We start from the raw sequence: 121,273 nt of genomic DNA on the forward strand, positions 1-121,273 counted from the left end.
GGGATCTGTGATGAGGTGTTTGTTCTTGACCTCAGCTGACTGCCAACTCTGTTTCCAAGTCTGGAACAGAGAAGTTCAGTGTAGGCGTAGGGGACCAGATTGGGTGACGAGACGTCAAGCGTTGGACAGGGTGGGCGAAGATATCCGCGTATATTGGCAGGTCCGGTCGAGCGTAGACATGGGAAATGAACTTAGATGATGCCGCATCCCAACGAATATCTGGTGGGGCGATGTTGCTAAGAACTGGCAGCCATGGAACCGGGGTGGAACGGATGGTTCCAGAAATGTCCTAATTAAAATAAAATAGAATATTGCTGAAGGGTATCAAACCCTTCAGCTCTTACCCAGGAATGATTCATTCCACCTATGGACTGAGCTAGGTGCAGGATCCTTGGGGGTTAGGATTTTCAGGGGAATTATGTGGTTACTTAGTGAATAGCAAATGCTATTCCAGTACCATGTTGTTTTGATTACTATGGCTTTGTGCTATAAACTGGAGTTAAGGATTGTGACATCTCCATATTTTTTCTTTTTTTTTTCTCAGAAATGCTCTGGCAATTCATGTCCCCCCCCAGGACAAATATGAATTTTATTTTATTTTATTTTTTGTTAGTGATTTAATCATGATCGACATGATTGTGGAATAAGACAATTCCCACCATCAGAGTTCCTATCACACAATTCCCATCACACAATTCCTACCATCAATGTTCTATATCCCATCCCCTCCATTGGAAGCTTCCCTATTCTTTATATTCTCTGTGAGAATGGACCAAAATTCTTTATGGGGTGCGGAAAGCGGGAGCTCTGGCTTTTGTAATTGTTGGACATAGGCATTGACAGGTTGATCCATACTCCCAGCCTATTTCTATCTTTCCCTGCCGGGAATAGGCTCTGGGAAGGTGGGGTTCCAGGACACCTTGGTGATTTTTCTTTTTCTTTTTTTTTTATATTTATTTTTCCTTTTGTTGCCCTTGTTGTTTTTCATTGTTGTTGTTATTGATGTCATCGTTGTTGGACAGGACAGAGAGAAATGGAGAGAGGAGAGGAAGAGAGAGAGGGGGAGAGAAAGATAGACACCTGCAGACCTGCTTCACCACCTGTGAAGCGACTCCCCTGCAGGTGGGGAGCCGGGGGCTCGAACCGGGATCCTTACGCCGGTCCTTGCGCTTTTCGCCACCTGCGCTCCTGGTGATTTTTTTATCGCCCTTATTTGTGGTTACACACAAATTTTTCGCCACCTGCACTCCTGGTGATTTTTTTATCGCCCTTATTTGTGGTTACACACAAATTTTTGGAAAAGTTGCTCAATTTGCTTGAAAAATATGCCATTGGTACCTTGATGAATGTTGCATTGAAATTGTAGACTGCTTTTTGGTAAAATGACCATTTTAATGTTTATTCTTGCATTGATCTCCTGTTTATAGAGGGGCATTCCTCCAGATGATGGATAAAGTCCTACCCTAGAGGCCTCATTTGAATTCACTCAAGTCTTTAAGCTCTATTACCAAATATAGTAATACTCAGAGGTAAAGAGGGGTTCAAATTCAATGTTCAGTGATTGTTGAATACAATTCAATGATCAAACTCAGCATGCAAATTTAATGAGATGTAATTCAGCAGACGCACTGGATTTGCCCTAACTGAAGGAATCGCCTAAAGGTAATCTGAAGAATTAATCATTTTTGCTAGGCATTGTAAAGTTCCACACGAACTCAAATAAGTCCATTCAACTTAAGAAACAGTGATTATGAATGTTATTTCCATTCAGTTTTTGACACAACCAATAATAAGTCGCATATCCTAAATATAAAGCAAAAGAAAAACCTTTACATAAAGAAAGAAAAGCTGGACCTAGGGAATATGCAAATGTTAACAAAGAATGAAACCCATTCACAGCTGTGAAATAAATAAAGAATCTGACCTGGCATTTATTAAAGAAATTGAGGTCATAGTAAGGTTCTAATTAAAATTAAATTAATCTCTGTGTCATATGGTAAACATTGACAGAAGGCACTATGTTCATGGCTATTTCCTTACAGCTTTCATTAGCCCATGATTAGGATCTACATCATTTGCCATGGTTCTGTACTCATGCAACCAATAATGGGAAGAATGGTTTAAAATTCAATCATGTAAATTAAGCAAGAATCAGACAGGTGACTGACCTCTTCTCTTCATACACGTGATTCATTATGGCAGGAAAAGGTCAGTCACTAGAGTCACAAGGAAAAGGGGCCTTATGAATTTTTAGTAAAACTCTAGCCACGTAAAAACATATTCTCATTATGCTAATTTATGAAAGTTATGCAGCAGAATACACTGGGTGTGCTATGAGCTATAATTCTAAAATCCAATAAAAGGCTAGGAAAGTTGTTTCTTAGTGAGTTTCTTCTTGGATCTTTTCCATGAGCAGTTCTCTAGGCTACTGTGAAACCTTCTCTACAGCCTCCACCCCAGTCTCATGAATTTCAGCATATGATCCTCTGACTTATATTAATGTATTATGTGTATGCTGTTTCTTGCATTTGGGGGCGGGGTCAAATGGCTTATTATGTGCTTCTTCTTCTAGCGTTTGCCCTTCTTCCGTAGCCAGTCAACAGCGTCAGGTTGAGCCTGATGTAAAGTTTCGAGACCTCCTTTGAATCTGGAGAGGTGGCAGTCATTGACTATGTGGGTCATTGTCTGTAGCCGCAGGGGCAGTTTGGGTCGTCTCTGGCTCCCCAGCGATGGAACATAGCGGCGCACCGGCCATGGCCTGTTCGATAGCGATTGAGGAGGGCCCAATCATAACGTGCTAGGTCAAAGCCGGGTTGACGCTTGCAGGGGTCTGTGATGAGGTGTTTGTTCTTGACCTCAGCTGACTGCCAACTCTGTTTCCAAGAGTCTGGAACAGAGAAATTCAGTGTAGGCGTAGGGGACCAGATTGAGTGACGAGACGTCAAGCGTTGGACAGGGTGGGCGAAGACATCCGCGTATATTGGCAGGTCCGGTCGAGCCTAGACGTGGGAAATGAACTTAGATGATGCCGCATCCCGACGAATATCTGGCGGGGCGATGTTGCTAAGAACTGGCAGCCATGGAACCGGGGTGGAACGGATGGCTCCAGAAATTATCCTCATGGAGGAATATAATTTGGAATCGACCAAGTGGACATGGGGGCTGCGGAAGCATACTGGGGCACAGTATTCTGCAGTGGAATAGCATAATGCCAGAGATGATGATCGTAGTGTGGAAGCGCTCGCGCCCCATGAGGAGCTGCCCAGTCTTACAATGATGTTATTCTTCATGCCCACCTTTGCTGCAGTTTTTATGAGATGTTCGTGAAATGACAGAGTGCGATCGAGAGTAACGCCAAGATAGACTGGCTGGGCTTCATGCTGGATTCTCGTATCGCCAAGCTGCACATTAAGCTCACGCGAGGCCGAGGCACGGTGTAGATGGAAAACAGATGATACCGTTTTTGCATTGCTGGGGATTAGCCGCCATTTTTTACAGTAATCAGATATCAGAGACATGTCTTTCGTGAGTGTTTCCTCGAGGATGTCGAACTTGGATGCCTGAGTTGCACAGCAGATGTCATCGGCGTAGATGAACTTCCTTGAAGAAGTTTCTGGGAGGTTATTGATGTAAATATTAAATAGTGTAGGAGCCAGAACAGAGCCCTGGGGGAGGCCACTTGAGATAAGTCTCCATCTGCTAGACTTGTCACCCAGATGCACCCGGAATCTTCTGTTTTGGAGAAGAAACGATATAGTGTTGGCCACCCATGGAGGCAGGCATCTTGAGATCTTGACTAGGAGACCACGGTGCCAGACCGTGTCATAGGCTGCTGTGAGATCAACAAAGACAGCACCCGTCTTTAAATTATTCTGGAATCCATTTTCAATGTAAGTTGAGAGGGCCAGGGCTTGTTCGCAGGTAGATCTTCCTGGGCGGAAACCAGCTTGGGCGGGTGATAGGAATTTCTCCGTAAGAGAAGAAATACGTGACAGAAGCAGCCTCTCAAGGAGTTTGTAACACACAGAGAGGAGAGAAATTGGTCTATAGCTGGCGGCCAGTGTTGGGTCTTTCTTTGGTTTCAAAACTGCTATTATCTTCGCACGGCGCCAAATTTTGGGCATAGACTCAGATTCCAAGATGTGGGATAGGAATGAAGTGAGCCACTTCTTTGCCGCGGGGCCCAAGTTAAGAATGAGTTCTGGGGTGATGTTATCATAGCCAGCAGCTGTTCCCGGTTTAACCCTCTTCAAAGCGTCTTCCAGTTCAGACAGTGTAAAGGGAGAGAGTTTTGGAGATGGACAAGATAAATGGAAGTGGGATGACCACTCATGGGAAATTTCTCTTTTCCAGACTGGGTCTATCTTAGTACGTCCAACTTGAGTTAGGTGACTGGCCACTGAGTTTGGAGATATGGCAGGATGGGAGACGGGAGGGTGTTGGCTACCGGCATCCAGACTATGAAGAAGCTTCCAGGCCTTCCTACTTGAGTGGGTGAAGTTCAGACTTTCCGTGAGTTGTTGCCAGCGAGCTTGGCGTGCAGCCGTTTACGTTGGAGACTTTAATAGTCATCACCAAGAATGGGGATATTCCTCCACTCATGCTGATGGCTCTATCTTAGCCGACTGGGCTTCAGCGAATGACCTCTCCCTATTATACGATCCCAAACAGCCAGGCTCTTTTCACAGTGCTAGATGGAATAAAGACTCGTCACCCGACCTGTGCTGGATTAGCACAGTCAACGGCCAAGCCTTTCCCGCTACAAGACACGTTCTCAAGATCTTCCCGCACAGTCATCACCGCCCAGCTATCATCCACATTGGCCTCCAGCTCCCACTGATTCTGTTTTCAGAGAAACTAAGATGGAACTTTCAGAAAGCAAACTGGCGTCTGTTCAGTGATCTTACCAACAAATCTATTCCTGCAATTCCAATTAACTCTATCCCCTCTGAAGATTCCTACAGGTGCTTCCGCCAAGCCATCTTCAAAGCAGCTTCCCAAGCCATTCCTCGTGGGAGACGTGCTAACTATACACCTTGTCTTGATGCTGAATGCGAGCAACTACTAAAGCAGTATGATGAGTCGGGCGACCCAGATGTGGCTGACCATCTCATTGCTTATGTGCTTCACAGCTTTCACAGTGCCTTTCAATCCAAGAGGAATTCTTATTACAGTCATGCGTCATTTAACTGTAAAACCACATCCTGACAGGTGCATTGTTAAAAAAAATCTGTTAGACCATTTGTTGTGCAAACATCCTAGGGTGTCCTTGCATAGACCTAGATAGTAAAACTTACTACACAGCAAGGCTTTGTAGAATAGCCTACTAGGGTGTCTATCATCACTGGCAAAATATTGGTAAGTAGTACATGACTATAACATCAAGAAGTTGCTTACATGTTACAATACATAGAGATTGTTCAGGTCATTCATTTTCAATTTTTCAATGATTCTTTGCAGAAGTACTCCATCTCCTGAGGATGTTTGACAAATATTCTCTCCCTCTTTCTCCCTTTCTCTCCCTTTCTCTCTCTTTCTCTCTCCCTCTCCCTCTCCCTCTCCCTCTCTCCCTCTCCCTCTCCCTCTCCCTCTCTCCCTCTCCCTCTCTCCCTCTCCCTCTCTCCCTCTCCCTCTCCCTCTCCCTTTCCCTCTCTCTCTCTCTCTCTCTCCATTCTCTCTTTCTCCCTGCTCTCTTTCTCCCTCTGTTTCAATCAGAATGTTACACAGGAAGTAGTAAGGGCCAGGAGGAGGTTTACCTGGTTGACCACACACATTATCATGCAAAAGGATTTGGGTTCAAACCACCAGTATCCACCTGCAGGGGGGAAACTTCATGAATGAAGACAGTACTACTGTAGGGTCTATTTTTCTAACTATCATCTATCATTTATCATATATATATATATCTCCCATCCCCTCTAAATGTTTATATCCAAAATCAATAAATAAATAACTTTTAAAAGTAGCCTGGTTCCATTCAAAGAAGAAATAGATGAGGAGGAACAGCAGCAGCAGCACAAAGTACCTGCTGGACTGTGACTGTCTTCCTGGTGTGAGAGAAGACACACACTGTATAGTCGTAGGCCCACTCTGGGAGTATGGACCAGAATTCTTTATGGGGCACAGAAGATGGGAGGTCTGACTTCTGTAACTGCTTCTCCACTGGACATGGACATTGGCAGGTTGATTCATACCCTCAGCCTGTGAAAGCTAATTTTTATATCTGGTAAACTGTTTTCCAACAGAATCTGAAAACAGAATATACAACATAGTTTTTTTTTTATATTTTGTATCCTAAGACGTATTATATATATTTATTTCAAAATGTATATTGAATGTAATTCTATATATTTTACCCAGTGACTCCCTTTATAAAGTTCTAAGGTATCTTCAGATATTTTTATGAATGTACTCCTTTAATAATTTATTCACTTGGGTGAGGGTAGATAGCATAATGGTTATGCAAAAGAAACTCTCATGCCTGAGACTCTGAAATCCCAGGTTCAATCCCCCACCATAAGCCAGAGCTGATAAGTGTTCTGGTAAAAATAACAACAACAACAACAACAATAATAATAGATTCGCTGTTAATAGTGAACACCCTCTTTTTCTTTCACCTTCTTTGCTGCTTGCTACTACGCTTTAGGCTTTAGTTTTCATTCTCTGTTAATTTCTTTGTTTTCTGCTACCAGGGCTATTCTGGGACTCCGTGTCTGCATGAAGAATCCATTCCTCTGGGAAGCCATTCTTTTCCATATATATTTAGAGACGGAGGAAGAGAGAGAAAGTGACACCTGCTGCGCTGTCTCGCCACTCATAAAGGTTCCCACCTGCAGCTAAAGACCAGAGGTTTGAACCTGAGTCCTCAGGCAGAGTAACATGATCAGTCTACTGGGATCACTCTGCTTTGCCCCTCTGTTAATTTCTCCCTTTATCTGATTGTTGTAAGGCAACAATTTTCACAAAGTTGCTGAAAGTAGACTCTCCATAGTTACAAATTATGGAGACCCTATTCAGCAGTCTAGGCTCTAGCCCCTGACCCTGAGGGAAAAACGTATATAATATAGATGCTCTACCCATCAAATTCGTCCCAATCACACTGTTCTCCTATATTTTCCTTAGTACCTAACTTTATAAATCCCCTTTAGCCCCAAAATCTAGACACCAACATGGTGATTTGCTTCTATCTCATGCCTCCACTTTAAGACTGAGATTCAATGTAGGATTTTTCTACTTATAGTTCAAATGTCATGCACTTGTCACCTGTGGTGCTTCCAAATCAAGGTTATGTTCCATGCTCCCATACCCCCTCACACACATACACACACACGCGCGCGCGCGCGCGCGCACACACACACACACACACACACACACACATACACACACACACACACGCGCGCGCGCGCTCTTTGTGATTTACTAGAGTAAAAGAGAAAAGTTCTTGACCTCCAGGAGGTAGTCTGGCACAAAAATATAGTCCCTAATAGCCTTCTGTTGGATAAAAACAACTTTGCAAAAGCCCTAGACAAAGACATTCTGTGAACAAAAGGGGGTGACAAGATCCATAATAATTATGTCCAAACACAAGCAAAAACAAGAGCATTGCTTACTCAGATATAACCAGCATCTCCCTGCCCTGGCTAATGACAGAGACAGCTTTATCCTCTTCTGTTCTTTGACTTCCTAATAGCAATTATTTGATTCAGAACTGGCTCACCTGGTAGATCACATACATTGCAATGTGTGAGGACTGGAGGTTGAGCCCCGAGTTTTCACATGCAGAGCAGAAGCTTCAGTAGTGGTAGAGGGGTGCTACCTACCTACCTACCTCTGTTTCTTACTCTCAACTAAAAATAGCTGCCAGGACTTTCTCAGCCACTCATCTGTTTCTGGATACCTAGGTTGCTTCCAAGTTTGGGCTATTACGATTGTGCTACTATGAACGTAGGTATACACAGATCTTTTTGGATGGGTGTGTTTATTCTTAGGATAGATCTCCAGGAGAGAATAGCTAAGTCATAAGGTAGGTCCATTTCTAGCATTCTGAGATTTCACCAGAACAGGGGTTGGACCAACTTACATTTCCACCATAGGTGTAAGAAGTTTCCTTTACCCCCACAACCTCCACATTTGCTGTTACTATCCTTTATGATGTTTGACAAGAAGTGAAGTGGTATATCATTGTTCTCTTTATTTTAATTCCAAGGATAATCAGTGACTTTGAGCATTTTTTAATATACCTGTTGGCCCTTTGGTGAATATTCTGTCCTTATCTTCTTACTTTTAGATGGGGTTGTTTGATGTTTGTTGTTGTTGCTGAGTTTGGTGAACTCTTTGTATATTTTGGTTATTAATCTTTTGCCTGATGTGTGGCTTTTAAAATATCCTCTCCCATTTTGTAAGGAGTCATTTGGGTTGTGGTTTCTTTTACCATTTAAAAATATGATGAATTCATCTTCTTCACCTCATCTTGGATGGAATTTGAAGGAATCATGGTAAGTGAGATATGCCAGAAATAGAAGGATGAATATGGGATGATCTCACTCATGGGCAGAGCTGAATAAGAAACAAGAATAAGAAATGGGAACACAAAACAAAACTTGGACGAGGTCTGGTGTATTGCACCAAAATGAAGGACACTGAGGAAGGAGGAGAGGGAGAGGGTTTAGGAGAGGGGAGGCTTTCAGGTCCTAACACATGATGATAGAAAAGGACCTAAACTGGGGGTGAGAGTGTTCAAATCCCATAAGTTCTCTCTCAGATCCATTTAGTGAGATACTTCAAGACTCCCCATGATATATGTCTGCTCCAGTTTCCTCCCTGAATACAATAACTAAAAAAAAAAAAAAAAAAAAAATCTGTTCTACAGCAGGTACTTTTTTTTTTTTTGGCAAAAGTATTATTATCAGCTACCTAAGTAGCTGAGTCATGCAAAATATAATATATTTAGAAAGGGAGATGAGGGGAGTCGGGTGGTAGCGCAGCGGGTTAAGTACATGTGGTGCAAAGCGCAAGGACCAGCATAAGGATCCTGGTTTGAGCCCCCGGCTCCCCACCTGCAGGGGAGTCGCTTCACAAAGTGGTGAAGCAGGTCTGCAGGTCTGTCTATCTTTCTCTCCCCCTCTCTGTCTTCCCCTCCTCTCTCCATTTCTCTGTGTCCTATCCAACAACAATGACATCAATAACAACAACAACAATAACTACAACAATAAAACAACAAGGGCAACAAAAGGGAATAAATAAATAAGTATTCAAAAAATAAAAAAAATTTTAAAAGAAAGGGATATGAGTATGTATTAGTATAAATCAATGAAAAATTAATATGTTCCTATAAAATATAATATAAACTAATGTCAAAGGCTGTCAGTGGCATGGTAATGATCTCTGAACACGTATTAACCCACTTCTAGCTTCTAAATTCTTTAATGCTCAATACAAGATGAAAAAAATGGAGGAGTGGCTAGTGAAATGTGGTTACATCTAGGGATCAGAACCCAGTGTGGAATTTGTAGAGCGTGAACCCCACAAATGGAAGGGAAGGGTATTTTTGTTGGTATGCTTCTGGATTCTGCTTGTGAAGCCTTCTGTTTTGATCATCACATTGGGTACGCTTTGTGTTGCTTGTGATGTGTTCTATTTGCATATACACTATTGGTCCTCACTCCCCCTGCCTCGGAGACATTGGTTTAATCCTCACTGGTTCTCACTTTTCCCTTCTCCCCGCCCCCTAGCCTACTTACTTCCTTGTTCCTGACTCTTCCACCTGAGGAGAGATGCAGGAGAGAATTGTGTTGTGATTAGAAGAGATTAGATTGTTGAACTGCATCCCCGCTCATGAATAAAGACTGAACTGCATTCTCAGCTCAGCCATGAACCCCTGGTCGTCTCTGTCTCCTGCCCGCGAAGCCAGCCCGACATATGTTCTCTGTTGTGACTGGCACAAATACAGCAGTGGGTCAGAGGGACAGTGTTTGGTTCCCTGGGTTGAGGAAGAGTGGAGGTATCTCCATTCTCACTAAAGGAGACAGATCACCTGCAAGCCAACAAACAAGAGGCAACGAAAGGGGAGTGAATTAAGATATTCATAAAGGAAGGTTCTCGTTCATGGGGTAGACTCATGAAAAGGTCCTCTCTAACAAGCTGAGTGTTCTCCAAGGGTGAGCTGTTTCTTTTCCCTGGGATGCACAGATTCTGGCCAGATGCTGCCAGAACTCTGGGAATTTCCAAAGAGAATTCTAGATAACATAACCACACACCTGAAAGTCAGAGTCTATCATGTGGCTAGTTGGAGCCTGTGCGATTGATGTTGAGTTCAGTCAATGCTACCCACCAGGGATGCAGCCTGTACTATATTTTGCCCACAGTTTTATTTATCTTTATTATTTTCATATTTATTTATTTATTTATTTATATATTCCCCTTTGTTGCCCTTTTTATTGTTGTAGTTATTATTGTTGTCCTTATTGTTAGATAGGACAGAGAGAAATGGAGAGAGGAGGGGAAGACAGAGAGGGAGAGAGAAAGATAGACACCTGCAGACCTGCTTCGCCACCTGTGAATCGACTCCCCTGCAGGTGGGAAGCTGGGGGCTCAAACCGGGATCCTTATACCAGTCCTTGCGCTTTGCACCACCTGTGCTTAACCTGCTGTGCTATCGCCCGACTCCCTTTATCTTTATTTTTTTATTTGATAGAGATAACCAGAAACCAAGAGGAAGGGGGAAATAGATAGGGAGAGAAAAAGAGAGAGATCTTCAGCACCTCTTCAATACTCGTGAAACTTTCCTCCTGCAGTTGGGGACTGGGGGGCTTGAACCCTGGGTCCTTGCTTCTTTTTTTTAATAATTCTTTTATTATTATTGTTATTTTTACCAGAGCACTGCTCACTTCTGGCTCGAATCTGGAACTCTGGAGCCTCAGGCATGAGAGTGTCCTTGCACAACCATTATGCTATCTATCCTCTGCCTGTCCTTGCACCTTGTAACATGGGTGCTCAACCAGGCACGCCACCACCCAGCCCCTTAATGTCATCTTTATAAATGCCCACAAGTGTTGACCAACACTCCTGGAAATGTGTGTGGGGTGATAACATGCTGAACTGCCTTGAGGCTCACAAATATCCAGCTTCTAGATAGTATCTGTCTGTAGCTGAAGAGCTGCTTACTGTGGCTGTGAGGGGTACAGGAGTGTGGGCAATTCAGGAATACAGATGATTTGGTCACAGTTGTATGAAATTGTAATTTTCCACAAATTTGCTCAAAATCACTATATTGAGTTCAGAATTCCTCAGTGTGGAAGGTCAGAGTACTCAAAGAGGCTACTTTTTACCATCCTCAGAGCAGACTCTATTTGTGTAGGTTCAAGTATCTGAGCGGCCACCGTTTCCTGACACTGAACATGCACATATTCCACAGAAAGAATTCTTCATAGGCAGAGTGAAGCACGGCTGGGACCAGCAGGAGTCAGAGGAGATCATGACAGAAAAGTTGTTGATGGGGTCGGTGAAGTCCACCATTTCCCATCACGTCAGGTAGCTATGTCCTGGATGTTCATAGCTTCTTTCTCAGGTACAGTTCTTTTCCCAGTAGCAGCTAGCCTGAAGCTGGTTAGTGGTGCCTGGACTTACTGATAATATACAGAAACATTCTGATTTCCCATTAACAGGAGGAAATGCCCAGAAACCAGAGCATCACTCGGCTCACACTTCACTCTTCCGTTCATCAGCTGACAAGCCAAGGGCTTCCAGTGACCATCCCACAGACCATAAGCACAGGCATTCAAGGACCTCCATGTCACAGCTTACAAATTCCCTCCAACATAATTTTCTCTCACTCTATATTAGGTCTCTTCCAGTCCAGCTTTCTCTCTCTCTCTTTTTTTTTAGAGATTTATTTGTATGAGAGAGGGAAATGAAAAATAGAAGAGATACCACAGCATTACTCTAACAGCTGCCCATGGTGCAGGTATTGAACCCAGAGACTTGCACATGACAATGTGCACACTCTACTGGGCAAGTCTCAGTTCTTTATTTCTAGCTTAGTTTTTTAAAATTTTATTTATTCCCTTTTTTATTTTTTAAATATTTATTTATTTTCCCTTTTGTTGCCCTTGCTGTTTTATTGTTGTAGTCATTATTGTTGTTACTGATGTCATTGTAGTTGGAGAGGACAGAAAGAAATGGAGAGAGGAGGGGAAGACAGAGGGGGGAGAGAAAGACACCTGCAGACCTGCTTCACCGCATGTGAAGGGACGCCCCTGAACGTGAGGAGCCGGGGGCTCCAACCAGGATCCTTATGCCGGTCCTTGAGCTTTGCGCCACATGCGCTTAAACCGCTATGCTACCGCCCCACTCCCATTTATTCCCTTTTGTTGCCCTTGTTATTTTATTGTTGTAGTTATTGTTGTTGTTGTTATTGATGTCATTGTTGTTGGGTAGGACAGAGAGAAATGGAGAGAGGAGGGGAAGACAGAGAGGGGGAGAGAAAGATAGACACCTGCAGACCTGCTTTACCGCTTGTGAAGTGACTCCCCTGCGGTGGGGAGCCAGGGGCTCGAACCGGGATCCTTTGCCAGTCCTTGCGCTTTGCGCCACGTACGCTTAACCTGTTGAGCTACCACCCGACTCCCTGACCCTCCACTTCTAAGCTTGAGCCTGGGATTTATTCTTCTCTCAGCCCCTTCCCATCCATGAAGGACACTGTTTGCACCCCGTACTACTAGGACAGAAAAAACATAATAGGTGTCATATCCTCCATACAGTGGGCATCTTTTGTCCACTTGCTCCCCTCCCCCCTCCAAAAAATAACTAGAATCAGTGCAAAGTTTCTGGATGGAGAAATGATGAACTATTAGAGAAAATTATCAAAGTGTCACACACTGATTAGAGAAAGCAGTAGAATCTCCTCCAGGATGCTTCTCAAAGTGGCCGAATTTCATCTGCCTGGAATAATGAGAGGTGTTTGCCGAAAGCCAGGGATTCAAATGAGCTTCTCAAAGTCCTCCCACTCTCCCACAGCAGCCACCATTTATTGACAGTTTTCTCTTACGTGTCTGAATATTCTGCCCTTCTTGCCCAAGGAAGTGTCTTCTTCATCACTAATTTGTCAAAACATGTCAAAGCAGTTGGGAAGAGCAGAAGCAACCTTCCAGAAACTGAGAGTGTCACACAGTGCCCTGGATTCTCTCAGCAGAGCAGCCAGTGGGCTGAGTACCAGTTACTGAGGAAGGTGCCCCAGGGAAGGTGCTCCAGGGAAGTTGGGGAACCAGGCAGAGCAGCACAAAAGAGAGTGGCCTCCTCTCTTGAGAACACTAAGATCTCCTAAATCACTTCAGTGGAGACTTTAGGCTCTATTCTTGCCAGGTTGACCCGTTCTTTACTGAGGGAATTTCTAAGTCTTCTAATTTGAGACTTTTTTTTTCCTCAGAGCACTGCAAAACTCTGGCTGATAGTGGTTATAGGAGATTGAGCCTGGGACCTCAGAGCATCAGGCCTGAGAGTCTGTTTGCCTAATCATTATGCTGTCTACCCTGCCCAAGTTCTAACTCTTAAGTTTTAAAACAATTCCAGCTAACAAGATATTGAAAGGCTTGAATGGAAACCCAACTTTGGCTCTGAGCAAACATTTGGATATTGTTCTAGAGAAATTAACTGTCGGAACAACACATTGTAGAAGCAGAGAGGGCTCTTTGAGAGTAATAGCCGAGAGCAAATGGCTTTGGACTCAGATAACCTTGGCTTGAATTCCACTTTCGGCACTGCTAACACCTGCTCCCTATTACTCAACCTCATTTAAGTTCATTATCCCAGTTTTACATAAGTATAAGACAGTATCCCCCTCACAGTTTTGTTATGAGACTTAAATGAGAGGAAGCCATAAAAAAGTGCTTAGCCCACTTGCCTAAACACAGTCATGGAAAATCAATGCTGGCTGTAAAATTACTCCATTACTCCAAGCAGTATTACTCCATTTATTGTTTATTATTTTGAGGCCAGGCAGTAGCACATCTGGTTAAGTTCACACATCACAGTGTGCAAGGACCCAGGTTGAAGTCTCTGGTTACCACCTGCTGGGAGAAAGTTTCATAATTGGTGAAGTAGGGCTGCAGGTGTCTCTTTGTCTTTCTCCCTCTACTCCCCCTCCCCTCTCAATTTCCCTCTGTCTCTATCCAGTAAGAAATTGTTTATTATTTTGTCATTATAAAATGTTCAAATAAATATTCACAATTAGTATTGATGTGATGGTTGTAATAATTGTATTATAGATGTGATGCCCTCTGGGATATTTTGAAGGGTGGGAAAGAAAGGGGAATTTGTCCTAAACTTGGAAGTATCCATGAACGTAGAAAATTCAAAATGGCTGACATACTCAAATTCAGATTACCAGTCTTTATGTTCCAACATTGGACTTCTTGGTATTTCAGTAGATAGGAGTAAAGACAAGTTAGCCACAAGACAGAAGGGGCCATGTGAAAACAGTGGAACTAAGACAGTGGGCACCAGCTGATTTAAAAGAGGGGCCATTTGGTGGTGAATTTGGTAAAGTCCATGCATTACCATGCCTACAGACTAGGGATCAAGCTTGATCTCCCCATCTGCAGGGGGATATTTCATGAGCAGGTCTCTCTCTCTCTCTCTCTCTCTCTCTGTGTGTGTGTGTGTGTGTGTGTGTGTCTCTCTCTCCCTCTCTCCATTTCTCTTAAGAGAGTATCGAGCCCTTGTGATAACCCTGTAAGAAAAATAAAATTCACCTGGCAGACTATGGCTTATTGCAAACAGATAAAGATGCCTACTGAATTATTACTTAAACTGAATCCTTGATTAAAAGCCACCCAGTCTGTGCATATTGAAATCAACAACTCATACACCAAGGGAAGGGAGGGACTAGAAAGAGAAAGCTTCTTATAAACTGCAGGGTCTTCCGAGTCGGGTCTAGAGTCTCTCACTCTCTCCTAGTCTGTGTGCTGCCAGCCCTTTTGGGATGTAGCCTTGCTTGCTTTAACCCTTGGCTGGTCCTTCCCCTTCTATATCTTCTCAACAAATCACCACTATGATGATGTTTGAAAGAGTTCTCTGAGATTTAAACAAGAACCCGGTCAGTTTTTAGAAGTTTGAGTCCCCAACAACACTAGAACTAATGCTGTAACATAGTCAGAGGAAGGCCTGCACAGTCACCACAAATGTTAGAAGGGGTTACTTTCCTTCCTTGCTTTTTTTTTTCTTTACTTTTAATGAGATTGTCACAGAGAAAGACACACCAACACACACACACACACACACACACACACACACAAAAGCACTGTCAGTTCTGGCTTATGGTAGTGCTAGAGATTAAACCTGGGACCTCAGATAGAAGGGTTTTCTAACACTTGTATTTTCAGAATTTAATTGTGAACTTTTTCAAACAATAAGCAATAAATCCTGATGTGTCTTTAAAAATGCAAAGAGCATGATTAGTCAACAATTTGCTCTGCTTTTTAGCTTAACTCTTTTTCAGCCACCAGGTTCCAGATGCTATCATGATGCCAAGCTGACTTCCCTGGGTACCATGTGTCCTGAAGCCCCGCTTCCCCAGAGCTCTGCCCTACTAGGGAAAGAGAAAATGAGGCTGGGAGTATGGATAGACCTGCCAGTGCCCATGTTCAGTGGGGAAGCAATTACAGAAGCCAGAACTTGCACCTTCTGCACCTCATTATGATCCTGGGCCCATACTCCCAGAGGGATAAACAGGAAAGCTTTCAGGGGAGGGGATGGGAAATGGAGTTCTGGTGGTGGGAATTGTGTGGAATTGTAACCCTCTTATCCTATGGTTTTGTCAGTGTTTCCATTTTATAAATTAAAAAAAAAATGTTAATTAAAAAAATAAAATAAAAATGCAAAGAGCAAACTGAAAAGAATAAAAACACAATAGCTGGATGTGCACTGAATCCTGGGGCACCCTCCTTTTCCCTGTTTCTCAAACTCGAGGGGACCCTGGCATGTCCCTTTGGGGCCTTGTCACAATATCTCTATACTCCCCATCAGTTTTGACAAGTTAACCAAGAAATAAGAAAGTGGATTGAAAGGAGACCCCCCCCCCAAAAAAAAAAAAAAGCTGGTTGTTTTCCAAAGCAAATGAGCCTACACTGGAAACCTGAATCTAACCATTCATTCGCTGACCAGCGGGTGTGAATGGATCATTAACTAGGCTCAGAGAAAGAGTGGTGCTGTCTCAGACAGGATGAGAAGACTCTTCCTCATTGCTCTGATGAGTGCTTTGCAGACAGGAGCTAACTCTTCTGCAGGCATGTGGAAGATGGCCCACGAACAGGGCCTAAGGGAATGGAGCTCAAGACGGGTGTCCAAAGACTTGGGGTTGAGTCCCAGCATTGTCACTTCCTGACAGCACATTCCTGAAAAAACTCTTTCAAATTTCACACTTCCACTTCTGTAAATCAGATTTAAGCCAGTACAGTTCTTTTAAAAATCAATTTGAGAATTCGCTAAACTAATGCAGATAAAGGTTTTTCTAATTGCTTGAGTTTAGTGTTTGCATAACTCAGCTCAGCTCGTCCTGATGGCCTTTTTTTTTTTTTAATAGACAGTGAGAAAGAGGAGGGGTGGGCAGTGGCACACCCAGTTGAGTATATACATTACAGTGCACAGGGACCTAGGTTCAAGTCCCTAGTGCCCACCTGCAGAGGATGAAGCAATGCTTTAAATGTCTTTCTGTCTCTTTTCTTCCTCATCTCTCTCTGCCCTCTTAATTCCTATCTATCTTTATCCTATAAATATCATTAATTAAAATAATTTTTTTAAGTGGGGAAAGGAGATAGAAAGAGGAGAGACACCACAACTCAGCTCCACCACTTGTGAAGTTTCTGTTTGTACAGGTACTCATATGCAGTGCCTCCAGCTCTCAAACTTGGGTCCTCAAACATGGTAACGTGTGTTCTGCCCACTGAGCCACCTGGATTGCTCTGGGGTTTTTTAGAGTCTGTTGTTAATGAAGCTAGCATGTAAGAAAAACCACGCTTAATTCCAGACCGCCAAGCACTCACTCACACCCTAGCAGAAGTGTCATCTTGTCAAAAGAGTACATTTATGCCCTACTGAGCTGTTGTTTCAAACCCACAGCACCTGGCTTGTGTCTGGAAAGTAGCTTGATAAAAATGAATCACAACGCAGGGGCTGGCAGGTGGCTCACCAGGTAGGACACACATGTTGCTGTGCACAAGGATGTGGGTTTGAGCCCCGGGCCACCGTAATGGAGTGCCTGCAGGGGTAACTGTGCTGGGTATCTTTCCTATTCTGTCTTCCTCCTCTTTTCTATTTCTCATTTTCTACTTAGAGAAAAGAGGGAAAATGACCACTGAGAGTGGTAGAGTCATGCAGGAACTGAGCCTCAGTGCTGACCTTTGTAGCAAATAATAATAATAATAGCGACTCAAATTTCAAATGAAGAAATAGTTTAGTTATGCCTAAATCATGCTGCATTGGAGTAAAATAATCCCCTCATTTTTTTTCTTTTCTTTTTCTTTTTTCTTTCCTTTCCTCTCTTTCTTTCTTTTTTTGTGCCTGCACAACAAATCCTCTGCTCCTGCCTTCTTTTTTGCTTTATTATTATTATTTTTGAAAGAAACAAAGAGAAACTGAGATGAAAATTTCTCCTGAAGGTGAGGACCAGGGGTTCAAACCCAGATCCTCTGCCACTGTAACATGTGTGCTAAACTGGGTGCAACTCTTCTTGGCCTCAATTTCTTCCTTTCTTTTTTTTTTTATTAGTGATTTAGTGTTGATTTACAAAATTATGAAACCCAGGGGGTATAATCCTACACCTTTCCTACCACTAGAGTTCTGTGGCCACATTTCTTCCTTAGGAAATGGCCGTGGTTTCCCCCAAGGTCACAGATATGGGTTGACTATTATTTCTACAACTATATTTACATACATTTGCCCATTTTTCCCCCTACAGTCCAGCCTTCTCCTCTTTTCTAAGTCACACCTCATTTATTGCTACTTCTAATGTCCTCCTTTTTTTTCTCTTCTCTCTCCGGGTCTTGAGGTTCTTGGTGGAGTTGGAATTCATACCCTTCTGGCATCTTCCCCTAGCATTGCTCCCCCTCAGAAAACGTGGGGCAGAATTCTTCTGAGGATGCAGAAGGTTGGAGGTCGGGCTTCTGTAATTGCTTCTCCACTGGACATGGACATTGGCAGGCTGATCCATACCCATAGCCTGTTTGTATTTTTTTCAGAGTAGTGTAGGGCTCTGGAGAGGTGAGATTCTGAGACACATTGAAAGTAAGGTATATCTCCTAATCTCTTCTGACAGGGTCAGCATTATTGTCATGCCTTAATAATAATCTTTAGAAGAAACACTGTATATAATTGGCCAAGAGACATACTGGCAAATATATATTATAGGACAATTACTGTCCCTATGACAACCTTTATCAGAATCATCAAACAAGCAAATTCAACTAAATTAAAGGTTAATCTCTTCCTTTCCAAATAAAGCTCGGGGTACCATTTATCTCAGATATTCTGACTTTTAAATTTTAAAAAATCATATATCGATATATTTAATTAATATATTTAATTCCCAAAGAGCATATATTCATCTTACACCTTCTACTATATTTTTATTTTTTACTGGAAATTCAAAGTAGTGACCAGCTGCTTAGCAAAAGCAAATAACTAAGCAAACAAAGGACTCACAACTGCTACTGAATATTCATCGTCGCCAAGCCAGTTTTTTAAAAAATCACAATATTTTAGCAGTTCCACTCTTTTCAAAACATAGACTTTAAAAAAAGCAATGGCATACTTCTGATGATGACTTTATAAAGGCAGATCAAAAAAATCACTCAATAGATATCTCCCATCTGAGAGAATGGTCTACAGAAAAAAGAATGGAAAAGCTAGGATGTGGGGAATAAAATTATCTGGCATATTGTTGATAGGAAAGCAAACTGATAAAGCCCCATAAAAAATAGTTTGGAGAGTCTTTAAACAAATTAAAATAGAATTAGCAATCCTACTCCTCCCCATATACCCAGAACTCCTGAAAACAGTAATTCAAAGGCTATATGCTATATGAACATATATGCTATATGTTCATTACTGCACTATTCACAGTAACCAAACTATGGAATCAACCTAAATGCCCAGCGATAGGTAACTGGACAGAAGAGTTCTAGGATATGAGCTCAGTGGAATATCACTCTGCAATTAGAAGAGATAATACAGTATTATTTGGGGAAAAAAATGGAACTGGAGGAGAACATGCTAAATGCAATATACAGAGGTGAATGACAACTTAGGATGGTTTCCTTCATATATGAAATGCAAGTAACTAAGAGGCCAGGCGGCGACGCACCTGGTAACACACACACCTAACAGTACACAAGGACCCAGATTAAAGCCCCCAGTGCCACCTGCAGAAGTTTCATAAGCAGTGAAACAGTGCTGCCTCTCTCTCTGCCTCTCCCTCCACCGCTCTCCTTCTCCCTCTCCCTCTCCCCCTCTCCCCCCCTCTCTCTCCCTTTTCCTCTCCCCCTCCTTATCTCCTCTTCCCTGTCAGTTCTTCTATGTCTTTATCCAAAAAAATAAAATAAGTTAAAAAAATTAAAAATATAAGTAACTAAAGCAAACAAACTTACAAGGAAATATAAGCCAATTGTCTTTTAGTTATACTACCAGAGGAAGAGTGTGACAAGAACCTTGGTGGTAGATGTGGTGAGACAAACACACACACGCACACGCACACACATGCACATACAAACACAAACACGCACACACGCACACACACACAAGATTATAGCCCTGGATACTTACAACTTTATAAACCAGTGTTAAAGCACTAATAACAAAAAAATTACCAAGGGCTGGGCAGTGGTGTTCCCAGTTAAGTGCACATATTGCCTTGTGTAAGGACTGGGTTCAAGCCCCTGGTTCCCACCTGCAGGGGGGACTCTTCATGAGCACTGTAGCAGATATGTAGGTGTCTCTCTTTTCTCCCACTGTCTCCTCTCCCCCTCTCAATTTCTCTCTGTCCCATCAAATAAAAATAGAAAGAAAAATAAATGGAAAAAAATGGTCACCTGGAGTGGTAGATTCTGAGTGTAGGCACTGAGCCCCAGTAATAACCCTTGTGACAAAAAAAAAAAACATTACTTAAAAATATAAAAATATTCTTAGAAGCATAGATTTTTGGGTACAGTAAAACTATAACCTTATACGTTTAGAATTTTGTTAAATCACTATTAAAATTAATATTAGAGCAAATCACTATTAAAAATAATATTATAAAAGCAGGGGCCAAGCGGTGGCACACCTGGTTAAGTGCATACCTCACAGTGCATGAGGACCCAGGTTCAAGCCCCTGGTCTCCCCTTGCAGGCAGAAAGCTTCATGAGTGGTTAAATGGGGCTGTAGGTGTTTCTCTGTCTCTTTCCTTCTCTATCTCCCACTCCCCTCTCAGTTTCTCTCTATCTCTATCCAATACCAAATAAAATAAAATATTGAATTAAAATAAATAAAGTGAGGGGAAGCACAAGCCCAATCTCAGTACATTGCAGAAAGGATTCCAGAGGACTGAGTATATGGGCCGCTGATTATACTCAAGTTCACAGTGGAGGCAAATGGATGAATCACCAACCACAGTCGTATGAAGTGGAAAGTAGAATTGCTCATAGAATCCTGCTTTCAGCCTTCACCAAAGCACCTTTAAGTTTTAGATTTGGGGCTTGGGCAGTGGCACACCCTGTTAAGTGCATACATTACCATGTGCAAGGTTCAAGTCCCCAGATCCCACCTAGAAGTGGTAAATCTTCCTGGGCAGGGAAGCAGTGCTGCAGGGGTGACTCTTTTTTTTTTTTCTCTCTCTCTCTATCTAGTACACTCCTCTCAACTTTTCTCTGTTCTGTCAAATAAAAAAGAATAGGATGGTGGGGGGGGGGGTGTAGAAAGCCACCCTGAGCAGTGGACTCATCATGCAGGCACTGAGCCCCAGAGATAAACTTGGTGGCAATTTTAAAAAGTTCTATAATCTAGTCTTTGACATCCAAAGCTTTGTATTAAATTGTGTTAAAATACACACAATAATGTTTACCATTCTCTTTGTTTTGTTTTTCTTTTTCTACTTGTGATTAATAGTAGATTATAAGACTATAATATTACAGTGTATCCTCCACCATTACATCTCCCAAAGTTAGCCTTCATAGTTCTCACAAGTCTTGTAACAGTTGGGTTGCTTCGGTTTTGTTTTTTCAAGTCCATGTGAATCAGATCTCTAGAGTCCACATGTGAATAAAACCATCTGCTAGTTATCTTTCATCTCTTATTTCACTAAGCATACCCATTTTCATCCACTTTGTCACAAAAAGTTTACCATTTTCTTTTTCTTTAACTTTTTTAAAAAAAATATTTACTAGAGACATAGGAGGAGAGAGAGAAAGAGACCCAGACATCACTCTGGTACATGTGCTGCCAGGGATTGAACTCAGGACCTCATGCTGGAGAATCCAAGGCTTTATCCACTGTGCCCCCTCCTGGACCACTCGTTTTCATTCTTTTAAAAATGCATTTATCTTATGAGAAAGGGGAACCAGAACACTGCTCTGGCATACTGTTGCTAAGAATCCAGCCTAAGGACTTGGAGGCTGGTCAATGGCTTACACAGTAGAGTGTTAACATAGTTAACAAGTTATACACAGATTGCTGCCATGGGCTACTACATGGGTGCACCTGCAGAGGGGAAACTTCACAATAGGTGAAGTGATGCTGTTGTCTCTCCTTCTTTCTCCATATATTCCTCCTTCTCTGTCTCTTACCCTATAACTAGAGGAAAGAAAAAAAAATGGTCTTCAGGAATGGTGGAGTTGTACAGGCACTGAGTCTCAGAGATACCCCTGATTAAAAACCAAAAACTGATGACTCATGCACAGAAGTTCTGTAGTCTACCCACTGAGCCCCCTTCCCACACACTACCATTTAAGTATTACAGTTCAGTGGTATTACATTCATACTGTATTGTACTCATAATCACCATTCATTTATTTGGTAGTAAACATTTTAAAGGTGAGGGGTGTTGCATTGTAATTTTATATGCATTTATCAAGTGGTTAGTAATCCTGAGAGTCTTTTCATGCGATCATTGGACATTTGTGTGTATTCTTTGAAGAAATGGTTATTCAAGCTGATGTTCATTTTTTTAATTAGGTCATGGTTTTCAACGTTAAGTTCTAGATATTCTCTATATGAGTAGCTCCCAAATATGGAAAGGTGTATAAATATTGTTGACTGTAAACCCCATCAATTTGATCTGAACGGGGGCCCTGGATATTAATTCTTTATCAGATAAATAATTTGTAGATTTTAACCCATTCTGTGTGCTGCCTTACTACTCTAAGGATAATGTCTTTAGGTAAGTAAAATTCACAGTTTGTCTTGAAATACAATGCACCTAGTTTTTATTTTATAAATCTACCTTTAGTGTTGTAACCAAAAAAGCATTATAATTGCAATGTTGAGAGGTTTTTATCCCAGGGTCTGGGGCTGTTTTGGGGTCTGACTTTTAGGTCTTTGATCCATTTTGAGTTATTTTTTGTGCTTGGTACTATGTAAGCATCCAATTTTATATGTTTGCATGAGGGTATGCAGTTTCCCCAAATCATTTATCGCAAAGCAAATTACATCTCTTTTTCTGTTTGTTTGTTTGTTTGTTTTTTACCAGAACATTTCTCAGATCTGTTTATGGTGGTGCAGGGGATTGAACCAGGGACCTTGAAGTCTCAGGCATGAGAGTCTTTTTGCATAACCATTATGCTATCTCCCTCATTTACTTCATCTCTTTTTAGAGCAACGTACATTTCAGGTCTGTTACCTGGTTTGGCTTTCTAACAACCATACAAAGAAAACACAATGTGTATTTTTTAAAATGATTGTTAGTGTATCTTTTTATTGCTTTGGCACTGAGACATTCAGTTCCCTACTTGAGTTACAAAGTGCTTAGTGTCAGAGCAGAAAATAAAATCATACATCTTTATTTTCTTGGGCCTTTATGTTAGTATTTCTCTGACTTTTTCTTCTCAGTCAATGTTTGGGCTGGTACTAAGAGTGAGAAGAAATATTCAAGGTTAAATTGAAGAAGGAAAGTATATAGATCCCAAATCACCTTCATAAATCTGAACAGTTCTCTTTGCACTTTCGTCTCCTTGGATGTCCAACTAGATTGCTAAACAAGAGTTCTAAATGCTTCTGCAAAAGTACCACTAGTGGCAGAAGAACTTGAGCGAGTGTTTGTTTTGCTCCTGACGGCCAAGAAACTCAACCCACTGCAGCTCTCTAAAAGTGAGAAATTTCTTTGAAGTTTTTTCTTCACTAAGAAAAAGGGGGTATGTGGTCTGCATTTCACTCCATAAAATACTTGAATTTATTATAATGTAGACATAGATTAGTAAGCTTATTCTATACAAATTATTGACTGAAATGGATTATCTAGGGCAATGCATGAGTTCATCCGATGGCTTCTTGTAATCTGGTCAGGCAGCAGTGAACTGGCAGGTGTGTGCACTCTACTGGCAGGTGCAAAGCATTCTGCAGTTCTTTAGTTACCACTCCCTGCAACTTACAGTCTTCTACCCGGACGTCAGATGAAAAGTCTGAAATGATGGTCCTGTTTGGTAATGAGTACCCAGAAGCTATCTACCTGAAAGTTAAACAAATGAGTTTATCACAGATTAAATATTAAACACCCCCATCATTTATTTTCTAATAACTAAGGCAAACTGTGGTCAGTTTCTTAAGAAATTTATTCAAGATTATTTGAACAGTGTTTGGTAACCACAGACTTTAAAATGCTACTGAAGTCCTTCCTCTTACGGGTCTAGAATTAGACCAGCAGCATCTGCTTAGTTTTGGGAATTTTCATGTCACAGTTGGAGTATTTGTTCATCTCTGTGATCATGTCAGTTACAGTAATAGTCATAGCTACCATATTCCAACCTCCCAACGTTCAAAGCATGTTGTGTTGAGATCAAGATGGAGGAAAGCTTTGGCTACTTATGAAAACCTTCCTTTTCCCAGACGTTCATTACTTCTGAACTGTAAGGCAGTTTATTTCATTGCAAGGGGTTATCTGCATAAGAATTGTGTGTGTTCTCGTGAAATTATGGTAGCTATGGAAAAGAAAGTATATAGGAAATGGTATAAACCCTTAACACACAGGGGCCAGGTGGTAAAGTGAACATATCACAGTGTACAAAGACTGTGGTTCAAATATTTGATTTGAACTCTAAAATAGTGCTACAGGATACTTTCTCTCTCTCCCTCCTTTCTCCCCCTCCCTTCCTATCTCCATAGTTCTCCCTTCCCTCTGAGTTTCTTTGTCCCTATCAAAAATAATTTAAGTAAAAACAATTTTAAAAAATAGTTTAAAAAAACATGTCACATGAACAGATAGTAGAAGGCCATTTAAGAGCCACAGACAGCACACACTGTGCACAAGGATCCAGGTTCAAGCCCCTGGTCCCCACCTGCAGGGGAGAAGCTTCAGGAGTGGGGAAGCAGGGCTGCAGGTGTCTCTCTGTCTCTCTCCCTCTCTATCTCCTCCTCCCCTCCTCTCAATGTCTGTCTCTATCAAAGAAATATAAATAAATTGAAAAAATAATAAAGATAAAAACATTAGAGAGAGTGGGGACAGAAGCCACAGACCGCTTTATAGACTCTAATCTTCATAACTTCCTAATCTCTATGAAATTGTTTGTTTTAAATTTTTTCCATTTTTTATTTGTGATTAATAGTAGGTTACAAGATTGCACTACTACAGTATACAGTCCCATACCACATGCACCAAAGTTCTGTCCCCAATCTCCCTAATCGGTTTCTATCTTTCTTTATTTTTTCAATTTATTTATTTATATTTATTTGATAGTGACATAAATTGAGAGGGGAGGAGGAGGAGACAAAGAGGGAGAGAGACAGACACCTGCAGCCCTACTTCACCACTCGTGAAGCTTCCCCCCTGCAGGTAGGGACCAGTGGCTTGAACCAAGATCCTTGTGCACTGTAATGTGTGTGCTTGACCACCGCATAGTCCCTCTAATTAGTTTCTTAAAGTATCAGTTCTGTGGGAATTTAAAATAGCTTAATTGAATAATATAATTTCAATGAATTGCATTTCAGTGTTTACCCATCCATCTTTGTCCCATTGCCAATATTTATCACTGTTCTAATGCATTTCTTGGAACCTACATCTTTCTTTGGGAACTGAAGTCACTGTGTGTATACTGCCACAGGCTAATTTATTTCCTGGGGTCATCTTCCCTAACTAATATGAAAATCTAAAGTGTTACAAGCAATGCAAATGATGATATTTTCTCCTTCCTCAAATACCAGAATCCTGCAAACACTTTGATTACATAAGAATCCACAGCATAAGGGAAGTTTTTTTTTTGTTTGTTTGTACTGTTTTTGTCATTTATCTTTGTTTTATTAGTTTGACTTTTTAAAACTATAGGTCAACAATCTAGAAGAGGGTAATAAGACTATATACTCAACCTCTCTCCCAGGGTACACACATCCCAGTAGTGAAGACTAAATTAAATAACATTTTCTAACTTGGCTCTCATGACAGATTTCTGCTCCCCTCCTTTCACCATCAGGCCTGCGATTACTATTTTTTCTTCATTCCACAGAAGCCTTTCTTCACTCCATACATTCCTCCCTTTCACTCACTCTTTAACTAAAGTGCCCTCTGCTGTTATGTATGTATACGTGTATTTATATTTCTACCAGGGTTATTTCTGGGGCTCAGTGCAGGCAGGCACTGCAAATCACTTTCTCCCAGTGGCCGTGCATTTTCTTTCTATTTTACTAGATAGGACAGAGAGAAATTGAGAAGGAAGGGGGAGATAGAGAGGGAGAGAGAAAGACTGATACCTGTATCCCTGCTTCACCACTCATGAAGCATCTGTACCCCCCCAAACACACACACACACACACATACACTGGGAGCAGGGGCTCGAACTCAGGTCCTTCATCATGGTAGTCTGTGCATTCATCTGGGTGCACCACTGCCTGGAACCCCCTAGCCCACTGTTTTTAGAATTATTAGCACTTTGGTGCAAACATAAAAAAGATTATTTGGGAGCCGGGTGGTAGCGCAATGGGTTAAGTGCAGGTGGTGCAAAGCACAAAGACCGGTGTAAGGATCCTGGTTTGAGCCTCCAGCTCCCCACCTGCAGGGGAGTTGTTCCACAGCAGTGAAGCAGGTCTGCAGGTGTCTATCTTTCTCCTCGCCTCTGTCTTCCCCTTCTCTCTCCATTTCTCTCTGTCCTATCCAACAATGACGACATCAATAAAAACTACAACAATAAAAAAAAACAAGGGCAACAAAAGGGAATACATTAAATCAATATTAAAAAATAAAAATAAACGAGATTATTTGGGGGTGGGAGGAAGAAAGAGATTAGAAACATAAGAAAGAGATTATTTGGAGAGGGGGGAGAAGACTGGGGTGAGATACTGGGGCAATTACCAGGGTGGCTGATAAAATTGAGTTTCTTTGCCTACATAGTGAATGTGTGTGGTGTTTGCTATATAACAGCTTATTAAAGTCACCAAGTAAAACCAAAAAATAATACATAGCATCATGATTGCATTACTTAGGGAGTACAGAAGGGAACAGGTGCCTAAATAAACTCCAACTTCTTCCTACACTAGAGACTTAAGACACTCAAAACTACATTTCCCACTCAAAACTACATTCAGACTCCTCCACAGAGTCCTGAATGGTTTCTGTCAATCAAAGGTGACAGAATAGGAGCAGAGGCCAGGTTTGTGTGACTCCTGCTGGCAATCCTAGCTGTAGAGACACATGGTGTTTCTGCAGCTTCTTGAGCAGAGACCCGGGGCTCTGACCACTGGGCTCTGGATGTTGAGAGCGATGCAAGCAGCACACGGCATCCGTCTGTGCAGGTTATGATGTGGTTCACGGGTCAGCTCAGCTGCTGTGACTTCTGCTTGTGGTCGCTTCCTGACTGGAGCTGTTTACATTTGTTCTGTGTGATGACTTCCCCCTTTGTGGTTTGGTGGGTTGTTAAGAAGACCACTGACATTGTGATCATAGAAACAGTACCTCTCTTAGAGGCTTACAGCATTGGAAAGCCTCATGGGGCAAAGAATATAAGTATTAAGCCCCAGGATCTGTCAAGGGTCAGAGATTTTTGTGTTTTTGCCACCAAGGTTTGTGTTGGTGCTCCAGGATTATATGGCTACTCAACTGTTCCTGGAGGGCATTTTTCTTTTTCTTTTTCTTTTTCTGATAGAGGTAGAGAGAAAAATAGAAGGGGTAGAGAAAGAGAACTACCTGTTATATTGCTCCACCACTCATGAAGTGTCCCTCCTGTAGGTAGGGATCAGGGGCTTGAACCAGGATCCCTGCACATGGTAATGTGTGCAGTCTATCAAGTACACCACCACCTACCCCTTAGGGTCTTGAGTAAACTCCTTGTTCTTTGGGTACGAATCCCAAAGGACTGAACCCCAGAGAAAAAGTGAACTGCAGGTAAACCCATTCTCACACAGCATGCATGTCAACTTCAAAGTGTCTACATGGCTAAAAAGCTCTCAATTCCTAAATGTAATGACAGTGACTCTGGATTTACTGCTACCAAGTGCCTGACACCACAAAGGAAATTTATTTCTGGAGGAAGGAACTCTCATCTCAGACTTCCAATCCTTGAAACAGCAGTGTGTTTTTTTTCCTGCTTGTTTTTATTTTTATTTATTGGTTATTGGACAGAGACAGAGAGAAATTGAAAGGGGATAGAGAGGGAGAGAGACAGAGAGATAGCTGTAGCTCTGCTTTACCACTCGTGAAGCTTTTCCCCTGCAGAGCGGGAGTGGGGGCTTGAATTGCATCTTTGTGCACTGTAATGTGAGCAATTAACCAGGTGCACTACTGCCTGGCCCTATAACAGTGGTTTTTAAAGCATCGTAGTCATCAGGAATGGTGGAGTTATGTAGGTACTGAGCCCCTGAGTTAGCTTAACAAAAAGAAAAAGAACAGCCCAATAAAACGGTGGGCAGAACGGACAGTTCCCTGAAGAAGAGATGAACATGACTCATCATTAGAGAAAAGCAAATTAAAACCACATTGAGGTGCTACCTCACACCTGTGAGAATGGGCTCTAAGTGTTGGAGAGAATGTGCTGGCAAACATAATGGAGAACCCTTAAAAAATACAAACTGGGGGGGGTGTGGGGTGGTAAAACAGCGGGTTAAGCACACATGGTGCAAAGCACAAGGACTGACATAAGGATCCCAGTTCGAGCCCCTGGCTCCCCACCTGCAAGGGGGTCGCTTCACAGAAGGTGAAGCAGGTCTGTAGGTGTCTATCTTTCTCTTCCCTTCTCTATCTCCCCTCCTCTCTCTATCGATTTCTCTTTGTCCTATCCAACAGCAGCAATGACAACAATAATAATAATGACAAGGGTAACAACAAGGGCAACAAAATGGGAAAAATGGCCTCCAGGAGCAGTGGATTCAAAGTGCAGGCACTGAGCCCCAGCAATAACCCAGAGAGCACAAAGAAGAAAAAAAGAAATACAAATGGGAATATCTTATAATCCAGCAATTCCACTCCTAGGCATTCACCCAAAATACAGAATAACACTGGGGCCAGGTAGTGGCAAACCTGGTTAAGTGCACACATTACAGTGCACAAGGATCTGGGTTCAAGCCCCTTGTCCCCACCTGCAGGGGGAAAGCTTCACGAGTGATGAAGCAGGGCTGCAGGTGTCTCTCTGTCTCTCTCCCTCTCATCCTACCCCTCCCTTCTCAATTTCTCTCTCTATATATAATAAATAAATAAATTTTAAAAGATAGAATAACACTGATTCAAAGGAATGTATGCACCCCATGTTCATAGTGACTTTATTCACAGTAGCAAAAACTTGAAAATAACTAAATGCCCTTCAACAGATGACTAGACAAAAAAAAAGTTGTGAGTAAGGGGCCCTACAGTGGCACACCTGGTTAAGCACTCACATTACAGTGTGCAAAGATCCATGTTCAAGCCCCTGGTCCCCACCTGCAGGGGGAAAGCTTCACGAGTGATGAAGCAGGGCTACAAGTGTCTATTTGGTTCTTTTGCTCTCTATCTGCCTTCCGCCTCGCAATTTCTGTCTCTATTCAATAATAAATAGATACACTTTTTAAAAAATTAGAAAAAAAGAAAAAATGCTTCATGTTTTTTCCCTTGAAATCTTTAGCACTGGGAGTCAGGCGGTAATGTAGCGGGTTAAGCACAGGTGGCGCAAAGCACAAGGACCGGTGGAAGGATCCCGGTTCAAGCCCCTGGCTCCCCACCTGCAGGAGGGAGTCACTTCACAGGCGGTGAAGCAGGTCTGCAGGTGTCTATCTTTCTCCCCTCCTCTGTCTTCCCCTCCTCTCTCCATTTCTCTCTGTCCTATCTAACAACAACGACATCAATAATAACTACAACAATAAAAAAAAATCTTTAGCACTGAGAGGAAGGTCTGCACAAAACGCCTTGTGCTTGGCAAAGCATCGAGGTCACTTCTCCAGGCCAGGGTGAATTACAGTATAGTAGTTGCATGCCTGAGGGGCCAAACTCTGTTCCAGCACCACTATATGCCAGAGCCAAGCAGTGTTCTGGTCTCTTTCTCCTCTCCCCTTCCTCTCAGAAAGATAAACAGTCTAGGAGGTGGCATAGTGGATGAAGCATGAGGTCCTGAATTCTATCTCCAGCAGAGTATATATCAGAGTTCTCTTTTTTCCCTCTTATTCAATCTTTCACTCTTCTTTTGTGTTCTCTATTTTTTTTTCTTGTTCTGCCTCTCTCCCATCAACAAATGAAATCTTTTACAAAAATAGAAATAAATAAATCTTAAAAAAGATAATATCTTCTATAGACTAACCTAAGGAGAAAGCAATCAGTCAGTGATAGAATTCAAGGACAAGCATCTCATTCATGCTCATGAATAGAGCAGTTACCAGTTATAACATATTCTTTAATTCAAATAAAACTTAAAAATTAATCAGTTATAACATACATCCTTGGAGGTTATAGATTATTAATTATAACCACAACCTAATGCCTGTGTTTATGATTCATGTTTTAGTCTCTGACTTTCTTCCTCTTCCCCCCTTTTCTCTGTCTTCTTTTCTAGGGTACATCCTTGACTCCCCGTGCTGTGGGTTCATCCATTCTCTTCCCCATAAATGGCTACCCTACAAATGATTAAACCTGGCTCTGTGAGAAAATAAGCACAGATTACAGTGGATTTTGATTTCCTCATGGAGTAACAGTGTTTGCCCTAATGTTTTCTAGGTGAGGAAACAGATTTTATTCTTGTGACTGCAAACCTTTTTTCAGAATGGAGACCAGGAAGGTCACTTACATTAAAAAAATAATAATAATTAAAAAAATAGATGGTGTATGGCACCAAAGTAAAAAAATCTGGGAAGAGTTCAGGTCCTGGAACATGATGGCAGTAGAGGACCTAGTGGGGGTTGAATTGCTATGTGGAAAACTGGGAAATGTTACCATGTACAAACTATTTTATTTGACTGTCAACTGTAAACCATTAATCCCCAATAAAGAAAAACAGAGGGAGAGGGGGAAAAATCAGATACAATGAATAAGAATGTTCTGCCAGCAAAAATTACACCCAAGGCAAACTCTCTCCTACGAGAAAAAGGCTAACTTTTATGAAGAGATAATATTTTGACAGTGATCAAAATGGATGGTATTCTCTGATGAGCAAGAAATTTTAAGCATTCAATACTGTGAAAGAAAAATAAAACCCACGAAAACTAGAAAATGAATAGGATTAGCTAGTTAGGTAGAAGCAATTGTAACACACACCCGTTAACAGAATCAAGAGAATGTCGTGAAAAATACATAGTAAGTAATTTTTTGTTTTACATCTATAAGGCTTTTTGCCCTCAATTAAACGGGTATTCATTCCCTGGATGGACCAGTTTCATCCATTATTGCCGACATCATAGGCTTAATCACTGTTTGTCTGTCACTGTTGCTGCTGTTTCTGGTTTGTTTGTAGGGAGGAGGAAAGACTTTTGCCAAAAAGGCTCTGTGGGAGATCTGAAGCATTTGATTTCTGGCCACCTATCTCTGTGGTTTCCTTGTTCTGCTGTTGCTAAGCCACGTGCTGTCTGCCAGCCAGAGTGGAATAGTCAGTCATGCAGTTTCTAGGCAGGAAAAAAGAAAAAAGAAAAAAAACGCTCCCGTTGCGGGGCGAGATGGCTCAGCATCCCATGAGGGAGCTCAGGGAATATGTATTTTTATTGCTCATTTGTGCTCTTAAAGGCACAGCATTTCTACCTCTCCATGTTTGTCTGTGTAGTAACTCTATGTGGTAAATCCAAAATTAATGATTTCTCCTCTGAGACAGTGTTACTATGGTTCACACTGCTTATGTCTGCTATATAAAAAAGGTATTCAACTGCATTTTAAAAAGGTTAATTTACTGTTATATTAGAGATACTAGAACATTAGGTGGTCCCCAAGATTGAACCTTGGACCTGTCACATGCAAGTCCTGTGTGCAACCTGTACATGTCCCCCAGCCCTCAAAATGTATGTTAAGTTATTTAAAATTATTTAGTAAGTTTCCGTTGAAACCTCCGAAATATCTGGTAACAGCTAATTAATTAAGCGCTACCACTCCACTTAGTGGCTATTTTTTCCTTTAAGTCTAGAATTAGTGTAAGTGATTCAAGCAACCACAAGGGATACTATTTCATGAAGCTATCTCTTCATTATAGCAAATCAGGACTTGTGTAAGCTGAAAATTACCCCATATAAAAATGATCCACTTTCTGCACCCCATAATGATCCTGGGTCCATGCTCCAAGAGGGATAGAGAATAGGAAAGCTTCCAGTGAAGGGGAAGGGATATGGCACTCTGGTGGTAGGAACTGTGTGGAACTGTAGCCCTCTTATCCTATGGTCTTGTTGATCACTATTAAATCAATAACCAAAATGATCATAAACTGAAGTGGCTTCATGGAGTTGCAACATCCACTCTGTCTGAAAGCTGAAGTATATTCACGGGCTTTACCATTAGCTCTCCCCCACCCTCCACCCCTGCAAAGCTGCAGGTAGAACTGTTTGGAGTCATGTGTCTCCACAGGCTGGTGAATGACTCCTGACTGTATCATTCACCTGCATTTTAGTTCCATAACCTGGAAGGTGCCTTAGAATGTGGCCAAATGCTACACATTTCCTCTCCTAAAGATACAAACTTTCCAGCTACTTGGATCCATATAAAAAAAATTATTGTCCATGAACTATTTTTATAGTGTGTCATCTTGAACAAGTTATTCTTTTTTTTTTTTTAAAAAAAAAAAAGAGTTTTTATTTATTTATTTGAAAGTTAGGAAGAAAGAGAGAAATAGCCAGATATCACCCTGGTACATGTGCTGCTGGAGTTCAAACTCTGGTGGCAATAAAAATAAATAAATAATGTAATGCCCAGAGAAATATGTATGGCACAAAGGATAGCTTATGAGAGTGGGAAATAGCTTATTGGTTATGCAGGAATATTCTCATGCCTGAGGCTCTGAGCTCCCAGGTTCAATGCCCCGTACTGCCATGAGCCAGAATTGAGCAGTGCTGTTATAAAAAGAGAAAGGAAGGAAGGAAGGAAGGAAGGAAGGAAGGAAGGAAGGAAGGAAGGAAGGAAGGGAGGGAGGGAGGGAGGGAGGGAGGGAGGGAGGAAGGGAAAAAGAGTAAGAGAGAAAGAGAAAGAAGAAAGGATAGATTGTGAAAAGTCAAGGAAAACATAACAGGAAATGTTGTAGCAACTCTGCTCATTGAGAAGGTCTGTTTATGAAGCCTGTGTGCAACCTGTACACATCAACCTGTACACATCATGAAGCGCAGTGACCAGGAGACCAGCATATCACAGCTCTAGTGATGGCCAGCGGTCTCTCATAGTTAGGATTGGCAGTAGGATTGGCAGGGGTCCGAAAATGAGCTACCAGTCCCAGTGGGAATGGGAATCTTGGATATAGTCACTCATGAGCAGGGTGGGTTCATGAGCAGGGTGGGTTCATGAGCAAGGTGGGTTCATGAGCAGGGTGGGTTCATGAGCAGGGTGGGTTCAGCATGAACAGAAAAGCTGGACCCACTGAAATCTAACCTTTAGCTCAACAATCACAGTGAGCCTAAAGGCAAAAACGTATGAGCCAATTCAGACACTGCCAGATTTAGATCAGAAAAACAAACAAACAAACAAAAAACAAGTCTGGATAATTAGGAGGCTAAAAGCAGCCTCACAACTGAAAGCCTGGATCCTAAACTCAGCTTCCAGAACTGAATCACTTCTCAGTCCTGGAACCCATCACTGGGGTTATCACTGGGGATTGATTGGTTCAACTTCCGGTGGGCATTTCCCCCTTTTTATTATGAAATAGGGAGAGAGAGAGAGAGAGAGAGAGAGAGAGAGAGAGAGAAGAAAGTGTGTGTGTGTGAGAGAGACAGACCTGCAGTATTGTTCTGCCACTCATGAAGCTTCCCTCTGGCAGGTATGGATCAGGGACTCAAACCCTGGTCCTTGCACATGGTAACTTGTACAATTTACCTGTTGTGCCAGTGCCCAGCCCCAGGAAATACTTTAAGTTGACTACAAGCTCAGTGATTATTCTTGGCATTCCCCAAGAGCTACCTGGTCAGTTGCTAGTAAGTTATACTGGGACACTGAAACTATTCACACATTCATGCTCGAGTATGACTGACATCATTCTGCAGGTCTGAAGCATCATCATGACACCCTGGCACTGAAGTGTTTGGGGGGGTCAGGGTCAGGAGGTTGGCACTTGGCAGGTCCTAGGTCCTGCTCACTGGGGGTGAACTCACACAATACTCACTCACATTCTGGGGTTTCCAATAGGAATGGAAATGCTTTGTAGGTCATTAGCTTAGTGCATAAGTGCAGTCAAAAATTAATTTTGGGGAGCCGGGCAGAGGCACACCCAGTTAAGCTAACATGTTATCATGTTCAAGAACCTGGGTTCAAAGCCCTGGTCCTCACCAGCAGGGAGGAAGTGTCATAAACATTGGAGGGAGCAGTGCTGTAAGTGTCTCTCTTTATCTTCCTGTTCCCTCTCAATATCTCCCCATCCTAACAAATAAAAAGAAGCATTTTCCAGATGATTGCTAACAGTAAGTAAGATCAATTTCAATCCCCTCACACTATCCTCCTATTTCCCAGGCAGAATGTTGAAGCAGAGTCTATTCCTGTGTGAAACAACAGAGATGTGCCTGGGGTGATGGCACCTTGTCCCTCCTTCCTCTCCTTCCTAAACTCTAACCTTTGCTCACCTCCACTCTGGCTTTCACAGTCCTTTCTTCTTTTCTGCAGACTTCAATTTTCAGGCCCGAACAAACTCACCTTCATTCAGCAAAGCCTAACCGAAACTACGTTCTCTCAACATTGTGCTCTAGTCAAATATATCCCAAAGGGGAAGCAGACCTTCCAGAGACCAGTGGAGGAAACCCTGGGAACCTGAGGCACTCATTTCTAGTTCCTGTGGCCTGGTGAGATCGAACACAGTCTACACTGCCATCTACAGGCAGCTGGTAACAACCACCCTCTGTGGAGATTTCCCAGTTCGCTGAGGCAGGCCTTAGTCTCTGACCCACTCATTCTCACAGGTCCCACTCCAGAAATCATTAGTGATTTAATATTGGTTTGCAAAACTACAAGATAACAAGAGTACAATTTCCTGTTCCCACCACCAGAGCTCTGCATCCCCATTCCCTCCACGGGAAACTGCAGTGGTTTTCCTAAGGTCACAGATATGGAATTATCATTTCTGTATCTATGTTTATCTATATTTTTCCCATTTTTTTAAATTTATTTATTGGGGTATTAATATTTTACATTCGACAGTAAATACAATAGTTTGTACATGCATAACATCTCTCAGTTTTCCATATAACAGTACAATCCCCACTAGGTCCTCTGTCATTCTTCTTGGACCTGTATTTCCCCTCCACACACACACACCCCAGAGTCCTTTACTTGACAAGTGATGAAGCAGTGCAGCAGGTGTCTTTCTGTCTCTCCCTCTTTATCTCCCTGCTTTGTCCCTCAACTTCTCTCTGTTTTATCAAATAGAATAAAGTTAAAAAAAAATAATAAAATAAACCAACAAACCCTGGGTTCGAGCCTCAGTAGAAATCACATGAGAGCACCTGGAACAGTCCTGGGAGGGCAGAAGTTCCCTGAATGGTGTACTGTAGTATGTCTCTCTAGTGCTCTCTCAAAATAAAAATCATAGGAAATGGGGGTTGATGGTAGTATACACGAGACTGGGGGTTATCCTCTAGTGTTGCATAAAAATAAATAAATGAAGGAGATGAGTCAGTAGAGGGACTCAAGGAAAGTCACTGCTGGGAATGGAATGTGAGGTGACCTCAGTCTTACTGCTCCAGTATGTTAATATTTGCTGTATCTGGGCAGGGGTAGATAGCATTAATGTTTATGCAAACAGACTGTCATGCCTGAGGCTTCGAAGTCCCAGGTTCAATAAACCAGAGCTGATCAGTGCTCTGGTAAAAATAAAATAAAATAAAATTTTAAAAATTTGCTGTGTCCATGGTATCAGGCTGGCAACACTTGAGCTGAAGTTCAGCTTCTTACTGATTTGATTTGATTTGATTCCTTCTTTTTTTTTTTTTTTTTTTTCCAGAGCACTGCTCAACTCTGGCTTATGGTGGTGCAGGGGGATTGAACTTTGAAGCCTCAAGCTTAAAAAAAGTCTCTTTGCATAAACATAGTGCTATCTCCCCACCCTTCTTGTTTATTTAAAAGTGTTGACTGCTTGATAGTTCATTGACAAAAGCTCCTGAAATTATCCTGTTCTGAATATGGAAGAGTCATTAGTTTCATTTAATTTATAACATGGATAAAGAGTGAATGTCATCACACATGTATTAGGTTTTAGAACAAACTAAAAAAAAGAACTTTAATAAGTGTGCACATATAAATTTATTAAAGTGTTCATCACAGGTCAGTGAATTCCAGATGGGACAATAATATATAATTAATACAATTATAATTTAATAATAGAATTTAGCACTAGACTATTTTGGTAGATGAGAAAGAATCCCAGAGTAGTCTTTTTTTTCCCCTTTATTGGAGGGATTAATAGTTTACTGGAGGGATTAATAGTAAAATACAGTAGTTTGTACATGTGTAACATTTCTAAGTTTCCCTTATTTTATTTTAAAATTTACTTATTATGGGATTAATAGTTTACAGCCAACAGTAAAATACAAATAGTTTGTACATGTATAACATTTCTCAGTTTTCCACACTTCCATTCAACCCCCACTAGGTCCTCCTCTGCCATCATTAAAATGAATATACTACCTAGAGCCATCTACAAATTTAATGCTATCCCCATCAAGATCACAACCACAATTTTTAGGAGAATAGAACAAATGCTACAAATGTCTATCTGGAACCGGAAAAGACCTAGAATTGTCAAAACAATCTTGAGAAGAAAGAACAGAACCAGAGGCATCACACTCCCAGATCTCAAACTGTATTATAGGGCCATTGTCATCAAAACTGCTTGGTACTGGAACATGAATAGACACACTGACGAGTGGAATAGAACTGAGATCCCAGAAGTGAGCCTCCATACCTATGGACATCTAATCTTTGACAAAGGTGCCCAGAGTATTAAATGGGGAAAGCAGAGTCTCTTCAACAAATGGTGTTGGAAAAAATGGGTTGAAACATGCAGAAGAATGAAATTGAACCACTATATTTCACCAAACACAAACATAAATTCCAAGTGGATCAAGGACTTGGATGTTAGACCAGAAACTATCAGATACTTAGAGGAAAATATTGGCAGAACTCTTTTCCGCATAAATTTTAAAGACATCTTCAATGAAATGAATCCAATTACAAAGAAGACTAAGGCAAGCATAAACCTATGGGACTACATCAAATTAAAAAGCTTCTTCACAGCAAAAGAAACCACTACCCAAACCAAGAGACCCCTCACTGCTGGGGTCCAGCCTCCAGCCGCTGCAGGTTCAGAGTGTTCCTGAGGAAAGGTGGCATTGGCGAGTGAGAGAGAAAACACCAATATCTTGTGCATGCCAGTGCAAAGCAGAATTCTCTCTTCCTGCACATTTATTGCTGAGTATTTATATACTTTTTGTACAATAGTGGGTTACATACAGTTGTGCATAATACATTCCAATTAACTGACATTTTACCATGGTTTGGTACATTTCATGATACATTTCAAGGCCATTGTTTCAGTTTCGGTAATCGCTGTAGTTTTTCCTCTTACAACAGAATGTTTATTCCTACTCTAAGAAAATATTCTATTAATAAAATGTCATGTTAAAATAATATTCATTCGGGAGTCGGGCTGTAGCGCAGTGGGTTAAGCGCAGGTGGCGCAAAGCACAAGGACCAGAGTAAGGAATCCAGTTTGAACCCCGGCTCCCCACCTGCAGGGAAGTCGCTTCACAGGCGGTGAAGCAGGTCTGCAGGTGTCTATCTTTCTCTCCTCCTCTCTGTCTTCCCCTCCTCTCTCCATTTCTCTCTGTCCTATCCAACAACAACAACAACAATAATAACTACAACAATAAAAAAAAACAAGGGCAACAAAAGGGAATAAATAAATAAAATAAATATTAAAAAAACAATATTCATTCATGCTTTAAGGTGGGAGACAATCCTATCCAGATTAAAAGGTTACAATAATGTCCACTATTTAAATCAAGCAAGTTAAAGCTTAAGCTATGTAGATATTAATCTCTATTCATAGTCAAGCAGCCAGTACTCATGTTTTATTTTCTTGTGCCAAGTATTTAACTGCTACTTGCCTTACTCTGGCAACAGAAGTAGGTGATGAATAATCTTGTATAACAGGTTTCATCTGTAGCCAATCAAAGAATTTGCTAATAGTAACATTTTAGGGCCAATATAAGATATTGGGCAATTTGAGAAAGAATCATTAACTGCTCTTAGACTTCTGTATCCTTTGCTGGAATTAGAAGGCTGAAACTGAAAGCAATTAATCCCCAGTTAAGGTGGGCCCATCATAGCTTCACTTTAGAGGGGCTGCCTTCCAGCTCCCCTAACCACACCATGACCATCTCATCGGGTGGGGCCAGCTTGGCTCCCGATACCTTACAGAAAGGGAGAAGATCTTTACATGCCATACATCAGACAAGAGGCTAATAACCAAAACATATAAATAGTTTGCCAAACTCAACAACAAATAAACAAATGACCCCATCCAAAAATGGGGAGAGGACATGGACAGAATATTCACCACAGAAGAGATCCAAAAGGCCAAGAAACACATTTAAAAAATGCTCCTAGCACAGCTATATACAAGATACTGGGTACTGTACAGCAAACCATAACAAAGGGACTTTTCAAAGTTAACCCAATTAACAAATAATGTGATGATAATATTAACTATTGATTGTCTTTTTGAACCCTAAGACAGCAGGAACCTCACATCTTCACTATAGAGCCCCTACTTCCCCCAGTCCTGGCACCCTTGGATAGGGCTCACTTTCCCGTATGCATCTCCCAATCCAAACCAAATAATATTGCATCCGCCGATCACAACCTAACCAAAGCAACGATTGCCATCTCAACATGCTTCACCTCAGAGTGTATCCAGAGACTTCACGTGTGGAATGACAACCCTTCAGCTTCATTACTCGGGTGAGACCTTTCCTTTTATAGTACACTCTAATTTCATCTCAGGTAGTTCACTTTCTAACAAAGTCCCATAACCTAGACATACACCAGTTTCTGTGAGAGAGAGCGTATGTGCACACGTATCCATAAACTACTGCAAAATATATACCTGAAAGCAGGATTACACTAGAGTTTGCAGTGAGTACCTCCCTAACACTTCCTCTCCACTATTCCAAGCTTGGGATCCATGATTGCTCAACAAATTGTTTGGCTTTGTATGTTAACTCTCTTTTCAATCACCAGGTTCCAGATGCCACCAGGATGCTGGCTAGGCTTCCCTGGATTGAAGACCCCACCAATGTGTCCTAGAGCTCAGCTTCCCCAGAGACACACCTTACTAGGGAAAGAGAGAGGCAGACTGGGAGTATGGACCGACCAGTCAACGCCCATGTTCAGCGGGGAAGCAATTACAGAAGCCAGACCCTCTACCTTCTGCAGCCCTCAACGACCCTGGGTCCATGCTCCCAGAGGGCTAGAGAATGGGAAGGCTATCATGGGAGGGGGTGGGTTATGGGGATTGGGTGGTGGGAATTGTGTGGAGTTGTACCCCTTCTACCTTATGCTTTTGTTCACTAATCCTTTCTTAAATAAAAAATTTAAAAAAAAAATGCTCCAAGATTGATTGTCAGAAAAATGCAAATAAAGACAACAATGAGATACTATTTCACTCCTGTGAGAATGTCATACATCAGAAAAGGTAGCAGCAACAAATACTGGAGAGGTTGTAGGGAAAAAGGAACCCTCCTGCACTGCTGATGGGAATGTAAATTGGTCCAGCCCCCGTGGAGAGCAGTCTGGAGAACGCTCACAATGCTAGAAGTGGACTTACCCTATGTCCTGGCAACTCCTCTCCTAGGGATATATCCTAAGGAACCCAACACACTCATCCAAAAAGATCTGTGTATACCTATGTTCATAGCAGCACAATTAGTAATCGTCAAAACCTGGAAGCAACCCAGGTATCCAACAACAGATGAGTGTCTGAGCAAGTTGTGGTCTATATATACAGTGGAATACTACTCAGCCATTAAAAATGGTGCTTTCACTGTTTTCAGCCCATCTTGAATGGAGCTTGAAGAAAGCATGTTGAGTGAAATAAGTCAGAAACAGAAGGCTGAACATGGGCTGATCTCACTCACAGGCAGAAGTTGAATAACAAGATTAGAAGAGAAAACACAAGTAGAACCTGGACTGGAATTGGTGTATTGCAGCAAAGTAAAAGACTCTGGGGTGGGTGGGGAAATACAGGTCCTGAAAAAGGATGACAGAAGACCTAGTGGGGGTATTGTTATGTGGAAAACAGAAATGTTGTGCATGTACAAACTATTGTATTCGCTGTCAAAGGTGAAAAATCAATCCCCCAATAAAGGGGGGAAAAGAAACAGAAATAAAGCAAGTGAAAATCTTGTCGAGAGAAAGAGAGACAGAGGGAACACTGAAGGTGACCTCATAGTGGAGACCATTTACTCAAGCATTCAGGCACAGCAAGTTGACAGCACACCATCGCCATGTGCAAGGATGTAGGTTCAAGCTCTCCCCCCCCCCCACCAGTGTCCAAATGCAGGGAGAAAGCTTCATGAGCAGTGAAGCAATGTTGCAGATCTCTCTTTTTCTATCCCTATCTCCCCTTCCCCTATCAATGTTTCCCTTTCCTATAAAAGAAAAAGAAAGGGGGTGGGGGGACAAGGGACCACCCGCAGTGGTAGATTTATAACCCTGTAGGATATATATACAGAGAGAGAGAGAGAGAAGATTATTTTCCCAGGTTGTCAGACAGTGGAGTGCAGGAGTCCCAGTGGCTAGCACCAAAAGAAGAGCACCAATAGGAAGATAAAGTGAAGAGTAAGACTTCAAAAAAAAAAAAAAAAAAAGACAGTAAAGGGAGGAAAAAAATTGCATTACTGTTACTAGGATCTTCAAGAAGTCTCTTCATTTTCTGCAGTGACAGACACTACCGGTGGTGAGCTGGTGGCAAGTCAGCAGCCCAAGGGGCAGTGGGGCTTCACTCTCTGAGCTCCAAGGAAGCAGCTTCAGTCTTCAGTCTCTAAAAGGGAAACAGGTGTGTGTCCTAAGGGGCTGAGACATCCTGGGTCAATTCTTCTTCTGCCGCTCCTTCCCAACCACCCCCATGTCAGAGCCCCCTTCACGGAGGTCAGGCATTTCCTTCCACCTCCACTGGAGGTCTGCAGCCTGTACCCCTTCCTTTTCCACAGAACAGTCAGCCTCAGGCTTGGGGCTGAAGGTCTGGGCTCAGGTGAAGGAACTAACTAGTGGATAAATCGGCTTCCTTTTCTCAGTTCTTGGCTCTCCCTTTGCTGGGGCAGGGAGGGTTAAGACACCTGGTTGGAACTAGGGTGGCAGAGAAGGCTCTGCATCTTGACCCTCCTGCCTTGGGGAGAGCTGCAATCCCACTCCCTTTCTCTCTGAGCTCTTAGCCAGCAGAACACGCTGGCCCTCTATCACCAGCCCATCTGCCCTGACCAGGCTCAGCTGTAAGCATCAACATTATCATGGCTACCAAGCTTTCCATCTGCTCAGAGGCTCTGGATCTGGGCTCTGAGGGAGGCTGGATGCCAAGTAATTAAACCAGTTTGACCTCACTATAGAGTAGCAATGGTAGAGAATGTTCCACTCTGCAAAGAAAGGCTGGGTCATCCTACTCTGCCAGTCGAGGATGACTGACTTTGAAACGAGTGCAGTCTAGAATGCTCCCAGCTGTGACCATGAATTGCTAACACAGACTGACAGGGACTTGGAGGTTAGCCTGTGCTAAATATGAATATATATGGGCCCTGTGCCAGATCGATGGAGTAAACAGCTAATTGTATTTAATGTTTCCTTCAAGTTTGGAAGCTACTCTCTGCCCTGATCCAACTTCCTTGTCCTAGTCTCAACTCTGACACTGTCTTCCCAGACAATAGTTTTAGTCCACCTGCAGGTTAGCTACTATGCTCAAGCAAAAATTACCAAAGTCATCGGCCTCTAGGAACATACTTAAAACAGACTTCCTAGTTTCTTTTCACCCCAAAATAGATATTCTCATCTGTTCTATTCCTACTTCTTGGTTCCTATTTATTAAACAGTTTGTCCTGCTTTATATTTTACTACCTTTCAGACACCAGGTTGCAGAGGCTACTATCATTTCATTCTGTTCCCTGGGCAGACAACCTCACCACCATGTCCCATGTCTCCACTAGAGAAAGACAGAAACAGGCTGGGGGCATGGATTGACCTGCCAATGCCCATGTCCATCAGAGAAGCAATTATGGGAGCCAGAACTCCCATCGCCTGCACCCCATAAAAAATTCTGGTCCAAGACTTCCCCGGACAGACAACCCCACCAATATGCCTTGGAGCTTTGCTTCCCTAGAGCCCTTCCACACTAGGGAAAGAAATAGACAGGTTGGAAGTATGGATCGACAGGTCAACGCCCAGGTTCAGCGAGTAAGCAATTACAGAAGCCAGACCTTCAACCTTCTGCATCCCACAATGATCTTGGATCCATACTCCCAGAGAGGTAAAGAATAGGAAAGCTATCAGGGGAGGGGATGGGATACAGAGTTCTGGTAGTGGGAACTGTGCATAGTTGTACCCCTCTTAACCTATGGTTTTGTCAGTTTCCTTTTTATAACTAAAAACATTATAGAAAAATTCTGGTCCATACTCCCAGAGGGGGAGAAATGTTAGGAGAAGATGACAAGAGGGCTCTGAAGTCCAATTTCATCAGGACCCAAGAGAAGAGAAAAAAAAATGAAGGAAGGACACTCAGAAATAGTAATAGGTGTAGCGTGATTTAGAAAGGAAGAGAAGGCAGGACCATAGAAAATAATGGACAAATGTGTGTGTGTGTGTGTGTGTGTGTGTGTGTGTGTGTGTATTTACAGAAATAATAGTCAACCCATATCTGTGACCTTGGGAGAACCACTACAGTTTCCAGTGGAGGAAATGGGGACACAGGTCTCATGATGGGAAAGGTGTGGAATTATACCCCTGTTATAATTTTGTAAATCAGTATTAAATCACCAATAAAAAAGTTAATAAAAATACAAAAAAGAAAGAAAGCATTATGCAGTAGCCCTTAGCTCTCTTCCTCCTCATATTCCCACAGCCTTCAACAGCGAGGAGCTGTCAGGAACCCAGGGCTGAGTTTGCCCATGTTACTGCCTCCAAGGATCGGAGGTCTTATCCACCAGTTCGTGCTTCCATGAAAGGGTTAGAGAGGGGAGGGATGGGAGACTGGGAATTCTCCTTCCCCTTCCTCACACTGGGTTGTCTGCCCTCTCCTTTCCCAACCCCAGTTGTGCCCACAGTACTTGTCACTCTAAAGGATTCATTGCTGGATGCAGAGTATGATTGCACAGGCAAGGATCAGGAACAGGACCCAGGAGGTGGGGGTGATGACCTTGAATGGGGCTGTACTTGGTATTGCTGAAATGGAAGCAGACTACAAGCCCTCCTCAAGTCCCAATCCAGAGAGATGCTCCTCCACCCCACAGCCACCCAGCTCACCCTGCAATGCAGAGGAACCCTGACCTACTGCAGCGGCCTCTGTGGCCGTGATAAGGAAGGAGGAAGAGGAGGATAGGCCCATCTCCATGGGTCTTTCTGTGACAAGAGGAAGTGACCCTTGAAGACAGGGACAGAGAAGTTCTTTCAGGCACTGACATCTGAGGTGGAATTGAAGGATTTCCAGGAATGGAGCAGGAAGCACGAAAAGAAAGGTAATATAGACATGAGGGCAGAGTAAGAAGGAAGATCTGGTTTTGCCCTTATGTTTGGAGGCAGCAAATAATCTACAGTAATTGAGCACAGAGATGTGCAGAGAGGCAATGTCAGAAAGAGAAGAGGGAAAAGAAGCTAGAACACAGTGATGACCACTCTTTATTATTATTATTTATTTATTCCCTTTTGTTGCCCTTGTTGTTTTATTGTTGTAGTTATTATTGTTGTTGTTAATGATGCCGTCACTGTTGGATAGGACAGAGAGAAATGGAGAGAGGAGGGGAAGGCAGAGAGGGGGAGAGAAGCAGACCTGCTTCACCACCTGTGAAGCGACTCCCCTGCAGGTGGGGAGCCAGGGGCTCAACCGGGATCCTTACGTGGGTCCTTGCACTTTGTGCCATGTGCACTTAACCCACTGCACTACCACCTGAATCACAATGACCAATCTTTTCTAAGAATTTGCTAAAGGATCACTTTCTCAACCGTATGCGAGCGCACGTGCGCACACACACGCACACACACACACAGACACTCAGTCATGAAGATGCACTATGGGTTCAAACTCATCTCAAGAAACTGCCACTTAAGCATGTTCTCTGTTACCTGTTGTGTTCATTTCGTCCTCCCAAGAAGCCAAGAAATTCTCAAGCCACCTCTTGCAGTCCCCCACTGAGATTTTCTTAAAGGACTTCATCACATCCCTGTCACTCTCCCACTTATTCTTTATCAATATTCCACCAGGATGAACCACAGTCCAGTGTCCCTTCTCTGAGTCAAAGAGAAGGGACATCTGTCCATCACATCCGAACTGCCAGGATCCGTGGATAACTCCACTGGCTTCCCTCTGGCATGTCATCCTGCCCTGTAGGGAGAAAGGGACTGTCCCCATAGAAAGGAGGTATGTCATCCTGCCCTGTAGGGAGAAAGGGACTGTCCCCATAGAAAGGAGGTCAGCCTACAGCCATCACAAATTCTTTGTCCCCACCTGGTGTTCACATCTACACATCCCTTCTTATCAGGCTTTGAGCACTCCTCCGTGTCTCCACATCTACACATCCCTTCTTATCAGGCTTTGAGCACTCCTCCGTGTCTTACCTGAGAAGGGTCAGCACCCAACTATTTTATCTTAATCTGATATATGCATCTTCTGCACTTGGACTTTTTTAACTTACCTCTGTTCTGTATGTCCCTGGTTTTAATTCAGGAAGTTGTTCTTTGAGCAGATCCCCAACATAACTCAGAGTTTCAGTCTGCTCTTTCCAGATCTTTGTGGCATTTACCAATGTTCCCAGAAAGCTGGAGGATCTAACCTCATCACTGCCACAATCATAGGAGAGAAAAGACTTTCCATCCACTTGACCTTGAACCTCACACCATGGTTGTCCAGGTCTGGGCTTAGAGGTGACACTGAAATCATAGCTGAGAGAATGAGCACCTGTGAAGGAAAACTCTCAGGTAAGACTGGGGTGGAGAGGAAAAGAACTGCCCTATATCCATTAAATGTTAAGTTAGTCTGTCGTGTCAAATTTTTCTGTAAATAATATATATGATATACTTCTGGACTGTTATACCATAAGTTTCTGTTGTAGCCACCAGATTCTGATGTTGCTGCTAAAAACAGTTATAAACAATACATGAATCATGAATGTGGTCAGATACGATGCCTAGAACCTATGACACCAGAAATGTGTGACATAGAATGAATATATATATATATATATATATATATATATATATATATATAAAATCAATATGAGAGAAAAGCTCAGAGACCACAGTGCCACTCAGCTCTGGCTTATGGTGTTGCTGGGGATTGAACCTGGGATTTCAAAGTCTCAGGCATGAAAGTCTTTTCCAGAATCACTATACTGTCACGGGTGATGGTCGAAGTGATCCTTCTGGCACTGGCCTGAGCTAGCCCATGGGAGGCATGAAATCTATACAACCAAAAGTCCCAGATCCAGGCACCATGACTGCAGCGCCACCTGTCACTCTGGGCAGAGTCCTCCCAGCCTCCAGAGCCAAGGCATCCACCCTACAGAAGGGTCTATATTTGATCACCCAGCTTCCAGAGGTAGGACAGGACCTGTTTCCAGCTCTTCACACAGCTGACACTCCACCTAGAAAAACTTCCCATGGATGGTACTCACATCCTGGATCAGCTAAGAAAGACCCAAATAGGTGCTGGGAAGTAAGCCCTCCCCTACCACCACCAATTTCTATGCAATGTCCTTCGCTTTGGCTACAATGGCCAAGTGAAGCATGCATTCAAAGACAAAAAAAAAAAAAAAAGCACCTGAAAGGTAAGAATGTTCACTACTGGTTTTGCAGGAGTGTCTAATCCAGGGTCATTGTGCAGTGTTGTCTCCTCAGTAGGTAAGAAATACTTGGCTGTTGGGGCCAGGTGGTGGCGCAACTGGTTAAGCGCTCATGTTGCAATGCTCAAGGACCCAGGTTCAAGCCCCCGGTCCCCACCTGCAGGGGAAAAAACTTTGCAAGTGGTAAAGCAGGGTTGCAGGTGTCTTTCTGTGTCTTTCCCTCTGTTTTTCCCTTCCTCTCAATTTCTGACTGTTTCTATCCAAGAAATAAATAAAGATAATAAAAAAAAAAACTTTAAAAAGAAGAAATACTTGGCTGTAACTCGAAGGGTAGAAAGTGTGGGCGCCCTTCCTTTCCCCCATCTCCAGGGTTACACTGGAAGAAACTGGGTTTCATTTCCCTCCTGCTCTAGGTTCTGGGGACCTTCTGTGGGGTGCTCTGTTGTGTGTGTGTGTGTCCTCAGACAGGCTGCCCCCTGGTGGAGGAAGCTAAGAAAGAGGAGAAAAAGGAGGGAGGCATATGTGTATGTGTGACTTGGAAAAGTAGGGAAGATTGTACCGCTCCTCCCCCACCCCCACCCCCCCAAAAAGAGGCCAAACATATACAGTATAGACAGACGGTTGTAGAAATAATAGTTTACCCATATCTGAAACCTTGGGAGAACTGATGTAGCTTACTATGAAGGGGTTGGGGATCCAGAACTCTGGTAATGGGAACTGTGCGCTGTTGTGCCCCCGCTATCTTGTAATTGCGTAAAATCAATATTAAATCACTAATAAAAATAAAATAAGATGGTGCCACGGCTCAGGCGCAGCGTGGACAGTGACAGCCCCACAAGCTGTGTCCCTGCTGAGACCCCCACTTCCCACCCCGTGACCCCCATTAACCTGGTCTCCAGTTACAACATTGTGTCTGTCCTAAAAGGTCTCAGGTCGCCTGTTTACTGCCTCTCTCTGGGCCCTGATACACAGGAAATCTCTTTGGGGAGCTGAGGTCCCCAGAAAGTATTTCGGTTTCCTCCAACCAGCTTTCATATCACCACCCACGAATTTCCTCCTGCAACTCACCGCCAGGCGCTGTCTCCAGACACAGCAGCAGCAGCAGTGGTAGCAGAGCCGGGAAGAGACAGAATCTGTCGGTTCCCCATGCCATGGAGCTGATGGTCACAGGAGCCCCCTTCCCACCTTGAGCCCCGCAAACATAAGTTAGCAAACTCTGCTTCCGTTGTGTTCATCAGCCCTGCCCACTGCCCGCTGTCTGAGATCCTGCTTGTCTGTTTCCTTTAAATGTCTCAGTCCCTCCTGTGTCCTCTGCTCCTTAGCACACTCCAACCTCCTGTCTCCCCCCACACACACACACACATTTACCTGTCTCTTTCTACTTTTTCAGCCTTCCCTAGTTTTTTTGAAATGACTGGAGATTCTCATTCTTTTCAAATTCACATTTTACTCATTGATTTTGTTATTTTTAATTATCTACTTACTGTTTACCAAAGCACTGCTCAGCTCTGGGATTGAATCTGGGACCTCTGATGCCCCAGGCATGAAAGTCAATAACTATTATACTATCTCCCTCACAAACTTCCATTTTCATTTTTTTTAAGTTGGGGTGGGGAGGGCAGAATAACTCTTTCACTGACCTGTTGTCAGTGTTCTTTTTATGTCCCAAAGCCCCCAAAATAACCCAAAAAGACTGCTTGAGCCAAATCTAGGATCCCGAGGTTATTCAAGCAGGTGGAGATAAGGTTCCTCTTGGAGTTTCTGTGCCCCTGGAGGCCTGCTGAGCATGCTGCCTTCTCTAAAACATCAGTGAGGCTGATGGAGGTTGCCCCACTGTTTTAGTTTTGGGCCTCCTCTGATGATAACTACTCAAGCCATGATGATGACAGAATCTGAGAAAGACTATGATTCTTGGTCTGTGACTTCTTTTTCATTGTTGTTTTAGTTATTATTGTTATTGATGTCATTGTTAGACAGGACAGACAGAAATGGAGAGAGGAGGGGAAGACAGAGATGGGGAGAGCACCTGAAGACCTGCTTCACTGCCTGTGAAGGGACCCCCCCTGCAGGTGGGGAGCCGGGGGCTCAAACCGGGATCCTTAGGGTGGTCCTTGCACTTTGTGCCATGTGCGCTTTACTCACTGCGCTACTGTCCAACTTCCTGTCTGTGACTTCTTATCTTTGGCTTTATTTCCACACATTCGGAGACACGTTAGGGACAGGAAGGAGCAACATCTCATCAACTCAGGAGCCAAAAACCTAAATGAGCATTTAAAAAATATATTTTATTCTATTGATTTTATTTTTTATCAAAATGTATTTTATTCTGGACACCTTTTGATTCTGATTAAAATTACAGTTGTCAAAGCAATGCAACGCAAAGAGAAACTTCAATAATAACAAAAAATGAAGGGTCAGGTGGTGGCACACCTGGTTGAGCACACATGTTGTAATGCTCAAGGACCCAGGTTCAAGCCCCCAGTCCCCACCTACAGGGGAAAAGCTTCATGACACATGAAGCAGGGCTGTATGTGTCTCTCCGTCTCCCTCTCTATCTACCCCCACCCTCCGGATTTCCAGCTGGCTCTATCCAATAGGAAATAAACAAAATCAAAAAATTAAAAAATAATAACAAAAATCGAAACAAAACAAAAACTAACAAACAAAAAACATGCTTAGAAAGGATAAAAGGGGGAGTCAGGCGGTAGGGCAGCAGGTTAAGTGCAGGTGGCGCAAAGCACAAGGACTGATGTTGAAGATCCCAGTTTGAGCCCCTGGCTCCCAAGTGGTGAAGCAGATCTGCAGATCTATTTTTCTCTCCCCCTTTCTGTCTTCCCCTCCTCTCTCCATTTCTCTCTGTCCTATCTAACAACGACAACATCAATTACAACAACAATAACTACAACAATAAAACAACTAGGGCAACAAAAAATAAATAAATAAATATTAAAAAATAAAATCTTTAAAAAAAAAGAATAAAAGGGTCATTGGGGACCAATCGTAGTGGAACCAAAGTGCATTGTTAAGTTTGACTGACATGGTTCAGGACGGCACAGAGCCTCCATGTCAGGCTCCTCACACCATGATCGTGAGCACTGAACAATAAAGTTCTTTAGCACGTACAAACACTGTCATGTGCTGGCTTACATGTCTTAAGAGTTTTAAGATTGACTGGAAAACTAAAGGAATAATACAGATATTTTAATACAATGTTATAGCTAGGCTCACAGAGTTAGACCCAAAGAATTTGTGAACACCAAAATTAGAACCTTACAGCTACCACATCAAAGTCAGGAAAGAAGCAAAATTACTTTTGTATTTAGGGATTAAAGAGCTACAAAATGCAGTCTGTGCATTTTTGTTTATAATGAGTTAGATAAATACATCCACCTAGATACAACATGTAAAATGTTTTCTTAAACTTATATACAGAAACTCCAAAGAAAACATCACAATGAAGTTTACTAGAAAAGAAAAAATAGGTCCTAGTTATTCACCCTGTTTCAGTACTGTCAACTTAAAAGCAGAAATAAATGATTCTGTTAACAATTCAGAACTAGTGATGAAATATAGTAAACTTCTAAATCAGTGTATTAAAATAAGTAAACACTTCATCTAAATTTAACTAGAATTGTGTTTTAAAAATTGATATTGAAACGGCCAAGTGGTGGCACACCCAGCTAAGCACACATAATACTATGCACAAGGACCCAGGTTTGAGTCCCCTGCTCCCTACCTGTGTGTGTGTGGCAAAATAGGTCTGCTATCTTTCTCTCTCCATCTCTGTTTCCCCCTCCTCTCTTAATTTCTCTTTGACCTGTTGAATAAAATGGAAAAAGAAAGATAGAAAGAGAGGAAGACAGGAAGAAAAAGTCGTCACCAGGAGCAGTGGATTCATAGTATCCACACCAAGACCCAGTGAAAACCCTGGAAACAAACAAACAAACACACAAAAAATGATATTTAATGTGATGCTTCAGACCTACTGCTGGAAGGAGTAATTTATAACTTCCTTATTCTCTTTCTATCCCTGATGATTTTAGGGGGAGGGGAGAAAGGAAACAAAACCAGTGAGAGTCTCTGTAGACTTGCTGTTATTTCCCCAAATTGGCATTTCCTGCCACACCACAATGTTGGTCCATGAAACATAATTTCTGTGGAAACTGTCAAAAATAACTCACCAAATGCAAGTACCAGCCTTAGCATGCAAAAATAAATGCGAGTCCTATAGAAATGTACAATGTGCTTTTAAAAAAAATGGTTTTGAACCTTCCAGTCTGTGAAACATGGTCTCCTACAATCATGCTCTAATCGGAGTCAGTCTCATATCTGCTTTTTGGAGCTGCATCATTGCACATCAGCAGGCAATGGCGTTGTTGAGAACAGCAGCAAACATGAATAACTGTATACACATAAAGAACCCAATCCTACAAATTGGATATGTTTTTTATTAAAAAAAAAAACTTTATCTTTATTTAATTATTGGACAGAGACAGCCAGAAATCAAGAAGGAAGAGAGGTATAGAGAAAAGGAAAGAGACAGAGAGATACCTGCAGGTCTGCTTCACCACTCCTGAAGCTTTCCTCCAGTGGATGGGGACTGGGAGCTTGAATCTGAGACTAAGAACCCAGTACCTCTAACACCTTCCGGTCCATAGGATGGCCTTAATCACCTTCTCCACCAGAGGGCATCATATCCCCTCGACTGAGGACATATCAACAAAAAGATTCCAAACCAAGACACTTCGAGAAAGAGTAGGAGAGGGACAAGTGCACGTAGTACTAAGTGCAAGGACCGACTGCATAAAGATCCAGATTCCAGCACCCAGCTCCCCGCCTGCGGGGGAGATGTGTTTGCAAGCTGCAAAGCAGGTCTGCAGGTTCCTACCTTACTCCCTCTCTACCTCCCCCTCCTCTCTCAATTTCTCTTTGTCCTATCCAATAAAAAAAGGAAAAATAAAATGGCCATCAGGAGCAGTGGATTTGTAGTTACTGCATGGAGACCCGTCAAAAAAAAGAAGCCTAGAGTAAGACTTCACTTTTGGTAAGAGCCCCTAGGAGACAAGGGTGAAGAAGGGCCCCCACATTCTACCCACTGGTTCCAGGTCTAAATGTTCATTTGTTGAGGAGACTACATATTACAGTCATAGATTTAAGGCGGGAGTCTGCAAGGCCTTTCTGTAAAGGAAGGATGTGTGTTCCTCATGGGTTTTTGTCTCTGGGCACTGCTCACTTCAGCTGTGTTAGATAAAGGCAACCCAGTCAGCATGCAGACAAACCAGGGTGGTCACTTCCCTAGTTTACTAACCCCAGACTTAGGGAACATGTGTAAGTATTGCCTCCACTGTGTTTTTTAAAAAAATTTTCTTTAAATTATATTTACTGGATAGAGAAAGCCAGAAATTGAGAGGAAGGGGGAGGGGGAGAGAGAGAGATAGACCTGCAGCACCCCTTCACCACTTGCAAAGATTTTCCCCTGTAGGTGGGGACTGGGGGCTTGAATCCGCATTGTACTATGTGTGCTCAACCAGGTGTGCCACCACCTAGCCCCCAAATTTTTATTTTGTTTTGTTTTCCAGCCAGAGCACTGATCATCTCTGGTTTACAGTGGATTGAACCTGGGACTTGGGAGCCCCAGGCAAGACAATCTGTTTGTATAACCATTATACTAACTACCCCTGAGCCTCCTCTGTGTATTCAACTACCATCTACCATCTACATGCCTTGTCTTGGCTGAGGCTTTTGGCTGAGGAGAATATGATCAGGCTCTCTGCTCCTGCCCTTCTGTGGAATGGTTTTCATGGTGCCAGGGACCATGTAGGACACAGAGCCGGCATTCTTGTGCTTTGTTGTTGTTGTTACTGCTACTACCAGGGTTATCAATAGCACTACAGATCCACTGCTCCTGGTGGCCATTTTGTCATTTTCCTTTTCAAGTAAAATAGGAAAATTGGGGGAGTCGGGTGGTAGCACAGTGGGTTAAGCGCACATGGCACAAAGCCCAAGGATGGGCATAAGGGTCTGGGTTTCAGCCCCCAGCTCCCCACCTGCAGGGGAGTCGCTTCACAGGCTGTGAAGCAGGTCTGCAGGTATCTGTCTTTCTCTCCCCCTCTCTGTCTTCCCCTCCTCTCTCCATTTCTTTCTGTACTATCCAACAACAACATCAATTACAACAATAAAACAACAAGGGCAACAAAAGGAAATAAATAAATATTTTTAAAAATCCTTTCTTTAAAAAAAATAGGAAAATTGGGGCTGGGGAGACAGCATAATGGTTATGCAAAGAGACTTTCATACCTGAGGTTCCAAGGTCTCAGGTTCAATCCCCAGCACCACCATAAGCCAGAGCAGAGCAGTGCTCTGGTCCCTCTCCCTTCTCTCTGTATCTCTCGTTAAAATAAATAAGTAAAACATTTAAAAAATAAAATAGGAAATTTAAAAAAGAGGGAAAAAAGGCTGCTAGGAGGAGTGGATTTGTAGTGCTAGCATCAACCCCCAGCGATAACCCTAGTGGCATTAAAATAAGCATATGCATATATATATTCTTGGACTGAGTCAAGTGTATCGCACCAAAGTAAGAGTGAAGGAGAAGGGAGGGGTTGAGAGTGGGTGGTGAGTATCGTTATGTCTTGATGATGATGTTGGAAAAGACCCAAAGTTGGGGGCAAGTGTTCTATAGGTACCTACTCAGGGAAATATGAAACAACTGTAAACTACTTACACCCTCTTCAATAAAATGAAAATAAATAAATAAATAAATAAATCTCATACAGGAGGAAGACTAAGAAGAAGAACGAACGACCGGAGGGAGAAGGAGGAGGAGGAGGAGGAGAAGGGAGAGAGAAGGAGGAGGAGAACGGGAGGGAGAGAGGGAGAAGAAGAGAAGGAGGAGGAGAAGAGAGGAGGAGGGGAAGAAGAGAAGAGAGAGGGGGAGGGGAGAGAGGGGAGCACCACAGGGTGGGTGGGGGAAGAGCAGCAGGAGGAGGAGCCACAGGAGCAGCATTGTTCAGACCCACTCTGCTGGGGCCGAGCAGCCTGGAGGAACTGGGGAGAGGTCCCCGCAGGAGTCCCATCTCCTCGCGAGTTCCAAGTGACAATGACGCCTACTTGGGGCACCCAGCTCAGCCTGGTCTTCCCGGTGCTGCTCCTGTTGTGGGCCCCTGTGCGGGCAGAGCGCGGGGAGTGCAGGGGTGAAGCTGCTGGGAAGCGGCTGGGGCTGGAGCAAACCTGGAACCTCCCCTCCCCTGCGCGCTTCCTGAACTTCTGGTGAGAGCCACACTGCCACCAAACACCCCAGCTCTCTTCATGGCGTCTAGTTTCCCTGGGGAGTGGGGTGGACAGCAGCACGGACAGCACTGGTGACTGTCCTCTGAACAAATAAATGGGGGTGGGGAAGAAGGAGCGGTGATATTTCAGGAGTATGGCGCTTTAGCCACATAACGTTGAGAAAAGTAATGGCCAGAGGGTAGGCGGTGGCGCACCTGGTAGAGGGCATATATTGCAATACGCAAGAACTTGGGTTCAAGCCTGCTTGGGGGGAGCTGTTCAGAAGTGATGAAACTGTGCTGAAACTGTCTCTCTTTCTCTCTTGCTCTCTATCTCTCCCTTCCCCTTTTAATTTCTCTGTTTCTATACAAGGAAAGAAGAAAGGAAATCAATGGCGAGGGGATGGGAATCTGGAGTGGCTTGGTGGAACATTCTGATCAGCACCCCCCACACACACACACACACTCCCCACCCACTCTGCTGCGTGAGAGCACAGTCCTCTGGGATCCCCAACATGATCACGACAGGGGGTGCTCTTCAAGGACTAGGATCTCCAGATATTCACACCCCCTTCTGCTGCTGCTCAAACAGACTTCCTGCCAAGCTGTAATTCCCACTGCTGTCACTCTTGAATTTCCAGGGCCCCTAACGCCACCCTTTCTCTTTCCAGGGGTCACTGTTTCTCTAGGGAGTGGACTGTGGGTACCAGGGTCCCTGTCACCAGACTGGCGGTCACTTCCCTTAGGATTCTCTGCTCCTCCTCTCTAGCTGACAGCCTGTCCCCTGCACCCAGAGCCTGGAGGACTTCCATTTCATCCCTTTCTGCCCGAATGGCACCTTAGTCCCTGCAAGGGACCTCATGCTTAGTCCCTTAGTCCCTGCCTGAGGACAATCCCCTGGCTCCTCATCTGCAGGGGAGTCTCTTCCTAGGTGGTGAAGCAGGTCTGCAGGTGTCTGTCTTTCTCTCCCCTCTCTGTCTTCCCCTCCTCTCTCCATTTCTCTCTGTCCTATCTAACAATGACAGCATCAATAACTACAACAATAATAACTACAACAACAATAGAAAACAACAAGGGAAACAAAAGGGAAAATAATATATATATGTATATTAAAAAAAAAAAAAGAGCTTCTCAAGTATGTACTTAGGCTAAGAGGCTAACAGGAGGGTTGTGAATCAAGAAGCACGGGTCCCACAAAGTATGAGTCAAGAACGAATGCAAGGAAAGCTGCACACACTTCCTTTGTACATGAGCCTTGATTTCTTCCTGCTAATATCACAGCCACAGACTAGTCACAAATTTAAATGGAAGGTGGGGGCTGGGTGGTAGTGCAGCAGGTTAAGCGCACATGGCGTGAAGCACAAGGACCAGCGTAAGGATCTCAGTCCAAGCCCCCAGGTGTCTATCTTTCTCTTTCTCTCCTCTCCCCTGACTTCCCCCCTTCTCTTGATTTCTGTCTGTCCTATCCAACAACAACAACAGCAATAACAACAAGAATAATAACCACAACAACAATAAAACATGGGCAACAAAAGGGGGAAAAATGGCCTCCAAGAGCAGTGGGTTCCTGGTGCAGGCACTGAGCCCCAGTGATAACCCTGGAAGCAAAGAAAGAAAGAAATTTAAATGGACGTTGGTTTCGTAATCCTTTGCCATTAATTCCATTTGGTATCTGTGACTGTTATCAATCCTGACCTTCTGCTTCTGTAGGGCAGAAGCATCAGGACAAAATGCAGACCAGTGAGGACAAAGTTTGACTCCTGTACTAGTTTCCTGGCCACAGAAGTAGGGACTAGGTGATATACACATTTGGGTGTTCCAACACCTAGCTAATCATCCCCCAAGTATGTCTCAGAAATATGCTTTATCCTGACAGTGACTTAAAAAAATGGGTGGGGGATAAGTGGTTTACAGTTAACAGTAAATACAGTTGTTGGTGCATGCCCAAATTTCTCAGTTTCCTGAAAAAACGCACTAATCCCCTGCCTAGGTCCTCCTCCACCATTGTGCACCAGGACCTGAAATGTCTTCCCCCCACCCCCAAGCAGGCCCTCAGAGTCCTTTACTTCAGTGCAATACACCAAACCCAGTCCAAGTTCTGGTTTGTGTCTCCTTCTGTTCTTACTTCTCAACTTCTGTCTATGAGTGAGATCATCCCATACACATGCTATTTCTGGTTTATCTCATCTAACATGATTCTTTCAAGCTCTACCCAAGATGAAGTGAAGAGGATTAATTCTTTTTTTTTTTCATTTAACAATGTTTTTTTGGAAAAAAATGAAATTTATTTAAGTTTCAATTTTTTTGTAGTTATGATGGCCAACAGATATGTCCCACAGGCCAAATTCAGTATTCTGCTTGATTATTTATGTACTTATTTATTGGTGATTTAATAATGATCAACAAGTCTATAGGATAAGAGGGACATAATTGGATTCCACACAATTCCCACCACCAGAGTTCCATATCCCATCCCCTCCATTGGAAGCTTCCCTATTCTTTATCTCTTTGAAAGCATGGACCCAGGATCATTATGAGGTGCAGAAGGTGAAAGGTCTGGCTTCTATAACTGCTTCTCTGCTGGACATTGGGCATTGGCAGGTCCATCCACACTCCCAGCCTGTCTCTCTCTTTGCCTAGTGAGACAGGCCTCTGGAGAGGTGAGGTTCCAGGACACAGTGGTGAGGTCATCCACCCAGTGAAGTCAGGTTGACATCATGGTAGCATCTTCAACTTGGTGGCTGAAAAAGCATTAAGACATAAAACAGAGAGTCAAGGAGTAGTGCAGCAGGTTAAGTACAGGTGGTACAAAGTGCATGGACCAGCGTAAGGATCCTGGTTCCAGCCCCCAGCTCCCCACCTGTAGGGGAGTCACTTCACAGGCGGTGAAGCAGGTCTGCAGGTGTCTGCCTTTCTCTCCCCCTCTGTCTTCCCCTCCTCTTTCCATTTCTCTATGTCCTATTCAACAACAATGACATCAGTAACAACAATAATAATAACTACAATAATAAAACAAGGGCTACAAAAGGGAATAAATAAATATTTTTTAAAAAAGACATAAAACAAGGGTTGGGCGGTGGTGCAGTGGGTTAAGCACATGTGGCGCAAAGTGCAAGGACCGATGTGAGGATCCCAGTTCGGGCCCCTGGCTCCTCACCTGCAGGGGAGTCACTTCACAGGCGGTGAAGCAGGTCTGCAGGTGTCTATCTTTCTCTCCCCCTCTCTGTCTTCCCTTCCTCTCTCCATTTCTCTCTGTCCTGTCCAACAACGAACGGCATCAACAATGGCAATAATAATGACCACAGAGAGGCTACAACAACAGTGGCAACAAGGGGGGGGGGGGAATGGCCTCCAGGAGCGGTGGATTCATGGTGCAGGCACTGAGCCCAGCAATAACCCTGGAGGGGAAAAAAATAAAATAAAATAAAATAAAATAAAATAAAATAAAGAAGACATAAAACAGAACCAAATATTTAATAACCAGAAATCTAAAGGTAAAACTATATAACTAGTGAGATTTGGGGTCTCCATTCTGGAAAAAGCTAGTAGGTCTATTTTAGGTATATTCCAAGGGGCCCATGACTTTACTTATTTTTGCCTGGGCCTGACAGCTAACATGCAGGTGGGCCAAAGCAGTTTTTAATGAAAGTCACATATAAAATGATTTCATTCCGGTAATCATCTCAATGGTTTCAAGCTCATATCTGCCCATCTTTCCTACTGAGCGAGACTTGGCTTGCGCTCCAGGATCTTCTTGCAACCTTAGTTTTAGTCTAGCGATAGTCTCCTTGCCAGGGTGGAGGCCTACATGGATGGTTGTACCGTTTGCCTTCTCTCGCTGCGCTCACTCAATGTCAATGATGTATTTCTTCCTATAAAATTGGGTTTTGCCAATCTGCTGTCCTCTGTAGTGCCCTCAGCAACCTGGACTTCATCATCTTTTTGTATTGGCATGGGTCAAATGTCACGAAGGGAATGAACTTCATTTTGGCCCCTGGAGCTCCGGCGATGGCCGGAAAAGGGTGAATTCACCATTCCTTTTTTTTTTTTTGTCTCCAGTGGCTATTGCTGGGGCTCAGTGCCGTGCCTGCACTATGAATCCACTGCTCCTGGAGGCTATTTTTTTCTCCTTTGTTGCCCTTGTTTATCATTATTGTTATTGTTGTTGTCATTGTTGTTAGATAGGACGGAGAGAAATCGAGAGAGGATGGGAAGACAGAGAGGAGAAGAGAAAGATAGACACCTGCAGACCTGCTTCACCACTTGTGAAGCGACTTCCCTGCAGGTGGGGAGATGGGGGGAACGGGGATGTAAATTGGCCCAACTTCTGTGGGGAGCAGTCTGGAGAACTCTTAGAAGCCCAGAAATGGACCTACTCTATGCCCTGGCAATTTCTCTCCTGGGATATATCCTAAGGAGTCAAACACACCCCTCCAAAAAGATCTGTGTATACCTATGATCAGAGCAGCACAATTTGTAATAGCTCAAACCTGGAAGCAACCCAGGTGTCAAACAACAGATGAGTGGCTGAGGAAGTTGTGGTCTATATGCACAATGGAATGCCACTCAGCTGTTAAGAATGATGAATTCAGGAGGTCAGGTGGTAGCGCAGCGGGTTAAGCACACATGGCGCAAAAATGCAAGGACCGGCATAAGGATCCCGGTTTAAGCCCCCAGCTCCCCACCTGCAGGGGGGTCGCTTCACAAACGGTGAAGCAGGTCTGCATTCCCATCAGCATTTTAGGCAGGTTCCTTTGTCCCCACAACCTCTCCAGCATTTGTTGTTGCTATTCTTTCCCATTTATGACCTGACAGAGGTGAAGTGGTATTTCATTGTTGCCTTTATTTGCATTTTTATGTCTGTTGGCCTTTTGGACCTCTTCTTTGATGAATATTCTTTTCATATCTTCTCCCCATTTTTAGATGGGGTCATTTTTGTAGCTTCTTTTCTACCACAGGAGCCACTAGTACCTGAGGTGCTGTGGTTCCTGTGGCCCAAAAGGCAGGTCTAGCCACACTCATGTTTTGCTATGGGGCCACAGCCACAGAGCTGGGCACTTCCATCAGAGACATGTGATATGCAAAGCCTAAAATAATTAACCTCTGTCCCTCTAAAGAAACTTCTTTAAAGGGGGCCATTGAATGGAGCGGGCTGGGTGGTGCCATGCCCAGTTAAGCACATATGCAAGGATCTGGACTTGAGCTCTGTTTTACTGTACTCACATGCAGTGAAACTTGTCTGCAGGTGTCTGTCTCTCTTTCTCTCCCCCTCTGTACCTACTCCTTCTCTCTCAGAGAAGGGAAACAGTGCCTGACTTCCTCAAGTATTCTCCAGATTTTCTTCCCTCTCACTGTTGGGGGAAAAAAAATCTTGGTCACAGAAGTTCAGTTCCTAGTCACGCTATTTAGAGAAAGACTGTGAAGAATTTGCAACTGGTGAGCGCTGAAAGCTTTCTTCTTATTGAAACCCAGTCTCTTGGGTCAGCATTGGTTCTGAGAAGTGGCGTGGTTCTGGGAACTGGGCAAAGGATACAGACATTTGCTTTTATCCTCTTTGTCCCCATTCTTGTGTTTTTTTCTCTATTTTAATTTCTTATTCAAATGTTAAGGTTCCATTTGACTGCCCATCTGGTTTGCCTCCAAGTTCTGCTAATTTTCATTGTATCTCTCTGGGTAGAAATCTCCAGCTGACATTCTGAGCTTCCTCAATCATTTCTATCACTGCACCTGCCTTGTGCTTGATGTAGAACACCCCCTCCCTGGCCTCAGCTATTCCCACATTGCTACTGCTGCAGTCCCTCCTCAGGAATGAGGAATGTTATCTCCTGCTGAGGCAGACAGGCTAAGGGTTAACTTCTCAAGAGAAGTTCTAGGGGTTAACTTCTCAAGTGAGAAGCAAGGGTTAACTTTTCAGCTGAAGAAAAGTGCATCAGGCAGCAACCCCCCTTTCCCACCCCACACACCCAGCACAAACAGGGCTTTCTAGTGCTGTAATCATGTGGCCTTGGTCAGTGGCCTTAGGATCTGCTATTTCTTCTCAAGAGCTGCTGACAACCCAAACAAATTGCCCTCTTTAAAAAAATAAAATAAAATAACCTGTCAGGCTAATTATTGCTATTTATTATAGGAAAGCTGATAATTATATAAAAGGGCAGGTGTCCCTGCACTCAGGGTTCAGTTTCTTTTATTTGGACATGAGCCCGCTCGGCCTACTGGCATTGAATGAACTGTGGTTTGTTTTTATTTTTATTTATTTAATTTTTTATTAAAGTCTTGATGTGTTCCATCTCTCTTGCTTGAGAGTCTGATAACACTGCCAACATTCTGGGGCCAGGTGGTAGAGAACCTGGTAGGCACTCACATTACAGTGTGCACAGACCCAGGTTCAAGCCCCTGGTTCCCACCTGCAGGGGAAAAACTTCACAAGTGGTGAAGCAGGGTTGCAGGTGTCTCTGTCTCCATCTCTACCTCCCTTCTCAGTTTCTCTCTGCCTCTATCTAATAAATAAATAAATAAATAAAATTAAAAAAACAGCATTTCCTGACTTTCTGTAAAAGTCGCCACTGAACTCCATGGGAATTCTAGTGTTCTTCTCACCTCTGTTTTCTTCATACTTTAAGAGAAGGGCTGAAACTCTTATTGGTTCCTTTTGACTTGGACTCATCTGTGGTTCTTCATAGTATATTCACCCTGGCATATCCCTTCACGGAGTATATTAATTCCTTCCTTATTGCCTGGCTCAGAAGTTCATCGTTTTGTTTCATGGTGTGTGAGCCATCCCTTCTGTAGCCCCCTACACACTCTCCCATCTCTCTCACAGGACACGGGTAGCTCCTGTCTCTCCCCTGGCATCTGGACCTGTCCTTTCATAATTATCTTAGCGCATCTCTCAGAAGATGAAGTCTGGGGGCCAAGTGGCAGCCCACCTGTCTAAGCTCTCACAGTACAGTGTGCCAGAGCCTGGGTTCTAGATCCTGGTCCCAACCTGCAGGAAGAAAGCTTCATGAGTAGTGAAGCAGGTCTGTCTTATCTCTCTCTTCCCCCTCCCCCTTTCAATTTCTCTCTATCTCTATCTAATAGTAAATAAAAAAATATATTAACTCTGAATGATGCTGGGATTGATTTTGTGGACACTAGGGGAGGGGCTGAAAGTGATAGTGGTGAAACTTTTCTCTGGAAATGCATTTTGATATCACACAGAGGCCTTCTCTTCCTTTTCCTCTCACCTTTACTTGGGGGTGAGGGGTTGGAGGGGGGGCTTGAGAAATAATAGTCTGTAGCTGTTGTTGTCACAGAGCTGGGGGTGGGATGCCTGTGGTCACTACTCCTAATGCCAACCCTCTCTTGTGTCTTTCCTGCACAGCTGGTCATTGTCTTCACTATAACTTCACCATCACTCCCAAGAACAGACCTGGACACCCATGGTGTGAAGTTCAAGGCCAGATGGGTGAAGAGATTTTTCTTTCCTACCACTGTGGTGATAAGCGAGTCATACCTGTCGGTCCTCTAGGGATGAAATTGAGTTCCACGGAGGTCTGGGAGAGACAGAGAGAAACTCTGAAAGACCTGGTAGAGGAGCTCAAAAAGGCATTGCTTGACATTAAGCCAGAGATGTCCACATCAAGAGGTAAGTCTGAGTGACTCAGAGGAGAACAGTTGTCAAGGTAATGAAATGACGGTATTTATGTGAAATTTGGAAGCTAGCTTCACCCCCCCAACCCCCCCCAAAAAAAAAAAAAAAACTGCAGCCAGTACAGGACACAGAGGATAGAGCAAGCCAGGAGACATGGAGGGACTGGATATCAGGTTTAGACAAACGATTGGTCAAGAATAGACATGGACAGCTGGAAAATGTGAAAACAGGTTAAGTCCTATGCAACTTCTTAAAAGGAACAACAATGATATTATAAAGACCCCAGAAGGAACGAGAGAACGTAGTAGAACCTCTACATAATAGTAGTTGAGAAACTATTTATTTATTTTGCTGGGCTCGGTGCTGGCACTATGCATGAATCCACTGCTACTGGAGGCCGTTTTTTTGTTGTTGTTGGATAGGACAGAGAGAAATTGAGAGGGGAGGGAAAAATAGAGAGGGAGAAAGATAGAGAGACACCTGCAGGCCTGCTTCACCACTTATAAAGCGACCTCCCTGCAGGTGGAGAGCCAGGAGCTCGAACCGGGATCCTTATGAGGATCTTTGAGTTTTGTACTGTGTGCACTTAACTTGATTTGAGTTTTGTACTATGTGCACTTAACCACCCCAACCCCCAAGAAATTATTTATTTTAAGCAACTAATATTAAAATACAAGACACACAAAGAGTTTTTTATAAATGGGGGAGGGAATCCATACAAATACTAAGGTATATTATAAACTGTTGAAAACTAAAGATAAAGACAGAATACTAGAATCACCTAGAGAAAAATGAGCTAAGTATACAGAAACACTTGTAAGATGACTGTAGACTTTGCCAGAGCAAGCTCATAGCATAGAAAAGGAATAGGGAGCCAGATGGTGGTGCACCTGGTTGAGCACTCATTACAATGCACAAGGACCCGGACCTGAGCCCCCAGTCTCCACCTGCAGGGCGAAAGCTTTGCAAGTGGTGAAGCAATGTTGCTGTCTCTCCATCACCCCTTCCCTCTTTATTTCTGGCTGTCTCTATCCACTAAATTGATAATAAAATTTTAAAAACTTAGAAAGTAATTACTTTTAAAAAGAAAAGGAATAGCACGATATATGTAAAATGTTGAACGAAAGGCAATTTAGCTCATACTTTTTGACTCTTCCAGATGAACATTTACCACTAAAAGGGAATAAAAGTTTTCCGGATAATAAAACTTAAGACGCTTTATTACCATCAAACTGGTGATAGTGAATATGTGTTACTCTTACTACTCAGCACCGATGACAACATCATACGGCCCAATTTAAGCGTGGGCAGAAAATCTGAACGTATGCTTCTCTAAAGAGAATAGCTAGTTGGTCAACAGACATATGAGATGATACTCATCACTACAAAGTATTAGGGCAGTGCACATTTAAATCACAATAATAGCACTTCACACCAATGAAAATGTCTTACATCAAAATGATCAATAGCAAGTATTGGCAAGGACATGGAGAAAAAAACTTGTGCCCTCTCTCTGTCTTCCCCTCCCTCTCCATTTCTCTCTGTCCTATCCAACAACAATGACATCAATAACAACAACAATAAAACAAGGGCAACAAAAGGGAATAAATAAATATTTAAAGAAAAAATTTAAAAATAATAAAAAAGAAAGAGTGGTGAACTTTGTTTTTTGAAAAAGGAAATAGTTGCTGACCCTCTGTTCTGGGGACAGACCCTTTTTCCCTGCAGGGCACAATGATGTGTCAGTGTGGAGCCAACAGACGCACCCACGGATCCTGGCAGTTTGGATTTGATGGACAGACATTCCTCCTCATTGACTCAGAGAACAGAAACTGGACAGCAGTTCATCCTGAAGGCAAAATGATGAAAGAGAAGTGGGGGAAGGATAGAGGCATCACAGAGTTCCTTAAGAAACTCTCCATAGGAGACTGCAAAAGCTGGCTTGAGAAGTTTGGGGACACTGGGAGAAATTAGTGAAGCCAACAGGTAAATGAGAGAAATCAATGAACAATAAGTTAATATACAGAGAGAGATGTTTCAAACTCTCTCCCACCTGTATAATTATTCCCTGGAGTTGTGGTACATCTGGGCATTTCTCCTGTTTTCATTGCACTCTTAGGTCACTGATAAAACCTAATTCTCCCCCCTCGCCCCATGCTCTCCTTTTTTAAGAGAGGGAAATATGAGGTCTGAGTACTGCATAGCTTTTTTAAAAATATATTTATTCCCTTTTGTTGCCCTTGTTGTTTTATTATTGTAGTTGTTGTTGTTGTTGATGATGTCATCATTGTTGGATAGGACAGAGAGAAATGGAGAGAGGAGGAGAAGACAGAGAGGGGGAGAGAAAGATAGACACCTGCAGACCTGCTTCATCGCTTGTGAAGTGACTCCCCTGCAGGCGGGGAGCCGGAGCTCGAACCGGGATCCTTCTGGTCCTTGCATTTTGCGCCACCTGTGCTTAAACCTCTGTGCTACCACCCACCCGACTCCCTGAGTACTGCACAGCTTTAACATATGGCAGTACCATGGATTGAACCTGGGATCTCATGCATGCAAGTCTGATACACTACCACTTCACCATCTTTCTGGCCCAAGACTTTCTGCAAAAGGGAGTCTAACTGTTTGGCTCTCTGGTACACAGGACGCGAGGCCTTCGCTCAGCTTCATTCCCTACCCATAGCACCCCAGGAACTAAATAGTAGGAAATCTGTGGGCCTCAGAAAGGTATCTCTCTAGGTTTGAAAGCAAGCCTGGGACTGTCACTTTTCCATTTCCGCACCACCAACCATAACCTATGCACATCTCAAGCTAACCTAATCAACACGAGTGCCACCCCAGCATGCTTCACTTCAGACTGTGTCCAGAGACTTCACGTGTGGAATGACAACCCTTCAGCTTCATCACTTGGGTGAGACCTTTCCTTTCATAGTATTCTCTAATTCCATCCCAGGTGGTTCACTTCCTAACAAAGTCCCAAAACCTAGATATAAGACCAGGTTCCAGGAGATAGAGCATATGTTCATTCACATGTATCCATAAACTAGGGCAAATATATACCTGAAAGCAGAAGTACACTAGAGTTTGCAGTAAGTACCCCCCAACACTTCATCTCCACTATTCCAACCTTTGAGTCCATGATTGCTCAACAATTTGTTTGGCTTTGTATGTTAACTCTCTTTTCAGCCACCAGGTTCCAGATGCCATCAGGATGCCAGCCAGGCTTCCCTGGACTGAAGACCCCACCAATGCGTCCTGGAACTCAGCTTCCCCAGAGACTCACCCTACTAGGGAAAGAGAGAGGCAGACTGGGAGTATGGATTGACCAGTCAACGCCCATGTTCAGTGGGGAAGCAATTACAGAAGCCAGACCCTCCACCTTCCTCAACCCACAACGACCCTGGGTCCATGCTCCCAGAGGGATAGAGAATGGGAAAGCTATTGGGGAGGGGATGGGATATGGAGATTGGGTGGCAGGAATTGTGTGGAGTAATACCCCCCCATTCTATGATTTTGTTAATGTCTCTTTTCTTAAATAAAATTTTAAATATATATTTGAAAAAAAAAAGAGAGCTCTTGTATTGCCGTCCTTGACTATCTAGTTGTAGTTTTTCTGAAGCATGTGTGAAGCATCTGACCTTGAATCAGAGGCCGAGAGACCTTGAAGAGTCACTGAAATACCCAGCTGACCTGTGAGAAACCAGAGGAGGAGGTCTTTAGAGGTTCTTTGTGCTGTTGTTCTGTTGTTTTTAGTTTATCCGAAAATGCCTGCATTCCTGAGTCTCACAAATAGACTGAGAGAGGGTCACCCGCCTCTGTCTTTCTCATCTAGAGAGACAGCAGGTTTGCTTTTTCCTTTATCCTCTCTGTACAGCTCAACTTGCTATTAATCTCTCTCTCTCTCTCTCTCAGTAGACCTGTCTCTTCTCTGGAATTCATTTCTGAAAAAAATGAAGGAAATATGAAACTAATCTTAGTTAAACATTCAGTTCCATGGGCAACTGCTCAACTCCCCAGCACTGAGAAGCAGTTAAACTTACACTGATGAGCTTAGTAGGGCTGCAGGGCACAAAGAAGCTGCTGTTCACAGGTGAGGGAACACCTACCAGACCTCTGCTGTCCTCAGATTGGGAGCAGGCAAAAATGCCCATCTCCTGGTATCTCTTGGAATGTGTTTAACCATACTCTGTAAGGTGCTTCTTGAGATTGTGTCATCTAACTAGCTGTTACATATGGAAAGCAAACTCAGGAGACTCAGTGGGCATACCTTGGTGCTCTGGTTTTTCCCAACATTAAAACCAGGTTCCTAGAGAAATTATACGGACATCAATGTTTGGTGTAAGTAGAAATGATAGGTGCAGGTCACCTCTGAGCTAGCTCCCTGTTCCTGTTTTCCTTCTCTTTAATTTTATAAATTATAACATCATATTACCCGTGAGTAGATTGTGATAATGTCAATATGTTGGCCCACACCAGGGACCCTAGTCAGGGAGTGTTGTATGCTTTACGTTGGTTTGTTCTAGCTCTCCCCCGCCAAGAGAATTGGATCATTCCTGCTAGTTTCGTGGCCCGCTTGGCCCCGCCCCTAGGAACCCCGTGAGAGTTCCAGAGTTGGGTGTTAGAGAAGCAGGTTGGGCCACGTGGAGGTAGAGAAAATGGCCGCCTCACGCAGTAACCTTTCCTGCGTCTGAACACCAGAGTGGAGCGCCAGCAAGAGATCGAGGTGCGGAAAACAAAGGGTTTTTATAGGAGTAACTTTCGCCATAATGGGAAGGGGGAGGAGTAACCATAGCACTCCAGGATAGGATGATAACTCTCGTGAGAATGGGAGGGGGGAGGAGTAACCAGAGCACTCCAGATATCGCGGGGATATAGACAATGTCCTGAGGGCACAACATGGCTGAACAGGCACTCCGAGAATGTCCCAACTCTCCAGGGAACTAGCAGTAGGCCTGAGGGGACAACATGGCAGATGTGACTGCATTGGCACAATTTCCCAGCAAGGGAGTCCTGAGATTCCCAAACAGACATGATGGCCTAGACCCTAAATCCCTCTCTCCATTGTTTCCAGTCATCTCTATCAGGAACAACACAACAGACCCCTTTGTGGGCCCCATAGGACCTTGCCCTCAACATGGATCAACAATGGTAGAGAATGTTCCATCCATTTTTACTTACCAATAAATTAAAACGCAATTTAATGAATTTTTCCCTACCAGTGTTATTGCTTGGACTTGATGTCTGCACCAAGCTTCCAGTGACCATTCCTTAACTTTCTTTTATTTATTTATTTTTTTTGGATAAGACAGAAATTGAAAGAGGAGAAGGGGGGGCCAGGCTCTCCTGCACTACTTCACCACTTGTGAAACATCACCCCCTGCAGGTGAGGACCAGGGATATGATATGATAACATGTGCCCTCTACTGTGTGCAGACTTACCTGGCCTGTTTCTTTGTTGTTGTTTTTAATAACTTTATTGGTGCGAGCAATGGCTATAGCACAGTTGTTGGCACATGAGTGCAATTTCTCACCTCTCCATAAATGCCTATAAAACACTCTCACCCCCACCCCCAACATAGGTCCTTTTCCACCTTGATGCACCAGGACCCCAACAACACTCCCATCCCAGTCCCCTTCCTGGAATATACCAAACCCAGTCCACTTTTACTCTGTGTCTTTCCTTTCTGTCCTTATGCCTTAAAGTCTGTCTCTGAGTAAGAGCCTCTGGTATCCATCCTTCTCTTTGGGGCTCATCTCACTTAACATTATTCCTCATGCTCCTGGCCTCCTAGTTCTTAAAGTAAACAAGATCCAGTAACACGAGGCTGGACCTAGTCTTCAGACTCAGGTCCGTCGTCATCTTGACTAATCTGGAAGCAACAAAGTTCACAAGGCTCCTTGTCAGATGCAACTACATGAAGCCAGTCACAAAGACTGAAGGAATGAGAGAGAGACAGGCTGGGTGTATGGATTGACCTGCTAATGACCATGTTCAGCAGGGAAGCAATTACGGAAGCCAAACTTCCCAGTTTCTGCACCCCATAATGACCCTGGGTCCATACTCCCAGAGGGTTATAAAAAATAGAAAAGTTATCAGGGGAGGGGATGGGATATGGAGTTCTGGTGGTGAGAATTGTGTAGAGTTGTACCCCTCTTATCCTGTGGTTTTTGTCAGTGTTCCCTATTTATAAACAAAAATTAAAAAAAAAACAACAGATTGTTCTTAAGGCAGTTCTTGGTAAGCTAGCTATCTCAAATACCTTTTAGGAAGAGTTTCTCAGAAACACTGTTATTTTACCCTTGAAGTATTCAGTGTGAACAACATTTCCAAGATTTCTACTTTGCCCTTGACTTTAACCTTCTCCTACTGAAACTGTTCTTATTTTTTAAAGAAAAGAAAGAAAGAGAGAAAGAAAGAAAGAAAGAAAGAAAGAAAGAAAGAAAGAAAGAAAGGAAAGAAGGAAGGAAAGAAGGAAAACAAGGGAAGAAAATCCTATATTTTCACTAGGGAAGATACCCTAAGGGTATGGAAAATTTCCAGAATCAATACTTCCATTTTCAATGGGATGAATAAGCTCCAAACCAAATATCCATGTTGTCTTCTTAGGTTTCTTGTCTTTCTGCAGTGCCAAGTTTGAAATCCCACCATTTTATCAAACAGACTAAATGATCTATTTATTTATTTATTTATTTATTTATTTTAATTTGAGACATAAAGAGACAGAGGAACCAGAGCATTGTGCATTTCTGGCTTATAGCTGTGCTGTGAAAATAATCTGGAATATCTTGGGGTAGGGGTAGGGTGGGAAAGATAGTGTAATAGTTATGCAAAAAAAAAAGACGTTCATACCTGAGGCTCCAGAGTGCCAGGTTCATTTCCCTGCAGCACTGTCAGCCAGAGCTGAGCCATGCTACGGTCTCTCTGTATATCTTTCTGTAGCTCTCTCATTAAAATAAAACATATTGGAAAAAAAGAATCTAGAACCTCTGGGCAAGGTGGAGAGATACCATGATGGTTATATAAAAAGAGTTTCATCTGCCGGGAGTCGCTTCACAGGCGGTGAAGCAGGTCTGCAGGTGTCTATCTTTCTCTCCCCCTCTCTGTCTTCCCCTCCTCTCTCCGTTTCTCTCTGTCCTATCCAACAACGACGACAACAACAATAATAACTACAACAATAAAACAACAAGGACAACAAAAGGGAATAAATAAATAAAATAAAAAATATTTTTAAAAAAATTTTAAAAAAAAAGAGTTTCATGCCTGAGGCTTCAAAGTCTTAGGTTCAATCCCCTGTACTACCATCAGCCAGAACTGAGCCATGCTCTGGTATCTATCTATCTATCTATCTATCTATCTATCTATCTATCTATCTCTATCTTTCTCTATGTATCTCTTTCATTAAAATAAAATACATATTTTAATTTTTATTGAAAAAGGAAACACTAGCCCCCGGCTCCCCACCTGCAGGGTGTCGCCTTATAGACGGTGAAGCAGGTCTGTAGGTGTCTATCTTTCTCTCCCTCCCCCCGTCTTCCCCTCCTCTCTCCATTTCTCTCTGTCCTATCCAACAATGACATCAATAACAACAACAATAATAACTACAACAATTAAAAAAAAAAAAAAGAAACACTGACAAAAACCATAGGATAACAGGGGTACAACTCCAAAATATGGAACCTCAGAATACCAGGCAATGCTGAATATACTATGTCTGGAGTTACATTCCCATCATCCACAGTAAACTTTAATGCCATTAGCACACACACTGTGCATATCAACAAAATGTCAAGTAGGACAGAAGTGTGATTATTGGCATGATCCAGGTGATTAACCAGGTGGATGGATAATGCTGGATGGTTTCTTCTGCCTTGGATGATGCTGAAAAGCAAAAGTGAATACTGTCAAACCTAAGTAAGTACCATCAAACATAAAAAGATACCTTCCCACAAGTACTTCCCCACATTGGCACATGTTGCCTTCATATTTGCTACATCATGTGAAAGCCATGCTCTGGGACTCTGGACATTAAAGAGAAAGGGATTGTGTCTCATTCTCTTAAAAAGAGAGATAGCAAATGTCTATAGAGACTGACATATTTCTTATAAAATAATGAAGACCACTTTGGGGATGAAAGAGTGGGAGTGCTTAATGTTGTTTGAGGTAGATGGGGAGGACTTCATACGAGTTGGCTTTGCAGAGGCCAGCGGTGATACACTCAGTCGAGCTCACACATCACTGTGCTGAAGGACCCAGATTCAAGCCCCTGCTACTCCACCCTATAGGGGGTATACTTCATGACTTGTGAAAGAGGTTGGAGGTGTCTATCTTTTCCTCGTTCTCTCTATCTCTCCTCCCCTCTAATTTCTCTCTGTCGTAGCTAATAAAGTAGAAAGAAAAAAGAAAAGAAAAGAAAAGAAAAGAAAAGAAAAGAAAAGAAAAGAAAAGTGTGGGGTGGGGGGAATGGCTTTGGAGAGCTGTAAATTCATAGTGCTTGGTGCTGACCAAGCCCCGACAATGACCCTGGCGGCAATAAATAAATATTAATGTTAATATTAATATAGCAAATAGCTGGCTTTTGAGTTTACTAAAGGAGAAATGGAAGAGAGGATGATAATAAGGCCTGGAATGGCAGTGATACATGTAGATTTGGATCACACATAGTCAGGGGAATAGGTCCCTCTTGAATGTGTGTGTTCACCCACACAGATCTCTTCCTCTACAACATGCCGCCCAAGGACACAAGTGAGACTCCAGCATGCAACATGCAGTTGAAGTTAAACTTAGCAGCACCACTGCTGGCAGAGAGAGCCATGATTTGTGGAGGATTGACCAAAGCCAGAATAGGAGAGCAATGTGTCTAATGTCAAGGTCACTAGTGAAAAGAGGAGATTCTCCTGTTGGTAGGGAAGGGAGTGTAAAAGGAGGATGTGTGGAAATTAGGGCAGTTACTGACTCTACAAATGGAGTTTACCCCAAAATTTGACATTTTCTCCATTCTCTCTCTTCTCTTCTCTCTCTCTCTCTTCCCTCTCTCCTCTCTCTTCTCTCCTCTCTCCTCTCTCTCTTTCTCATACATACATACACAAAAGGCACAAACTTTCACAGAGAGCTCCCACACCTTCCAACTCCTGCCCAGATACCTGTGGAATCCAGTATTTTCTCCCAGTACACCAAGAATCCCTTAAGCCAATGATTACAGTCTTGAACTGAAACCTTCCTGAAATAGTTTGACATGATCTTGTTGTTATCCAACTGCCTCTTGAACTTTAAGAGCCCCTTATCAACGAACATCCATCTCATGGTCATTGTGTCAATAAGAGCTGTCTGTCCATTGACGCTGAACTCCCAGGATGCACCAGTGCACAGTCCTTCTTCTCCCTGACAGCACATTTGGGCCTGCAGGGAGTAGGGGACTACACCCCCACACACATCACCACCTGCATCTGAAAGTCCCTCCCCTCCCAGTGCCCAGGGTGTCTCTCACACTCAGGGCCTGGATCTCCTCTCCAGCACCTGCCTTTTCCTGCTCAGCAGACCCACTTTGTCTCTGAGGTGGGACCATGGTCAGTTGTCACACAAAGCCCCTTCCCTCCTGTGTACTGCCCCCTCCCCTCTCTTTCTCCATGTCTCTAGCTCCCACCTCCTCCCCACACTCACTTTTGCGCAGGCTTTTATCGAAATCGAAGAGAAATAGGATCACCCTGAGGTCTTGTTCAATTTGTTCTATATTGTTTGCCAAATCTTTCCATGTTCTGGTGTTCTCGGCCTTCTCCCCCAGCACACCTATAGGTGTGGCCTTCTTGTTGTCTCTGTCATAGTAAAGGAAAAGCATTCCGTCCACTGAGCACTGGGTTTCACTCCAGGACTGTCCAGGTAAGGGCAGAGATCTGACAGTGAAGTTGAGGCAGAGAAAGTGAGTACCTGTGAGAGAAGATGCAAGTGTGAGCCATGGCTTCCCTGTGGAGGGAGGGTCTTCATCCCAGCCCCTCCTGCTTCTGACTCTTGAGTCCTAGCTCTACTTTAATTTTCTGAGGTTTGTTCACATAATTTGATGCTACCATGTTTTCTTAGGTACTTACTGGTACCAGAATTCAGATGACAATTTTATCCATAACCACAGAAAGTATAATATAACATTTCTCCTCAAAGGATCAATGACAATATGAACAGAGAATATTTTTAATATATAGGAAGATTCCACAAGATCCTCTCAAGTTCATTATGTCCCCTAGTTTCATGAGAGACTCTTGGAGGAGCAGGCGGCCTTGGCAGGAGAGAGAGCTGCCCCCTGTGAGCACAGCACCAGGCTTGGGGCCTTAGGCCAGGTCCCCAGGAACTGGGTGTCAGTAACCTCCTGGGAGCCAGTCCAGCCCCCCACACCCTCCCCTCCTGAGAGACCTGGACAGGCCCCACCTGCCTGAGCCCTGGGTGATGCCCCTCCCTCCTCCTCCCCAGCCAGGTGGTGACACCCCAAGACACTCACCTGCCAGAGTCTCCCTGGCTTCCAGCAGCAGTAGAACCAGCCCCAGCCCTGCAATGGGAACCGCCAGTCCCATCTTGCCAGCAGTTTTAGATTAACCTGCAGAAACACAGGGCTGTCTTTATTCCTTCAGTTGGGACCACTGCCCAAAGAACACACACAGGGAGGACTGATAATCACTACTGGAATTCAGAGGAAAGAACAGTTTTACCAAGGAAGTATTCTGCATATATTTAAAACATGTTAGGTTGAAAATGGTATGTTACACAAGAAAATTCACCCGAATAGCCCCTCAGCCTCCTCTGCCCATGCCCAAAGCCTCTTCTGATGTGTGTAATATTTTAACTTCATTTTCTTTCCTTCCACCTAATCCTGATCACTTAACCTTCTTTTTTGCCTTCTCCCCTCCGTTCCTACTCCATCTTGATTAGGTTTTCTCTTACCAAATATCCATCAGTGTTCATCAAACACTCAGGGTAGGGACCAAGGAGATTATTCAGCAGGTGGACAGCAAGCCATAGAATGAGAAGACCCTGGATTGAATCACAGGCACTGCAGGAGAACCCCACGGTTAGCACCAAGGATCTTCATGAGTGGTTAGGAACTGTGTTTCTTTCTTTCTCTGTCCCTCCCTTCCATTCTCTTTCCTTTTTTTCCTCAAAAACGGAATAATGACAAGACAAAGGGGCAACTTAATGGTATCACTACTGGCTGAAGCCCTGTGTTCAATCTCTGTCACAGCATTTCAGTCTTTCTTTGTCTTACCATTGTGTCTGGTGTCTTCAAATTTGTCACCACAGTGTTTACTTACGTAGGCTTGCACAGATGTTGCCTGCAGTATGTTTTACGTAATTTTTTAAACTTTATTTATGTATTGGGTACAGGCAGCCAGAAATTGAGAGGAGAAGGGGAGATAGGAAGAGGAACATAGAGACACCTGCAGCACTGTTTCACCACTCACAAAGCTTTCCCCCTGCAGGTGGGGACTAGGGGCTCAAACCTGGGTCCTTGTTTATTGTAAACGTGTGCGCTAAACTGGGATGTCACCACCTGGCTCCCTTGCAATATGTTTATCTCTGTGCAGGACTGTGGAGACTCTCTCATGTGCAAACACAACTGAGTCTCAAGGAAAAGTCCTATAGGGAACCCACAGAGATAGGCTAGTTGAGATAGGCACAGAGATAGGCTATGATTCACTTGACAAGAATCCCTCTGCAGAGGTAGGTCAGGCTAAGAGAGCAACTTCCAGTAAAAAAGAGACCCCATTCTCAAGGTTCTCTGACAGCAATGTACCAGTTAGGTGGGGGTTGCCACTGTAGCCTGGGCCAAGACTGAGCTGTGTGTGTGAGCAACAGGTGTGGTATAACTTTTGTATCATGGAGACTATACTGCAGATGAAGACTGTACTAGGGTATAGGTTCTGCTTGTGAATGAAATGTTTGACCTTGTAGGTCAGGTCAGGGGGTGGCTTCCTGAAACTGACAAAGTGTCAAGAAAGGGATATTATGACTCCCTGGAGGGGGAGTAGCCCTTAGAGTCTGTTCAGGTATGAAGCAAGCTGGCTTCTGGGTTGTTTGTTCCAGGGCCTGTAAAGCCAGCACCTTGTGATATGGGCAAGCCTGTTTCTGATAGGTGAGAGCTAAGGTGGGTGTAGCTGCAAAAACAGGTGGGTCTCCTTTGCTCAAACTGTAGAGAATAAGAGACAAACACAACAACTACAATCATCATCATCTTAAATGGGAAAAGAGCAACAAAAGGCAGCCGAGGAAAACAAAGATGCCTATTTGAAGAGACCTATGCGTACCTATGTTCAAAGTAGCATAGTCTATGATAGTCCAAACTTGGAAGCAGCCCAAGATACCAATAGCACATGAGTGGCTGAAAAAGTTGTGGTACACTTACACTATGTAATATTGATTATGCAGCTACTAAATATTATGTTGGTATCTCCTTGGCAATATCTTGGTTGGAAGTTGAAGGTATCATGTTGATTGAGGTAAATCAGGAAGAGAATGACCAATTATGAGTGATCTCATTCAGTGGTGGAACTTAAGAGAAAAGAAAAGAAAACATAAGGTGAAGTTTGGATGTGGTGTATTGCTCCAAACCAAAGGACTCTGGGGGTAAAGGAAAGTAAGAGATGGGATGAAGGGATATTGGACATTGGGATCCTGGTGTTTGAATGGTTAAGAGGCTCTAGAGTGGAGGACAGAGTGTATCTCAAACACCTAAACACCTATCATGGGGAGGTGAGGGAGTGCCTATGTGTCATTGTACTATAAACCATCAAACCCCCCCCATAAAGTAGAAATTTAAAAAAAAAGAAAAAAAGAACAGAAAAGGAATAAGCATAATAGTAAAACACGAGTACACTTATAGGTAAAAGAGACAAACAGAAATAAAGGGGAAAAAATCAAATATGAGTGTACGCACATGCCCACACCCAATGATGGTAGCAGTGCTAATGTGTAAAGTTTTATAAGAGGCAAGCAACAGATCGGTTCCCTTCATACCAGCTGGGGAAAACACTGGTCTGATGATGCGTCTCCAAGTTCCCAAAGTACCTATCTTTGCAGTCTCCACTGCAGTGGTGAGTGGGTGGAGCTGAAGACACCGGTAAAATGGTTGTTTCAGGTCATGAGCCAATAGCCTGCCAGTTTATATGTCATGCTCTACAGTTCAGAACTGATTGAGAAAAGGGCACACGCCCTTGTATTGTTCTCAGACTAGACAGTAAGACTGGCCTGGAGGTAAGCTGTCCCTTCATAGACCTCTGCTCAGGGTCATGACCTGCTCCTTTTCCACTGTCACTGGAGCTGTGCTGTATTTCCTGTGGGTCCTGTCGTCTCTGAAGTGTCTAGTCACAACACCAGGGAAACCCTAGTTAACTGGGACTGTCTGATGCTATGACCATTTTGTTTTGTTTTTATCACCTACTTTATAAGTGGGTAAGAATTTTAAAATAATAGTGAGAAAATAGTAGGAAGGATTTTCTTTTTTAAAATTTTTTAAAATATTTATTTATTCCTTTTTGTTGCCCTTTTTTTTAAGCCATAGGATAAGAGGGGTATAACTCCACACAATACCCACCACCAGACTCCATATCCCATCCCCTCTCTTGATAGCTTTTCCATTCTTTAAGCCTCTGGGAGTATGGACTCAAGATCATTGTGGGATGCAGAAGGTGGAAGGTCTGGCTTCTGTAATTACTTCCCCACTGAACATGGGCACTGACAGGTCAATCCATACTCCCAGCCTGCCTCTCTCTTTCCCTACTAGGCGGGGCTCTGGGGAATCAGAGCTCCAGGATACATTAGTGAGGTTGTCTGTCCAGGGAAGTCTGGTTGGCATCATGCTAGCATCTGGAACCTAGTTTTCAAGAGCACTATGGGAAGCAATTTACACTGTGGCAGGAGTTTTAGAAAGAGTATCACACCTGGAAGACAGAAGCCAAGTAGAAAAAAACAGATAATCTCAGGAGATCAATGGAAAGCTGACTAGAGGTGGGACTAAAATGAGGACTAGAACAGAGGGGGGAGCATTAGAGGGACCGTTCTTCATGACCCTAATGTAGCCACGACTTCATGAGCTTTTCTATTTCTGCACATTGTTTACCCCACTTGTATATGCACACCTGATCACAGAGTCATTTGTGCGACTTCCAAAGCAGTATCTGTGAGCAGACCTGACTTCTCCCAGAGGGATCTAACCTTAGGGCTCCTCTCAGAACAACAACACTACTCACTAGTCAGGACCAGAGTAGGCTTAGCAGAAGACCACATCTGGATGTTTCCTCCCTTGGCATAAAGTAGCCACAGACAGTCCACTACAATTCAATCCAGAGAGACCTGCCCACACTCCACACAGCCAAATATTCTCCAGGGACAGAAAGCTCCTGGTTGGTCAGATTTTGCTGTCTAGCTAGCCTGCTTCAGTAAGTTCACAAAAGGGGTGTTGGGTACCCCCTGTATTTGTGTGCTGAGGCATTGCTGATTCAAGAACAGCTGAGACCACCACCTGTGATGCTAGAAGTCTAAGATCGTTTCACAGAAAACTTTCTTCCTGCTGGAATCTGAGGTGGAGTTTACTTCTGAAATGTGGCCAGGCAGGTTCTCAGCTGGGGCTGCAATGCATTTCACCTCTGGAGTGAAGACTCTAGAACCCTCTTCTTCCTCCAGTCAGCCTTCTTCAGGTTTGGGCTTGGGGATGGGAGGTAAAAACTTACAGCTCATCTCTGTCCTGTTCAATGTGCTTGGCTGTTGCTCTGCTGTTCACATATGTTGCAAGTTTCCCGTGACTTTGTTGTATCCCCGTCTCTGCAGCTCCTTCTGTGCTGGCTGTAGAAAGGCTTCGACACACTTCTCCCAGGATCTAAGGAAATTTCTTGAATAGAAACATGCTAGACTTGCCTTCACGCAGTCATCTTAGTTCTGTCCTTTTTATCACAACATTAAGGAAATCAATTAAAGAAAGCCAGACTTGATCTTAACATCAAAGAAGCAGCACAGTTTCCATATGGGCCCCTCATTTGGGTCAAAGTCATCCTTTGCAAACTTGAAGAGGCCTCAGTTTTGATCTTTGTAATTACAAAGGTCCATAGAGGTAGTCTGCTCTTTCTCTTTCTCATTGAACTACTAAATAGGTCTTTAAAAACAAAGATTTATGGCGGTGCACCAGGATGAAGTCATAGACTACATTGCACAAGGACCCGGGATCAACCTGCAGTCCCCAACTGCAGGGGAGCATCTTCAAGCATGGTGAGGTAGTACTCCATGCCTTATCACTCCCTTCCTACTCAATTTGTCTCTGTATCTAAAAATGAATAAATAAATAAATAAATAGATATTTTTAAGTTTAAGTGATGGCTGAAGACAACTTGGCTATTAAAAATGATAAAGTCACCTCCTTTGCCTCATCTTGGATGGAATTTATAGCCATCATGCTAAGTCAGATAAGCCTAGTAGAGAATAACAAATGCCAAATAGCTCATTCATAGGTGGAAAGGAAGAACCAGAAAGTGAAACCTGGACTGAGTGGAATGTATTGCACCAAAGCAAAAGGCTCTGGGGAAGGAGGGGGGAAGGGAAGGGGCTGAGAGAGCCTCGGGGTCCTAGTGGATGAGGAAAGAAAGGGACTTGAGTTGGGGTTGAGAATGTTCTTCAGACACCTATTATGCCGAGATGAGAACCTATACTCATGTGTCAACAATTGTACTGTACAACATTAACCTCCAGATCAAATGATCAAAAAAATAAATACAATTTTAGAAGTCTTTAACAGAGCCCCCACAATTTGTTGAAATTAAGAACTCAAGTAAGACCAGGAGGTTACCATTAGTGTCGGCTCACTTGCATGTTGCCATCTCCTCCAAGGTCACCTGAGGAGCAAGGTCAAAGCTAAAGAAAAGCAGAAGTCTGTCCTCAATGTCCAGAGCGCCTCTCTAGATTCTGCCACGAACTGGGAGCTTCCACTCTATGGTTCACGGAGTGGGACTTTCAATGCTGCCACTGTGCTGCGAGTGGGTGTTGGGTTCATGGTGGGAGGGAGAGGAATCCCTGGCAGACTCAGGATTTTCCCACAAACTGCAAACTGAAGGAGCCTGGCTGTTTTTGCATTTCCCAGAAGCTGGAAATGCAAGGGGGGGGGGGGGAGAGTCCTGCCTCCTGCTATCCAAGTGAAGTATAAATATTTCCGAATTATTTTTCTTATTCTAACTAGTTTTTTAATATATATATATATATATATATATATTTATCTATGTATTTCATAGGGAAAAATAGAAACCAAGAGGGGAGGGGAGGATACATAGAGAGAGAGTCAGAAAGACACCTGCATACTACTTTACCTCTCATGAAGCCCCCTCCCCCATCTCCTGCCCTGCATATGAGGTCCTAGGGCTTGAACCCAGGTCTTTGTGCATTGTTAACATGTGCACTCAACCAGGAGCACCACCACCTAGCTCCTATAAAGTATAAGTATTAATCATAGCAGAGACTAACACCCCACATCCAGCCACAGTGAAGCTCTGCTTCATGCACCTTCATGTGGCCTTTTCCTTAATGAATAGAAGTCTTGAAACACAAGGTGGGTGTTGGGACACAAAGCTTATTTTAGTTGTCACCCCAGCTATCAGCTTCTCCTTCCTGCTTGTCTTTGCCCAGGATCTGTGACAGAACCAGAGGAGCTTCCAAGCCAAAGGGGCCCTTCTTTGTAAGGAAAATGGAGCAGCAGCCTGGGAGCAGTGAATTCAGGCCAGCGCCCAGGGTGCCCCCTCACCAGCCCCACCAGCCTCCTCCCTGCCTCCAGACACACAGAGTCAACAATGAAAATGCTGCTGTCCTGGTCAGTCCAAGGAGCTGAGGTTCTGGCTGGGGCTCTAGCTGGATTCAGAGCCACAGCCCCTCCAAATCTCAGCTCTGCTCAGTGATCTCCAGCTCTTGCCCTTTAAAGGGGTGAACCTGGCTGGGTCAGGGTGCTTCACATCACAAACAGACTGTGGCCCCACCCACCCCCCCAGGGCTATGGGGTGAAGGAGAACAGAGGGGACAGTGAGTGTCTCCTCGCACCTAATCAGCTCAGAACCCGGCTTCCTGCTTGACAATCAGGTCCTGCCTTGGACCCAAAAGAGGAAGAGGCTTGCAGAATCCTCACAGCTCTTGATTCTCTGTCTTTGTGGGGGCTTCGATCTGTCCTGAGCAGATGGCTGGGGTGGAGGCCCTAAAGCCAGAGTCCGCAGAGGAGCCCGGTTGGGGTCCTGCAACTTCTACAGCTGCTGTCATCACCTGAGGGTCCACAGACAGGACAGAGATCACCACGGGGAACCCCAGGACTGTGCCAGGTGGTAGACATAGGCTGCACCCCCTCTTTATGGTGAATTTATGGTGGGGAGGTTGGAGGTCCTGAAGGAGTCTCTGGGGAGGGGGTTGCCTGCATTGTGACCTTCGCTGGCGTCGCAGCTGCTCCGCGGACTCTGCACAGAGCTGGGAGACTGGCACCTTGGAGCTGCCTGTGCTGCCTGGGCACCGGTTAGCAGCACTAGCGGGCACAGCCACCGCAACAGAGTCAGGGCCTGGGCATCAGGGACAGGTCAGCAAGGGCTCAAACAGTCACCACTGGGCTCCAGAACGTCCTCCAAAGGCCAAAGGTCGATGAATGGTCTGGAATTTGCCTGCCAGGAATTCTGGGAGTTTCCTTCAGCAAGGAAGTGGGCACTCCCAGCTTCTGCTTTCTGCAGGGAAACCGAGTCTTCTCTTGGGACAATTTGCAACATTCTCCTCCTACCTGAAGATAAATTGCTCAGCAGGATAATTTGTGGGGAACACTAAGGACTTCTCTTTTCTAACTTTGCTCCCCTGCCCCATTGTTGTATGCTTTACATTGGGTTGTTCTAGCTCTCCCCCTGCCAAGAAAATTGGTTCAGTCCTGCTAGTTTCGTGGGCCGCTTGTCCCCGCCCCAAGGAACCCTGAGAGAGTTCTAGAGTTCCAGAGTTTGAGAGTTCTTGGCGCCGCCATGTGAGAAAGAGGCAGGAGAGTTTTGTTTGGTGATTAGTTTGGGTTAGTTTATGAATTGTTGTTTCTGAATAAAGAAATACAGCTTCCCGGCCCAGCCGTATGTCTCTGGTCGTCTCTGTTACCCGCCCGTGAAGCTAGCCCGGCCAGCTGGAGCCTCCAAATTTTAACAACAAATGGCGCCCACATGGACCTGACCTGTGCATCTCTCAGATAAGTGAAGACAATTTGGCTACCTATGTACTATGGCCTTCTCTTCTGCTTGTGAAGAGATCTCCAAAGGCCTCTGCTCTTTCTTCACGAGACTGTTTTGCTGTTTCTGGATCATTTATCTCTGGACCACTCTGTGGTTTCCACTCGCTCGGGCACACTCAGAACAGCCAGCGGAGTCAGGAAGAGCCAGAGGGCGAGAGGTGAGGCACGGAGCTGCCTTTTCCACCTGGTGGAGCAGCCAGCCAGTCAGCCAGCTGGCCGTGCCTGGACAACCCCGCACGCTGCGCCCGCAGCCCCTCAGCCCCGCAGCCCGCAGGAGGCCGACGCCAGCACGCAAGAGCCCGATGCCAAGACGCTGGAGCCCGATGCCAACACGCAGGAGCCCAATGCCAGCATGGAGGCCAGCCCACAGGAGCCAGCTCTCCACCACGTGGCGCAGGGCACTGGACACGTGATCCCTCCACGCTGCTTGGCCACTGCGAGCAGGACAGCAGACATGGCAGGGCCATGGGGCAGGGCCGCGGCGGCCTATTATGGCTGCCACCCCTGGGCACCTCAGCCCGCGCCTTCTACAAGACTGGCCCGCCCACCCTCGTGCTATGAATTCTGGACAGATCCCGAACCTCCCGGGCTCCCTGCCGAAAATGGGCACCCTGGCCGAGATCCTCAGCTCCGGTCTGAAGACAGACAAGCTGGAGTACGCAGAGATTCGTGCAGAGATCGCAACCTGCAATTCCTTGAAGTGGAGCTGTGCGGGAGGCCACCTCCGGATGGTGACCCCCCCAACAACTAAGACAGTACAGATCTAAATTCGTGTTTAAAATGACATGTCTTCGTAACAAAGGTTTCTCTCCTTGTGTATTAATGACCACGTTTATGTGTCTGTTTAAAGTTTGGTAAACAGTAACTTTAAGGCTAAATTCTTACTAGACAAAGTTAAATGAAAAAGGTTTTCAACATAATTCTCATAAAGATAAAATTAACTTACCTTTAAAGTCTGAGGTAAAAATTAGTTAACAATCAATATATTTTAACTAAGTTGGTCTAAACAAAACCTGCGCACACCTAAGGTGTGTCTCCATCTTAAGTGGGTGTAACAAAAGGTTAAATAGACTTGTTGATATGTAAAACTCTCAATTACCTTCTCTATTAGAAATGGTAGATTACACAATGGCTATGCTAATTATTCTCATGCCTGAGGTTTTCTTTCCTGTGCACACCTAGGGTGTGTCTCCATCTTAAATGGGTGTAACAAAAGGTTAAAAAGATGTTGTTGATATGTAAAAGTCTCAAATTCCTTCTCTATTAGAAATGTTAGATTGTGCTATGATTATGCTAATGACAAGTTTTGTTTCATAGTAAGTAAATTGCAGCCAGCTGCCTTTGGGACTCTAGGCCATTCCCCACGCCCATGCAAATGCCTGTCGAGGCAAGTACGCCCCCCAGAGGCAAGAAATGTTTTTTAAAATTATTTTTAATATTTATTTTTTTTTATTTATTCCCTTTTGTTGCCCTTGTTGTTTTTTATTGGTGTAGTTATTATTGTTGTCATTGTTGTTGGATAGGACAGAGAGAAATGGAGAGGGGAGGGGGAAGACAGAGAGAGGGAGAGAAAGATAGACACCTGCAGACCTGTTTCACCACTTGTGAAGCGACACCCCTGCAGGTGGGGAGCGAGGGCTTGAACCAGGATCCTTATGCTGGTCCTTGTGCTTAGCGCCACCTGCGCTTAACCCGCTGCACTACAGCCCAACTCCCAGAAATGTTTTTTTTAAGCTGATAAAGTTTTGCCCACAGAGGCAAAAAAATGGCCCCCTCAGGCCTTCCTTTGGCAGCACACTGGTTCTTGTTACTTGCTTACATGTTTCTCCATGTTTGTGCCAGTTTCTTTTTAAAAAATGCCTGTATGATAGAGGTTTCTGTTCACCCCACACCCCTGATACTGTGGTCATTTAGTTAAAAAGAAAAGGGGGAATTGTTGTATGCTTTACATTGGGTCGTTCTAGCTCTCCCCCTGCCAAGAAAATTGGTTCAGTCCTGCTAGTTTCGTGGGCCGCTTGTCCCCGCCCCAAGGAACCCTGAGAGAGTTCTAGAGTTCCAGAGTTCGAGAGTTCTTGGCGCCGCCATGTGAGAAAGAGGCAGGAGAGTTTTGTTTGGTGATTAGTTTGGGTTAGTTTATGAATTGTTGTTTCTGAATAAAGAAATACAGCTTCCTGGCCCAGCCATATGTCTCTGGTCGTCTCTGTTACCCGCCCGTGAAGCTAGCCCGGCCAGCTGGAGCCTCCGAATTAGCAACATTCTCCTCCTACCTGAACATAAATTGCTCGGCAGGATAATTTGTGGGGAACACTAAGGACTTCTCTTTTCTAACTTTGCTCCCCTGCCCCATAAATGAAATGTATATTTAAAACGGAAGGGAGGCTGTAAGATGCCCAAAGCCAATCAGAAGTCAGAGCGTCATAAGTCGTAACACTAAGACAACAGCTGTGTCAATCACTTAGCCTGGGAGCCCCTGTGCTCAGCAGAGTGTGCTCATGCGCTGTGCCTCCTTCCCCCTCCATCTTGCATATTGTCACTGATACATTCCCACCTAGCCTCTGCTCCAGGGGGCTTTTTGACACTATTCATCAAAGATGACTTTAAGTGGAATCTGTGAATTTGACTTGCATTCCCTGGAGTTTAGTGTTACGGAACACTTTTCATGTACTGATTGGCAGTTTGTATGGTTACAGTGAAATGTGCTTCACCTATATTTACACTGAATTATTTATTGTATTATCTTTAAACAATTTAACGTTGGCTTACAGTAGTGTGAGATTTGAGGTATACAGATCCATAGTTCTATCTATATGTTTATAACTCACCACCAGCAAAGATCCAAACTTCACACCAGAGACCCCCTATATATGCCCCCTATATTCCCTCCAGAAAACCACCATAGTTTTCAGAGTCAGAGTTAATTTTGCTGGAATTACTATTCTTTGCAAGTTCATTTTTCTTATTTAAATCTCATACATGAATGAAATCATCTGGTAACTTGCTTGTTTCCCTTGAAATAATCACCTCATCTGTGCACAACAGCATAGTGCCATCTCTCTAATGACTGAGTAAGCAGTGTTCACTAAGTATTTATATCCAATCTGTATTCCTTTCTCTTGCCTGATTGCTATGGTGAGCACTTCCAATACTATGTTAAAGAGTAATGGTGATAATGGACAGGCCTGTCTAGTTTCCAATCTGAGGAGGAATGCTTTCCACTTCTGTCTACTGAGTATGATGTTGGCTGTAGATTTGCTGTATATGGACTCCACTACCTTAAGGAATTTTCTACCTATTCCCATTTTTTTAGTGTTTTGAGCATGAACAGGTGCTGGATTTTATCAGAAGCATCTATTGAGATATTTTGTCCTGCTTTTTAACTTTTTTTTAATTAATTAATTTTTTTTTTTTTTTTTTAGCCAGAGCACTGCTTAACTGTGGCTTATGGCAGCATAGGGGATTGAACCTGGGACCTGAGAGCCTCAGGCGTGAAAGTCTCTTTGCATAATCATTATGCTATATCCCCACCCTTTTGTCCTGCTTTCTTTCTATCTTACTGTATTCCAGCTACCAAGTTCCAGATGCTACTATGATTCCATCCTGAATTTCCTGGGCATATGATGTCAAACGGTGTGTCCTGGAACCTCACTTCTTCTGCACTCTACCCTACTAGGGAAAGCTAGAAACAGGCTGGTAGCATGGATCAACCTATCAATGTCCATGTCCAGCAGAGAAGCAATTACAGAAGCCAGACCTACCACCTTCTACATTGCCAAAAGAATTTTGGTCCATACTCCCTGTAGAGTAAAGGATAGGGAAGCTTCCAGTGGAGAGGATGGGACACAGAACTTTGCTGATGGCAACAGTGTGGAATGGTAACCCTGTTTTATCACAATCTTGTTAATAATTATTAAATCACTAATTAAAAAAAAAAAGTTACCTCTCTTTGAGACTGGAGCCACTCTGTCATTCAGAAAAGACCAGCTCGACCAGCTCCAGGAGCCGCAGTCCCTCCCCACAGTCAGTGACCACATGGGGTTATGCTGAGCTCTCCATGTCATGTGCATGTCAGTGTGAGCACATTCGATTCTACAATTTAATAGGTAGGCATTATTTAACTTCCACTGACTACTTCTAAAGTTGCACATTTTTTCCTCATATTTCTCACCTATAATCCTCTGTAGGAACTGTTTGTTCATGTACTGTGTCCATTTATTTCTCACTGACTGATCACCTGGAAAGCAGCTAATGGCATTATGGGGACATGGTCAGCTGGCCCAACCTAGGCCCTCCCCCCAGTGCTTTGCTTGAGTTGACACCTCCCACCATCCCCATTACCCACTACAGTACACCATCACCATGGCCATCACCATCAGGGGATGGGAATGTGGCCCCAGAGGGAGAGTGGGTTCCAGGTCACTCACCCCAACAGGGACCCAGGGACCTCCAGGTAAAGGACACTTGACATCATCTCTGGTCTTTTGTGAGGGAGCCAAAACCTGCCTCCGGACAAAAGAATTTCTTTGCGAAAATATAAATTATATGGCAGAGATGCGAAAGAACAAATAACAATGTCCTTTGAGTTCTTCCAGAGCTTGTGGTGGTGCACTGGATTCAGAGAGCACATGTGCCATGTGCAGGGTCCTGGGTTCATGACCTTGGTTCCCACCTGCAGGAGGGAAAACTTCAGGAGTAGTGAAGCAGTACTGCAGGTGTTTCTTTTATTCTCTCCACCTTCCCTTCCCTATCAATTTCTATCAAAAAAAAAAAAAAAAAAGATGTGGGAGTGAGAGATTCCTTCTAAGGAAAAGTGATTAAAGGGGACAGTCGAATTTTGAACCAGCATGCCTTTGTTTTAACCTTGCCCTTTTCTGATGATTTTTCGAAGTGAGCCACACTTGTTTTTATCTCCAAATTCTTCTGCATTAACTGAGCTATTTAGGATCCTATCTACAGCCATGCAGTGTAACTTAGAATTTCCGCACTTGTCTCCTACAGAAGGTATACGTGCTTTTGACACATTTCTTAGGTTCTGTTTGTTTTGCCACTAAGGTTATCACTAGGGCTCAATGCCTGCACTATGAATCTACTGCTCCCAGAGATCTTTTTCTTTCTATTTTATCTGATACCGAAAAGTTGAGAGGGAAGGGGGAGATAGTAAGAACGAGAGATAGACACCTGCAGGCCTTTTGAGGTAGTGAGGTCTGCAAGTAGGTAGTGGGGTCTCAAACCCAGGTGCTTGCACATGGCAATGTGTGTGCTTAACCCAGCGGGCCACCACCCTGCACCTGCTCAGTGCCTTATAAAAAGCAATCTGTATCATGTTTCTATCAGTGTCCAGTTTCTGAAGCAAGCAACATGGTTTCTTTCCTGCCCACACTTGCATCTGGTAAAGGCATCAAAGGACAGCACTGGAGCAAAAGCAAAGCAAAAGGCCTAGGAATTCCCTCCCTTTCCTACCCCCTAGCAGTCTCTTGTCCTGCTCTGACGCTGACCCAAAGTGGACTAACCCCACTACTCTTCACATGGGCTTAGAATTGGTGATATCTAGATGACAGAATTTAGGGGACCAGCTGTCAGGTCTTTTCCTAGTTGCTCCTCTAGCACTCACCTGCTAGCTCTTACTTCCCTTCTGCAAACCCCCAGGTGACAAGCTCTGTCCACTCCCTCCCCCATCCACATCCTGGGCTACAGTGAGCTCAGTGGTCCTGGGAGCCTATAATAGGTGGAGTGAGGGTCTGGGGAGGCAGGAGGGCTCCCTGGCTGTGCCAAGATGACAGAGAATCTCTGAAGGTCATTCGTGTTTGTAAACCTTATTATCATCAAAAAATATCTTTACTGCTGAGTCCTTGCCAACTCCCTTTTTTTCTGGAAGTGCCTTTAATGGCTTCAGTGATGAAGTGGTGATAGCTGTGCAGCCACATAGACGTGTTCACACAAGTTTCCCCCGAAATTCTTTGGGAGTGAGGAGATTGACAGCTTCTGCTTAGTTGGTGATTGGGAGATAAACCCAAAGTTCCTTCCTCCAACCACCTCAAAGCCACCTCCCTGTCTCTCTTCTCTAAATTAGGCATCTGGAATGACAGTCCTCCCAGCCGCCACCCACCTGATTTCCCCACACTCCTCTCTCTTTCAAAAATAGAGTCTAAGTTGTTATTCATTTGTTATTATTATTACTATTACTATTATTTTAACAGAACACTGCTCAACTCTGGTTTACGGAAGTGCTAGAATTTGAACCTGGGACTTCAGAGGCTTAGATATTGATGTCTTTTTTGCATAATAATTATGCTATCTGCCAGCTCTCCTCACACTCTTCTCCACAATCACTCAAGACAGTCCCATTTTGCTGTGACAAAATAAGATGTTTGGGAGTCGGGCTGTAGCGCAGCGGGTTAAGCGCAGGTGGCGCAAAGCACAAGGGCCGGCATAAGGATCCCGGTTCGAACCCCGGCTCCCCACCTGCAGGGGAGTCGCTTCACAGGCGGTGAAGCAGGTCTGCAGGTGTCTATCTTTCTCTCCCCCTCTCTGTCTTCCCCTCCTCTCTCCATTTCTCTCTGTCCTATCCAACAACGACAACAACAAGAATAACTACAACAATAAAACAACAAGGGCAACAAAAGGGAATAAATAAATAAAATAAATATTAAAAAAAAAGAAATTCTGACTTTTAAAAAAATAAATAAATAAGATGTTTATCCCTCTACTCTCTGTGATGTGGAGAGATGTGGTTGAATATTTGGTCAGAGTCCCTAGCCCGCTGTGTGAGCAACAGAAGCCAGCTCAGTTTGGGGGCATGTGGTGTCACTGATTAGCTAGCACTCTGCTCAACCCCCAAAGTACTTTTGAATTTTGTGATATGGCGTCATCTCACATCTTTTAACTTGTATTTCTCTGGTGACTAGTGATATCAAAGCCTTTTGTGGGTGAATTGGCCATTTGTATAATTTGGAGAAATACATTCAAATCTGTGGTCCATGCTGAAAGTTAATGATTTATCATTTTATTACATTTTGAATTTAACACAGGCTTACCATAGTAGTTTATACTTTCATAACTACATTATGCATATATAGCTTACCACACTCACCACCAAAGTTCCAGTGTCTTTATACCAGAGATACATCTACCTGTTCCTCCAAAGAATTAACATAGTTTTCAGAACCTAAGGCTTACCTTTCATTTTTTAAATTTATTTGTTTATTATTGGATAGAGGCAAAGATAAATTGAAAGGGGTAGGGGGAGTGAGAGAAGGAAAGAGAGTGACCTGCAGCCCTACTTCACCACTTGTGGAGATATACCCCCTGCAGGTGGGGAGCAGGGGGTTGAACCCAGGTCCTTGTGCCCTGTATATGTGCCCTTAACCAGGAGCGCTACTGCCTGGCCCCTACCTTTCGTTTTTATAGTTTAATTTTTAAGCATAAAAGGCTTAGATTTCAATAATGTCAAATTAATGTTTTCCTTATCACTTAGTCTACTGTGCATTTAAGCAGGTTTGTGTTGGGCTGGGTGGTAGCACACCCGGTTGAGGACCACATTACCATGCATAGGGATCCAGGATCCTGGTACCCACTTGCAGGGGTGCAAACTTCAAGAATGATGAAGCAGGGCTGCAGATGTCTTTTTTTTTTCTCTCTCTCCCTTCCTATCTACACTTATCTGTCCTATCAAGTAACTTAAAAAATTTAAAAAGTTTGTGTTCTCCCATAGTTATAATTTTAAGATATACTTTAGAAAAAAAATGAGGGGTTGGGCAATAGTGCACCGGGTTAAGCACACACAGTAAATACGCAAAGATCCTGGATTGAGCCCCTGGCTCCCACCTGAAGAGAAAAATATGGTATTTTATTTACCTCCAAGATTATCACTGGGGCTTGGTGCTGACATTACGAATCCACAGCTCATGGCAGCTATTTTTTTTTCCCATTTTATTGGAAAGAACATAGAGAAATTGAGGGAAGAGGGGGAAATAGAGAGCACAGGAAAAGATAGACAGATCTGCTTCATCACTTGTAAAGTGTTCCCTGCTGGCAGGGAGCTGGTGACTTGAACCCCGATCCGTGTGCTTCATACTACATGCACTTAACTGGATGTACCATTGCCTGCCCTGCCCCCCCAAATGAATTTTATAGTGAACACCAATTCACCTGCACTCCAAGATGCATGACTAGCATTTTACTGCACGTTTCACCTCACATATGTATCTGTATATTCTACACTTTTTTCAACATACTTTATTATTAGTCTATTTCAAAGTTGAAGGCATTGATATATGACATATACTCAAAACACTCCCGTATGCATATCAGTAACTAAAATGTTCTATGCCTTTGAATCTGCATTTAGATTTTTCATGAGAGCTTGAACTTTGAGGAGCAGAGTCTGTCATTTTCAGGATAAATCTAAAATTGGGGAATAAAAGACCCTTAGGGTCTTTATTAAAAGGCCTCTCCCTCAATTGAGAAGATCTGAGTTTGTGAAATGACTTATGTCTGGAAACTGGGTAAGAAGACATGAATCCTCAACTTATTTTTGAAAGCTACAGTTCTGTCAAGTGGTTTATCCTAAATCCTAAATCATGTCAGGGTTCATATGTAGTTTCTGCACAGCAGTAACTTGTCTGTACACAAAAGTCAATGAGACACCCAAGTATATTTCATTAAACCAAAGTACATACATTCCTAACTCTTCTTCCTCCTAAGGGAATAAAATTTCACACCATTCCAATTCCACAGGACACAGGAGAGCCTGAGGGAAAGCATTGATTAACAGCATTAGTAGATTGGGAGCAGCACTCTTCCTTCTGCAGTTTTCCAGTGACTGAGTCACAGATGTCACAACATCACATAGATTCTTTAATATCAGTGTCAAGAGCTTGTGTCAGGGTGGGGTTGTGCAGATTAACTTTCTGTAGCCTCTTGGCAAACTCACCTCTGAACTGGAGATCATGTGTTAGATTGTCAGTCAGACTCTGTCAAGTGTCAGATTTCTGTCACAAAATGCTGAGCCATTAATATCATTCTGTTGTGTCCCGAGAAGAAACTTCAGCGTGAACAGCTGCTATGTCTTGAAGAGAATTGTTGGGGTGAATTATTTTATCCTCAGGAACAACAAATACTTTCCATTGAAGGTCTGGTGGAAACTTGGATGAGATCTTAACAATGATCCATCCCAGTTCTTCTAGATCCAGACCCTGAACCTCCTCCAGAATAAATACTTGATTTCTCCCTAACCACAAGGTAGTACCATGATGTCTAAACAGACCTCTTTACCCCAGCAAGAGGTAACCCCATGTGAGTCGCCTCATTTCTATAGAGAACTGGAGCAGAGAGAAGGACATAGAGACACAGAAGAAGGACAGTTGTCCTTCACAGTCAACATCCATTCCAATAGCCAGAGGCAGTTTGCTTCAAGGCCCCAGGGTACCTGAATTCTTCCTACAGACCACGACGATGATAATGACAATCAGGAGCGAGCAGATGATGGGTGGGATAATCCATGCTATAACTGGGGTGGGGGAGAGCTGGAAGGCAGATGGGGTCTTCAGTGGTGGTTCTAGGAAAAAATGCAATGCAATGCAAACTCTATAGAGCCTCAAATGATACCACCCTCAGCACATGCTTTATACAGCCAGCAGGTGTCATCCCAAAACTGCAGGTTAAAAATGGGAAGGGCTGTACCCTATCCTCACAGAGCTCAGGTTTCTACTGAGGGAGACAGTTCTACCATGGCTATCATACAGTTTGACATGTTTACTTTGAGACTTTTTTGATGGTAACAGAATTTAGGGGTGTTTAATTATGTTGAAAAGGCTCCATAACATGGGACATCCAGGGAGTCGGGCGGTAGCGCAGCGGGATAAGCACACGTGGTGCAAAGCACAAGGGCCGACATAAGGATCCTGGTTTGAGCCGCCGGCTCACCACCTGCAGGGGAGTCGCTTCACAAGTGGTGAAGCAGATCTGCAGGTGTCTATCTTTCTCTCCCCCTCTCTATCTTCCCTTCCTCTCTCCATTTCTCTCTGTCCTACCTAAGAATGACAACAACAAGGGCAACAAAAGGGAAAAAAAAAAAACGTGACATCGAGGGAACTGGAGGGACCTCGCCCAGGAGGGTGCAGACCTAGCCATTTGTGGAATATAGGTTCACATCATAGGAATATAACAGAGCTGCAGGAATTTCTGGTGTGGTGGGGGTCTCTTACATGTGTGTCTGTCTTTATCTGAAATAAAAATGTCACCCTGGGAGTATCAGAATTGAACAAAAGCAAGATGCTGAAGCTGAAATTGATATGAGAGTCAGTACTAAAAAATAAAATGGGAAGATGAAAAGGTGTGGCATTCCAATGATGCATATGGACTGGGGACCATCTAGTGCAGCCTGGGCAGAGTCATAGTGAGTGGGGAAGGGCCTCCAATAGTGAGTGGGGATGGGAAAAGAAGATATTGGGAAACCCTCTGGCCATCACTGACTATGCAGACAGGAAGTCCACATAGAATCTACCCTATTTTCAATCACAAACACATATTCACATCCACACTTGGAAGAAGCAGAGGCTCCTACATCCTCCACAACTGCTCAGCTACCTGTGGGCTCCAGCATTTTCTTGCAGTGCTCTAAGAATCCTGTAAGGCGGGGACTACAATCTCCCCTTAAGAACTTCCTGAAATATTCTGCCAGGTCCTAGTTGCTCTCCCACTCCTTGATCCCTCCAGCTCCAGGATCGATGACTGTCCAGCTCATGATGATAGTGTCATAAAGGAGAGCATTCTGTCCATTGACGCTGAAGTCCCAGGATGCACCTGTGTACTGTTCTGCTTCCCTCTGACAGCACAGCTGGGCCTGCAGGCTGGGGGGAGCTGCACTCCCACATATAACACCACCTGACTCTGAGAGGCCCTCCCCTCCCAGGGCCCAGGGTGTTTCTCACACTCAGGGCCTGGACTCTCCTCTCCGGAACTGTCCTTTCCTACCTATTATTAGGCTCACCTTGTCTCTGAGATGGGACCATGTTCATTTGTCACATTTCCCTTCCCTCCTGTGTGCTGAACCCTCCCACCTCTTGCTCCCTGTCTCCAGCTCCAACCCCTTCCCACACTCACCTCTGCCACTTGAGGAAGACAGGTCCAGAAATGAGTACTGGTTAGAATATTCCTAGCTGTGAAATGCAAGCTCAGACTGACAGGGACTCAGAAGTTACACAGGCTCCTGTGCTCAATGTGAATACATATAGGCCCTAAGTAAGATTGATAGGGTTAACAGTTGATGACACTTATATACTTTCCTCATGTTTGGGAGCTACTCTCTGCCCTAGTCCAGTTTTGTAGTCCTGTTTCCAACTCTGACACTATCTCACCTGACAGTAGTCTTAATCCTCCTGCATGTTAGCTATTGGGCAAAAATGACAGAAGCTGAGGCCCCTTAGAATATATCTAAAATGGAATGCCTATTTTCTGCCTACACCAAGGTCCTTAGTTCTATCTTCTCTAGTCTTACCTTTAGGTTCCTTATTATTAAACCATATGTCAACACCCATACCCAATGGAGAAGCAATTACAGAAGCCAGAACTCCCACCTTCTGCACCTCATGAGGAATTTTGGTCCATAACCCCAGAGGGATAAAGAATAGGGATGTTTCCAATGGAGGGAATGGGATATAGAACTCTGGTGGTGGGAACTATATGGAATTGTATCCCTCTTATCCTCCAATCTTGTTAATCATTATTAAATCACTAATAAAGAGAGGGAGAGAGAGAGAGAAGGAACATCTGCCCACCAGAGTCAAACTGTCAGAGTATATGTTTCCTCCTGACATGGCGTCCTGTCCTACAGGGAGAGAGTGTCTGTCACCATAGGCAAGAGTCTGGTCTATGGTCATTGCAAATCCTCTAGGAAATCATTTGGTACAGAAAGTGATTAAGATCATTTTATCCACCTGTGCAGGGGCATGCATATGCCCACATTTTCTTTCTTTCTCCCTTCCATATTTTTCTTCTTTCTTTAATCTCTTCCTGTCTGCACTTTTTTCCCCTTCTCCATTTTTTTTTCTTTTTTTTCCTTTTTTTTTTTTTCCTGCAGGGTTATTGCTGGGCTTGGTGCCTGCACCATGAATCCACCGCTCCTGAAGGCCAATTCCCCCCCCCCTTTGTTGCCCTTGTTGTTGTAGCCTCGTTGTGGTTATTATTATTGCCATTGTTGATGTTGTTCATTGTTGGATAGGACAGAGAGAAATGGAGAAAGGAGGGGAAGACAGAGAGGGGGAGAGAAAGATAGACACCTGCAGACCTGCTTCACCGCCTGTGAAGCGACGCCCCTGCAGGTGGGGAGCCGGGGGCTCGAACCGGGATCCTTACGCCGGTCCTTGCGCTTTGTGCCACGTGCGCCTAACCCACTGCACCACCGCACGACACCCCCCCCTTTTTTTTCTTTTTAAAGCAGAGGACTGATGAGTTCTGAATAATGGTGCTGCAGGGCATTGAACCTGGGACTTCGGAGCCTCAGGCATGAGAGTGACCTTGCATAACCTCTATAGTGGAGCCCGCCCCCTTTTCTAGTTTGGATACCACTAGGCTGATTGCTGAGGCTCCGTGCCAGCACTAGGAATCCAGGGATGCTGGCAGCTTTCCTCCTTTACCCCTCCCATTTGTTCTCCTTCTTTCATTTTTGAAGTACACTGATAGGAGTCAAGGAAAATGTAGCAAACTGGGTTAAGCGCACATAGTAGGAAGTCCAAGGACCTGAGCAAGGATCTCAGTTCGAGTGCAGGAGGGGTCGTCTCACAAGCAGTGAAGCAGGGCTGCAGGTGTTTATCTTTCTCCTGCCCCGCCCCACGTCCCCATCCTCTCTCCATTTTCCACTGTCCTATCCATAAAATGGAAAAAACATACCAGGAGCAGTGAATACTAGTGCAGGTACCAGCCCTTCCAATAACTCTGAAGGCAAAAAAAAAAAAGAAAAGAAAAGAAAAAAAAAGAAAGAAAGAAGTAATAAGATAATAAAGTTCACTGAGAACTTGAGAAAGGATGGGGAGATAGCCAAGTAGAGAGAAATGAGACTCCCATACACCTTCTTCACCTCTCCTCCCCCTGAAGGTGGGGAACAGGGCTCCAACCCAGTTCCTTGTGCATGGAAGTCTGGGCAGTCCATTGGGTTCCTCACTGCCCACCACCAGGAAAGGTTCTCAAATCTCCTTTTTCCTGTCCAGTGCTTTGAACACTGCAGAAGACTGAAAGGAACTGACCCATGGCACAGAGGGGGCGGGCAAAGCCACAGCTCCAGGACCTGTCTGGCTCTGAGACCACCCCACCAGGCCAGGCAACCTAAATACTCTTTTAAAATCCTGATTACATAATTCTGGTATGTTGGTAGCAAAAAAGCAAGGTTGGTAAACCAAAGTTTTTGAGCTGTGGGAAACCAGGAACTGAGGACAGTTGAATGGGCAGTGCAAGGAGGTGACCTAAGACCCACACCACTTGTTGTAAGATTGGTGTGTGCCCTGCGGAGGGACACTCCCTACTCTTTCTTTCCTCCATTGTCATCACAGGCTGGAGACAGGATGCTTTCCTCTCCAAGCTTTAAGTTTGTCTACTCTAAAACCAGTTGTTTTTCAGACAGACCTCTCTCAATTCTTCTTTGTCTGAGCCTCTTTTCCATATATTTCTCCTTGGAAGTGAGTCTATACTCCTGCAAAATACCTTACAGACTGAGACATATTAAAATATTCTTTCAAGGCTGGGAAGATAGCATAATGGCTGTGCACGCAAGTTTCAAGGCTGAAGCTCTGAGCTCTCAAATTCAATCCCCAGAACCACCTTAAGCCAGAGTTGCTAAAACAAAGAAGCAGATAAACATAAAAACAAAAAAAATCATTGCCTCCACTGTTTGCCTGATGGCTACAATGTCTCACTCATTAGCATTGTGTCTTGCAGGAACACAAGAATTTCTGCCTATCTGCCTAACAGGTAAACTGCCCCCCCCTGCCCCCGCCTCCAGAAACACTAGTTCCTTCTATTTCCAATGCGTGAATGAATGTCAGCTTCATAGAATAAAAAAATCAAATGGGTCTGTTGTAAAGGTCTGAGCTTACCCATGCTGAAGACTCACCACAGTCAAGGTTGGCAGAACTGTGTCACTTGGAGTCCCTTTGAATAACTGGAAATCCACCCCGGTTCCATGGCTGCCAGTTCTTAGCAACATCGCCCCACCAGATATTTGTCGGGATGCGGCATCATCTAAGTTCATTTTCCACGTCTACGCTCGACTGGACCTGCCAATATACGCAGATATCTTCGCCCACCCTGTCCAACGCTTGACGTCTTGTCACCCAATCTGGTCCCCTATGCCTACACTGAACTTCTCTGTTCCAGACTCTTGGAAACAGAGTTGGCAGTCAGCTGAGGTCAAGAACAAACACCTCATCACAGACCCCTGCAAGTGTCAACCCGGCTTTGACCTGGCACGTTATGATTGGGCCCTCCTCAATCGCTATCGAACAGGCCATGGCCGGTGCGCTGCTATGTTCCATCGCTGGGGAGCCAGAGACGACCCGAACTGCCCCTGCGGCTCCAGACAGACTATGACCCACATAGTCAACGACTGCCACCTCTCCAGATTCAAAGGAGGTCTCGAAACTTTACATCAGGCTCAAGCTGACGCTGTTGACTGGCTATGGAAGAAGGGCAAACGCTAGAAGAAGAACTGGAAATAAAACCTTATATGAAGACTCACTTCCTATGATTTACTCCTCACCACCAGAGGGTCTTGATATTTGAATTTAAGGTTCTGAATGCTATTGGGTGGCTGTGTGAATGACTGAATGAATAAGTCAGGTGTGAGAATCAAAATTTTAAAGAGACTAAAAGCACCATTTTCAGAACGGATTCTAAGTCTGAAGATGATGATTACCAAAGGCCTCTAGGTGGCACTGTAGGCCACTGTAGGCGCGTTGGACTCCCGTTTCCAGGTGAAAGGAGAAAGTGCAAATTCTGGCTTCAGTTTGCCGAGGAGGAGTTACTTTGGTTACAAAGAAATAGTTTGGGGCTTAATGAGATAGAAAACAGTAGAAAGCATAGTGAGATAGCACAGAAGTTAATGATTTTTTTCAGCCTCTTTAAGATGAACTACATTTATGTCATAGGGCTACAGAAGCAGAAAGGGCCAGGTAGAGAAAGGGCCAGGACTACTAATAATTGAAGAAATATTAGCTGATATCTTTTCCCAAATTAAAGGAAAGAGACCTTCAGATCCAAGAATGTCAAAGAGTTTGGTGTATTGCACTAAAATAACGGACTCTGGAGTGGGACGAGTGTTCAGCTTCAGGCAGAGAAGGACCCAAGTGGAGACTTAGATTGTTATATAGAAAACTGAGACATGTTATGGATGTACCAACTACTGTATTTTACTGTGAAGTGGAAACCATTAATCCCTCAAAAAAAAAAAAATAAGAATTTCAAAAAAGCGTAAAAAAAGAGTCCAAATCTAATTCACTGGTTCACACAGTAAATAAAATGGCGAACAGAGAGGATTCTGAGGGCTGCTAAAGAAAACGGTCGTCTCTCTGAAGGTAGCCCCACAAAACGATCAGCTCACTTCTTAACAGAAACTAGAGGTTAGAAAGAACTGGCAGGGGGGTCGGGCGGTGGTGCGGTGGGTTAAGCGCAGGTGACGCAAAGCGCAGGGACCAGCGTAAGGATCCGCGTTCCAGCCCCCGGCTCTGCACCTGCAGGGGAGTCGCTTCACAGGCGGTGAAGCAGGTCTGCAGGTGTCTGTCTTTCTCTCCCCCTCTCTATCTTCCCCTCCTCTCTCCATTTCTCTCTGTCCTATACAACAACGAACAACATCAACAATGGTAATAATAATAACCATAACGAGGCTACAACAAGGGCAACAAAAGGGGGGAAAAATGGCCTCCAGGAGCGGCGGATTCATGGTGCAGGGTGGCACCGAGCCCAGCAATAAACCTGGAGGAAGAAAGAACTGGCAGTATATATTTAAGATTTTGAGTGGAAGACACCTCCAGCCCAAAGTACTGTAAGTATTAATAAAGTTGAAAGGATGGAAGAAGAGCTTTTCAGACAAGGTACAGATGAAGGAATTAGTCATCACTAAACTAGGCCTATTCTTCTAGCGTTTGCCCTTCCGTAGCCAGTCAATAGCGTCAGGTTGAGCCTGATGTAAAGTTTCGAGGCCTATAAGAGCTACTAAAAACACATATACAGACTCCATCAACCCAGACGACACAGATGAATTGAGGAGATACAGATGAGGAGTGAAAGAGGGCCAAGCATCTCATTTAATCTGGAGCAGCTGGTCATCCTAGCCCATCTCAGTATCCCTGAGTATTTGATTTATCTGTCTAATTCATACAAACACCCCTAGACATTTTTCAGTGGAAATAAAATGACCGACTTTCTTACTATTATAGGGATCACATATTCTGTAATCAACACCTACAGATACCAAATTCAGGAGAAATTATAATGGCAATAGGAGGGACAGGGGGAATCTGTCATTGATTTCTTCTTGCAATCTTTGTAATATCATGCCACACATATTAATCTAAAATAGTTATTTGTTATTAGTTATCTCTGAGTGCCCTGTTAATATTTTGCCTGGAGATTTAGTTGCAAGATTAAATTTCAAGACATATTTCCCCAAGGAGTACAGAGGTGAAGAACTGATTGACACTACTGGCTGACTTTGGAAAAATTAGAAAGTATGAGGCCATCGTACTAGATAATCCAGAAATAATATTCTAGACATAATATTCTAGACCAATATTCAACTATTTTGAACCCCACCACCACCTAATGAGTCTGAGCAGGCCTGTTCCCCCTAAATCTCTCTCTCTCTCTCTCTCTCTCTCTCTCTCAGCCTCCAGGGTTATTGCTGGGGTTCAGTGCCTACACTACAAACCCACTGCTCCTGGAGGCCATTTTTTAAAGATAAGCTTTCTTTTTAAAAATTTTTAAATGATATTTATTTATTTATTTGGATAGAAACAGCCAGATATTGAGAGGAAAGGGGGTTATAGAAAGGGAAGGAGGTAAAAGAAAGAAAAAGGGAAGAAAGGAGCATCAACAAGTAGAAAACTATATAAAATTCTGGCATCAAGTCCACACCTGCCAGTGATTTTCTGCTCCAGTGGAAAGGCTCAGGTTTATCTGCTTTAAACATTGTAGATTAGGACTGAGTAATAACAGAACAACTAGGAGCCCAATTTTCACACAATCTAATTAGACAGCCAAATTTACATAGTTAATGGCCACTTTAAGGAACAGGGATAGAACAAATGCTCTTTATTCTGTCTGAATCTCTCCCATGGTCCTGAACTATATTTTCTTTGGCTACTCAATGCCCTTGCTTAGGCAATTATTTCAGCAAATGAATGCTAGTACCCACACAACACAGACTTCTGAGAGTGAACCAAAATTTAGGCTTGTACAGATTATTGCTAGCTAGAGTCTTGGGAGAAAACTCTTTGAAATAAATGAATTCTCACTATAACCCAGTGGCGTGTCTGTCCAAGTAAATACTTCTCATTCCCATGTGAAAATACATAGACTTTGAGTGTCCTGAGGGACTGAAAAGTGAAAACGTATAGCACAGTACACAACTTACTCTCCAAGAGAATAGTGAAAAAAAAAAAAAAAAGCATGAAGTTTGGACAGGACTGATGTTATACACTAGTGCTTACTTCCCCCACTATGCTTTGACACTCTCTTGCTAGGGTCCAGTTAAATTCTTAAGAAAAGTTTGGGGTATCTATGAAAGGACATATAAAACAATAATGGATCATGTCACAGTCTTTTGGCTAAAATTAAGTGTAAAACAACAATGGAGAGAGAACTTCTTTCACTGTTTGAACAAGAGTCTTGAGGCCGCCCTGGGACAAATACTTGCTCTTGTCTTTTTGCTGTGGCAGGACCTCACATAGAGATGATTTCACTGCTCTGGGACACTATTCTCAGCGTCTCCACACCACATTCCCCTCACATACCTTCCCCTCACTTCATCCTCAATCAGACACATGTGCAGACACTGAAACAGGATAGCCACACAGATGAGGAACATAAGAAGGTTGTGTATTTTTATTTACATACATTTTAAAAACATTTATTTTCTCTTTTGTTGCCCTTGTTGTTTTTTATTGTTGTTGTAGTTACTGTTGTTATTGATGTTGTTGTTGGATAGGACGGAGAGAAATGGAGAGAGGAGGGGAAGACAGAGAGGGGAAGAGAAAGATAGACACCTGCAGACCTGCTTCACCGCTTGTGAAGGGACTCCCCTGCAGGTGGGGAGCCAGGGGCTCGAACCGGGATCCTTACGCCGGTCCCTGCGCTTTGCGCCACATGCGCTTAACCCACTGCGCCACCGCCCGACCCCCGTCCTTGTGCTTTGTGCCATGTGTGCTTAACCCGCTGCGCTACCGCCCTACTCCCATTTACATAATTTTATTTGCACCGGGGTTATTACTGGGACTTGGTATTTGCATGACAAATCTACCACTCCTGTCAGCCATATTTTTCTCTTTTTGATAGGATAAAGAAAAATTGAGAAGGAAGGAGGAGACAGCTTCACTGTGAAGCTTCACCTCTGCAGATGGAGACCGATGGTTGTGAACCCATGTCCTTGTACATGTGTACTCAGTCAGAAGTATGACACCACCAGGCCCAGTGCTATACATATGACAATGCTTTTCAATCAGCAGTAAGGTAATGTGTATGGGATCTAGTCTTCTGGCCCTCATCCTTCACTAAAACTCTTCCCTGTGACCCTCCAGCTGTGGGTTCTTCCTGTGTAACTGGAATAAGAGTTTCTATATGCCAAATACAAAGTGTGAGTTTACTGAAAACATAGAAAGATAGCAAAACCACTATCGCTTAGAAAGGAGCAAACGGGGGGTGGGGCGGTAGCGCAGTAGGTTAAGTGCACGTGGCGCAAAGAGTAGGGACCTGCCTGAGGATCCCGATTCGAGGTCCCGGCTCCCCACCTGCAGGGGAGTCACTTCACAAGCAGTGAAGCAGGTCTGCAGGTGTCTATCTTTCTCTCTCCCGCTCTGTCTTCCCCTCCTCTCTCCATTTCTCTCTGTCCTATCCAACAACAAAGGACATAAATGGCAACAATGGTAACCACAACAAGGCTACAACAACAAGGGCAACAAAAGGGAGAAGGATGGCCTCCTGGGGCTGTGGATTCATGCTGCAGGCACTGAGCCCCAGCAATAACCCCGGAGGCAAAAAGAAAGAAGAAAAAAAGAAAGAAAGAGCAAGTAGGCCAAGTGTATTTAACTAGGATTTTGAAATGTGGGATTCCTCTGAACCCCCACTTGCCCCATAGCTTTGCCATCAGCACATGTGTGCCATTGTCTTTTCTTTTTTTCTTCTTTTTGCTTCCAGAGTTCACTAGGGCTCGGTGCCTGCACTAGAATCCACTGCTCCTGGAGACCATTTTTCCCATTTTGTTACCCTTGCTGTTGTTATTGTTATTTTGCTATTGTTGTTCTTGTTGCTTGATAGGACAAAGAGAAATTGAAAGAGATGGGGAAGACAGAGAGGGAGAGAGGAAGATAGACACCAGCAGACCTGCTTCACTGTCTGTGAGGCGACCCCCCCCCCAGGTGGGGGAGCCGGGGGCTCTAATAGGGATCCTCAGGCCAGTCCTTGCACTACCGCCCTGCCCCAACACATGTGTGTCATATGGATGTAAAAGTCTACTTGAGGCTGGGAGTATCCAGTTCTGGTTCCACAGAATTTCTGCAAATCTAACTATCCCTTTGTGTTTGAAGAAAAACAAATTTTTGAAATGAATCTCTTTTTTCACCAGGATTATTTCTGGGGCTCAGTGCTGGCACTAGGACTGCACAGCTCTTGATGGTCTTTTTTTTTTTTCATTTTTTATTTCTATCTTTATTTAATAGGACAGAGAAAAATTGAGAGGGGAAGGGAGGGGAGGTAGGAAGGGGGAGAGAAAGACACCAACAGACCAGGGCTTTACTGTTCATGAAGTATTCCCCCAGAAGATGGGGAGTGGGGGCTCGAGCCCAGGGCCTTGCACATGGTGTTATGAGAGCTTAAACAGGTGCCCCACTGCCTGGCCTCCTATGAGATGAGTCTTCATGAACAATTCCTCTGTCGGAATTCTCTCTGGAGCTCTGTTGCTGCTGAAGCCATTGCTGCCTGTCACAGGGCTCTCTCACATTAGCTGTTGGCTCTTTCCTTGTGAGTGAGAACTGAGGGGCTAATCTTTGCTGCTGTTTTAAAGTAATTTTTTAAAACATTTTTCTTTTTTTAGATTTTTTAAATATTTAATTATTCTCTTTTGTTGACCTTGTTGTTTTATTGTTGTTGTCCTTGTTGGATAGGACAGAGAGAAATGAAGAGAGATGGGGAAGACAGAGAGGGAGAAAGATAGACACCTGCAGACCTGCTTCACCGCTTGTGAAGCAACTCTCCAGCAGGTGGGGGAGCCGGGAGCTCGAACCAGGATCCTTATGGGTCCTTGCGCTTTGGCTGTTGTACCTGGGTCCGTGATATAAAGAAATCCACAAGGAACCAAAGGTGATGTAAAAGCAGAGAGCCTTTATTATATTCTAGGCGGCTAGGGCCTAGTTACCGAGGGGCTGACACACCAGCTCTCTGGTAATCGACCCCGTACCCAAGTCCTATTAAGGTTTATATACCTTTCAGATTACATGGCTACGTGACAAGGTTCAGCTATACCATGTGGTTACATGACAGTTTTACATCTATCACCCACAGGTGCAGGGAAGGGGAGGGGGTCTTTTTTGTCCTTGGAGTTAATCTCTGTTTCCTGACTCCAGGTTCCCAGGCTGTTTTCTCAGAGTCTGCCCTTGTATTTTCTCAGGCCTTGCAGACTCCCAGGCCTGTCTTGTAATTGCTTACTTAACCCTTGGGTTGCCCGAGTCTAGGTTCATTTGTCTGTTTATATACCATTTTACATGTATTACTTTTTGCTCAGTTCCTACATTGGCCACATGCGCTTAACCCACTGCACTACTGCCTGACTCCCTAAAATAATTGTTTAAAGATTTATTTATTGGATAGAGAAAAATTGAGAAGGGAGGGGGAGATAGATAGGAAAAGACAGAGGGACACCTGCAGTCCTGATTCCTCACTCAGGAAGTTTTCCCCTTGCAGGTGGGGGCCAGGGGCTTGAACCTGGGTCCTTGAGCACTGTAGTGTGTGTGCTTAACCAGGTGTGCCACTGCCTGGCCCCAAGAATTTTTCTTTTTTTCCAAAAAAATTATTTTTATACATTTATTTGTTCTGGATAGACAGATAGAAATAGGGAAGCCAGAAATAAGGAGAGGAAAAGAAAAAGGAGAGAGAGAGTGAGCTAGCTACAGGTCTGTGTCATCACTGGTGAAGCCCCCCCTCCCCGCAAGTGGGGACTGCAGTTTTGAACCCAGGTCCTTGCACATTGTGTGTTCTGAACCAGGTGTGTCACTGCCTGACCATTTACTACTTTCTTTCCATTTTTTCTTCTTTGTTTTTACTAGATAGGACAGAGAGAAATTGAGAAGGCAGGGGGAGACAATGAAGAAGAAAGATACCTACAGACCTGCTTCATCGTTTGTGAAGTGTTCCCCCTGCAGGTGGGGAGAAGGGGGTGGAGCCAAGGTCCTTGTGCATGGTAAGGTGTGCACTCAACTGGGTATGTCTCCACCTGGCCCCCCCAAATCCTTTCTGTAACTTTTTTTTTCTTAGCAACTCAAAAAGTGGACACAATTTCCCCATCAATGGCCTTGCTCCTCCATGAATCCTAGAGGAGAACTTAATTTTTCTCACTGAGGAAGCCTTAACTTTGAACTACACAAAGAACCCCAGGAACTGTGACTGCAGTGCAGAGCTGCTATTGGATACAATTTTAAACCGTTCTACTTCAGCTTTCTTTTCCAAGCACAGGGGACATGCATATGTGTGTATTCACAACTTCTGAGTTGATGTTTCTCATTTCAGACAGAGAGAGAAATAGAGGTTAAGAGTGGCAAAGAGGTGTCACAGCATAGGAGTTTACTCCAGGGCCCTGGCATTTTCATATGTTGCTGTTTCGAACCCAGGCCTCATAGACGGGAAAGCACACCTTCTATAGGGTCAGCTATTTTCCTGGTCCCGTTACTTCAGTTTGTGTAGCCTGCCTATGATGAAGCGGGAGAGGAAACTATGAGAATAATGTCAGCAAAGGAAGAATTGTCAGTGTTGGGGCAGAGGAGGAAACGAGGGTTGTGAATGCCAGTATTAGAAGTGGTGTACATATGTAGGTATACTTGTGTGTGTGTGCGCACATGTGAGTCTACAAATGTCAGCTTACTGTGTCCCCTGGTGTCCTGGGTTGGAAAGAGGCATCTCCCCCAATGCCTCAATCCTTTTATTACTTTGGAAGGACAAACTTAAATCTACTTACCTTCATTTCACCAGTCTTTCCTGGTCACTGCTCAAATAGATCTTTCCATTTCACTTACCTTTTCTTAGCCAAGGGCTTTTAAACTGAGTCTAAAACCACATTTCAGGTGGTTTTCTCATATCTACAAGGGTTTCTATTGTTATCTTTATGTTTCTGTCACATCCATCATGCTGGTTTCCACTATCAGTTCAGTCTTAGAGAACCAGAGGATTATTTCTTTCTGAGACAGGCTAGATTCATAGATGAAGGAAAGTGAGGACAATGCTGTTTATATAAAAGCCTTTATTTAAATATGTATTCAGAGCCTTTTAAGAAAATCCTGGACTTCAGAACTCCCCCACCCCAACCCTATCCACCTCCTTAGGAGAGCCACACTGAACTTCAAAACTCACCTGTTAAGTGATTTTTGTTACCTCTGCTTTCAACAGTCCTTTCATCAAGAGGTAGATGAAAGTGAAAATCCCAGCCCAGACTGAGAGGAAAACAGCAAATCTTCAGAGGTTGCAGCGATTCACAAGAAGATATCAACTAACAGAACCTGGAGGACACAGACAACTTGGAACAGGTGACAGGAAACAAGTCGCCTGACACTTCAGTGGCTGGCGACAAGATTGTCAAGTCATATATATATTTGCCTCCAGGGTCACTGCTATACTATGAATCCCGGCAGCCATTTTTTTTCTCATTTTGTTGTTGTTGGACAGGACAGAGAGAAGTTGAGAGAGAAGACAGAGAGGGGGAAGGATACCTGCAGACCTGCTTCACCACTTATGAAGTGACACCCCCCCCCCCCCCCCGCAGGTGGGGAGCCGGGGGCTTGAACTGGGATCCCTGCGCTTAACCCGCTGCGCTACTGCCTGGTACCCTCCTATTTTCTTTTTACTGCCCTGTCCCTTTAAAAAGGAAACCTTGCAGGGGGGCGGGCGGTGGCGAGGCAGCGGGTTCAGTGCGCAAGGCGCAAGGGCCATCAGAAGAATCCCGGTTGGAGCCCTGGCTCCCCATCTGCAAGGAGTTGCTTCACAGACGGTGAAGCGTGTCTGCAGGTGTCTCTTTCTCTCCCCCTCTCTGTCTTCCCCTCCTCTCTCGATTTCCCTCTGTTCTATCCAGCAACAACGACAGCAATAATGACAACAACAACGATACACAACAAGGGCAACAAAAGGGAAAAAATGGCCTCCAGGAGCAGTGGATTCATAGTGCAGGCACTGAGTCCCAGCGATAACCCTGGAGGCAAAGAATAAAAAAAAGGAAACCTTGCTAATAAGCACTTCCACCTTCCTCATTCTCTATCCAACTGGTGATCCCCACACACACACACACACACACACAAACACAAAATGAAAGGTCAAATCTTTCAGCCACCCTTTTCCGTGACTTGTCACAGGCTAGTCCAGAGCCCCTGTCAATAGCTGGGAGGACAGAGGTCTGAGCTCGGGGACCTGCCCTGTGCTCTTACCCCTCTCCCACCCCCTCAGCTCCCACCTGCCATCCAGCTGCTGGGTTGTTGTATTGCCTGGCCCCAGGCGAGGGGAGAAGGGCATTCTTCCCATCCCAAGTTCTTGCAGGAGGCTGTATTGATTACCCCTGGGGTCACTGTGTGGGGCAATGGGTCACTTCTCGGTCTAAAGGAGTCTGAGACAGGGAAGGTATAAACACCAGCAGTGCCCTGGTGAATAAAAGAAGTATCTAGAGATTGTCAGTAAATGTTATCTTTAATGTGATGAAGTCTGCAAACTTCAACCACAAGGATAGTTCTCAGAAGTTTCCTGCTGGGTTTGTTTTTGTTTCAGTTTGGAGCAGCACAAAGGCGCTCAGCCTAACATGCTGGGACTGGGCGAGCACATGGAAGGACCCATCAGCCCGAACGAAGAGCAACTATTTCCGCCCGCGGAGGCGCCAGGAAAAGTGGGGTTAGCAGCAGCGGGTGCTGCAGAGATTCCTCCCGCCTGCCACTCCTGTAAAATATAAACCGCCCAGGGCGTGTAAAACCTTGCCCCAATCTATAGCTTAAGTGTTGGCTTCACCTGAAAAGTAGCAACACCAGCATTCATAGTGTGACATTTTCTTGAATAAGTATTGAAAAAAACACAAAGGTGCCTAATAGAACAAAGAATTGTTATTTATGTAACCCTATCCCTTAGATGATTATCCTTGTGGCTGGTTTCTAAGAAGGATTTTTTGAGGTTTCCAAAGCAATGCAAAGGTTCATCCTTTGTAATGAAAACTAAATCGCTGGGGCTGGGCAGCAGCGCAAAAACTCAGGTTTGAGCAGAACTTGGACTGGGTTTCGTGAATTGCATGGTGGTGGTGGTGGTGGTGGGGGCAGATTTCAGGTCCTGGTGCAAGGTGGTGGAGGAGGCGCTGGGTTAGGGGTGAAAATGTCTTACAGAAAACTGATAAATTTTACACATGTACCAACTGTATTTACTATAAACCTTTAATCCCCTCAATAAAGGAAAGGGGGAGGGACTCAAAAAATTTAACAGAATTGAAATTATACAGATAATCCTCACGGGGCACAATGAAATAAAAATAGAAATCGATCGCATTAAGCTAGCTAAAATATTTTTTACACTTAGAAATTAAACATACTTGTAAATATTACATAGGTCAAAGCGAGTTTCTAGGAAGACTGTGTGTATGTATAAACAGAGATACATACTGAAGTATAATATATTGAAACCTACTCAGTGCAGCTTAGGCAATGCTAAGAGGGAAATGTGTCACAGCATATGTTGGGCAGGGGAGATTGCAAAGACACATTCGTGGTTGAGCTTTGAAGGTTCTGAGTTCAATCCCGGCATGATCATAAACCAGAGCTGAACAGCACTTTGGTAAAATAAATAAATGTTTACGCTAAAGAATGTAAAGCTGTGAAATGAGTATTCTAAAGAAAAGGGGGGACTATGCACAAGAAAAAAGCAAAGAACAGATATCAATGACATGCAAAAAAAATGTCTAAAAAATGGAATGAAAAGTCAATGTTTTGATGGCCCAACAGGTGGATAACATGCTAGAGTCTCTAGCATAAAATACCCAAATTTGATCCCTGGTATTATTGCATATGCCAGTGATATTCTGGTGTCCTTCCTTTCTCTCTCTCTCTCTCTCTCTGTCTCTCTCTCTCTCTCTCTCTCTATATATATATATATATATATATATATATGAGCATTGACCAGCTTTGGCTATGGTAGGCCAGGAGATTGAACTTAAGTGCCTTAGGAATTTAACTTAACATTGACCAGCTTTGGCTATGGTAGGCCAGGAGATTGAACTTAAGTGCCTTAGGAATGAGACTCTGGGGGGTATAGCTCAGTGGTAGAGCATTTGACTGAGGAATGAGAGTCTATCTGCATAACCATATGCTATCTATCCCTGCCCTCTGTATGTCCTTCTCTATCTCATTAGTAAATAGTTTTCTTAAAGACAAAAGGAAAAAAAAGGAAAAAATGAAAAGGCTTCCTGCAGTAGTTTTTCTTTGCGTATTTAATGTGAGCTGTGCATCTAGTGCTGTTTTCTCCATTACAAAGTGCTGTGAGGAAGAGGGGACTGGTGTTGCCATAATATACTTGGGAGGTAAACAGCTAAGTGGGAGGGCACTACTCTTTCTTTCTTTTTTTGCCTCCAGCATTATTATTGGGGCTCCATGCTAGCACTACATATCCACTGCTCCTGGTGGCCATTTTTTCACATTTTTTTAATTGGATAGGATAGAAATTGGGGGGGGGGGGTAGGGGAGATAGAGAGGAAGACACCTGCAGACCCCTTGTGAAATGATGCCCCTGTAGGTGAAGAGACAGGGATTCAAACCGGGATCCTTCTGTGGGTCCTTGCTTAACCAGATGTGCCCCCACCCGCCCCACAGGAGGGGCCACTCTTTATCAAACCTTCCCATACCCTCAGTTTAAGTTAATGCAGCGAAGTCTTCCTCTCCATGTTCAACAAGTCAGCATCTTAATTTCCCAGCTTCCTCTGGAAGTTTTGGCTAAACAGGATCTAGGGCTCACCTGCCAGTTATAAACTGGATTTCTTTTCTGCCACAAAGGTGATTCTCATGGATTCACCTTAACCTCCCCCCAAAGTTTTTTTATTTTTTAATTTTTTTTAGTGGTCCGGGAGGTACTGCAGTGGATAAAGCATTAAATTCTCAACCATGAGGACTGGAGTTCAATCTCCCGGAGCACATGTACCAGAGTGATGGCTCATTCTTTCTCTCCTCCTGTCTTTCTCATGAATAAATACATAAATTAAAATTTTTTTAAATCTTTACTTACTTGATAGAGACAGCCATAATACCCAACCAAAAAGATTTGTGTGCCAAGATTGTGCCACCGAGTTCAGAGCAGCACAATTCATAATAACCCAAACCTGGAAGCAAACCAGATGCCCAAGTACAGATGAGTGGCTGAGAAAGTTGTGATCTATTCACACAATTGAATACTACTCAGCTTTTAAGAATAATGATCCCACCTTCTCTGACCCATCTTGGAAGGACCAAAAGGAGTTAAGTAAGGTAAGTCAGAAAGAGAAAGATGAGTATGGGATGATCCCATTCATAAACAGAAGTTGAGAAAGAAGAACAGAGAGGGGAACTCAAAGCAGGATCTGACTGAGTTTGGAGTATGGCACCAAAGTAAAAATCTCTGGGTGGATGGAGTTGGGCGGCAGCGCAGCGGGTTAAGCGCAGGTGGTGACAAGCACAAGGGCTGGTGTAAGGATCCGGGTTCGAGCCCCCGGCTCCCCACCTGCAGGGGAGTCGCTTCACAGTCAGTGAAGCAAGTCTGCAGGTGTCTTATCTTTCTCTCCCCCTGTCTTCTCCTCCTCTCTCCATTTCTCTCTGTCCTATCCAACGATGATATCAATAACAACAACAACTACAACAATAAAAAACAACTAGGGTGACAAAAGGGAAAATAAATAAATATTAAGAAAAATCTCTGAGTGGAGACTAAGGGTAGGTATTCAGCTTCACTGTGGGTAGGGAGGGACACAGACCTCTGGTGGTGGGAATGGTGTTAATATATACTCGTATTAACTTATAGTCTCATAAATCACTATTTAGTCAATATGTGAGGGGGAAATGGATGGAATGTCTCAAACTTTTTGATGCATAGACCATAGTTGAGCACATACTCCTTCAGTCTAAGCATTTAAGACTTCAAATTGATAACCAGATTGAATTTTAACAGTGGGCTCAAATTGTTAATACATTTACAATAATGACTTTTTCTTTGAAATATTGAATCACCTATAGTTTTAGACCAGGGAGAACAGAAGCAGCTGGTGGTATCACTTTATAAGATATAGCTACATGTAAATAGCATTAAAGGACATACAGTTTTGGTGAGGCCTTATATGATACAGCAAATCTTAACAATGAAATTTTCAAAGCTAACCCAATTTCCAAATAATCTGGTTATAATAATAACTATCTAATGCCTTCTTAAAGCCTAAGATAGCAAGAACCTTTCCCATTATCTATATAACCCATATTTCTCCCAGTCTGGAACCTCTGGGGTGGGGCTCACTTTCCTGCATGTTTCTCTCAATTTGTACCAACTGATAGTGCATCTGCTGATCTCAACCTAATCAATGCAGCCAGTACCACCTCAGCATGTTTCACTTCGGACTGTGTCCAGAGACGTCAGGCGTGGAATGTCAACTCTCCAGCTTCATTACTCTGCCACCAAGTTCCAGATGCTAGCAATGATACCATGATTTCCCTGGACAGAGGACCCCACCAATGTGCCCTAGAGCCCCACCTCCCCAGAGCCCTGCCCCACTAGGGAAAAAGAGAGGCAGGCTGGGAGTATGGATCGACCTGCCAATGCCCATGTTCAGTGGAGAAGCAATTACAGAAGCCAGACCTTCCACCTTTTGCACTTCATAATGACCCTAGGTCCATACTCCCAGAGGGATGAAGAATAAGAAAGCTTTCAAGGGAGGGGGTGGGATACAGAGTTTGGGTGGTGGGAATTGTGTGGCATTGTACCTTTCTTACCTTTTCCTATGGTCCTGTCAATATTTCCATTTCATAAATAAATTTAAAAAATATTAGCTTGATAGAGACAGCCAGAAATCAAGAGGGAAGTGGGTAATAGGGAGAGACAGAGAGACCCTTGGAATACTGCTTCACTACTCGAAAAGCTTTCCCCTTGCAGGTGGAGACCAGGGGCTTGAACCCAGGTCCTTATGCATGGTAACTTGCGTGTTCAACTAGGTGCGCTACTGCCACCCCCCCCCACCCCTACCCCCACCCCCACCCGCCCCAAAGTTTCTTGATGCCAAGTTTCTACAGTTTCTTGAGTCATGATGAACGGCTTACAGATGCAATGGCCGCTGGCAAACACTCCATCTTAAGCTATTATATGTCCCATTCTTCCCATCTCTGCCAGGTGTCCCCATGCATTCACTCACATTCTGCCAAAAACAAAGAAAGAAAACAACACTTTTCCATATAACAATCTAACCCCTCCCCCCCACCCTGGTCCTCCTCTGCCATTATGTTCCAGGATTTGAATATTCATATTCCACAACCCCAGAGTCTTTTACTTTGGTGCAATACACCAACTATACTTCCTCTTAAGTGAATAAAATACCTGATGATAGCCATTTCAATTTGACATGATAGAAGTCTGTAAGGAGTAAAACTGATATACCTTGAACTTGGATTTGGACATGAAACATTTCGCCTGGGCCCCATCGAATTGAAGGAAACATTGGTGCTATGGTTTCTTTTCCTTCCTGGCTCTTGGTATTGTTCTTTCTATCTTAAAAAGTCAGCCTACAACAGTGAAGCCTTGGAGAGAACAAATACACACACACACACACACACACACACACACACACACACACACACACACTAACCTGGCACTCCTGATAGGTGGTGAATAATTCTGCTATATCTGCAAATGCTATGTCTGCAAATTTTCAAAAATGTCGTGTCACGCAGGTCACAACATTGTAAGGTCTCTTCAGTGGCCATGGGAGGGGCCTGTGTCATCAAGGTGTTCTGAATACATTTTTCGTTAGCTTGTTGATACACCCACCTCTGAAGTAAAGTGCATACTCACCTTGGCAGCCAGCCCTTCGCAAGTGCAATTTATGTCATCAATTGCTGGTCTAATGATGTTGCTCTCTCCTGGCCCCAAGAAGCTTCAGCTGGAACAGCTGTTATTAAGAGAAGTGTTGAACTAAATTATGTTATCCTCTGAAAGCGATGGATTTTTGTACACCAAAGGTCTGCTGGGATCAATACCTTACTCAAATTCTTCTAAGATCCAGACCCCGTGTGTAGATACATGGTATGCTTCTTACCCACTGCTCTATCCTGATCTCTAAATCTGCCTCCTCTACCAAAGACCAGACTAGTCCCCTCCCATGTGAGGCTGATTACTCCTAGGAAAAGGCAGATCATAAAAAGGGACTTAGTTGAGACCCATGCCCAGGTCTCCAAAAATTTTCCCAGAATGTTCCTCTTCCCCCTCCACCAGCACTTTGCTTGTTTCCCGTAATACCTGAACACTTCCTATGGATCATGAAGATGGTTATACTTAAGATGATTATTAGTGGGATGATCCCTGCTAGGATGAATGAACGTTGGTTGGAATCTGGAGTCTTTTGCGGTGATTCTAAGAAAAGATAAAATAAAAAACAAAATCCTTACAACACATAAAATCATGCCTTCCCCAGGCAGCATACATCGCCCCTATATTTACTCAAGTGACACCACTCTATGAAATTCTGAGGTATAAAGGTGACCAAGATTCATTCCCTCACGGAGCTCCACATTGTAATAAGAGAGACTGTAAATGTCCACATGTTTTTTATACAGTTATACTTGCTTACTATGAGAATACTTTTATTTTTGGATGAAAAGAGTTAATGGTGTTTAAAGCTGGAGAAGGTACAGAGGCTTCATAAGAAATGATATTTGAACTGGGAATGAAACACAAACACAAACACAATGAAACACAAACAGAAGAAAGTGATAAAGCCCTGACGCAGAATGATGCATATAGATTCAATATACAGTAAATGATCACTGGCGAATGGGGGAGAGAATATATACACCCAAGGAAGGGAGGTAGGGAAGGAGGTGGATGGGAGTCCCTAAGGGAGTTTTTGACTCTGCAGATAAGAAGACCACCTCAATTTTACATCATATATTAACACACACACACACACACACACGATACTTACACAGGGAAAGCATAGATCTTCAAAGAGAGTCAGACATATATCCTCCAATTCCTATTCACTTACCCATGGGCTTCAACATTTTCTCCCAGTGCTCTAAGAATTCCTTAAGCCAGTTACAGCAAATTACAGTTGAGATCCTCCTTAAATACTCCGCCAGGTCCCAGGTGCTCTCCCACTCCTCCTTGATCCCTCTGGCTCCAGGATCAATGACTGTCCAGTTCAGGGTCATCAAGTCAATGAGGGCTCTCTGTCCATTGATGCTGAACTCCCATGATGCACCAGTGCACTCTCCTGCTTCCCTCTGACAGCACAGCTGGGCCTGCAGGCTGGGGGGACCTGCACCCCCACACACATCACCACCTGACTCTGAGAGCCCTTCCTTTCCTAGTGCTCAGGGTGTCTCTCACACTCAGGGCCTGGACTCTCCTCTCCAGGGCCTGCCCTTTCCTGCCCAGCAGACCCACCTTGTCTCTGAGGTGGCACCATGTTCAGTGGCCACACAAAACCCTTCTGTGTGCTGCCCACTCCCCTCTCACTCCCTGTCTCCAGCTCCCACCCCCTTCCCACACTCACCCCCGCTCAGGCTTTTCTCTGGTTTGGTGACAAGCAGGACCATCCTGAGCTCTCGCCCCACTTCTTCCAGAGTTTGGGACAATTCTTTCCATGCTTTGGTGGCATTGACCTTCTCCCCCAGCAGACCCACAGGTGTGGCCTTGCTGCTGTCACTGCCATACTGAAGGAAAGGCTTTCCATCCACTGAGCCCTGGGCTTCACACCAGGACTGTCCAGGTGAGGCCTGAGATCTGACAGTGAAGTTGAGGCACAGAGAGTGAGCCCCTGTGAGAGAAGATGCAGGTGTTTAAAGATCTTGACACAGTATCTGACTTAAATAATATCAAGAGATTATGGGGAAACTGGAAATTATACACCATGAATTTTAAGGCCAACTTCATTTACCAATTGGAAATTGAACTTGTTACTTCTGGAAGTGGAGCTATGGCTGAGTAGTCACTAACAACTTAAGTGCCCTTAAGATCAGTGTTTGAAACAATGAGAAAGTATACCAGCATCCACCATAGCCCAGATGGAACTGCCTCAAAGAACCATCTTTCTCTTAAGATTGGCAATGATTCTCTCTCTTTCTCTCTCTCTTTCTGTATTTTTCTCTATATATCTCTCCATTAAAATAAATGAATATTTATTAACAAATGAAAGCTAGGCAATGGAAGGAGAAGGTCTGAGTCTACCTTTGGTGGCTGAAGACATGGAGTCTGCCAGCCTCCATTGCTCAAAGGTGGCAAGAAGCTCCTCAGGGGTACTCTCAAAATATGGGCATCAGGTAATCTCTAGAGGACCTAGCTACTCTGAATACCTAGGTTCTGATCATCAGCAAGGAAAAGGATGATCCATTAACTCCACAGGAAAACTGGAACTATGGAATCCCTTTCCTGATTGACAACAGTGACTCACCCCTCCCTCACTAGACTTCTTTTTTTTTTCTTGGCTTTTTGTTTTTTATTATTTTATTGGGGGTGAGGTTAATGGTTTAAATTACAGTTGTTGGGCGTCAGGTGGTAGCACAGCAGGTTAAGTGCAGGTGTCGGGTTAAGCACAGGTGGTGCGAAGCGCAAGGACCGGTGTAAGGATTCTGGTTTGAGCACCCGTCTCCCACCTGTAGGGGAGTCGCTTCACAGGCAGTGAAGCAGGTCTGCAGGTGTCTATCTTTCTCCCCCCTCTCTGTCTTCCCCTCCTCTCTCCATTTCTCTCTGTCCTATCTAACAATGACAAAATTAGTAATAACAGTAATAACTACAACAATAAAAAACAAGGACAACAAAAGAAAAAATAAATATTAAAAAATTGATATATATATATATAAATTACAGTTGTTGACACAGCTTTGGAATTTCTCATCTTCCTCCATAGGTATCTCCAAAACACTCTCACCCCCAACCTATGTCCTTTTCCACTATCATGCACTAAAAGCTCATCCACACACCACCCATCCACACACACAGATCCCTTGCTTCCTGGGCCTTTGTTTTTTTAATTAAAGACTTAATAATGATCAACAAGATTGTGGAATAAGATGGGTACAATTGCACACAATTCCCACCACTAGAGTTCTGTATCCCATCCTCTCCACTGGAAGATTCTCTATTCTTTTTAAAACTTTTTAAAAATGTCTTTATTTAGTGGATAGAGACAGCCAGAAATTAAGAGGGCAAGGGAAAAGAGAGAGAGAGAGAGAGAAACCAGCAGCACTGCTTCACCACTCGCAAAGCTTTCCCCCTGCAGGTGGGGACCAGGGGCTTGAACCTGGGTTCTTGCACACTGTAACATCTGTGTTCAACCAGGTGCTCCACCGCCCAGCCCCTTGATTCTCTATTCTTTATCTCTCTGGTAGTATGGATCTGGCGTGCAGAAAGTGGAAGGTCTGCCTTCTGTAATTGCTTCTCTGGTGGACATGGATGTTGACAGGTCAACCCATATCCCCAGCCTGTCTCTATCTTTCTCTACTAGGTTAGGGCTTTGGGGAGGTGGGGCTCCAGGACACATTGGTATGGTCATCTGCCCAGTTAAGTCAGGTTGGTGGCATGGTAGCAATTGTAATTTAAGAGACTCTGATTACCAAAACCACCTGTTGATCAGCAGCAAAAGCTTTCTTTAATGCTCACAGACAAAAAGTTGGACTAGCCCTACCAAAAGAATTCATTTAAAGAACATAATTGCATTCTGGAACCCAGCACAGAAGATCTGAACTGGAGATCTTATCAGAAAAGTAATTTAGAAGTGTCATCATATGGATATCTAAAGAAATTAGGTGAGAGAGGGTGGGATCTCAAAGAGACTGATGGTTTGAAAGGAAAATTCCAAATGGAGATGCAGGAAGTAAAGAGTTCAGTGAATAAAATACATACTAACTCAGAAAGTTTGAAAAGTAGATAAGATCACATAGAGGAACAAATATCAAAATCAGAGGTTACAACAAACACTGTCTCTTGAATAGAGAATCAAGAGGGGGGAGGAAGGTTTATGGAAAATGAAGCACCACTGTGAGGACTATCAGATTCCATCAGAAGAGCTAATATCAGAGTCACAGGAATCCCAGAAGGAGAAGGTAAAGAGAAGGGACAGAGGCCGCATCTCCCCAAATGTGGGGATCAACCAGTGCACAAAGCAGAAGTGCAAACCAAACTTTGTAAATCTGAAGCAATCTACACCAAGGCAAATCATTGTTTAAGTATCAAAAATCAAAGACAAAGAAAAATATTACATTGTTATAAAAAAAGGAAGAAAAATGCAGTGATATCAGACTTTTACCAGCTCTCTGCAGAAATAGAAAGGCCATGAGAGAAAGGAATGACTTATTCAAAGTACTGGAAGGTAAGAATTTCCATCCACCCATAAACTACTGCAAAATAGATACCTGAAAGCAGAAGTACACTAGAGTTTGCAGTGAGTACCTCCCTAATACTTCCTCTCCACTATTCCAAGCTTGGGATCCATGATTGCTCAACAATTTGTTTGGCTTTGTATGTTAACTCTCTTTTCAATCACCAGGTTCCAGGTGCCATCAGGATGCAGACCAGGCTTCCCTGGATTGAAGACCCCACCAATGTGCCCTGGAGCTCAGCTTCCCCAGAGACACACCTTACTAGGGAAAGAGAGAGGCAGACTGGGAGTATGGACCGACCAGTCAACGCCCATGTTCAGCGGGGAAGCAATTACAGAAGCCAGACCTTCTACCTTCTGCAGCCCTCAATGACCCTGGGTCCATGCTCCCAGAGGGCTAGAGAATGGGAAAGCTACCATGGGAGGGGGTGGGTTATGGAGATTGGGTGGTGGGATTTGTGTGGAGTTGTACCCCTCCTACCTTATGTTTTTGTTCATCAATCCTTTCTTAAATAAAAAAATTAAAAAATAAATTAAAAAAAGAATTTCCATCCACAAATACTTTATCCTGAAAACCTGTTATTTAAATTTGAGGGAGAAATAAAGGCCTTCTGAGATATACAAAAGCGAACAGACTCTGCCATTACCAGACCTGTCTTGCAAGGACTACTGAAAAAAAATTCCATAAAGCAAAGAAACTGAAGTCAAGGAGATAATGATTATGCAAAAGACATATCTGAGACTCTCCAAACTCAGGTCCAATTCTCAGAATCATCACAGTCAAAAGGTAACACAGTGGACGGGTATTGAACTCACAAAAATAATATTCCAAATTCAATCCCCAGCATTGTATATGCCGGCCAAAGACATGCTCTAGTTCTCTCTTCCTCATAAATCAATATAGCTTCAAAAATTAAACAAAGGAACAACCAACCAAAAAACAAAAACAAAGAACCCAAGTTATGGGATAAACAGTGAAACGGCCAGAATGGTGAAACAGTAACAGAAAGTAATCATACATCCTAAAGGGAGAGAAAGAAAGGGGCAGTTACCAGTACAATCAGTGCACAAGGACCTCGGTTCAAGCCCCAAGATCCCCATCTACAAGGGGAAAGCTTCATAAATAGTAAAGCAATGTGGCAGGTTTCTCTGTCTCTTTCTCCCTCTCTATCTTCCCTTTCCCCTTCATTTTCCTGTCTCTATCCAATAAATAAGTGAATACGATACTTTAAATAATAATACAATCAAATGATAGCAAGTCAAGATCAATGTAAATAAGACTGTTATAAGTTAAATACAACCTACATGGTAACTATAGCACAAAAGATGGAACAGAAACTCACAAAAAAAAATGAAGTAACTGGAAAACTCACCATGGACCACCACAAATAATGGAAGTTTAGGAAAGACAGAAATACATGGAAAAAGATAAAACAATGATAGTAAACAAACCATATTTATCAACAGTCACCATAAATATGAATGATCCGAATTCACCAACCAAAAGACAGAGTAGTTAAATGAATAAAAAAATAGAGTATTCTTCTATTCTATGAATACAAAAATCCCACATATGATACAGGGATAAATATAAACTCAGAGTGAAAGATTGAAGCAAAGTGTCCCAAGCCTGTGATATAGTTAATAAGGCAGGAACAAGTATTCTCACATCAAATAAAATACTTTCAATTAGAACAGATGATTAAGAGACAGACATGGACAAAGGACCAAACCAACAAGAAGACATAACTATCACTAACATATATATACCCAACATGAATTCACAAAAATATACAAAGCAAATAATAACCGACCTCAAGGCATACATGGACAGTAACACAAAACAAGTATAAATGATCTTAATAATATACCATTAATAGCAGCAAGAGACAGATCATCTGGACAAAATATCTACTAAAATACTGGTATTAAATTAAATGATATATAAGCCAAATTTTAAGTTACATACAGATTTTTCTATCAAAAATAAAATAAAAAGAATATAGACTCTTCTCAAGTGCACATGGAACATTCTCTAGGATTGACAATATGTCGTGGTACAAGCAAAGTATTAAAGACTGAAATTAGGGAGTCGGGTGGTAGCGCAGCGGGTTAAGTGCGAAAAGCAAGAATCTGAGTAAGGATCCCCTTTTGAGTCCCTGGCTCCCCACCTGCAGGGGAGTCGCTTCACAGGCGGTGAAGCAGGTCTGCAGGTGTCTCTCTTTCTCGCCCCCTCTCTCTGTCTTTCCCTCCTCTCTCCATTTCTCTCTGTCCTACCTAACAATGACAACATCAATAACAACAATAACAACAACAACTACCAAAAAAAAATAAAAAACAACAAGGGCAACAAAGGAGAAAATAAATAAATATTTAAAAGTTTTAAAGAAAAATACTGAAATTAAAAGATATATTCTCATATCACAAGAATATGGAACTAGAAATCAGTTTTAAAAGAAATAGAGGAAAAACCTCAAACATATGGAGACTAAACAGTTTTCTTATAGAAAATATATGGGTTCAGGCTGGGAAGACAGCATAATGAGTCTGCAAAAACTTTCATGCCTGAGGCTCTGAACTCCCCAGAACCACCACAAGCCAGAGCTGAGCAGTTATCTGGTCTTTCTCTCCATGTATGTCTCTCTGTATTGGTCTCTCCCTCTCATTAAAATAAAATAAAATAAAATAAAATAAACAAGCATTAAAAAAAATGGGGCCAACAAGGAAATAAAAACACTATCTGGGAAATAATGAAAATGAAGATGGAACTACTAGATCCTGTGGGAATCAGCAAGAGCAATAGAGAAGGAAGTCTAGGGGGTCAGGCGGTAGCACAGTGGGTTAAGCGCACATGGTGCCAAGCGTAAGGGAGGCATAAGGATCCCGGTTTGAGCCCCCACCTGCAAGGCAGTCGTGGCGAAACAGGTCTGCAGGTGTTTTTCTCTCCCCCTCTCTGTCTTCCCCTCCTCTATTTCTCTCTGTCCTATCAAACAACAATGACATCAATAACAACAACAATAATAACTACGACAACAATAAAACAAGGGCAACAAAAAGAAAAAATAGAACTAAAAAAAAGAAAATAATTTTTTTTTAAAAAGAAGGAAGTTTATAGCAATACAAGCCCAAATTTTCAAAGGAGAGCTCTAATAAATTATCATCACATCTGGAGGAAATATGAAAGGAGAATCCAATAGATCCAAGCACTAGTAGAAATAGTGAAACAATAAAAATCAGAACAAAAATTGTTAAAAAATGAAAGTAAAAAATATTATACAAAATATCAACAAAAGCAAGAGCTGGATAAACAATTTATCCTTTGAAAGAATAAATAAATAAAATTGATAAGCTAATGACCAGACTCACCAAGAGAAAAAAAAGCAAGAGGACTGTGACTTTTAAAAAATCAGAAATGGGGGCCAGGCAGTGGTGCATTACAGTGTGCAAGGACCCAGGTTCAAGCCCCTGGTCCCCACCTCCAAGGGAAAAGCTTCACGAGTGATGAAGCAGGGCTACAGGTGTCTCTGTCTCTTTATCTCCCCCACCTCTCTCAACTTCTCAGTCTCTATCCAATAATAAATAAATACCATTACTTTTAAAAGAAATAGTTTCTTTAAAAAATCAGAAATAAAAGTGGCAAAATTATACTGGATGATTCAGAAATTCAAAGGATCATAAGAGAATATTTATAAGCAGCCACATGGAAATAGAAAAACCTACAAGAAATGGATATATTCCTAGAATCATATAACCTCACAAAACTGAACCGAAAGGACATAGAAAAAAATATATATTAAGAGCCAGATCTTCACTTAGAACTACACAAGAAATTCATTTTACTGTCAACTAGAGAATCAATTTATACCTCCTTTCTATAGCCAGAAAGGCAGGTAATGAATCTCAAAGAGATCAAAGAAATTTATAACCTGATAAACTTTCAAACACATTCCCCTTTCTCATTTAATAGCCCCTCCTCGCTATTCCAGTAGTGAAACTAATTTCAGAGTTTGAACACACAGGCCATTTTCCCAGAGACATGATACTCCACCCCACCCTAGTTAAAAATATTTCCTCTTAGGAACCTCCCCCACCCCCAATTGCTCTCGGTTTTAGCTTCTGTACTGAGAGATTTAGACCCAGTTTTCAGTGACATTAGCACAGCACCAAGCATAGGCATTAGGTGAGGTCCCAAGGAACTGGGTGTTAGTTATCTCCTGGGAGCCAGTCCAGCCCCCCACAGACTCCCCTCCTCAGAGACCTGGTCAGACACCATCGGCTTGAGCCCTGAGCGATGCCCTTCCCGCCTCCTCCCCAGCCACACGGTAACATCATATGATACTCACCTCCTAGAGTCTCCCTGGCTTCTAGCAGCAGCAGAATCAGCCCCAGCCCTGCAGTGGGAGCTGCCAGCTCCATCTTCCTAGCATTTTTAGGAGAATTACCTGCAGAAGCAATATGGAATAGAGTGTGTGTGTGTGTGTGTGTGTGTGTGTGTGTGTGTGTGTGTGTGTGTGTGTGTGTGTGTAAATAGCTTTTTCTCTCTTAAGTCAATCTCCACTGTAACCTCGTTTTTATTCCAAAGCCAGCTCCTGCCTCTCTTGAGAAACTTTCCTCAGTTCTCCCGCTTGCTGAATTTCTTGGGTGGTTGTGGTCTTAGGTTCTTCAAAACTACCACACACCCAATTTTCAGGCACAAGTGGCTTCTTCCTTAGCCCACCACCTGCTCACAGAGGCTGTTTACATTCTCCAGGCCGTTTTTATTTTCTGGCTGGGTCTTCTCTTCCTGACTGGAACTTAAAATCTTTTTCTGAATAAGCTCCTTTGTCAAACTTCCAAGAAGACTCAGTGTTCTCTGTGAGAAAATTTCTTCAGTTTGTTAGGTCCCTTCCCTTGTCAACATTTATGGTCTTTACTCATTTCTCTAACTTCTTCTTCTCTCTCTTTTTTTTTCTTTAAGAATTTATTGGGGCCGGGTGGTGGCACAAGGACCCAGGTTCGAACTCCTGGTCCCCACCTGCAGGGGGAAAGCTTCACAAGTGGTGAAGCAGTGTTGCAGGTGTCTTTCTGTCTCTCTCCCGCTCTATCACTCCTTTCCCTCTAAATTTCTGACTGCCTCTATTCAATAAACAAATAAAAAAGAATTTATTTTTTCATGAGAAAGACAGGAGAGACAGAAAGAACCAAATGTCACTCTTGTACTGCCAGAGAATCCAATGCTTTCTCCACTGCGCCACCTCTCAGGCCACCATTTCTCTAACTCCTATACTGGAACTGTTTCTTCAAGGTTACATTTCCCTCCTAGGGTCTGTACTTTACAGCTTTTAGGATCATGGTCTTTGTACTAAAAATAATTCCACTTTTCCTTGAAGCCTGGCACCCAAGGTTTCCTGACCCAGGAGATGTTAACTGGCTAAGTGGATATGTTCTTGTTTTAATTGTATTTTAGCAGGTTCACCAGACATGTGAACCATGTGGCCAGTCACCATCTTTTTTTAAATTTTATTTATTTCATAATGATCACCAAGACCTTAAGATAAGAGGGGGTACAATCTTACATAATTCTTACCAGCCATTTTTATTTTTATGTCTGGCACCATGACCTTCAACCACATGGCTGGCTGTCATGCTTGTTCACTATCAATGATAGTCTAAATAAATTAACTGGGAAACTGAGCTCATGAGTAGTAGTTAATTTTTTTTTCTCTTCCACCTTTTCCTTCTGGCCAAAACCTTGATTTTCTTTTTGTTTTATGCTAGCTGACTAGCTGATGGTTATTGGTCAATGTTCTGGTACATTAATCCTTTAGCTGGAGATTGTATGTTGCAACCCAGCTTTAAAATCAAGTGTGGATTCAGTTTCAAGGCAATTTTGTTGGGACCTTTGTTCCTTTGTTGTTGAGTAACCTGATATTACCCAATTTTACTGGTAGGGAGATTGTGCAGAGAAAAAGTGGCCAGACTACAGCTTCTAGACATAGAAGATTTTAAGCTAAGAAGCCAGATAGGAGGTGCCCTCCATGGCTTCAGCCTCTATATATGTCACGGGAGGAAAGCCCCAGGAGTCTGTGCGTGCAGGTAGGGGCAAAGGCCCAGGGCTAAATAACGTGCTACCAGAACCTATTCTTTTCTTTTCTCTCACCGACGGGCAGTTGTGTGCTTCCCTGCCTCCAAGAATCCTGCCTCTGTCACTGTTGGGAATCATCTTGGGGGCTCTTCTGGGAAATAAATTTGGTCTAGATATAAAGTAGCTAGAAGTCAAACATGGCTCTGTAATTGCTCCTAAGATTATAATGTAGTTCCTCGATTATATTTACTTTTCTAGAGAAAAGGAGGGTTAAAATAGTTGTTGACACACTACACATAAATATAACCAGGCTTCACTTTTAGACTTAACAGTTTATGTTGTCTGCTGTCCTTAAGAACACCTCCCCCCAGGGGAAGCTTCTAGATAACTGCTGACATTGTTACTATAGGGCCCCAAGAAAATCCTGTGAACCCTTTTTGTGGAAAATTAATCCATAGCAACTCTGGCCTTTGTTTAGCACTGTAAAATTACAAAGAAGCAATGTCACAAAGCATGTGTCTTAACTCTCTAAGTGTAACTTGTTTCTTGAAAATTTTGAAGTCTGAAATGTTTACTACCATAAGTTTAATATGTAGTTAACTAAGCTCCAACTCTAACCTTAAGTAAAAAAGCTAAATTAAATGTCAACATAATCTTTCAAAAGTTATTAGACTGTTAAATCAGTGGTCTGTAACCCCATGAGGTAATTTCCCAACCTATACAGAAATTTGTATATGGTTCAGCTACACTGTGTTAAGTAAACTGTTTTAATATATGGGGAACAAACTCGGTCCAAGTTTTTCTCAATACAGAAGGATTTTGCAAATATGCAAAAAAAAAGTAGTCTACTCATTAAAAAAAAAGCATTTTTTATAACGTTTTAATCATTTTTTTTCCTTCAACTTCTGTTGGTGTGAGCTCCCCTCTCACCATATTCCTAACCAATTTTCCATCTTTCCTGATCTGGCTGTTTTTTGCCTTCCCCTATCCACTTGCCTCATCTGCCTTTTCATATTTTCCCCCAAAAACACATCTCCCACCCCTAATCTTTAAAAGATTTCGCTCCTGTGCAATTTTCATCTGTCTTCGCCAAGTACATCCCAATATTCATCACGCAGCTGAAGGCATTCAGCACCGATTTTATTGGCAAAGATCAAGACTCCAGTCTTTAGTATTCTGGTTCATGTTAGGCATGAAAGATGCCAGGTTGGATTCCCAGCACCACATATATTAATATGAACTGAGCAGTGCTCTGAGCTGTCCTTCCCCTCCCCCTTCAGTAAGTAATACTTAAAAAAAAAAAAGGAATTATGAAAAGTCTGCCTGGGAATCTACTTTCTTCAAAAACTAAAAATGTTTCCACTAGTCTTGGGTCATTTCCTTTCTGCCAACTCCTAGAAGGGTAGCTAGCGGAATGGCAAGCTGAGAACAAAAGGCACAGAGATGCCCTCCCTCCTCCCTGTCTGGTAACCGAGGGTACAGATGCATCTATGGCCCCTCCCAGGATAATGGAGCTGGAGGGCCTCTTGCTTTATTCCTGTCTGCTCTGGGTTGCTTTCCTGGGTGGTGTCCCTGGCAAGCAGCTTGAAGAGCTTCTAGAGCTTGAAGAAGCCTAGAGAACAATAAACATTGCCCCCAGCCCCGACAAACACACACACACACACACACCCACCGCCACCCTCACCCTCACCCTCACCCTCACCCTCACCCTCACCGCCACCCCCACCCAGGGTGGCTCTAGTACACCAGGGTCACCTAATCATAGTTGCCTCACTTCTCCAAATAATGGCTGGAGGGTGTGCTCCAAGTCCAGGGATATCTTCAGAAAATTTTCACAAATGTCCTTTTCAGATGTGGTAAATTTGCAATCTTCAGCAGCAAGCCAACTTTTAGTCCTTTCAGTGAAACTCTGGAGTAGGAATGGAGGACGCTCTGAGGAAGGAGAAAGGTTGAAGGGCTGCAGAGGTGAGGGGGAGTGCAATAGCCAGCTAGCAAAACATTCAGGGGGAGGAGGGAAGGGGGGCTCCTAGGGAAGGGGAGGGGCATGGCCTGGCCTACTTGTGGGGCTGGCAGAGGGAGCTAGAGAGTATAGTTTGCTTGCACTGCATTCTGGCTAGTCTATGTTGTTACAAGCATTTCTTATCAGGGGCATTGTTTCTGTGAGATACAGTCCACTTGCTTGTAGCCCTGTGCTGTTTATTCCGCCAATCTACTTGTAGATATTTATCG

The 121,273-nt window shown here is 43.5% G+C and overlaps 3 protein-coding genes across 12 annotated transcripts; 1 reads left to right on the forward strand and 2 right to left on the reverse strand.

Moving 5' to 3' along the window:
• The first annotated feature begins 60,392 nt into the window (after positions 1 to 60,392).
• Positions 60,393 to 62,854, forward strand: LOC103107759 (UL16-binding protein 1-like). The gene is given in 3 exon segments (XM_007516575.2): positions 60,393 to 60,711; positions 62,429 to 62,668; positions 62,671 to 62,854. Coding segments are annotated over 3 exon segments (600 nt in total). The 3' UTR covers positions 62,712 to 62,854.
• Positions 62,855 to 68,437: 5,583 nt separating this feature from the next.
• Positions 68,438 to 103,659, reverse strand: LOC132542669 (retinoic acid early transcript 1E-like). 7 transcript variants are annotated; one of them, XM_060205334.1, is made up of 7 exons: positions 102,865 to 103,659; positions 101,775 to 101,920; positions 87,889 to 88,512; positions 71,199 to 71,294; positions 70,373 to 70,636; positions 69,856 to 70,128; positions 68,438 to 68,593 (listed from the first exon to the last, which is right to left on the reverse strand). In XM_060205334.1, the coding sequence occupies exons 4-7, from the start codon at positions 71,269 to 71,271 to the stop codon at positions 68,490 to 68,492; spliced, it is 714 nt and encodes a 237-aa protein (XP_060061317.1). In that variant the 5' UTR covers positions 71,272 to 71,294; positions 87,889 to 88,512; positions 101,775 to 101,920; positions 102,865 to 103,659; the 3' UTR covers positions 68,438 to 68,489. The 7 variants fall into 7 exon arrangements, with proteins under 7 accessions (XP_060061317.1, XP_060061318.1, XP_060061319.1 ...); XM_060205335.1 differs by lacking the exon at positions 87,889 to 88,512; XM_060205336.1 differs by lacking the exon at positions 102,865 to 103,659 and having other exon boundaries at positions 101,775 to 102,835.
• Positions 103,660 to 104,503: 844 nt separating this feature from the next.
• On the reverse strand, positions 104,504 to 121,053 carry LOC103107740 (retinoic acid early transcript 1E-like). 4 transcript variants are annotated; one of them, XM_060205331.1, is made up of 8 exons: positions 120,819 to 121,053; positions 120,525 to 120,656; positions 117,324 to 117,422; positions 110,158 to 110,421; positions 109,648 to 109,920; positions 108,900 to 109,013; positions 108,456 to 108,552; positions 104,504 to 107,802 (listed from the first exon to the last, which is right to left on the reverse strand). In XM_060205331.1, exons 3-7 carry the CDS (start codon positions 117,394 to 117,396, stop codon positions 108,485 to 108,487), a joined length of 792 nt encoding a protein of 263 aa, XP_060061314.1. In that variant the 5' UTR covers positions 117,397 to 117,422; positions 120,525 to 120,656; positions 120,819 to 121,053; the 3' UTR covers positions 104,504 to 107,802; positions 108,456 to 108,484. The 4 variants fall into 4 exon arrangements, with proteins under 4 accessions (XP_060061314.1, XP_060061313.1, XP_060061315.1 ...); XM_060205330.1 differs by lacking the exon at positions 120,525 to 120,656; XM_060205332.1 differs by lacking the exon at positions 120,525 to 120,656 and having other exon boundaries at positions 120,800 to 121,053.
• Positions 121,054 to 121,273: the final 220 nt, after the last annotated feature.

The sequence above is a fragment of the Erinaceus europaeus genome, chromosome 13 (genome assembly GCF_950295315.1).
Source record: "Erinaceus europaeus chromosome 13, mEriEur2.1, whole genome shotgun sequence".
Classification (NCBI taxonomy): Eukaryota; Metazoa; Chordata; class Mammalia; order Eulipotyphla; family Erinaceidae; genus Erinaceus; species Erinaceus europaeus.

Coding starts and splice junctions, on each gene's coding strand:
- LOC103107740 (XM_060205330.1), bottom strand. CDS start 117,396: ATGGAGCTGGCAGCTCCCACTGCAGGGCTGGGGCTGATTCTGCTGCTG. Junction 109,014..109,647: donor GAAAATGTTGAAGCCCATGG/GTAAGTGAATAG, acceptor ATCTTTTCTTAG/AATCACCGCAAAAGACTCCA. Junction 108,553..108,899: donor GATCCATAGGAAGTGTTCAG/GTATTACGGGAA, acceptor TCTTAATAACAG/CTGTTCCAGCTGAAGCTTCT.
- LOC132542669 (XM_060205335.1), bottom strand. CDS start 71,271: ATGGGACTGGCGGTTCCCATTGCAGGGCTGGGGCTGGTTCTACTGCTG. Junction 70,129..70,372: donor CGATAAAAGCCTGCGCAAAA/GTGAGTGTGGGG, acceptor GTGGGGGTGTAG/TCCCCTACTCCCTGCAGGCC. Junction 68,594..69,855: donor GAAAATACTGGATTCCACAG/GTATCTGGGCAG, acceptor TTTGCTTTTCAG/CATCATCCAAGGCAGAAGAA.